At 37.5% G+C, this 133,451-nt stretch overlaps 1 protein-coding gene across 3 annotated transcripts; it reads left to right on the top strand.

The window, feature by feature from the left end:
* The first annotated feature begins 42,143 nt into the window (after nucleotides 1–42,143).
* On the top strand, nucleotides 42,144–128,677 carry atp2b4 (ATPase plasma membrane Ca2+ transporting 4). 3 transcript variants are annotated; one of them, XM_089124838.1, is made up of 22 exons: nucleotides 42,144–42,783; nucleotides 76,638–76,937; nucleotides 89,901–90,098; nucleotides 92,077–92,334; nucleotides 92,795–92,920; nucleotides 96,522–96,641; nucleotides 99,044–99,079; nucleotides 102,541–102,720; nucleotides 103,308–103,522; nucleotides 103,703–103,945; nucleotides 104,720–104,964; nucleotides 107,483–107,711; nucleotides 111,335–111,514; nucleotides 111,595–111,682; nucleotides 111,883–111,989; nucleotides 112,536–112,727; nucleotides 113,445–113,658; nucleotides 115,420–115,631; nucleotides 115,863–115,970; nucleotides 117,213–117,395; nucleotides 121,941–122,142; nucleotides 126,129–126,270. In XM_089124838.1, exons 2-22 carry the CDS (start codon nucleotides 76,742–76,744, stop codon nucleotides 126,131–126,133), a joined length of 3,537 nt encoding a protein of 1,178 aa, XP_088980964.1. In that variant the 5' UTR covers nucleotides 42,144–42,783; nucleotides 76,638–76,741; the 3' UTR covers nucleotides 126,134–126,270. The 3 variants fall into 3 exon arrangements, with proteins under 3 accessions (XP_088980964.1, XP_039550847.2, XP_088980965.1); XM_039694913.2 differs by lacking the exon at nucleotides 121,941–122,142 and having other exon boundaries at nucleotides 42,145–42,783; nucleotides 126,129–128,677; XM_089124839.1 differs by lacking the exons at nucleotides 99,044–99,079; nucleotides 121,941–122,142 and having other exon boundaries at nucleotides 42,145–42,783; nucleotides 126,129–128,677.
* The last annotated feature ends 4,774 nt before the right edge of the window (nucleotides 128,678–133,451 follow it).

The following is a 133,451-nucleotide window of genomic DNA, read 5'->3' as shown; positions in this document are numbered from 1 at the left end:
TTCACATAAAACTTAATGTAATTCTTCTTATTATATTTTAAATTGACAAATATCATATGTTTAATTCAGGGCACAGTTCAGACGGAATAAAAACATAAGTTGTCTCTCGCCATTGACTATCATACATATTTTTTCCGAAATAAGGTCCCATGAGCCGGAAGCGGAGTGAAGGGCCTTAGGCTCTCTATCCAGATAAATCGCACCATCCGAATAGAGAGCGTTTTATTGTGGTTGGATGAAAAGTATAAACATATACCATTCCGACATCCTATTGGTTTGTACAGTATGTGGTCCATTGCACCTGCAATGTGACATTGCTGCCATTAGCTATATCTGGGCTCTCAAGTGTCACGCATTGAGCATGACAGTCATTCATTTCGGTCTTTTGTATTTCTCTCAGATTTAACGCAACAACCAATGAAAAAAAAAAAAAAGCATATCCTGGAATTGTTCATGTGATTCTGTCACTCTTGCCTGTCTTCAAAAATTGAGAGTCCTGCAATATAACAAAACATTGTACATACCAGGAAGGTATCAATCAGGATTAGGAGTTATTTTTATTTTTTGATTAATTATGTGGATTAATCATTAATTTTGACAGCATTGATGTTTTGTGTATAGACAACCATATAAGGGTATTTGTTACTAAGCCTGCCCTGGGTAAACCAATTTTCTTTTCCGTTGCCCTCAGATTCCTGCAGCTAAGCTTATGTACATTTATATTCCAATAAGGTTATTGATAACATGCACCATTACAATACTTATAGGCACTAGTCATCATATCTTCTGCTCCATGAAACACATGTTAATGCTCAGTAGTACACATAAATGGTTCTTTTATGTATTTGCATTGTTCTAAAATGAGTTCATTTTCAATGGGCATATATGCGGCTGAAACAAGTAGCCTAGTGCATCCTAAAGTTTTCATTTCAAATTAACATTTTCATAACAAATAAAAAACAAAATATTTTTGAGGAGGTAGTAGTGCACTATAGGCCCAAGCTTTTGGCTTTTTTTTTTCTTACATTACTTTTACTTTTATACTTAAAGTAATTTTGAAATCAGTACTTTTACACCTTTACTTGAGTTGATACTTCTACAGAAGTCTTTTAAACCCTATCTATACTTCTACCTGAGTAATTAATGTGAATACTTTTGACACCTCTGAATGGGGTCATATATTTTATAACAGTAACGTTTCCATCAGCAAATATCATAAATAATCAAATAACATTTCCATCAGCGTTTATCGCATAAGCCGTATCAAAATAAAATCCGATGAGACCAAACTTCAAATTTCATTTGATTCGTTATTCATGAAATTCAATCGAATTTTAATGTTTCCATAAGGCCTTTTTTATTCGATATCACTTAATTTGGATAAAAACGTGTGGATGGAAACATAGCTACTGTTGCCAAGAACAACAGGGAAACTAACTGCTGGATGCTGCGACTGGCCAATCAGAATCGAGTATTCCAGAAAGCAGTTGAAATTTTTACTGAGGATGAGCAACCAAAACGGACATTTTTGATTCAGACGTAAAAGGACACAGTAAAAATCACAGTAAAAATGCTTTGTCAAGTTAGAAACATTTGATTTAAATCAGTTTTTGTATTTAATCATTCTAAATAGGTTATACCAACAAAATTATTTTTTAAAGGCCTAAGGGAAAAAAAATAGTTCAAAGGAAACCTCCTCAGTGATATCTCTTATTTCTCTCTTGAGTGCTTTAATCTAATGATAATGCGACCGGTCCAGACGCACACACCTTTACGATGCCTAAGAATAGATTTCTTCTCTCTCTCTCTCTCACTCTCATACCCCTTATCATACACACAGTGCTATCAATGAGAAATCATTTACAGCACTCCAGCCAATCCAGCCTGGCTGGGGAAACCCTAGAAGAGAATAAGAGCCTAATGGAGTGGACTCTTTAAAAAGCAAAGCATCATCATTTGCGGAAAAAAAATGAGTAATATTATTCTGGCCTTTGAGTTGTGTGCCCTTCAGACTCATAGGCTTCCTATTGTACTGTTAATCTATGTGTGTGTGTGGCTCTGTGCCCATATCCAACAAAGCGTGTGAAATGTGTCAGGGCTGATGGACCCTGGGTGTGTTGATTAAAACCACTCAATACTCACCTTCATCTTTCCCTCTCCTCCCATTTCACAACCCTTATTTATTTCAGACACTTCACAAATGCCTTCTTCTACTCACACCTTTTCCCCAGCACACTGGTTCCTGCTTGATCTCATTATAGTGTCAGCGCTCATTCATTGATCTGCTCTCTGGGCTGGTTATGCAAAGGTCAGCATGGAGGCTACATGGACAGACCCTTCTCTGACCTGTGATCTCTATTTAAAGCTATTCTCAGCTCTCAGAAAGGTGTTAAAGGGATACTGCACTTTTTTAAAAAAAAATACAAAATAGGCTCATTTTACCATTCCCCAGAGTTAAACAGTTGAGTTTTACCGTTTTCGAATCCATCCAGCCGATTTTCTGATATTTAGAAGAATATCAGTAACCAGGCAGTTTCTGGTCTCATTGACTTCCATAGTAGGAAAAAAAAATATATACTATGGAAGTCAATAAGACCAGAAACTGTCTAGTTACTGATATTCTTCTAAATATCAGAAAATTGGCTGAATACATTCGAAAACGGTAAAACTCAACTGTTTAACTCTGGGAGAGTTATAAAATGAGCCAATTTTCAAAAAAAGTGGAGTATCCCTTTAAGATTCACTGGCAAAGAATCTCAATAAATACAGTTAGCAAATAATACAGATAATATGTCACATATATATTGTCAAACAGTGACTGAAAAAGGCTCTTCGGTTTAAGTAATGTTGCGTAAACTTATCTTATGTTGAAATGGGTCAGTTTCATCCGTTTTGTACTTGTAATGTTTTACAACAGTTTGACCTTTGTAAAATGGCAAGTAGTTTAATATTTGATACTGTGGCTTTGAATGGAAAAATGTGAGTGGGAAAAAAGTTGTGAAAGGTGAATTGCACAAGGGTCATTCCAGTCATGAAAACAATTTAAATATTCAGAAAGCACCATAAAAGATGTATGATAAAATCATATAAATGGTTTGCCTCTAATTGTTCTGCACATTCTTCACATAAAATGCAAAATAGCATAATATACCACTAATATTCATTCCTTTTTCCTCTGCGGTCGCCCTACAGGTTGGATGGAACGGAATTGTCCATTACCGCTGTCGTAAATAATTTGGAAATAATCTACCGCATCCTACTGTTGCACATGCACACTCGCTGTTTATCCAGCATGGCTTTGGAATCAACAATGGCCACAGACAAGGTAGAGTATGATGCAAGATTTTATGAAAGACATCAAAAACGAAGAAAAACTAAATAATGACATTGCTTGCTTTGTATAGTTTTTATTTTGTGTCACGGTAAACTTGAAACGGTATAACAGCAAGATAGGTTCCCACAAGGATAAAAAGTTAAACTTAAAAACTTATTGCAGAACAGTTTAGCATCTAGTAGTCAGTTGCATTTTCTGTGAAAATCATGAGCATTTTATTTGAAAAATATTGCAGAGAAAGGTGATACTGTTTTAGTGGCTGCATTGTTTATATAGTAACAAAAAATCTCCTTACTGCTCCCTTATCTATGTTGCTAATTCTTGCTTTTTGAGCAACTACAGTTCTAAATTACAATTCATGCCTGTGACCTTCATACAGTTACCATAATACGGTTGTTCTCATTTTGTGTCCTCCGACAAAACCTTTGTCGTCTTGTTCTTGTTTACTATTTTATATTGCACAGGGCGTGCAGTCATGAATAAGGAGAAGTACAGCGAGTGCCGAACAAACTTGGAACCTTTATTCGTTAACGTGCATCCATCTCCATGTGCTTAAAACATAAGCATGAAAGCCAGAAAACAAACGCTGGTTGGCCTCTCACGTCCAAATTTGAGGAAGTGGTGGTGGAAGTGACGTATGCCGTAAAGCAGTCGAATTATGTAGTTCTTTTTGAAGTTAGTAGGGCTGGGCAAAAAAATTGATTTTTCGAAAAATTGTTTATTAAAATGTGGTTGATTCAAAATCGATTCTCAACAGCCACGAATCGATTGGGCTTGCGGTACTGCGTCTTCTCTCTCCGAACTAGGCAAGTGTCAAGTGCGGCAGTAAAAGTAAAAGCGATAGACTACATCAGGCTTTGGCAGACGTGTCGTTTAACCTATTGTAAGTCGATGTACCATCACAAGGGTCTTGGAAATATATTATGAGAGTTGAAAAACTATATAGTGTTACTGTAAGATTTATAAGAAATTAATTATATATTATGAAGTGTCTTATGCTCGCCAAGGCTGTATTTATTTGACCGAAATACAGTAAAAATACCATTATTGTGGTATATTATTATACCTAAAACGGTTAATCGTTAAAGATTTAATATGTTTTAAAATACATTTCTGTGGTCATTACTCTAGTTTTCAATGTCACATTATCCATCAGAAATCATTCTTATATGCTGATTTGGTGCTTAAGAAACATTTCTTAATTGGATCAATGCTAAAAACAGTTGTACCGCTTAATGCTTTGTGTAAACCAAAGTAAAAGTTTTATCTCATTAGACTACTTGAGACTTTTTGATCAATTTAATGTGTTCTTGCACTTTTAATACATTTTATACCAAGTTCTGACATCGAACTAGATGGCACAGGTTTTAACACAACTGATATTTACAGCGTTAACACGGCACAGGCTGAGTAGTTATGTCGCGTCTGCAGCCAATGAGCTTGCGTTTCAACATTTTTTCACCCAAAAATGTCAATTCTGTCAGAATTTACTCACCCTCATGACCTTCGTTCATCTTCGGAACACAAATTAAGATATTTTTGATTAAATCTGTGAGCTGGATCACTCCTCCATACTAGTCCATATGCTTCTTGAGGAATTGAAACTTGCTGGCCTCGAAAAGTTATTAAAGACATCGTTAAAATAGTCCAAGTGACTACAGTGGCTCAATCTTAAGTTTATCAAACGACGAGAACAATTTTTTGTGCGCAAAAACAAACAAAAATAACGACTTTATTTAAACTATTCATTCACTTAATTTGTGTCTTACGGGGTTGGAACAACATAAGGGTGAGTAAATACTGACAGAATTTTTGGGTGAACCAACCCTTTAAATAGATACTTATCAGCGTATCGGTGTAGGTATTGGCAGATGCAAGTTCCCAGCGTAGCAGATCTATTCTGCAAAGACCACTTACATTAACATTGTCATATTCATTACCATGCTTAATCTCTTCAGAGTTGTCATGATAAACATGCGCCCTTGTTCTGCCTTGAGGTAACTACAACTGACAGGCTGAACCTGCGATCTCAAGTGAGCATCTGAGCAAGCCCATTACATATTTATATTTTTCAGTAATTGTCATGCAAACCCTACATTACCATTACAAGAGGATTCAGATTACAACATGAATGAAAGCGATAGTGGGATTCAACTTCCCAGATGAAGTCAAGTAGGAAACTCCACAAAGGTAAACACATAATCCATTCTGTGAAGGACTTCAAAGCACAATAAATAATAAAACTCCATGTCCGGTAGGACCAATAAACTCTTCAGCCAACCAACATTAAACTACACATCAGACCTCCTTTTTACAACATCAAGGGATGTAATTCCGTCATGTTGTCTTTCATATTTTAGGGGGCTGTTTATTATCTACATGGCAGCCATCCAGACCTTAATGGAAGAGCGAATCATTTTTTCCCATTGTCTTTTTTTTTTGCGTTTGATCATATTACAATGCAGAGTTTGAGAATTCCAGTGTGACTGCATATGGTCACTAGGACAGAAGAGTCTACTGGACAGAACATGAAAGTTCAGACAGTCTGGTTCCCATGGAGACCATGTTCTTTACCTTGAAAGAGACGATGATTCAAGAAATAATTCCATGGTGCCATAAAATGAGCCGGGCCCTTGTGTGACCTTTCATTTTCCCCAGCTACTCTTAAAAAAGTGGGGGGAAATGTCCATTCACAAGCAACCATCAATTATACTTTTATAGGCTGTCCACCGTTTGCTATAAAGCAGCCCGAGACAAAATTGCCAGTGAGGATGCAGGTGGTAGGCTACTCTGTTTTGTACAGGTATATTTGTGTTTGATAATGTGTGTAGGTGTTGGAAAGGGAAAAGGTCACTCTTGTAAGGGGTAAATGGCAAATATCCTTTCTAAATCACAGCTTTGCTCAGAGGGTCAGAGAAAAGTCAAGTACGTTGTAGTCGTGTAGATTTTCTTATCCCAACTTGATTTGTGGCTGCTTTCTGTCGGTGTAATAATGTCCACGGTGTTTTCAATTCTAGTCACTTCCCTGGCTCTGTTGTGCATTTACATAGAAATTGCATTGGCCAATTTTTTTTTCCTTTTTAATAGCACACAGTGTTTAGTGCTGCTGCAGGAGTCTAAAGGCATCTGGGATGATGGTGGTTGGAGTGCACTCAAAGAAATGTCTGTAAAAATAAGGCAAATGTACTGTTATAAAGGAATTTTTCATATTGATTTCTCAGAAGTGTAAGTTGTGTTTTAGTCTGTAAACTTAGCGGTTAATGTCCTGGCAGAACCTTTTTTATTTATTTTTTTTACAGTGTAGAGGCTCTTTGCAAGTCTAATGCCTATGACATTAGCATAGATTAAAATTACATTTCTAATGAATATAATTAATAATTCCTTCTATTACAGTTTGTTGCTATTGATATCTAAACAGAGTAATACAGTTAATTATTCTTTTTAATCAAACTAAGTATGCAAAGTACAATAATATTGCAGAAATATCATTACGCATTTATGAAAAGTGTTCAAATAAAATAACACCACTGGTGTTGTTTTTAATAAACCTAAAGATGATTTGATTCTGATTTGACTCATTTTGGGGTAGGCTGTTTTTCATTTTGCTTATATGACGTTCTCTGTCTGCTAATGCAAACTGACAGTCAATTCTGTAACTATTTATTAAAGAACCAACTTTCAAGAGACATTTGTTTCCAAATTGTGCAGTTATGACTCAGTAAAAAGCACTGGCTCATGAGTCATTTATTTTGGAAATCGTATTACATTGGTACCTTCATGTTTTGAACCAGCTCATTTGAATCAGACCATGCTGTATGTTTCAGAGTAATTTGTTCAAGAATTGGAGCACACAGAGTTGTGCTATGTATTTATAATTTAATAAAAAGAAAATTATTATTTCAATAAATAAGAATATATTGGTTGCAAGACTCGCAAACTATGATTTTTTTTCTGTGCAGCCCGAGAGAATAACAGTACAAAGATGTTTCTTGCCATCATTTCGCCGTACTTTTTTATTTCATCACAGTCAAACCAAACTGCCAATAAATCTTTTAATAAAACTTTCATAATGTAAATTCACTGACATTTTTCTCCATACTAAATTCTTTTTCTGAAAAACGCAGTGCCCCTTTTTCGGAAGTGATAATATCAAGACTTCCAAAGACTTCTGAGAGTATGTGAAGCGTTTTATTAGATCATAATGTCAGGTTGTCATCCCCGTGGATGTTCCACCTGTTACAAAATGCGAGAAGCCACATATTGATTGGAGCGACTCCCGGTTTGCCTGGTGTGCTCACTAGCACAAAATAATCACAGGGCGGGACCGATGTGTCCTCGCCAGCTCTGCTGTCCTTCTGGAGACGCAGACACATATGTACATACGTACATACTCTCTCAGGGCTGGCCGGAGTCTCTCAGGAGAGGCATACGATGCCAGGGGATTTGCTGAAAGGTCATAGCAGATAATTGTGTTAGTTCCTACTGTGCACCTCAATGCCACTGAGGACGGATGAAGAACATGCTCTGCTAGAGCACGCATGCTTACAGGGCCCAGAGTATTAGCAGGGACCAGAAACCACTATGGAAGCCACTGATAAATAAATTAGAGATAATTCCAACTTTCTCACAGTTATGTCTTTTTTTCTCAGAATTGCAAGATATAGCCTAAACTCGAGTTATAAAGTCAGAATTTTGGGATATAAACTTGCAGTTGCCAGAAATAGTCAAAAATTTAATATAAACTCACTACTACCTTTTTGTGAAAGAAACAAGCTTCCAAATGTAGTAGGGGATGTTCTCTTCCTTTTTTTTTTTTTTTAAAGTCATTAATTACTCTGTACCAACCCCGTAAGACCTTCGTTCATCTGCGGAACACAAATGAAGATATTTTTGGGGGGCAAATTTTTTTTTTTTTTTGTTCTGTTTCAGCAGCGAAAATAGTTCCAATCAACAGAACCACAGCGCATCTCAGGCAAACACTCACCCATGATTCATTACTGAATAATTCAGCATTTTGAACTAATCGTTCGAGTTAAATATTCAATTACCCATTCATAATGCCTCATTCTGAATAAATCAGCAGTTTGAACAAATCGTTTAAATGAATGACTCGATGACTCGCTCATTAAGAAAGTTGCCTGCCGCCACCTACTGGCGGTTTAGTTTCAAAGTATCGTTCTTTTCAACATTCCTTATTTGCATATTGAAAATATATTTAAATTATAATTTTTCAATGTAAAATATTTCATTTGATTGGTAACAGCCACTAGGCTTGGCTGTCTTATTATTTTATAGGGTTAGTTCACTCAAAAATGAAAATCAAGTAATTAAAGTCGGCATGAAATCAAATTTGACAAATCTTCTTTTTATATGTAATATTGTGGTGTTTATTATAAATGGTTTATCAGTGCACTTCATTCTTTTTTCAAAATTCATGTACCCTTAATCTTTAATCAAATACATTACCCTTCCCTCCCCCATCGAAACGACCTTTCTTCTATTTCGGTCACGTGCAGTGGCGAAAGGGTGTGGACAGAGCCGATGAGGGTCCTCTCAGAGAATTGCATTCAAATCTGCCTCCATTTTGTTTGCAACGCCCAACCTCCAATGATCCAATAAGTTGGTCTGTCACAATTCCTAGGCCTATACCGTAGAAATTAACTGTTACTATTGCTTTAGAAGCATTGGAAGCTGAAGTTCGCGATTATAAAGTTGCGTTGCATTTCCGACCATTAAAGCTGCGTTACGAGCCCGCCATTAAAATAAAAGAAGAGCTTTCACGCTTCATAAAAGTAGCCCAAATGATTCGTGCAGTCGTGCACTATGTGTGAGTCATTGTAAGAAACAACCAAAATGCAAAGTATTATTCACTGATATTATTCTGTGCTAGTAATCTGTTTACCACTGTGACTGAATCGTTTAGTTCACTTCGAAGATTCGAATGATTCTGATTCATTTAGTCCAATTTTATGATTCATTAAAGATTTGATGGTTTGTTCGCAAATCGGACAAGTGTTATTGTAAACTAAAACTATTCAAAAATATTTTTTATTAATTTAAATAAAATATTACAACGCATCCTCACCCCAAGGCTTCACCTTTGACCATGCTTCAATATTTGACGTTTTAGGCGCCCTTTAGTGTCACTTACATGACGCGATCCTAAAGCGTCATCTAACTGACGCTAAAGGAAAGCGTCAGTTAGAGGACGCGGTTAGGTTTAGGTGTGGGGTGGGGGTAGGGTACACGCGATCCTATAGGGCGTCATCTTACTGACGCTAAAGGGCGCCTAAAGCGTCAGATATTGAAGCATGTCCAAATGCTTAAGTGACGCCTTGGGGGTGAGAATGGGCTGAATATTAATATTATACGAAAAATAAATAAAAAGTTTTAAGTACTATACCAGAAATAAAAGTAAAAAAACAAACAAAAAAAAAACTGGACATATAAATCCAGCAAAATATTAATACATATAATATTACAGAAATAATACTAAAGTAATAGAATCAAACATTGCCACTCGGGTGATTTTCAGTGGTTATTTTCTGTGTAACAACTTGATGGCTTATAGCGCATGAGTTGTAGGCTACAAACCACTTTAATGATGCATTTTTTTGTGTCATTTGTAGCCTCCTATATAAATATTTATCAATATAAATGCACCATTTGTGTTCTGCAGGTTTGGAATGGCATGGATGAGTAAATGATGACAGAATTGTCATTTTTGCACGATGTGTCCCTTTAAATCAACAGAATTTTTCCCATCTCTGAGCTCTTGCACATATGAGCCTATATCTTGCATTCTCTCTCCCTGATTCTTGTTGTTCTCACTCTTCTTTATCTCACCCCTCTCTCTCTCCTTCTGTCTGTCTCCCTCCCTTTCTTGTGCTGCTGCAGTCAGTGTTAGAACATACAGGAACTCAGCCTTAGTCATAACCAGCCTCCTCTCACCCCACCCCTTCGCACTAACATGTTCTATTTATGTGATATGCGTGCAAGCAACACTAATAATACTAATTACAAAATACACCAACATATATCCCATATTAATTGATTCTCCCAATTTAAACTACATGGTGGCGGGGCATCTTGAAAGCAGGATGAGAACATGTACCGTAAATGGCTTTTTTCTATTATTATTATTTATTTCACAGACATTTGTGCTTGTGCCTGATGAATTACTCCAAACAAAAACAAAAGCCAGGGGAAAATCCTAGAGAAAATGCCCTAGAGTGCTAAAGTGAGCACTTTTCATTGTTTTGGTCCTATCGGTTTGTCCTGAGGGTGGAATCAGGTGTCAGACCGATGACTGTGTGAACTCTGCAGAGGTGTAAACTTCAAGCTTTTGTTGACACCTCAGGAAATGGTATTTTTAATGAGCTTCGTGTTGTTAAACCCAGGGGTCAATGTTTGTCTGGTTAGCACATGGTTGCCAGGTCTGTGCAACAAAAGTAGCCCAATGGCCAGCCAGTCAAAAATAGCCCAATGCGATTTTCTCCATCGGGCGGCCACTTTTTCACTTCGCATGTCTATGGGGTGTTTTGTCAGAGCGGCCAAATCGTACTTACTGGGGTAGAAGTCAACCCGCAGAAAAAAAAAATATATATATATACGCGGTAATAAACTTAAAAGTAGCCCCATTCCGCGGATTGGCAACAGCGTTAGCACAGGCCTATTAGCCCCTGCTGGTAGATGCTGTTAATACATCTTATGTCAAGTCAAGTGGTTTATTCAATATGGATTGTTTTAAAGCAGCTTTACTGTGGAGAACAGGAAAATAATTATTAAATTCTGCTGCAAAGCAGCTCTAAAACGACAATAGTGTATTTTTCAGTTGAGTTCAGTTCAGTGTTGGTTTTTGGTTTGTAAAATTCATCTATTATGGTGTTTGTGTGTGTTTCCAGTGCCATTTTTGAGGGCTCTTAAAAGTGTGAAATGGGTTATGCTCTTATTGAGCAACTGCCATTGAGATGAATGGGAATGCTAGCTAAGCTTTTTCCTTCTGTTATATGCTTCCTTCCTTGTATTAAATCATACTGCAGTGACGACTTGAGGGATTTTGCTTTGAAAGAAACAGTTGGGATAGCTTTGTACACAGTGCATATACATACCAACTGCTGCTGGTGGACAAGATGACACATTGAGTTGTGGTCCCCTAGCCTGAATTATGGCAGCACGTGAGCCGTTAATCTGGGAATGTCATCAACGAGAGCAGGCTAGATTGTCCATCAGACTTTGCCCCTCACCAACAGAAGCATCTCGTCTCAAGAGCTCATGGAAGGATTTATATCTGCTATGGTGTTGGAGGAGATTATGGAGAGGCTTTTCTAATTCCCAATCCTTCATCTCAAGCCCAGGCTTCCATCGAAAATGAGCAGAAACCAGTCCATATCTTCTAACTACATGCAATGGCTCAGCTAATAGATTTCTCTGCTTTTTCTGTATTTAGCAAATAAATTGCTATATTTATCCATGGTTCCCCATCGTGTACTAAAATAGAAAAATCAGACAGTTTTAAAGGCCACAGCTTCCACTACTGTAATGTATAGGGTAACTGCACTGTTCCTTAAGCAATATTAAAAGAAACAGACTTTGATCACAAACAGCTGGAGATGGTTGCTCTGTTCCGAAACCTGAGCTGTCACTAGGCAGCATTTTAAGACATCATAGGCACTGTTTCTATACAAAGGGCTTTTGCATCTTGCATCAATTATGCATCTTAAAATGGCAGCACCACGTACATTCATAGAGAATGTACTCTAAAATGCATCGCAAGAAATTAATCCAAAATCCCAGAGAGGGACAGATATCATACATTTATAAGTCAACCAGTATTGAAAAGATTTTGGAATAGCCTAGTTAAAATACAATCATATTACCCAGAAATTGTGTTCGCTTTATTTATGCACATTGTTCCTCTCATGTCTCCTGCACATTCAGAACTGAATTTCTTTTAAATTGCATTTAAATTTCTGAATTTTAAATGTTGTAACAAACAGGATGCAGAAATACGTTTCAAATTTGAATGTAAGTAGAATATAATTGGCAATTAACTATAAAAAAAAGCTTAAGACAGACTTTAAATGTTGATTTACCTTGTTTAAAAGTTGAAAATACTTAAAGTTTAAAGCTTTGTTGGCTTTAGGTATATGGACGGATAGAACGATAGACAGACAGATTGATCGAACAAACAAAGTATAGTATAGAATCATATCAGACAGACAGACATAAATTATTAATAATCAGTAAAATTCCATTCTGTCATTCCAATTTCTGTTGGTAGTGGCCAATTTAATTCAAATCCAATTCTTTAATTGAAAGGGAGATACATACACTGTAAAAAATAATCCTGTAAAAAGACGGTAAACTACTGCAGCTGTGGTTGCCAGCATCATTAAAAAAAAACGAACGGTGTGTTACTGTTTTTGAAATTAACAGCTAAATACCGTATTGTCAGCTACAGTATAAAATTTTAATTTAACAGCTATATGCTCTAACACAAAAACAGTAACACACGTATTTTTACGGTATGATGCTAGCAACCACAGCTGCCAGTAGTTTACTGTTTTTTTGCAGGATTATTTTTTTACAGTGTACATTCTGCATCTGTAGTGTTCCAAATCAATGACAAATGGGTTTTAAAACAGAGCTCAGAGACCCATCAATCAGCTCACTAGATTTTAAAACAGAGCTAATAACCCATAAAGACTGTCCTTTTTCAATGTATGTGTCAAACTGTAAAGATAAAGCATTTTCCTTGTATCTGTATATTTACGTGTCAGCCTTTGTGCTTGTGAGCATACTAACATTATTGTGATTACTAGACATATCACTTTGCCCTCGTTCTTAGTATGTGTTTAGTTTGAGAGTGTCTGGTGTGTTATTCAGCAGGGTACAAAGCCAGCAAACACAAAAGCCCTCATCAAGCAGAAACTCACTGCTCCTCATCACAGCAAACAAACTCCCTGAGAGAGAGAGAGAGAGAGAGAGAGAGAGAGAGAGAGAGAGAGAGAGAGAGAGAGAGAGAGAGAGAGAGAGAGAGAATACTATCATGAGAATATTAAAACAATACTGTATCTTGTAATACTCTTGACTTTTACTGTGTTAGGTGCAAAAGGAGGCATCTTTACACATTTGTGCTTTCTCAAAAGACACACTGTTGTCCTCTTTAGATGATAGAGGAATAGATTCAATTTAGATATAAATGGAAGGTTGATCGCCCCATCTGTTAATGCTGCATCTCTGTCCTTATCACCTCTCCCTGTTTTAATTTAGAGAACTACACAGTTTTGTTATTTTGACATTGCACTGCTGACAGCAGTGTTTAAATGGAGCTTTACAGCTAAATCAACTTGTCTAATACTGTAAGAATCTGAGAAACATTCAGAAATGTTCCATAAAAAAAAAAACACTGCATACTTTTTCAAAGTTAGCATGTTTTGGTGATGTAATGCTGCATAGACCTTTGGGTTGCTGTGGAGTCGCAAATGTTATTTGAGGTTGTGGCACTCTTAAGCAATCCTTAAGAATCATAATACACACTCCAGTCTTCACGGAAATGGGCAAGTGAACGCCAGTGATCTTGCAAATACGCATCAAATACAACATTGTACTACCGTAATCTAAAATATTACCAAGTTAAACAGGAAGAATTGTAGGACAGGACTTCGTTGTAATCATTGGTATTTGACAGGTTGTGAAAAGTATTTCCAGATTGGAACTGAGGGGATAAAATAGTAGGCATCTGAAAAAGAAAGATGTTTCAGAGGCAGAGCAAGTTATTACATTTTGTAATATTTATTATATAACATTAAATTGTATAACATTTTTTATTGCCTTTTTTTAAGCAACAAACAATGTTCAATAATGTGTTTTGAAATATGGTGTATTTTGGTAAAATTTTGGGAATACCTAGGTAAATTTTTTTATTGCAATATTTATTATCAATTTTTTTTCCAATAATGTGTTTTGAAATATGGTGTATTTTGGCAAAATATTGGGAATACCTATTAGGTAAAATTTTTATTGTAATATTTATTATCATTTATTGTCAATACATTTTTTTTTTTTTTTTTTTAGAATAAGGTGCAAATCTCAAAACACATACTTTTTAAATATGGTGCAGTAGATTTTGATTTCATCTTGACTTTAAATCTGTTATTATATTTTTGATACTTTTATAACACTCTTCATATTATTCCTTTAATATAGAGACTGAATTTATTTTACAACCAATTAAGAAATTCTATATGGTTTTGACCTTTTCATCCAAAACCCAATATAATGTCAAAGATTGTTGTGAAGAACCAGAGCCCTGCATGAGACAGAGATGTAGAGAAAACTGAAAATGAAGTTAAGTGGCACAGAAAAGGAATTAAGGCGAGAGTAGAAAAAAAAAACACAACCTAGGAGAGCAGTATGTTAAGCAATCAAGCAGAAAATGGAGGAAAAGATTTATGCACTCTTTCCTTTTCACATACCATTGCTCTTAATGAAGAATGACCCTGTTTCAACAGGTCAAAAGCTACATTTTACTTCTTGATCAGTGCGCCTTTTGAGTTCACATTTTCGTCTGTGCCATAAAAGGCACATTATTTCAGTCAAATGAATTATACTGCTTACCTTTAACGGGCTGTTTCCTTTCCACTTGCTCTGTGTGGGATCCACCATTTTGTCCAGTTCACCATATATTTGTTTGGCGGTTCCTGCAGTATGTTGCTGTTAAACATTTATCAAAGTGCATTTACTATTAATATGTAATGAGTTAATTATGGATAAATATTCCTGCAGAAGGCCTAATGATATTCAGTTGTGGTGATAATTAAAGAGGTTGCCGATTCTCTTTGACTGTGTCCTCTTTGGTGTCGCTCATCGCCTGCCGTGAGGAGTGTTCCCGCCTGCCAACGAGAACCTCCATCCATCAGCTGCATTGGCATTTTCACAAATGTCATCAGTTACGTTCTGCTTCTTTTCTTGCCTATCTTTCCACTGTTTTTTTTTAACCAACACACACATCTTTTACAGAGTGATATTTTCCTCTAAGTAATCAATAAAGAATAATGTCATTTTGTTTTTGCTCTTTTAGAATAAATGTTGCATGCCAGCATTTGTACACAGACCCTGTTTAAACAGATGCATGTATTTGTTTAACACTCTCTATTCCATTGAAATGACAAAAAAGTGCAATCAAATACTCCAGTAATGAAGGCAGTTAAGCAAGAACTCAGGATCTCTACCTCGTAAAGCAAAAAATATTCCTCTGAGCCACAACAGCTTGTTTTTCCAGGTAAAGGCTGAGCCCTCCTAAAGCTGAAATCCCCACCATAAAGATAATTATCAATGGGAAACTGAGGAATTTCCTTAAGCCCAGCCCAGTCATTCCAATTTAAGGCCATTTCAATAAATAATCAAGGCATGAATTGAATATGTTGTAATTTTTGATTTCAAGGACTTTTAGTTTGCTAATTTTCAGTTTTCATTTTGTGATTGAGTTCATTTTATCTTGTGTAGACTAGCCTATATAATGCCTTATGTCCTCTTAGGCCCCGTTTACACGAAGGAAAAATGCAGATATTTCCCTGTGGTTTGGCCTCTCATTTACACGAAAACCCCGTTTTTATCACAGAAAACGATTATTTCTAAAAACGCCGGCCAAAGTGGAGATTTCTGAAAACGCCGGTTATGTGTTGTCATGTGAACTGGGAGAAACGGCGTTTTAGGTTCTCTGTTGTTGATTCTCAGGATTCTGATTGGCTTGCATGGCTTTATCCTTCTCCCTACACTGGGAGAAGATGGCGTTATGATGGCGCTCTACGGCGTATTTATGCGGGTGTGCGCACGATGTTATTTTTGAAATCGGAGAGGGGGAAAATATTCATTTCGCTAAATACCCAGCTTTGTACATGGCCTTAGGTCATTGTGTTGTGTTGGTTGTGTTTAGAGCACAGGATGTTTTATTTTATTTTATTTTTTTTGGATTTCATCTTTTGTTTGATTTAAAAAAGTAAAGCTACACTTCTCTTCAACTTAATCTTCACCAACAATCAGGACAACACTGAAGCCTGCTGAAAATTCAACTTTGCTATCACAGAAATAATAACATTCTGAAATATATAAAAATAGAAAAGTTTTCTTTTATTATTACTGTACTTTAGTGCAAATAAAAGCATGCTGGATAGCAAAATATGAAAATAATCTTACCAACCTGAAACTTTTGAATGGTAGTGTGTATTTTGTTAAAATGTATGGCTTCCTTATAAATGTTTGTCAATGGACACAAATGCTTTTTGCCATTGACCATTGACCAACTGGACCAAGCTAACTTGGCTCCTTCTGTGCAACCAAACTACATTCCCTAGCTTGAGAAAAGGTAAATCCGTAGGCTACATAAACATCAAATTAAACACCCAATAGGCATCGTTTGCATTTTTGTTGTGTTAGCATTATCACTAAAATAATTTCTGTCAATGTTAGTAAATGAAAAAGAGAGAACAAAGAATGAAGTAGCTTAGTCTATTTCATTCCAGCCAAAATCACTTGAATGCACATCACGTCATAATTATTATTTCCATACCTATAAGGAACTTCCCAGAAGAACTTGTGCACAGTTAAAGGAAGTGGTAGCATGCAGCAAGCTCTGGTTGTTAGCTAGCACTGAAACTGGGAATTTTCTAATCTGGGTTTCTCAGGGGAACTAGGAACACAAGAGCAGTGCAGTAGTCGATATTTAGCTTTAACACCATTCTGTAAAAGCTGACGAGTTTAGGGTTACAGCCTTTCCTCTTGAATCCAAAGATTTCAAATGGCTTCCTCTCTCCTCCTGCTCCTCCCATCTCATTCTCATTCTCCTCTCCTCTCTCCATCCTCTCTTTCTGCTCCACTTCACACAGACCTGCTCTCGAGCTATCTGGACACATAATCAATAGAGCGAATGCCAGGATGAGAACTACTACATGGATTTCCAATGGGCTGCCACTGGCATACATAAATATATAGATGGAAAGGATAAAATATGAGCACTGTAGCAGCACAACCACACAAGCTCACCTTTCACCCTTCACTCTAATTGGGTCGAATGGTAAACTGGGGTCCTCTCTGCTCTTTAGCGGGCAGTGATACAGAGGAATAGATGTGAGTACTATGGCAACAAGTGAAACTGGAAATTGTTTTCAGCATGTGGATCTGCTCCATGAAGCTCTGCAGACTATAAACAGAGCTCCGCAAACAGTTCAGTTTACCTAAAGAACAGTTTCCATTTAAACTTGTGTTGAGATCGTTTATTCTGTCAAGAGGGTTTATATTACTACATCGTGTTGTGTTTGGAGGAACCGATGCCAAACCGCAAGTCCTGCAATTGTCTTATCTCTCAGAGGCTGTAATGTGGATTAAATGACTCATCAAGGCTGTTTAAATGGTTTTTAATGTAGATTGTGAGTTGTTGATGAGTTCTATTCCCACCACAAGGCATATTTTGGATTGCTGATTGGTTTGGTTAAGTAACATTAGTGTGATAATGGTCTTCAACAGCCCTTCTGTCATCTTATCACCGAAACAAGCTAGTGTCTGTGAATGAATATCTTTTTTTCTGACATGAGAGAACAGCAGAGAAAGGGGAAAATAAGGGCAAGCAGATACGATCTGTTCCACTTCTGGATAGGACAATGCCAGAGGAACCTGACATTTCTGTTTTTGCTGCATTTATACTGTGTTGTACTGTTTACTGTAAATTTAAGAACAAACACGGCTTTAATGTAAAAATCTTAAAGTCTACACTAAAATGAAGTGTTCGTTTAAAAAAGAAAGCAACAGTTTTCATAGCTTTTTTTTGGAGTTTGTTTTGAAGATGTCTTGACTCAAAATGTCATTATTAAAACAAGCCCAAAGAGATTAAGATTTCAGTTGCTTGATAGTTACAGTTCTTTGCAAATTGATCAAGATAATCCTCCTCTTTCAAGTCAAGTCACCTTCATTTATATAGCGCTTTTTGCAATACGGATTGTTTCAAAGCAGCATTACGGAAATAACAGGAACATTATTTGTGTCTAAAGCCTTTTCCCAGACTAAAATGCATGTTTGAGCTGTTTTAACTGAAAGCAACTTGCTCTAACACATCTTAAAATATGTCAGTGCCATTGTTCTGTTTCAACATGCCCACCATTATGGGTTTTTTTAAGGCACGTGTAGAAAAGCTGAATGAACTAATGGAACTAAGGCATAATCCTGGCTTAATCTAAACCCTGTCTCTGAAACCAGGCCTCTGTGTTTAATCTCATGCAAGATAAAGTAAGCTATTCACAACTGAAGATACTCAGTAAAGCCTTTAAATACTCAGTATTTTTGAATGAATCATTGACTGACTGCCTGCCTGCATCAGAAATCTCATTCTTCCATACTATTTAGAAAGCAAAAAACAGTATATAACAAGTGTAGTCTATCCAAATCCACAGTACTCATAAGAGAAAAAAATTACCTGGGTGACCATACTGTTTCCACTGCGATTTTGAAGTGGACATTAAATGGACTCTACTATCCCATGAGGCCACAGGAGAGAATTTATGGATGACAGTGAAGTAACGCAACTGACCCTGGTAGGTCCAGTGACAATAACAACATGGTGAATGAAGTAGGCTACGTCCAAATTGCATTCATTCAACACACATTCTCACTGTATAGAACGCACCTACTCAAGAGAGTATGTGATTTCGGCCACAACCAATGTTTTTGTCAGTGACTCTACATTTAAGAAGACTTGCAGGTCACCGCTGTAATGATGTAACAACGCTAAACGAATCAGAGAACCAATCTGAATGGATCTTTTTAGTGAACAGAATTAGGGAGTTGACCATTGAGGGTTCCCAGATAGCATGGTAACATTAAATCAATGTTGAGTTTTCATCCAAACCATAATTTTGGTTGAGATTGACATTTCAATGTTTAAAGTGGGTTGGATTAGTATTGAAATGTTGATGAAAGCTAACAGCACACATGGGTGGAGACAGTGACATTGAACTTCTGGTGATTTGTAGTTGATGAGCACAAGATCATTCAGGCATGTGTTTCTCAGTCAGTGGGGCATTTAAACCACAATGGGCATTTTCAAACGCTTTACCCAATTTTCTCTAATCCACTGATGGCTTGGTTTAGGGGTGGGCCTTCACGATTTAGCAAGTCTGTTGAAAAACGGTTTAAACATTTATTGTAGTTTGAAATTGGCCACTGATTGGTAAATGCCCATTTTTGTTTTGCATGTGCACTTCTCAGTAGTCTAATGCTCCCTTATTAAAGAGAAAACTGGTACATCCAATACAGGCCTCTTGTTTGTTGAATCACTTGACATACATGACTTGCTGTAAAAAGCTGTTATTTTTGTTTTTCCTGCTGCAGCACTTAGGTCATTTTTCAGGTCATGTCAATAAGTTTTTGGTCTATAAATAGCTGTTTTGATTTGTGTATATTTTTCTTCCAAACATGATCATTTTGAGTTTCTGGTATGATACTTGGACATTTCCAATCTGGCAACAGTGATTGGTGCTACTTTGGAATTGCTCTCTCACGCTAATTTGCCCCGTTTAGTAAATCCTAAAGTGTGTTTTTTGGTTGACAATCTTTGCTAGCGTTATGGAAGAATGGAGTCAGGGTTGATATGAGTCTTATATTAAGTGCTTTGGTAGTTTTAGTGGATTTTGAATGTGATATTCACTGCTTTATCAAATTGAAATTTGGTTAGAAGAAATGTGTGATAAGTTCTGAAAGATTAACGTATTGAGAAATTAGAGTATGCATTGATTAACAATTACATATCGAATAATAAGGTATTCTAATGTTCAACATCATTAAATGTGGATGTGATGCAAGAAACCCTTGAGATTTATGAATCCGAAGTGTGATGGCATCCTCATTATAAATTTACAGCAGCCTGAGACATAGAAATCCAGCATATGTTTTGCTCCCACCGGCTTTGCTGGCACCTTGAAGTGGAACTGCTGAACAAAATGTTTAGGTCCTCTTCATCTAGGTTAGAGATTAATAAATCTCTTTACAATTTAAAAGAGAAGCTGAGATAGTTTGATTTCTACCAGCTCAATGATTTGGCCTTAAAGCAACCTAACCATTATATAACCGCTATGAGCAATGAAGCAAACTTATTTGTGCATATATTGCATTTTCATATTGTACTTCATAGCTCTTTAGATTTATTAACCAATAGAAAATCCACTGTACTTAATGAATTAAGCCGAGCACTCATAATATTTGAGAGGAAGGCAAATTGATTGTCACCTGACAATTGCTAATAAATCTTAAATAGCAAATCAATACAAAAATATACCCACTGTGCTATAGCTAAGTTAAATCTCGGAGGCAATTAGAAAAGAAATGCACAATGATAAACCCACAACAGGGAGTAAAAACCTTTTGAACACAAACTTTAAAGGAGCTCCATTTTCCTTGCTCCACTACTTGGGCATAGAATTTCCCCAGACCCAAAATGAAAGACTTCTTCCTCCTAGGCATAAGGCATGCAAATCAATTTTTGCCATATTTCTTTTATTGAGACAGCACTGCAATTTGAACTTAAAGGGGTGGTGTTCAAGACAGCAGACTGTAAAAGGCTCTCACTGTTTCTTTCTAGGTCATTTAGGTTTAGGGTATTGATTTTTGATGGTGCTGAGGGAAAACCAAAAACAGCGTAAAAAGGGTTCCACATGCAAATGACGTCTAAAGGTAGGAACTGTATGCTTTCAGCATCAGCACAGTTACCTGAAATTAGAGAGGCTAATGATCAGATGTTAAATATCTACAGGGTTTTCTAAGGTGTATAGAAAACAAACTGTTTCTGACTGACGGACTGGCTATCATTGTGCTTTTCTTCTAAACTCTAAACACTTGTCTTCTAACTAAATCTAAAATATAAAGGCTCCTATGCAAGTTTGTCATGTATTCAGATTCAATGCATACAGTGTGAGAAAAATAGCAAGTTGTTTGGAAAATTAAATAAATGGCTTTTATTTTGTCATTGTCAAAAGATGAAATTACAATCTGGAAAGGATTTATATACAGGACCCTGATAATGTCAGGGTCCTGTTACCTTTGGACTTTAGATCCATAGAACGCTATATGACAAAACGGCACTATACTACGCACAGGCATGGCACCCGTTATCGTTTAAATAGCACGCGCTGTGATGGTTAGGTTTAGGTGTGGGGTAGGGTAGTCTCATATTACGCTAAAGGATTTATGACGCCTTGGGTTCGTGTGAATATTAACGATAACGGGTGCCATGTGCGTAGTATAGCGCTGTTTTGTCATATAGCGTTCTATGTGACGCTAAAGGATGAGAACGGGCTGGTTTCTGTGAGCATACGGCTTTGGGGTTGTTCTCTGGACCGTGCACTCTTGTGTCTGTCTTGCATGTTCGGGGCATGTCTGGATCCTGACACTTCGGTCTAGTCTTGGTTGAGTTTTGGGGCCAGGGTTCTGACATCCGCGCTCCGTGCACTTCCATCTATCTTGTTTTCTGTTTGCGCACATGGCGGATGAGCTTGTTTGTCTCCCATGTGCTCTTCTGTCCTGTGGGTTTGTGTGTGCACATGGCTTTTGTCTTTTTTTTTTTGCCATGTGACCAAAAAGACGTGTTAAAGTCCACTGGTATACCATCGATGCCTGGTGTTTTTCCAGACACCATCCCTTGAAGTGCCTTCTGTAGCTCATTCATAGCCTACTCAGAGGGCCAGAAATGCCAGTGTTGATGCTTTCAGGCACCTGAGGTACGTTTTCAAAGAAGAAGCTCTAGCTCTACAGCAAATTCACTTACATATAAATTCTCATAAAAACCAACCACCCTCTGGTGAAAATACGAAAGATCTGTCAAAAGAATTCCAGATTCAGATCATATAGCATGAATGGTTCATGAATGGTTCTTTGACCATTCTTTTTTCTAAATTAAAAATAATTTAGTTGAAGCATCTATTTGATTCATATTTGGAAATCTCAACCTGACCAAGACAGCTTCTTTACAGCTTTGCGAATGTAAACATACAGTGAGTCGAAAGAGGAGAAGCAGCAGAGTTGGGTGAAAGAAAAGAAAAAAAAGAACATGTTAAAATCCCTTAAAGGATGTGTAATTTACTGGGATAGGGAAGCCAGGGACCGGTATGTCAACGATTCTCATCCCAAGCCATCATCTAACTGACAATTTTGACCAAGCTTCAATATCTGACGCTTTAGGCACCCTTTAGCGTCAGTTACATAATGCGATCCTAGGGCGTCATCTAATTGACCCTAAAGGTAAAGCGTCAGTTAGATGACACGGGTAGGTTAGATGCGATCCTAGGGCATCATCTTACTGACACTAAAGGGTGCCTAATGCGTCAGATATTGAAGCATGGTCAAAATGCTTCCCAAGGCATCAGTTAGATGACGCCTTGGGATGAGAATGGGCTGGTGTTGAAGTCCTGCCTGTTTGTCATGCCTTGCTCCAGTCCTGCTGCCATGGACTGTGTTTTTTCTCCATTAGCGAGGTTCAAGTTGTGTTCTGTTTTTTTTTTATTATTATTATTAAATAAAGTCCTTCAAAGCTCTCTGTGCCCGAGTCCTCACAATTCGTTATCTAGACCTGACAAATAATGAATATTTCCATTGAAAAATGTTGTAGAATAAGAAAGCAATAATATAATTTTTTTTTTGTAAATACACCTTTTGTCCCTACATTTTTTTTTAAACCTGCTCTAGAAGTTATACTGAGGAGTAATGTTAACAAATTGTTCAAAGCCAGCATGTAATCTTTTTTTTTTTTTTTTTTTTTTTTACAAAACTCAACTAATGTCAGTCCCAAGTCATCCCCTCCAATCACCTGGCTTGATTAGATGGGTTGCGAACGCATCATGTTGACTTTGAGCTTTCGAAGCTTACAGAGATCGCTGGGTTCGTTTAAATCATATATGAGTGAGACAGAACTTCTATTCACCTATAAAATTATCAATATTTGTTGCCCGTGTTAGATGGCAGCTGACATATTTTGCATTGATTTTTCCACTGGCCCTAATTCTCCCATAGCTGATGGACATTGTGTCCATCTAAATAAAAGTAACTATTTGTAGTTCAGTATTCTGTGCAAAAAAAAAAAAAAAAAAAAAAAATTGCAGGGTTTCTAATTGGGGTTCACAGACCTCAATGGAGCATAATGGGGTCCAATGATGTAAGGCCACAGCTAAAGATTTTAGCCCTGACAGAAGAAGAAAAAAAAAATTGGAATAACCAATACAAATCAATAGGCTACATCCATTCTCGAATGTCTCACTTATATTTATATTAGCCTATCTATCTTCAATAATTGTTTCCACTGTGGTGTTACACCTGACTTGCTCACTGAGAATTAATACTGCTTTGTAATGACAATTTGTATTGATACATTGAATTGAAATTTTTCTCTTCAGGCTTTTAGATCTACACCCATTATCAATGGATTTTTATACAACAATATAAACTTTTGCCACATTATGCTCATTTGGTGTAATGTGACTCCTCCAACACACTTCAAGTCCTATGGAAAATAATCAGAAATCATCTGCAAATATAAACTCAGATTGAACATTTCTCAACTACATGTATCTCTCTAGTTCTGTTATACAATCACCTGAAGGGATTCCCAGCAGCTCTCATCTCTCTTGTTATCGTCATAACTTGGCGAGCGCTGGACCATCGCCAGGCTCCAGGGACGATGACTCCCCTCCCCATGCTGACTCAGTCTGTTTCCTGGCAGGTTCTCTCTCTCTCTCTGGCACTGGGTATAAACAGTTGGACATTTGGAAGCCAAACAGCTTTAGGACAACAGTAGGGCGCTGCGGATAATGTGACAAATTCAGACTTCATATTGAGCTGCATATTGCAGCGGTACTCAAAAGTAGTAGTGGATACAGATTTAGAAAGCAAGAAACAAGGGGGTAGCAAATGATCCTACAAAGCTGAGGGGCAAGTTGCCTCACAAGCAAGGTAAACTAGTTGCCTTTTGCAGAGGAAATAAAGAATCAAAAAATGTCAACAGAGGAGTCAGATTCTGCAATAGATGCACCTGAAAATGGATTTATTGAAGGTTGTATCATGGTGGGTGACGCACCTTCTGTTTGTGTTTAAAGCGAGATCCCAAACAAACCAAGTTGTTAGCTCGCCCCTCCCTTCACTGGAAGCAGCAGTATGATAAAACGTGCCAGAATCAGTCATATAGCTACAGATCTAACAGATCCTATTATCTGGAATAATATTATAACAGCTTATTATTATTATTTGGCTAACGTTAGTCCTGAACGTAGGCTAGTGTTGTTGTAAATAGTACAATGTTATAGCTACACATCAAAGTAGACACATTTAACAAACGCAACTCACACACTAAATCCCTACAATCTGATATTCGCTAGAGCTATCCAAGTTTAGTTGAGCTTCACCCAAATTTTTTAAAGAATTATATTTTCACACACAGTTCACATACAAAAAAAGTCAGCAAGCTACTCACCTGTCCAGAAGAAACAGTGCAACCTCGGCATCCGATTAAAAAAATTCTCTTTCTCTCCACTGTTCAAAAGCCTTCCCAATTATTATTCGTTGCTTTGACCAAAAAACGATGGTATTCCCCCGCCCTAATCCTCATTTTCTTGGGGGTTGCCTCTTCCATGTTAAATGGATCTGGTCTGTTGATTGCATAGGGTTTATAGACGCTGGCTTATTCTTCAGCTCCGACTTCGCGTGCAAGAAAAAAACAACACCCGATTGGTTAGAACACTGTTTATTTTGATTTTGAATGGTGGTTGTACCTATTTGTTTTTGTGTGCAGATCTCAGAGCTTATAGGCTGCCTACAGAGACGCGTTTTTTGACAGTCTGCTTATGGGGTGGGCAGCTAGCGGATCGTTAGGAAAGATTAGATGAACCTGATCATTTTTGTTTGGGCCTGAAATCGCTGATACAACCTTTAATATGAAGATTCATGAGCTTAAAACAATGCTGTGTGTTTTCTGCATTCTGATGTCTGCCTTTATCCACAATCGTTTGTTTTGCACTGTCACTTTTATCTAAATTTAGGCTTGAGAGGTAAACAGATGTGTACAGAAATACTCTTTTAACGTATACCCTCTGGTTACAATTACCCAGAATAGAACTCTCTGACATTTCTGTTGTGTGTAGTAGGCTATAGAAATGAGTTTTATTTGCATACATTTTTTATATTTTTCATATTTTACATTTTTTTTTAAACATTTTTTATATTTCTCTTAAGCTTATATTTATGTCTTCAAAGACATAGTGCACTCTTTTATTCCTACTGGAGCATAAGCTTTACAAGAAGTCCATATGATCACAAATGTCAAATAAACAAAGCTATCTATCGGAACGCGTTCTCTAATTAATGCCCTCGGTTTACCCCCTTTCGATCAAAGAAATTGCGGGAGTAATTAGAAAATCTCATTTGCAGCGCGCACATCAGCCTTGAGACTCACTGACTGTGGTGATGAATGGCCACAGCCCTCTCAGGCCAGCGAGTGTATAATGAACGCCATAGGCGTGCAATGTGTCAAAGTAATTGATAGCCTGGATAACTGTCATTTCTCCTGTTCTCCGAGATGTCTTAGGGTTGTATCTGCCACGGAGTCGTGGCATTACGGTTCCTCACACCTTTTTAGCTTGCTGCAAGGCATGGCTAGACTTGACTCCGGCGAACACAATACGACTGGAACATATCAGAGGCTGTAACATAAACACCATATTCATCGTGTTCTGCTCGTTTCCAAAGTTAAAGTCATCATAAAAACAAAATTGACTACTCTCTTCTCCGATGACATGTTTGGAGTAAGGGAGGGATATCATGAGATCACATCAATAGTAAACAGCAATGATTGAACCATCAATCCAATCAATTCCCTATTGACTAAATAAAGTCCTGCCCAACATTTTTTGTTGTTGTTGTTCGTGAAGCTGTTTTACTTGAAAATACTTCAAAATATGGAAGAAAAGACAATCACAACTTCCTGCTTGTAGGCTACATATTTATTGTGAATGAGTCATACACAATAAATATGTACTTTCATTTATCAAATTTATGTACGCAGAAAAGTTCAGTTGGATTTACGGATAAACTTCTGGTGGATTTACACAGGTTCGTATGCAGATACATTTGTTCTTAACTTTGTTCTAATGAGAACGTGTGTTCTGGCAGTTAATTTGCATAAACATGCACAATTTTCCAGTTCACTTTGTTTGGCAAATGTGCCATTCTCTAAAACAAGTTGACCCAATAAAACTTTTTAGGCCACAGAATGAATACTTATATTCCATTACTTACTATTTTTACAGTCACTTTTATTGAGTCTTAGTAATTCTGTTTGTAATAATAAATTTTTGTTTAAATATCATACATGTAATATTACACTGTATTTTATTTATTTTTTATTTGTGATGTTTTTAAAATCTATGAATATATATATTTTAGTGCAAGCTTTCTGTGTGAAAACATCTATTCAACAATTTATACATTATGCATGAAAGGGACTCAGAGTGTCCTAAGCAAATGCAATGCAATAAAGCAATACATTATTTACTTGAAACACCCCATAACATTTTTTAATTAGTGTTTCAATAATTTAACAACACAATTGCTTGTTCATGGTTCTCTGATGTCTCTTAATGATCCCATGACATGCAAGTAAACAAGTTTATTTTCTTGGTTTACATTTTAATGATTTCATTTTTTAGATTTTCATCAACTCATGAACCCCCTGCAGTTTCCTTATGAACCTAGTTTCTGAAACCCGGCAATGAGGCAACATGGATGTAACGAGGTTAGATGTTGTAGGAAGAAGGAGGCTGGAACTGGCGAACATTCAACAAACTTTAATACTCAAATAAACAAATACAATCAGCCCCTCGCGGACGACTTCTGTCACATATAATTAAACAAACAAACAAACAAAACACAACATAAATCCAGGTCTGGCCTCTCTCGATCTTCACTGTTGTCTATGAGACCGGTGCGTTTTGCAGGTGTCGCTCATCAGTAATCACGGCACCCGCCTTCCGCCGCTCACTCACGAGCCTCGACCTCGTCCTGCTCGCCACAATAAAAAAACAGCTGTCTCTTGCAAATGAATCTGAGTTTTAGACTAAGCCAGCCATGAATGCAGCAAGCATTGATCAAAAATCCCAAACATAAAAAATATCCTGTTCACTGTTACAGAATGTCACAAAAATCTGCTATATATTTGTATATATTATTTTTGACCAATACAAGTCTATCTAGACTGAAAGCTCTTCCCCCCAATGCCATTTTCCACCAAATTAAAAATAAAATGTCCCATCCCAGCTTTGTTATAATAGAAATTTCTTCCACACAGTAAAGCAAACCATTTTGTTTGGTCTTTTGGAGAAATCTGAAGGAGAACATGCTTCTAAAGGTCATCATACCCCCCCCCCCCCCCCTTTTTTTATTTATTTTTTTTTTTATAAAGTCTTTGAATTACTATGATTCAACTGAGAGAGAAACATTGGACACAAAGGTGTTTGGAACTGCGTTTCTCTGTCCGCGAGCTCAACAACCTCACACTGCGGTACACACTTACTACTTATCAGTAGCCTTCAGAGAAGCAGAACTTCCACTAAGCACATTATTCTGTGGAGATTGTTTCTCTCGTTTATCTTTCTTCCGGTGTAAACACGGGATAGTTTGAGCCTTCGCAAGAAACTTCTTCTATCCTTTCCCCCTCTCTCTGTAATAATGTACAGTCACAATAGAAGCAATCTTTGTGGAGCAGGCACTCCATTTCTTTCTTACACCCAAAGGGCATCATACTCCATTCTCACACCAGTTCACATGACTAGTTTGATTTGCCAGGCCAGAAAATCATCTCAACACTATTCATGTATCATGTTAATCTGCCATTTCTGCAATAGACTGGAGTGGTAAAACTGTGCCGCATTTACATTTATGACTAAGATACACCATGACAACTAGAGCGAAACAGGGTAGCGACGCAGCGTGTTTCCTGTGAGGATCTGAGCCTGGCATGCGATTCAGAGCATGCCATTATTTTGTTAGTCATGCATACAGTGTCACATGGATCACAGCTGTTAACAAGAGTGAGAGTGCTGGTAACCCCCCAATATCTTCCATTACACAAACCTGAGCAGCACAATCATAGTTTGATTTATATTATTGATCTGGTGCAACAGACAGAAGACGAAGTGTGCACGACGTGAAAACATTTTAAGACAGTATCGACAGAGCACAGCTAGAGACAGGAAATAAACGTTAAAGATGCACACAGCCATGATCTACACTTATTTACCAATACTCTCCGAGCTGAAAAAGGAACATTCTCTGAACTTTAGCTAACGTTCTGGCAACAACGCAGCATGATAAAATTGAATTTTTGCATAACTCAAAAGAAACCTGTAAAAAAAATAGACATTTTGAATGTTCAGAGAATGTTCCAAAATACTGTGTTTATAACGTCCCAGCTAACAATTTTACATTCTGGGAACGTTAGTTTTTGGTTCCCAGAACGTTCCCATGAACGTTCCCTATTCGTGATCCAGGAACGTTTTCTTAACGTAAGTAACATTCCCTTAAGGTTAGGAGAATGGGTAATGCTTCTGTGACTACGTTTACATGCAGCCAATAACCCGTTCAAAACCGGGGTATTAGCAATAACCCGGTCGCGAACGGCCATGTAAACACCGGCAAAAACCCGAATATGCTCATATCCCGGATTTTAAAAACCGGGATATTATACCTGGGGTACCCCTTTTCTAACCCGAATTTTTGGTCACGTAAACGAATATTTTGCCATATCCTCATAGTGATTTGTGTTCTGCGCATGTTCTATTCGCAAGGAATCTTGGTCTTTTGAGTAAAGAAACTTCTCGACGCTTAGAAAAATCCACGTGTAGTATACCAGAAGTAAACATGGCGAGACCAGGCAAGACACAGCGCAGCATACTTTTGGAGCAAGGACAGTAACATTACCAGCATCAAAGCACAAACAAAGGCGATCGCTATCTACCCCGAACTATTCATTATCCGTGTGCTTCTGCTGTTGTTGTTGTCTTTGGATTCAGGAAGAAGAATCGGAAATGACGTATATTGCGTCTTAAGGCTGTCCATACGTCTAAACGCCAACCGTGCGTCGCCGTTTACATCAGGATATTGCAATTCCATGTATACAGGAGAAATTATCTCTGCTCATGCATGTAAACGGGTTATTCCTAATGTTTCAGAAACCCGAATAGTGAGCTTAACCTGACCATAACCCGAAAATTGGCTGCATGTAAACGTAGTCACTGTTCAGTGTTGCCACGGTCATTCCCCTGTGTGCTCCAGCACTGATGATGGGTCCTATTTCCTGAAAGAGCAACTTGGCTGCGTTTGCGTCTTTTTCAAGATGTCATTCCACCTGTGCGTTTCTGGATGCAGTCCATCCCTGTTCCTCTCTGACGGTCACAATTGTCGTCTCGGTTGGAAGATTGGTATCTTGGGGCAGGCCGCACTGGTTCTCAGCTCTTCGCCCCAGCGCCTTTGTTTCCTGAAGTGCATGAAGAGCTTACCAGGTTGTGGATGCCACCTTTTTCTGCCAGAAACTGCCTGAATAGCTTTCTCCCCCTCACTAAACCCTTCATGGAGGAGCGGTGAAGGGTTGCAATACCTGCAGTGGAGCGGTCTGTTGCGACACAGGTGCACCTGGGTCCGGCAGCCACTGCCCTTTGAGAGGGATCCTCGTCTCCCCCAAGGCCTGTTCTCGTCCATTCAGACGGACAGTGGATCGGTGACCAACTCAGGACTACTTTTGCGCCTGGAGCGGTTCAATTGGTGACCCCATTCAGTCCATGTCGACTATGTTTGACATTCTCGACTGAAAGGGAAAGTCATGGTTGCGTATGCAACTAAACGTTTCCTGAAGGAAGGAATGGAGGACGTAGTCCCCTTGCCACTAACTGCTGGACAACCACTGACTCCGAGTTAGGCTCGGGTTACTCGAAGATGACTGTTCCCTGGCGTGATCCCATTCAGTCGACGTCGACTACGTCCTCCGTTCCCTGAAGGAGGGAACAGTGGGTTGCCTAAGCAAACAGGACGTTCTTGTGTCCCTCTCTGGCTGATATTAAGTGAGCGGTTTTTGGATTACTCCCAATGTTATCTGAACTTATTACGTTTAAAAGTAATTTTGCAGCAGAATTCTCTCAGAGCAGCTCGGTCTGAAATAGACCACTGCAAAGCTCAAGCATGTAAATACATTACATTTGTGAAAGAAAAGCACGATTCATGAAAATGATTGGAACCTACATCTTTGTATACTCAAATTTTGCAGTTGAGGCCATATGCTGCTGTGGGTTCAGACAAGCATGTTTATCAGTTTCACACAGATTTGCATAATTTAACTTGTTTATATTTATGTATAAGTTCCTCATTTGCAAACATGCCTTTTACATGTTTTGAATGCAATATGCTTTCCCGACTGCAGTATCCTGCGCTCCGATGCTGCCTGTTGCTTGCGGACTGAAGCTGCGCCGGTGTTTGAAGTGAACGCCTGGGTACAGGACTGTGTGTGTGTGTGTGTGTGTGTGTGTGTATTTGTGTTTGTGGCTTGCATGCTAATGATGAGGCAGTGGTACCAAGCGTGGGAGAGAGGGAAAAAGGTCTAACACAGCCCACGTTGATGACGTTACTCAAGAGAGGCTTTGCTGCAGCAGAAACACAATTTCACACTTTCCTTTTAGGATTACAGATTTTAGAAAACGTATCATAATTTAAACTAAATGTGTGGTTCTGCAAACACATTTCACTTCAGCTGTATAAACTGGAAGATTAATTCAGAATTGACAAAAGTAATGATTGTTATTCAACAGTTTAGCCTGTCTTGACTGAGAAGAGCTTCAGGATGTTGTTTGAATGCAACAGAGAACCATCATGAAAAGGAAATAGATGAATTATCTTGGGTCCTCTTATGTTTCAGTCTCAACCACTTCAAGATAAAGGTAGAAGATGATCCACACGGCCATTTTACTGGTTTACTAGCACTAACAGTCCCTTTTGTTTTCTGCAAGCTCATAAAATGAGAAATATGCTTGTCATAAATCACATAAAATGTCTGTGCTTTTTCCTGACTGGAACATAATGACGGAAATAGTCTTGCACTCTTCTGTAGCTATAGTAACGCTAAAGTAACCAAATGCTTTGTTCTTGGCTTTCCATATAACATTCCTCTGAAAATGACAGTCATTATCAAAATGCTTCACAATTTCATATTATGGCTTGCAAGGTATCTGAAGGATTTCTTATGTATATGCACAATGCAGTCAGCTTGTCACTACTCATTTCATGAAATCAATAAATTGGTAAAAAGCTTATGTTTATTGCCAGCATAAATTTGTTTTAACTACATGAAGTATGTCAATATTGCATTAAAAACGTATGAGCTGTTTATGCTAATGACATGGTCTGGTGACCAAAAGAGGGGCATGACAATGCTGGTTGCATGTGATGCAATGCACTTGACGCTCATTGGAACTCTACTACTGTAAATTAGTCTTAATTAGAAAATTAGACCCCCAAAAAACTGTAATCATGCGCTTGTTTTCTGACGATAGTAGATTCACCTGAAAGTAAATCAACTGAGGTAGCAATAAACTGAGATAAGCAATAAACGGAGGTTTATTGAGGTTTAAAGCAATAAACTGAGGTAACTAATTGCAAATTATTGTGTGGCATCCTCACCAGAAATGACTTGGGAATATGTAGGGTATGATCATGGTTAATGGTAGTGTACTGCACAGAAGCTTATTCAAGTGTCTTCATGCTTTAAGTTTGGAAAAAGCTTTGTCAGAGCTGCACCACAGAGCTCATGTATTCCTGAGCCTCAAAATCACCCCAGGCACACATATAATTCTATTGCCAGCAGTGAAACGTAAGAGCAACAATTCTGCCTACAGGCCCGGAAAAAAAATATTCCTCTGAGAGTGTGTCACACTGTCTGTGGAGTCAAGTCAACCCTGGAGATGAGGAAAGATATTAAGTGGAAAAAGAGACGCTTACAGGAAAAGACATGGTGCATTTTGGGCTACTATAGTATAGACATTCTGAATAATGCTTTTAAAATACATTATTTTGATTGGCTAAATCAAAATGCATTCTGACTTCTGAGATGTTGAATTGAATTGAGAATGCTTTTTAAAGTCCAATTCAATTTCCAAATTTGAATTGAAGAAGCAAACATAATTCTGTTCACATTTAAAGAATTCAAAATGAATTAAAATTCTAAGCTATTTTGTCACGCTATTTTTTGGCTTAGTGGACAGACGTTCACACGACAACGATGTGCTAAAAACGGAAACGTTTTTTCTTTGTACAGATGACAATGTCATCAAAACAACCCTATTCACAAAGGTCTGTGAAAACGGCTAATAACGCTGGATTATGCATGCCAGAGAAGTAGTTGCCTACACATGCCTACACAAATTGTAAAATCTATCATTTGTTTTGTCCGATTTTCATTCTGAGGATGTTAATTTTGACAATACTGTATTATTACTTGTTCTTCTGGGTTAATGTCATCTTCACAAAGCCAGAACATTCACTGTAATCCCAATTTGAGAATTTTCTTGGCCACCAAAACACAGTTGTCAGGTAAATGAACAGCCAAAACACATAAAAAGTCTTACGTTTTAGTTGTTGTGTAAACAGCCCCTTAGTTTCATTGTGTTTTAGTTGTGTTTTCTATATATTGTGACTATAATATCCCAGTCTGTTCGATTCAAGATTCCATTCACTTAATTATCTAATTTAGTCCGTGTTTTTATACCCCGTTTTGTTCAATTCTTTGTCCTTTCACATCTAAGGTAAGTGGTTGTATTATATTGCAATCCTCCAGGGATTTCCTGTGTTTTAGTTTGTGTATTTAAAGCTGCAGTCTGGTGTTTTTCCTCTTTGTCGCCATCTCTGTTCGAAATCTGCAATTGCAGTCATTTGCGGAATGTGGATGAACACAATGTTTGAGGAGAGTGCGAGGCCGTCAGTCACCGCGCCGATATGGATACTGTCATTCAGAAAAAATTACAGATTATTCTTTTAGGAAGTATGACCAACATAAGAATTATCATCAGAAAATGTCATCTGAACTTTAAGAAACATTCACTTTTGTTCTGGTTCTGACATTGCAGTAAATCGCGCTGATTAAATCTAACAATCGCATAAGTTATCAGATCACGCAAAACAGTGCAAATTATACAGTACTTTGTTCTCAAATTGTTAATGTTAACAACATAAGCAAGCATTGCATGACTGTAATATCCTTCCGATATGTTAATTCCGACTAACTACTCCCCAACACTGACCATTTCAAATTGAACATTACAATGGCCCCCAAAGTCACCAGATCTCAACCCAATAGAGCATCTTTGGGATGTGGTGGAACGGGAGCTTCGTGCCCTGGATGTGCATTCGAAAAATCTGAATCAACTGCAAGATGCTATCCTATCAATACGGGCCAACATCTCTAAAGAATGCTTTCAGCACCGTTTTGAATCAATGCCACGTAGAATTAAGGCAGTTCTGAAAGGCAAAATGGGGTCAAACAGTATTATGGTGTTCTTAATAATCCTTTAGGTGAGTGTAGCTGCCCTGTCAGAGTAGCCATGGAGACTTCTTGTCGCGCGTGTTCTTGAGTGCGCAAGCTCACACTCAAAACCCTCCCATTTATACATAGACAATAATAGACATTGTACCATCACAACCATTAGCTTAAATTTGCTTGAATATTTACCTGATTGCTAAGGAATGATATGGCTGATAGTGAAATCTTCACATTGCAAGATATACTGTTTGAAAATGTAAAAATACTTTAAGAAAAAAATATGGTAAGGTTCAGTTCATTAGCATTAGTTAATGCTTCATGTTTCAATGAACAGCATGCTGTAAAAGTAGTGTCCATTAGCTGAAATATTACTGAATTTAGCCTCAGTGTGAAACTAGCATATGATGAGGTGCATTAAATGCTCATTGTAACTGATAAGAGGTGGCTTCACAAATTAAGAAATTAGTCTCTGACACACTGTCCTGACTGTGGCTATAATAACCTGCACATTTCCAGCTTCAATGTTGGTTTTCTGCTCACGTTAAGCCACAACTCATCTGAAAGTCAATGAACTCTTAATATCAAAGTGCTAATTTCCACAAGTTAAGGCTGATGAGAACATATTTTACAGACCAACCCAAGTGCTCTTTCCTGGATGGTAGAATAACCAGAAAATATAAAACAAGAGTAAATGTGTGAAATCAAGAAGTCCGCTAGGTTCATAGTTACATATTAGTAGATAATTTGATTCAAAGTGACATACATTATTCATGTACGTACATCAATTGCTACGACTCTCGCTCTGGAGAAACCTCGGATCAAGTGTTAAGCCCAAGGGAAAGTCCACACAGGTTCAGACCTGGATATCTTTATTGTTCTCAAGTAACCCCTCATGAAATCTGCAGAGGTTGTGTTAGCAACCCACATCCACTAGCCATCCCTGTTCTCAATGGTATTCCAATCTGTAAATAAAACTGCAGAATGACTTATCACAGTCAGTAGATATGAGATGGGTGTTAATGGAAGGAATTTTTAACCTTGGAGCTTTCACACCACAAGGATGACACACTTTGAGGCGAGGTGTTAATCTGGGCTATGTGTGTCTATGTCTATGTGGTTCACACAGTGGTTAGGTGCATGAATGCATGAATTTGTCTGGCAAATGTTGCCAAGTAGAACTGGCATGATTTTTTTGTGGTATATGGTGAGGTTTGTTAAAAAACTGGAAAATAAATATTTCCACAAAAGCAAAAGTATACAAATAAAGACGGCAAATATGTCAATATTTCCATGAAAACAGCGTATAATATGCATCCTGTCAGTGGGACTACAGTATGTTTACATTATGTAAACCCATTCAGTATGTGTTAAGTGCCTTTGAGAGTGATTTGATGGAAACTTTAGTAAAGGCTGACAGGTCTGCCTCATCAACTAGCTGATCTAAAACAGAAAGATCAGCTATGTTGCATGCATTGTTCTGTAGACATATATATATATATATATATATATATATATATATATATATATATATATATATATATATATATGAAGAGTTCAGATGCAAAAGCCTCTAAATGCCATTTGAAATTGATGAAAATGATTTTTTTTAACTTGTTGTATTGTATAATTTTATCAAACTTGTATTTAAGTTCAGTAATTTCACTTAAATGGCAATGATAATTACCAATTAATTGTTATTTAAGTGAAATTACTGAACATAAATATACAAGTTATATATATATATATATATATATATATGTGTGTGTGTGTGTGTGTGTGTGTGTGTGTGTGTGTGTGTGTGTGTGTGTGTGTGAAACTAAAAAAAAAAGTAATGTTACATCTAAGAAAACATCTAACCTTAGCTCTTCAAGTTTTGCCAGCTACAGTCAGACAAATTATACCACATGTGTGCATATATAGCACAGGCTAAAACCTATAACACCCAAGAGCCCTGTTTCCGAAGACTCCCTCTGGAGAAAATCATAAATAATAAAACTACAGTGCATTGCCACTGACATATAAACATTGAGCCTGCTTTCTGCATTCATCCTTATATCTGACTCTATGTATAATTTAACCCACTGACAAAGTGTTTTGCCCTGTCTAATAAATTTGAAAACAATGAATACACCTCATCTATAATGCACATGCATTTAATGTTATACATTTTAATTACTTTGTATTTTTTTGGGGGGGTCCTGCTATACTGGTCTTATTATTGTTATTTATAGAAAGAATATTTAAATAAAACTATGGTGCAAAATGAACCTTTGGTCTAATAAAACATCGGTACCTAGTCAACCGCTCTCTGAGATTTGTTTTCATGATTGTGAAAACATGATCAGAGCAAAGGCAGGAGACACTGCTTGCAGTCAGTGAAATCTTTATTGACTTCCAAATAAAGAATATCAAATAAAAAATAAAAAAAAAACACTCAAGGTGACCCTCCTCATGGAGGTCCCTCACCAGAACTGCTTCAGACAAACATACATTCCTTTATACTGAAAGGGTCAACCATTTTACAGTAGTAGGGAATTTAAATAATGTTCACATACATAATACATAACTACACTGAAAATGAAAATAATATTCAAAATACATCAACCTTAAATTTTACAAGGAAAATTATACAAATAATAAACAGATACATTTCTACATACAATGAACATAAACACAATAAAACATAAAACAATAACCCCCTGCTCCCATTGAGAAATGGACTATGCTTACACTACCCAGAATTCTTTGGGATGGCATAAAATGAGGAACGGGAAGGCCGCACGCTCTTTTAGACACCCACCCCGGGAAACCATGCTGCAGCATGAACCCAGAAGGTAAGTTTTGCAAATGAGGATAAAACTAATGACTTATGTAAATACCAAATAAAGAAAATAAAGAAATAAATCTCTTGGTGTTTTTTTTTTTACCAGTCTAATGTGCACCTCAGACTAGAAAAAAATTTACCAAATAATGAGAAACAAACATTTATAGAAATGATCTAAAACCAAACAAACACAGGGGCCTACACTGCCATCAGGGGTAAATTAGGACTTTGTCACAATGATAATCAAATGTAAAGAGTTTTATCTCTAAAAACTGTTTAGCATATAACGCTAGTAATGGGGGCATTAACTTAGTTTAGTTTATACCACTAACATTAAGAACTTTGTATGTGTACAGACCGTTTAATAAGATACTTTATAAAGACAGTTCACTTCGTGTATACAGACAGGAGCCATCTTGGAAAACAGTCACGACAAGTCAAACCACGAACGTCGTGCTGAGTGAACTATTTTCTAAGAATGCTCCTGTCTGTATACACGAAGTGAACTGTCTTTATAAAGTATATTCTTATTAAGCGGTCTGTACACTTACAAAGTTCTCAATGCTTCGTTTTAGGGACCCTCATTAGCCGCTTTCCAACCAAGTAGTTACAGGAACTTAGTTATGGGAACTATCCACTTCTAAACAGTTCTAAGAACTACTCTCCCCCAAACTCAGAAGCACGGCGACGGTCTTTATAGCGTCATCACTGGACGTAGCGGGGCCACATACAACAACGACAAACCAGCATGGAGGAGGCTATTGCAATGTTCCTGTTCTACGAACGGCGGCGTTTAAAGATTATGCTTGAGTTCTGTACAGAGAAACACAGGAGATGAAGGCTCCAGCGTAATATGATATTAAGTAATATGATGGAAAAAGATAAAAGAGCAGAGCGCAGGAGGCAAACAAAACAAGGGGTAAGTTTAGCTAGCATTAGCAATTAGCTGGTTGAATGCGTTATGTTTGTCTTAATCCTCGTTGTAATGTTTTGCAAAAACACACAGCGTATGGCACACAGCGCGCTACAAGTTCCGTGTTGACAGTGGGCATGACTTATAAGTTGAACCAATCAACGTAGACCTGGGGAAAGGGAACTAAAAAGTCCTCGCTCTAGACTAGGTACTGAAAGAGTTATAGGAACTACGGTCTGAGGAACTAAAAAATCCCCAATTTAGTCCTGTCGGAACACGAGAAAAAAAGGGTTATAGGAACGTTAGATTCTAGGAACTGCAAAAGTCCCTCCGGTCGGAAAGCGGCTATTATGTTACTGTGTTAGTGTGGGGCTATTTTGAGCCTTGTTAGTGGTATAAACTAGCGATTTCTTTTTCCTTAGTAAATGTCCCCAGTAGCGTTATACGCTAAACAGTTTTTAGAGATAAAACTCTTTAAATTCGATTATCATGAAAACAAATCTCAGAGAACGATTGACTGGGTACCGATGTTTTATTAGACCAAAGGTTCATTTTGCGCCGGAGTTCTCCTTTAAGGTCAATTAGAATCTTATCAGAATTTGACCTTGTGGCAAGGCAATGGTATAGTTCTGGTTGTAAAATGTAAAAATAAAAAGTGTCTATGTATGTATGCGTATATGTATGTAATGTATATGGCAATTAAACAAATGTGGTTTAGAAATAATAGGCTTACATGTATTTAGAATGTAATTTAAAAAAAATAACCCATGCAGTCATTTCGTTTAGATATTATAATTTTAGATGGGCCTACTGAATGTTGCAAAAAAAAAAAAACACCAAGAGGATATCACTGTAAATGTAAAGTGTTCATTTCAACTGATTTTATGTTCTCCTGCTCAGTACTCATGGCCCTGCACTATTACAGTCCACAATTTTATTTCTCTAATCTTTGGCCAACGGGGATGTAAGAGCGATTTTTTTTCTAACACAAAAAAAAATTAAAAGAGAGAAAAGCCATCAAAGCCTAAGGCGTTATCTTTACTGATTTGCCGTCGCGCCGCAACATTAACATTTGAAAAGCAACCCTGACTATTTGTCTCTGGATAGGCCGTCGGCCTCCTCTGCCCTCGGACTTGCCTGCCATATCGTCTGCATATCACAACAAACAAGCATGCAATAGTTTTATCTGCATTACTTAAATATCTCCAAAGTTGTTTCTTGAGCAGCTCTAATCAACACAGCGCAAGCAAAAGCAGGCTGTTTGTTGGAGAGATCTGTTTAAAAGACTCCATTACAGAGATGAATATCATTACTATAACAGAGTGAGGACTGTTTGTCCTAATTGTTTACTTAATTGACCTTGCAGTGCTGGTTCATGAGACCTAAAAGAGACAAGACTATTTTTGTGGCACAGCTGAGATGAACCATAAGGTTCAGATGAATCGTCTTACAGCCCATTAGCAGTGACGGTCCATACATCATAAGAAAGCATTGCACTCGTCACTTTAAACAACATCTTTGACAATCAGCTTCTCTGTAGCAGTCATTCATCATCATCCATTCTGTGTGTGTTTGGTAGGAGGACTTTCAACGGTTTATTATTGGCTGCCGGCTGCATTCTCCAGCCTTCTGCCGCACTGCTGCCACAACACCACTTGTATCAAATGTAAATATGCCATTCTGCAGTCAGATCCTTGAGTTATAGGAGTACAAATGAGGCACACAGTATCCTTTGGGATGTCTTCCCATTCGCTTCACACCATGCATGTTAAGTTTCTGCTCTCCAAGAAGGAGCATTTTGGGAGTCTAAACTCTCTTAATGTAGTCCTTTAGATCTATTGACAGCCTGCATGTGTAAATACTGGTATTTAAATGGCCTTCAGCAAAGACGCAAAGTGTAAACAGTCAACCGAAAACCAAATGCAGCCAGATCATTTTAGGTGATTTAAAAATGATGCCATTGAAAGAACACTGATATTAGTTATGCAACTCGTTATTCGGCCTGTGAACTCAAGCGGTGGCTCAAGACGCATGAGAAGAGGATTACGACACAGTTTTAGTTTGTTATGCATCTAAATAAATGATGATTGCACAGTTACACAACTGATGTTGCAATATCATCAGCATTGGGAACCTAATCTTATAACATGATCAAAACTAAACGTCCGTGCACCGATGCAACTTTTCAACCTTTTGGTTTTCATCAGGGCTGAGAGGTTGAAATTTGTTGACTTTTTTTTTTTTTTGGAGTAATGATATCAGCAGGCAATTTTACTTTTTTAATCCATGTTGGTAGCATTGTGTCCTACACATCTACCTGACATGCATGGGACATTGCCTAAAGGCCTGTCTACACAACACTGTTTACACAACTAAAAACGTAAAATCTTTAATGCGTTTTGGCCATTAGTTTACACGACAACAGCGTTTTGGGTGCTTGAAAACACAAACTTTTGAAGACGGGTTTCAAAATGCACGTTTTTGAAAATGGTCTCTGTGTACATGCGTATTACGTGTTCAGTCTATACTGTTTCGTCTCAGTAATCTAATGACATGGCAGCAGTTTTAAGTCGTTCGTTTTGACAATGGTAAACGTAACCTAAAGGTACCCTAAATTACATGTGCTCCGCCCTATCTAGCATGTTTCATTTCCTATCTGCTAAGCATCAATAGCACTTTTATTTGAGAAAGGCAGAGGTTTTCCTTTTCTAAGGATTACAGCTTTTTATGTAAACTAAACAGTAGCAATCACACAATAATTGTTGAAACTCATAAGGCCTCAGCCCTTATTATATGGATGCAACAGTCAAAGAACTGTCCAGGGAATAAAAACATCAATGAAATCTCAGAAGACATGGTGCAGTCACCCTTTAAGAGTATGCAATAATGATAAAATTATAGGTAACCATGGCTACTAAACAGTAATGTACCAATTGAGGACCACTGATCATGTGAGGAAGCCGGAATGAGCTTAGTTCCAAAATACTGATAAGATCACATGTCTGGACAAAATGTAAACCACTATGTAGGCCTATTTGACAACAGTTCTCTTGTATCATGCTAAAATGCTGCCGCGATTTACACTATTGGAGGTTAATATCCAATATAGGATATAGTTCCTGCTTTTTTTTACGTTCTGAATTATATATATAATAATAATTTTGTTTATAAATGAATTTCACTGTATATAGTCTAAAGTATGATAGAAATGTATGTACATTTTTTTAATGACTAATTTCTACATTAAACACAAATACGCCATCGCATTCATGACTCTCCTATGATTAAGGTGACACTTCCAGTTTTCTTCCCACCGGAGCCATTACAAAATGGCGGCTGTGTGAAATCAGCGTATTGTCATTAATGTAGTGCAAATGTAAATGAATAATCATTTTAAGTGGATTGTTTTATACACAGTGAAAATAGCCTGTATAGTTGACCGACATTCCTGAATTGTCAGTCAGCTGACTATATAGATAGTGTGGTGAATGTTTGGTAAGAATAGAATGTTAAATATCATTTAGGCTGTAATACATTTTTTTTCTTAATAAATAGGCAAGAATAAATCTGGTGTCCTCCGTGAATCCCGTTCTTTCCGACAACAAAGTACTTAAATGCAACAAGCAATCACAACTTCAGGAAGTAGGGCATTTTTAATAGCACATGAAGGCATCATTTTAGTCCTCAATTTGCATTTTTAATGGATGACAAAACAGCTTAAGATGCATTTTCGCCATCTAATGGACTGGAGTGAACAACCAAAGCACAAGCCTATTTGATGTTAGGCCTACTGTATATTTACATCTGGAAGACATATTTTTAAGAGCGTTTGCTCATTTTCAATACGTCTATAGGACGTTCTGTCAGATGTCAAAACGTTAGAAGATGTCAGTTTAACATGCATTCTAAATCATTACATCTTAAAGACATAGACAAATGTCTATTTGACATCTGACAGGAAACGTCCAATAGACGTATTGCAGATGAGCAAAAACTCTTAAAAATGTCTTCCGGATGTAAGATGTGTTCTTGCAGCATAGTCCTTCTGTAGAAACTTATCACCTTCATTAAACAGCTTTAAAAATCACATTGAAGGGTTTATGGAGACTATACATTTATTTACGTTTCTTTATGTAGGCTAGTGTCAGTCACACACTTTTTTTCATAATTCAAAACTGCATTCAAAAAATAATATAAAAATAAATAAAAATTCCTGTCTGGAAAATCACAATCATCTTCTGATTGTCAACAAATTACAAATTCTACAAATTACAACAAATTTGTAGCCTACTTTTGGCCAGACGCCAAATATTTCTGTTCCACGTACTATTTAAAATTTACGCCTGTCCAGCAAGTCAATGTGTTGGGAGTTCCAAGATCTGACCGTTCATTTACTTAAATTTTCCTTGTGATCCACCTTAAATGACTGATCCCACACACAACAAGTCCCTCCCTCTCCGCCGCAGCTCTCCCAACCCTCAGACTGAATCTCTATCTCCCTCTTTCGATTTCCAGCCACGGCAACCAGTGATTGAAACTGTCTTTTTTCGTTGCGCGGTGAAAGGTTGCGTTGATCCGCACTTTTCCCGGCGGTAAAACGGGGGGCAACAAATAGAGCAGATAACCAAATAAAACTTGGATCTGTAACGTTAGCGTTTGCGTTCCGTAGCCAAAGCGGAACATACCTCAATCCCTCTTGTGATTATTTCCTCTTTTCTCTGGACGAGAAAAGGCTGTTGGATTGGGTTCGAGCAGACGGGCTTCTTACTTTTCAACGACGTGATATAAAAAGTTTATATGGTTTCAGCCTAAACGCGGAGGTCACATTTTACATGTAGGAAAAGCGACTAATTCCATTCTGCTGGTTGACTGGCACCAATTCTAAAGTTAGTTCCCAGATGCAGAGTAAACAAACACGGTTCGCAAGCGACGAAAGACATTGCCTATCCGTTCAAGTGTTTACTTAGAGACCTTTTGCGTCTTTAATCTTTGGGAGTTTTGAGGAGAAGGCTTGTTTTTGAGGAGCAGGGCTCGCTTCTCGATGCACTGAACGAGGAGGAACGTCCCATGTGCGGCTTTCACTCTTTTTGACAACCCTTCAGCCCGAGGTAGGTTTGTTATTTTTACCTGTTTTATTTTACTCACTTTGATTGTTCTGTCTACAGGTGTGCGCGTGCATGTTCCATATTGTAAACGGTCATCAGAGCCGCGCCGTGTTTGTTCACTAGACAATTTTTTTTTTTTTTGGTGCCTGTTGCAAGTATTCATTTCTGTACAGCTTTTCGGCGAGAAATTGAATCGTTTACAGTTTTTACGTTAGCAGGCCTACTTCAACTGTGAAAATGTATTTTTTGGCATTCCAGTAACACATGACATGTAAACCTTAGCGTTCACGATTTTGTTATTTATGCATGTATTTGCGCATGTTTGTACCATTTCACAGTAATTGATGTCAGTGCAGTCATTTAAGGTTGAAATGTGCACTTTTCGCACTACTAGCTAATATGGTATTTTTATTCGCCATACATAAACGGGTACATTTCATGTAAAGCGTAAGAGGCTCTCTAGTTGATTGATAAAGAGGTAATCAGTCGATGCATCTCATCTGACGTCACCCCCTTGGGTAACGTCCACCGCGCCTCTCTGGGTGTGTCCTCGCGCTATTGCGTCGAAGGGGAAACCCTGCAATTTGTTCTCTGTGAGGATTTTCGATTCCCTCTCATGTGAGTTGAACAAAACATTCACAGTTGTGGTAGAAAGAGAAAAACATAAGGCACATTGGCTTTCTGGTTGGTGTTATGTTTAAAAAATTAGTAACGTTATAATGGTTAAATTAAGATTTGTGTGTTATCAACGGGGTTTTTTTTTTTTACTTTGTCAGCTTTAGGTGTCTTGTAGTTAGCCTCTGCAAGCCTGAGGGGAAATATTAAAGTGTAAATTGCAGGTTAACCCACCACAACCATTTATTGTGTAAATTACAGTGCTCAATATGTAATAAAAATTGTCTGTCTTAAAATAACATTTATTGGGGTTTCTTCAAATCTAGCATGTTTTTTTTATTTTTTACAGTAACTAGGTGATGACGTCATACGCAGGCGGGTATGCACTTACACTGTGTGTTCTGGTTGAGGGAGAATAAAACTATTCTCGGGACTCCCTCAAACTAGAATATCTATCTAGAAATATCTAACTAATAAAACAAAAACTAATACTTTTTCATTCATCTGTTGTAGAAAAGCAACAAGAACAGCTAAAACATAATGGAGCCTCTCACCCGTTTTTGACGCATACATTGCGCACAAAAAGAATAGTTTGTAGTTTGCTAGCTAGGTCTCCAATATAAATGGTAGCCTACTTGCCGTTTAGACTAACAGTAACTTTAGGCTTGCTTGGACCATAGACCAGTCATAGACAGTAAAAGCTTGGAGTCCCTTTTATGATGTCATGCCCAGCCTAGTGGAAGGGAGGGGGCGTGCTTAAAACCACTGTAAAACGTACCAACTTTTCATATTATGCAGCATTTTGGTGTAAAACAAACAAACAAAAACAATGGTGGGTGGTTCTTATCTTTTATTAGTTTGCACGTTGCATTATCTTTCTGAAAAATTGAACCTGCAATTTACACTAACGGTCAATTCGCCTAAAATGAACATTAGGGACGCCTCAGTCAACATTGACTTCCATTGTATTTTAAAGCCTGGAACACACCAAGCCGACGCCGACGAACTAATTAAATGAAAGCAGACTGTGTTGTCACCTCTCGTCGGGGTAAAAAGCTGCACTTGAACACACCGAGAGAACCACAGGCGACTGTCAGCTAGAATGTGCATTCTGCGCCTGCGTGTATGAGCCAACTGTCTATTTCTGCCAATATATTAGTCTATATTCGTCATTCAAAAAGGAAAACCGACACTGCCGGCTGCAGATACACGCACCATAAACAAAGCAGCGTGTGCTTACCGTTTTGAATATCAATCCTGCTAAACACTTTCTTTATTCCACTCCTCTCATGTTGATATTAAATTATTAGCCAAGGAACACTCTGGTAAGATGACGTAACATAAGAACACCCTATCTTTACCGTTTTGACTTCTTTGCTAGCTGTTTTGCTTTTATTCTCGTGCACTGACTCTTTCATTAAGTTGAACAGCTAATCGGAGTTCTCTCTTTCCCCGACGGCTCGATGCCGATTCAACATGTCGAATTGGGCGAAACAAAGCCAACGAGGACCAATTTCCGCCGACGGCACGGAACCGCGCGGAACACACCGGGGAAACTTGGTCGGCCAACGCACAAAAACTGCCTTAACGTCGGCTTGGTGTGTTCTGGGCTAAAACTAAGTAGCCTATATTATTGAGGCTGCCATTCTGACTAACATCTTTTGTGTTTTACAGAATAAAGTAAGCCAAATGGGTTTTGAATGACATTTAGGTCAAATTATTTCGTTTTTTTTTTTTTTTTGTGAACTATTCAACGTACAAACTAATATTTTGCATTATGCTTAAATCGTAATCTTGAAGGCCTCTTGAAGACTTCTGACCCACAAAAAGATCAGGTTATGTTTAAGTTATCGTTTGAAACACATAATCTTGTGGAGCGTTGTGGTTTGGACAAATACATTCCATTTTCCATGATGATGTATTAGTAATTATGAAGAACCAGCTTGAGGACATCAGTAAGCAGATATCACAGCCGAACAATACCACTTGTGTACGAGTTTATGTGTGAGTGGGTGTGCTTGTGCATGCTTTAAACTTTACATAACCTGCAGGGTGGGGGTGTTTGGAGCTATTGAGAAGTTTTCTTCTCTAGTGATTACTCCAGCCGACTGATGCAATTTATTGTTGTGCATATCAAGCTGTTTACCCTGCAGAGCATCTGTTCCCTCTAATTAGGGGGAGAGTTGTACTGCTCAGCCGTCCTCCTCAGACATGATCATGGGCACTGGTGGTAACATCACCCTGTACCGTGACTCAGGTCTCCATGGTGTGAATACTGGCTATAAATGGGATAGCTCAGGGCTCCAGAATAACATTTGAGAGCAGCAGCACTGGTGCTACTAAGTTCTACAGATGGGGGGGTATTATTAATATAAAGGTAATTTAATCATGGAAGTATTTTTTTTTTACATTAACAAGTGCAGTAAGTAATAATATTACATGTTTATTTCTTAGAAAGGCACATTTGACAGCAAAGCACCGAACTTGAGTTGAGATGCTGATAAAATTAACTTTTTTGTAAAAAGTTAACATAATGTGGCGGAGGTGGTATCCTGAAGAAAACACTTTACAAGCATGTAGGCCTATTTTAGGTCCTTTTAATATTAAGATAATTCTATTTTTACATTGAGAACACCATTGCATACTGTGTTTCCCACTGGATTTTGTGAGGACAGTGGGTGGTCCTCTGTCCCCAACATTTTTGAAATTTTTAAGGTAATTTCTAGAGATGCACCGATTACAATTTTCTAGGCCGATTCCGATTTTTCTTTGAGTGTGATCTGCCGTTACCGATTTTAGCCATTTACATTTTTTCCGAACCACTTTTTATTTTCAATTACACAAATATTAAATGTTATATTTAATAAAAATATTAGTTTAAATGAGTACATTTTCTATAAAGAGTCTTCATTTTCTTTTCTGACATAGCCTACTCCAATTCTTGTTAAAACACACTAGACATGCAAATTCTTTGCATTTTTGGCACTCTTTTGTTCTGCACTTTTAATTTCTGTTAAAATTAAAACATGGATTATTCCTTTAATCCAAATAAATTATGAATTTTTTTAAACAAAACTGAATTTGTGTTAGTGTATTATTACATTAGGACATATCTAAATTCTATTGTACAACAGTAATATATTTCTGTCAAGTTAAACCGAACTTTTATTTTGACGGGTTGCCGCGAAGACCTTTTGAGTTTGTGTGTTTATGTCATGATGATAATTTCTCAAATGAAGCGGTTAAAGGGCACAAATTATGCCCCTTTTTACAAGATGTAATATTGGTCTTGGGTGTCCCCAGAATGTATTTGTGAAGTTTCAGCACAAAATACCCCACAGTTAATTTATTATAACCATTTGAACATATCATTTTTGGGGCCTGTTTTAAAATGAGCTGTTTTGGTGTGTACGACCTTAAATGTAAATGAGCTGCATATCCCTGCCCTGCCTTTGAATGAGGGCGTCACTTGCATACCTATGGCATTCTGTAAGCAGAAAGGCTGAGAGAGTGAGAGACCCGCTGTTTTGTATGTCATCCAGCCATACATGTTTGAATCGGAATAAATAGTCTCTGATCAGATCAGACCCAGATGACGAAGAGAGTCCGGCAGAATAAACACAAATGAGAATGGACCAGGACGTCTGGGTATGGTTATTTGATATTTATAGAGTAATCACGTCCCCTTTGAAATTATGGATGTGCAACACTGACGCACACAAACACTAACGTTGGCGCAATTTTTGAAACTACATACACATACTGTGATAAAGTTTGCTACGTACAAGCGAAATTACATTTATGCGAGGGACCTGTTGCGTCATGTTTACTTGTCATACAGGTGCTTCTGTGGCAAATGTGAGAAGATGGCTAACTTACAGAACAAGAACATATATTCATTTTTTAATACAATATCTGTAAAAATATATATTTATAAACGTGTGGTTACACACTATAGAAACAAGGTTTAAATTATATACACAGACATCCTACGACGACAACAACTTTAGATGCATTTGTTTGACTATTTGCTCAAAAATCATAAAATACACTTACTGGAGGTGACGTTGGATCGCAAACAATAGGCGACGATCCACACTTGAGGATTAACTCTGAAGCAAGACCTGCTTTGAATTGACTCTCGTTCACAAAACAGTCAGAAAATGATTCGCTCAAACATAAACTTATTTACGAAGGGAAGGCGCCACTTAAACTTCCAAAATACAATACATCTAGTGTGTTTTCAGTGGCTCTGATGTCAGAAATAAGTGAAAACTACTATGCATGTCATTATTACATCCACAACAGAACACTTATGATTCTAGGAGACTACTGGCTGTCATTGAAACAATGGAAGATGGTGTACAGATCACAGAGGGCGGGGTCTATGCCACAACCACACTGTCAATCAAACCCCTTGCTCAATTCTATGTCACAAAGCGCTGAATCTTAGAACTGCTCGTTCTGAGACAGTGCATACAATTTATTGAGATTGTAAAAAAAACAAAACACTGAGGGGATTTTTATCATTCTAGGGTGGTTTTGCTCACACACTGCCAACACACATTTATGTTCAAACACCATGTAAAAGTGAATTTTGCATAATAGGTGCCCTTTAAATGATCACAAAGTGACTTTCATAGTGGATCTAGAGTTTGGAGAGGAAGTTCATGCATTTCTGTCTTCATATAGGCAAAAAACAGCGCAAGCGTCACACGTGCTTCAGTGTCTTCAGTGTGTGTTTGTGATAAATGAAACAGCGCTTCGGCTGCACCATTCATTCACAAGGAACAAGGCAAGCAGGATTCGTATTTAAATAGTTTTTGTGGTTTAATATTCACACACATTGTAATTTTCACAATAAAAATAGTGGAGGTCTCTCCATAATTCAAATGCTCTTCGTCCTAAGTCGATCGATTCACGTTTGGCCTGACGAGATTCAGCAGATCCGATGGACGTCACATCCGATGGATTTCGCAGAAAATCCGACCCGGAGACTTCACATAAAAATAGGAATACTGACCTTCAGAGGTAATAGCAAAACCCGACAAGTGGATCAGTCTTTTTTTCTCAGTCTTTTTGCTACTCACTGTGAGTAACTGCAGGCACTCCGGCCGACGGTGACGTGCATACGACAGCCGACGGTGACACGCATACCCTCTATATGCGCAATGCTGCACATGTTGCTTACCAAATGAATGAGAAGGGGGTTTAATCTAAATAAATAAATAAAAATTTTGGCTAAAACACAACTAAAGCAAAATAATTCACAACGTTTTATTACAATATTGTTCTCTTAATAATGTTATTAATATGACAGTCCCAATCATAGTTATTATTATTCGTGAATTGCCGCTGAGTTGCACGCGCTGAAGATGATCACCCCTTTACTATACTACTGTTACTACTGTATGTCCTCAATGGTGTACAATTACCTCTGCCAATTATCTGACTTATCCTCGTAAATGAAGAATTTATTATCTTTATATACATGGGACGGGTAGGTCCACGGAGGCTTCCATGTAGTTCTGCCATCTTGAAAAATTATAATAGCAGAGAGGGACAAAAAGTACTAGGCCATTGCATTTCCGCAACGCTTTTTCGTTCAGAGCCAGTGTGACGTAACCGAAAGCAGCAGAAACGGAGGAGCAGAGCAGTGAGAGGGGCTTCACGGCCCGGCAAGTTTAAAAGACTGCATTGCAAATCCTCATCGCCAGAAAAGGCCAAAATAGATTGTAAAATGAAACGTGACCACAGATTACAAAAAACACGAGTTACTGAAGGGATAGCTTTTTCCAGGTGGATAGAGCTATTGCAGGAAAAAAAAATTCAAAAGAGATGCTGAAATTGCCTGCTTTCTTCTCGACAGGTAAGTGATGTTACAGTCTTAATTACAATGGACTTATTAAGCTTTTTTTCATTGTTTGGTTGTGTACTTTATTTTATAGACAGATGAACATAGAAGAAGAAGGCATAACTACTTATTACAATAGTTCATGTTTTTCACAGTCAGTAATTCATACTTGCATCCATGCAATTTATCAAAAAACATGATGTGGTCAACTTCTGAACAGACCGCCCTCCACAGGTCAAGTAAATATAGCATTCCTTCAGTTACTAATCAGGACCCGTATTCATAAAGAATCTTAATGCAAAAAGTAGCTCCCAGTGACAAAATTCTAAGAAAATTCTTAGAAATGTGGGCGTTTACTCTTTAAATTAAAGAAAAAATCCTAGTAAAAAAAAAAAGTAATTCAGAAAGCATGGTAACCCTTAAAAGAGGTCTTACGGTCAATTCTTAGGAGCACGGATGAGGAGATGGTAAATGATAGAAAATGGTATAGAAAGATGAAGATGGAGAAGAAATGTGTTGCAGACAATAGATGACAATGAGTTTTTAAGACGCTATAAATGAGAGCAGTGATTTGGGTCTGTCACAACCTTCTGTAAGCAGTGTTCACACAAACAATTACAGCACTTTCAGAACCTCTTATTGTCTCACAGTTCATTTAGTTTCCACTGGACATTCCCACCTTGCAGGTACAAAAAACTGCATTAATCAATATAGCAGGCTTCCCTGGTGCACACAAGCAGGGGAACCGTTAATATTTTGTGCTATAAGTTCCCACGTCTGCTTCTTGTGCTGTGACACCTGTCCCGAATTTCTTTAATGATGGCCTAGTGTTCATCCATTAACTGGGCTAACAGTAAACACTGTTCTTCCGTCCAGTCGGACTTTATATTAAAACCAACACTCAAACCACCACTTAAATAGACAGCAATCAGTGTAATTTGGAAAGAGTGGAACAATTTTTATCATTATAAGCCAATCAAATACCTTAGGACATTAACAGCATGGTAAAAAAAAAAAAAAAAAAAAAAGTTTTTTAAATACATAAATATAATGTGTGTGTGTGAGTAAACTATACTTAAAATTGCTCTTTTTCCTTCTTGAACAACCAACCAATCACAGTCTTCAAAAGACTGTCATCATACATATCAATGTGGTCAACCCTGCCTCCTCACTAAGATGAGAGTTTTTGTCTTTTCCTTACTCAGAGTTGCTCTTAGATCAGTCCCAAATTGCTCTTAGGCTAAGACTCCTACATAAAAGTTTTAAGATAAGTTGAGAGTTTTCTGAGAGGATCTTTATGGATACGGGCCCAGAAATATAATGACAAAACTGTTTAAATATATATAAATGAATGTGACACAAAAAGGCTGTTTATTATCTTGGTCGGTAAAAAATATGCTTGCCTGGTGGTTTTTTTCATCTACCAGTCCCTGTGGCAGGTTAGCCAAAAATTAAATTCGGACCCTGGTTGGACATGTTCTTGAGATGTTTTATGTGTTTTGTGTTACACAAATTTATTTTTCATCGTTTTCCCTATAGTTTGCTTGTACTCAGAACAGTTGCACCGCTAAATAGGAGAACATTTATACCAGGGTTAAGTGTGGCAGTGTAATGATTACAGAGGTCAGTTGGTTCTTAGCATCTGCATGTTTGTTTTCCTCTCCCCTGTCATATGGTGTTGCGTGTCAGCTTGGGTTTGACAGCAGAACAGCCCGACCAAAGGAACCTTGCAGGGATGCCACGAGTCACATTGGCTCAGCTTGGGCGAAATGGTGAATAAGTCATTTTGCATTAGCAGTGGGTTACTGCAGAACGTGGATGTGAAGTTGCTCGGCATGTAGTGGCAGGAGAAAGATCACTGCTGAGAGATAAAGAGAGGGTCCTCCCTGTAACAGATGCTCATACTCGTTCAGCTGGAAAAACATGAAGAGTTCAGATGGAAAAGCCTCTAAATGCCATTTGAAATTTTCTTCTAGAATGGTCATTTTTATCAAGATTGTATATTTAAGTTCAGTAATTTCACTTAAAAGGCATTTAAGTGAAATTACTGAACTTAAATATACAAGCTTGATAAAAATTATCATTTTAGAAGAAAATTTCAAATGGCACTTAGAGGCTTTTGCATCTGAACTCTTCATATATGCTTTTTTATTGGTTCGTTCACACACTTGTGATGTTATTATTGGGAGCTAGTGGAGGTTGGTTTCACCACCCATCAGCTACCATCAGCCACATAGTATGAAGATGTTCTTTCACTTTCTTCATCAAGTTTTTTTTCTCTCATACATTCACTCACTCCATTACTTGTTCCCCCTCCCTCTTCTATCCGGTCTCTATTTATTTTTCACCCTCCCACTTCTGTGTGATGTTTAATGCAGTGTATACAGTGATACTTGAGTGTGTGTGATTGCTGGTTATCCAACAGTCTTTAATGTGTTTGCTATTGCATCAGCATTAGATAGTAGGTCTGGGCATTTACAAACATCCCACGATTAGATTCGACTTTGACTCACAAACTTGCAATTTTATTCAGTTCCGACATTTATTTGGATATACTGGATATCAGGTACAGTACATGTTGTACGTTTTGTCTCAAGAAAAAAATCTCAATGCTGAGATTCAAACAAATCAAACAAATGCTGTAAAATACACAGAAACCTTGTCACTTTGTATTATAATATTGTTATAACTTTTTAATTGAATTTGAATTTATGTAGAAAATACTTTGGTATTGAAATCGAGAATTGTTAAATTGCACTAGTAAGCAAAATTTTTTGGGTGTCATAGTCTTATTTATTATAGTACAAGGACAATTGTTATTTGTCAAAAACAATAACTTTCAACATGACATCATGACTTTTTCATAAACATACACGCTACTTTCGAGTCAAGTGGCGTGCTATCTCTACGCATTTTTGAGCTATCCGCGTGTATCCACGTGTATGCGTGTATGTCTACGCCATTAATGTCCGAGTGATTCCGCGTGTCTGTACACGGCGTCAAATGTCCGCGCGAAACGAAGCAAAATCTACATCTGGGGAGCGATCTTTTTTTTTTTTCCTAGGATGGTAAGGGAACAGTCATAAATGCCATTAACCCCAGTCACGTTTAGGTTTAGGTTTAGATTTAGGGGTGGGGTAAGTCATATATTTATATATACAGTAATAACGTTAAGTCAACCGCGTTCATGAACACGCTGAAAAGCGATTATGCATCTTGATGGCGAGCCAAAAATGGACACACGAATTGGCGTGTCATACACATGCTACTTCATGAGATCAGTCTGTAACTTTGTTCATTTATTACTTTTTTGTGGTGGGGCCAGTGAAAATGAAAATTTAATCAAATCGAGAATCAAATCGAATTGGGTCATCTGTATCGATACCCAGTCTTAGTTGAACTCTGCAGGGTGATGGCCCTACAGGAACTGGGTTTGTGAGACCACTGTCTTAAAGTCCCTTATTAGACCTGTAGTGTAAAACACTGTTGTAAGCCACTTTTCTTTGTACTGTGTGGGTTTTATAAGATGTTTAGTATAAAAACAAAATTGGAGATGCACAAAGCAGCTAAGCAAGTTTGCAGGACCCAGTTTACACTTCCAGTGAAGCAGTGCCTTAGAGGACTGAATACAGTTTCAGATTATATATCAAGTTCAGAACCTGGTCTTTGCTCAATGAGACGGCAGCTTTTCCTCAGAATGATAGCGCTGCTGCAGCCCACGCAGCAATGGCAGTTACATAACGACCACTGATGTCTCCCCGCACAACTGTTAGAATCAATCGACAGGTCCCACGTTCAACCTCCACTTCTGGCCTTATCCCGTGGGCGGCATAGTCAATAACTCGAGCCTGGGTGGAAGATTGAATGGAAAAAGAACATGACAACAATGGCCATGCTTTGTAGAGAAAATTCCCAAGCAGGGCAGCTTAGAGAGATTGCATCCAGTGTGTCGTATGAGAGTCCTCATGTTCCCACTTGTGATATATTTAAGAAAAAGAAAGTATTCATTGAATGCCGTATTAGCCTGGGGTAGTTGATGTTTCAACATCCACAGATGAGCAAGAGCCTCAAAGGGTAACACTCTTCAAGGGCGAATTAAACAGCCAAAGGGACATACTGTCAGTAATTGCAGGCTCAAAACTTGTGCGAACTGTCACAAATTGTTATTTGTTATTATTGGCCCATATTTAATTCCCAGACTGATCTCATGAACACAATTCGTATTTGCATTTTTGGCACGCTATCAACACGCATAATCACTTTTCAGCGTGTTTATGAACACCGTTGACTTAACGTTACATTACTACATAAATATATGACCTACCCCAACCCCGTCCCTAAACCTACCCGTCACTGGGGTTAATAGCATTTATGAGTCTTCCCCAACCATCCTAGGAAAAAAAATATTGCTCCCTATGCAGATGTAGATCTACATTTTGTTTCGTTTTGCTCGGATATTTAACGGCGTAGACATACACACAAACACGCGGATAGCTCAAAATGTGTATTGACTTGAAAGTGGCGTGTATGTTGACGCAAAAGTCATGATGTCATATTGTTAATTCCACTTGTATTAAGAGAGATTCAATTTATTTGGTTGCCGTGTTGTAATCAAAGCTGCTTTTTCAAACAGAAAACTGGGCCCATTCACTGTCAAAAATGCCATTCCTCAAGATTTAACTACCTCATCAGACATTTAATCTCAATGAGCGATCTGTCTCTGGGCTTTTCTGACCAACACTTGCATCTTAAAGATGAAAGGTGTCAGATGCCCTTGTGAGTAGTGAGAACGAGATGTGGATGAAGAGAGAGAAGTGGGGTTAAGGGAATTAATGTCTCAGACAGTATGACAGACCCTAAACAGATTCTGTCAGATTCCTAATTAAAAGTTTTAAGAGACAAAGCTGAGGGAGTGCTCAATTATAGAACCGATTGAGTGTATTTGGAATGAACAGTCCTACAGATTGGCTACAGCACACGAAAACTGATGCTTCTCAATTAGGTTTGTGATTTGCAAAAGGAATAAATGAAAGCTGGTTTCTCTTTGAGTTTAAGATGTTTCTCTTTTTTGAATTATTATGAGATTTTATTTGTTTTAACTTCAGTACTTCATCAATGAGAATTAAATGGAAGAGAATTTAGAGCCATTGTTCATTTTGCATTGTCCGTTCCTTCGTCTGCTTATTTGATATTTATCTAAAGCTAAACAATGATGACAATCACTATTGGTCACCTGAGTTGCTTATCTTTGCTTCATATTGCTTTTTACAAAACTTTGCTCTTCTGTGTACCCTCTTTTCATCAAGATAACCAAAAAAATAGCGTCTTTCTTTTTATGTATTTAAAATAAATATATAATAATTGCATTGCAGTTGTTTGCCCCGCTCCAGTTGGTTGTAGTTGTTTGTTTCTCAGAAGTGCCTGGCAGAAGCATGGTTCTAATTTAGTTGCTGGGCATCGTGCCAAGTGGGGAAACTCTTGGGCATGGTGCCTCCTATCGAGACCCTCCCTGATCTCTTTTGTGGGTTTACAGTGTTGGGATCTGTGTGATCTAAAGGTCACCCGTTGACCAGTGCAGCTTGATGATTGCTGAAGAAACCTGTCCTTGCCTATCCTCTTGTTAACAATGCAGTTATGTTCAAAGAGGTCACTTCATGCATTTTATTTATTGTCGTTTTTTAAAAAAAAATTAAATTTAAGCCCATTTCATTTTAAGTGTAAAAGATAATAAAAAACGAATATTTTAGTTATTTGATATATAGAGCATGTATAATAATTGGACCCCACATACACACACTAACCCCGTACGTTTTTCCTGTATTACCGCTGGGTGTGAATTGTGTTAAAATACCGTATTTTAAAGCTGGCATAAACCACACTTTAAATAAACGGAAAAAAAAACCTATCCAGTGATTAAATGTTTTCTGTGTTGACACAAATCTTGTGGTTTGTCCTAGCAGCCGGGATAATCACACATCGCGTAGGCTACACATCCGATAATGACAGGTCCAATTCGCCAACTAATGACTCCTTTGAACCAATTCATTTTAATGAATGGTTAAAACTAATAGAAAATAGTAGACCAAAATATAATAACAAAAATGTTTAAACATAGCCTATATATAAATTAATGTATATGTGACAAAAAGGCTGTTTATTATTTTGGCTGGTAAAAAATATGCTTGGCTGTGTTTTCATTTACCAGTCCCTGTGGCATGTGAGCCAAAACGTTAATTTCGGACACTGATCACAATACACTTATTGTAATACAAATTTTATTTTAATTTTTTTTACAAAATTTGATTCTTCTGAAGGAAATGCCGAGTAGTAGGTGCTGCGTGCAGTACATATGCAGGGCTCGACAATAAGGACTGTCCGATGGCACTGGTCCAGTACGAACGACGACGCTCGGGACTGTTGAGGGAACCGCCACTTGCCCGATCGGGCCAGTGCGGTAGGAGTGTACAATATCGTAATTGTTGATTTAAACGATCTGACATTATCAAGTATCCCTAACGTTACATGCACTTACGTGACGTAGTAGTAGATAACTGGTGGGACAATTTATTCACCATCACATCCCGACATTGAGGAAATAGCTTATTTGGTAGGCCTGCAGTAAGTGGACGAGGGTGTGGTTTACACAAATTGATCTTTTCTGTTACAGAAAACATTTTTCTTTTGTCTGTCATCAATGTGTCAAACAATGAGGTTTTAATCTCTAGTGATGAATCAGTGAAAAGTATCCGTGATGAATGGAATGTTGTTTTTTTTGTTTGTTTTTCAGCCACTTTCCTGGTATTTGGGGAAGTTTAGTATCCAACTTAGCTTTGTCATGGGTGGACACTGTTGTGATGTTCCATGCAGTGTGACACACCCAATATATTCATGGTTTGGTAGGGAATGTGGAGGTTGTGGACCGCAAATGCAGGGTAAGATGGGTCAAAAATGCGCAAGTTTCTGAAACCCACATGCTCGCCCTCCACACAAGAACTCTCAGTATTCAACACAGGCTGTAGTAAGGAATGAAATGCGACCATGTGAGTCAAGTCAGAGAGGAGTGGAAGAAGGAGCCTTTGTAGATTGCGTTCTCCTTCCCAACTTTTTCCACTGCTGCGGAAGGCTGACTATTAATGTGGTATTGTGTGTGACAAGCAGCATAGCAGAATGTGGTAAGATACGCCTGGTGTTGGATACGAATTTCTGTGTGTTTTCTGTCCTCATCACCACTGAAAAAAGAGGCTTTACAAGAAATTCCATTACCCCGTTTAAAACAAGCCCCATTATGGTTCCCAAATGTTCTGTGTTTGAGCAGAAGTTGCTAAGAGGTCAAACTTGTGTGCTCTCCATATGCTAGCTTGTGACATGCATCCATTAGTGTGGGGGTGGGTGGGGATTCCCTAACCTGGGGATTCCTAACCTCTCCACTGAATTTGTGGAACCGTTTTCAATTCTTTGTTGTGCAAGTGATGCATGTTTCATGTAGCTGATCCTATCCAGTGCAACACAGGGTCATTGGCTGACATTTGGTGTGGCTCTGTGGTCAAGCCTCCTATCAGCCAATTTCCCTGCAGATGTCGAAGACAAACCTCAAGATGGATGTGAGCACATGGTCTTCAGTTGGCAGTTCAACTGAAGAAGTTTAAGGTCTTTTGGAGGCTCTGTGCTGCTCAATCCCAAGTCATGTTGAAGCGAGAGACACCAGAGGTCAGATGTGTCAACTGTTGACCTCTCCCTCTGAGGCGCAGACTTTTTCTCATGTCAAAGCGAAAGGTCTTTACTATATCAAAACAGCCTAGACTTTCTTTGACAGTGTGAGACAGGGGTGTGCCAACTACTTTAAAGAGGCCCCAAAGATGTTTTAAACAGTAGCAGCACCTCTGCTCTGAATGCACCGGCAGATGGAGGCATGAAAATGAAGTGACGTCATGAAGTCAAAAGTTCATAAGTGAAAAACATAGGTTTTCCAATAGAGTGCTAATGGTATTTACAGTGAAAATCCAAAAGAGACCAAACAAACAAAAATAAAATATACTGTTCAAAGTTATTTGCGAACAAACTTTTGGCTATGCCTATAAATTGATCCAAAACAGTGCAACAACTACCAAACAACTCACTCTACGAGCCTCCTAACAACACTTAGAGGCCTCCTTAAAAAGGCTAAGCCCCTCCTACTTGAACCAAACCATTTAGTAATTAAAGGTAATAAAGAAATTTAAGAAAAACAAGCAAAATTTAACAGTAACAAAGAGAGAAACTGTTAGAATAATACAAAAATATATAAACATGTCTTATTAATTGAAATCATGTATTATGAACATTTAAGAAAAACAAATATATATGAGAAAAATTCCACACTAATATTGTGTTGTGTTTTTGCTGGTAATAAAATGAAGCCATAAAACACAAATTTTATCATTTTCCATAAACTTTTTGTAAAATAACATGCTGCACAATGAGCTTTACTGTTAAAATTAAAACATGGATTAGGCTATTCCTTAAATTCAGTTTTGTTTAACAGTAATCCAAATAAATAATTTTTTTTAGTGTATTATTACATTAGGACATATCTAAATTAGTTAAAACTAACTTTTATTTTGACGAGTTGCTGCAAAGACCTTTTGAGTTTCTGTGTGTTTATGTCATGATGATAATTTCTCAAATGAAGCAGTTGTGGATCTAGAGCCTGAAGAGGAAGTTCATGCATTTCTGTCTTCATATAGGGAATAAAACAGCACAAGCATAACACGTGCTTCAGTGTTTTCAGTGTGTGTGTGTGTGTGTGTGTGCGATAAATGAAACTGTGCGTTGGCTGCACCATTCATTCACATGGAATTCACAAGGCAAGCAGGATTCGTATTTGATTAGTCTTTGTGGTTTAATATTCACACACACTAGTCTACATCGCGATTTGATTTAAAGTGTACTGAACCGCTTTCTATTTCGGGCCGCCCCCCTAAAACAATGGTAGGGGAAGCACTGCCTTCCATGGCAACACTTTATAAAGCAACGTTTGCAGATTGGTGCATTGAGGTCTGTTTCTTTACTTTTCTCATTACTTAAGTAGGCAAAGTAATGCTTTGTATTTATTATTTATTTATTAATTTCGAGCTTGTAGAAATTCGAATGAATTTCGTTTGATCCATCGTGTTCCTCTGTTTTCGTTTGCCGAAACGTTTGCCGGTTTTGCGTGCGGCATGACCCACGTCAGTTTCGGTGAGGCAGCGTATCACATACCGAATTTAACAAAATTATGATATACCGTTTAAAATATATTACATACCGTTATTTTTGCAGTACCGGTATACTGCGCATCCTTAGAGCAGTATTTGCTAAATTGCCTGTTAAGCGTCTTGATAAATGTGTCCAAACAAGGTCCGTTTAATCATTTCAAGTGTTCAATCCAAGCGTTCAGTTGTTGTTGTTTTTTTTTTTTTTTTTTAGGGTTTTAGAATGTTTGAAAAACAATGTGTTGTTTATTAACAAAATCTGACGTAATCTGGCCGTTGAGCTGAGAGGTATTTTTTTTTTTTAGTAGTGAATTGACCCTTCGCTAAGCCCCGCCCTCCCTAGTTACTGTTGCTACGCCGGTCAAGCTTTCACGGCTGGCCCATCTATTATAGTGTGGATGCACCCGGTGTCAGACATTCCCAATGAGATAATTAGTAATTTTTGGCGAACAAGTGAAATATCTGAGAGAGCAAGACAAAAGGGACTACAGTATGCATTTGAGGGATATATTCACGACATTATATGCAACCGATTAGACAATAATTTCTTAAAAATTGAAGTTAAAGCCTAACGTTATAGTCCCAGCGCAAGCAGCAGCGCCTCATACGCTGACCGTATGGGAAACACAAATTGAGGAACAACTCTGTTCATACACAGCAGGGTATGTGAAAATAATCTTAATAATTATAAATCAAACAGCTTATCAATAAATCTTGTGGAATAACACTAATACCGGGAGAGCCGCGATCGGATTGGGTTAAGTTAAGGGGTAACGTTAGTAGGACGTCGATTAACAAAATGCTGAAATATATTTTAAAGTAAGTCAGTGAGCCTTTGTCTTGTCTCTTTAATCGTCTTATTTTACGTTATATCATTATGACCAAAGAACCGTCAATATTTCCAAGCAATACTGTAGGTGTTTTTGTTAAGCATGTCGACATTTACCAGAATGGATCTCACACATAGATGCTAGATCACGCCAATCATTTCTCCCCTTGGCTTTTAGATTTTCTGGAAGCAAAACAATTCCTCTCCCCCGTCCAAACTTTTAGTATACCGGTATCAGATTTGCACAATCCATACGCACAATGCTTCAGCATGTTCCCTTGTTCGAAAGCTTGCCAGACCTCCCGTGCATAGTTACGGTTGCTAAGACATGATTGGCCAGTGGCGGTTTTGGGTCAATTAGAGAAAACTAAAATATCTTTAATCAGTTATCTTTCCATTCACACTGTTGACCCTGCTATTAACCGTAATTAATCGTGTTTTGAAACTACATAGCAACATCTATTTATAAATCATGTGGTTTGTTGAGGAGAGATGTGCAAAGTGACGCGTGCTACATTTCTACGCGATTGGATAAAACAGATCTTTAGAAAATGTAAGAATCTAACATCTTACTGTAGCTGTATACGGTCTTATACTTATTTTATCGTCAGGGCTCTAACACACAATTTTCGTTTTGAGATGATCCTCAGAAGAAGAGATTGTGTTTTGATTCAAAGCTGTCATGGTGTTAAACGTCTCATAGGATAGTAGGCTTTTTTGTAGTTGTGTGTGTGGTGTTGGGTTTGGTTTTGATTGTTGTCCATTGAGAACAAGACTCAAGCATTTCTATGCAGATAGGCCTGCTGAATGGAACAAAAGACAAAAGTCACAAGGGTGTGTCTGTCTATGAGTCAGCTGGTAACATTTGGTTTTAAAAAGCCTCTGTCACTGTCTAATATTTGTAGCATAAAAGGGAGCAGCAGAAGCTGTCTAGTCAGTGAAGATAACCCTACAAAAATTTCTGTATGTTCAGATAGTTTTTCCCTCCAGAGCAAAAGAGGTCTTACAAGCGGAGAATGTGACGTCTGTTGACATTGTCAAGACTCCGTCCATCTCGGTACCAAACAGGCAATCTGGATTTGAAGAAGCAGCTCGGCAGAAAAAAATGTGGGATGGTTTCAGACAAGAACACATGACATTTATTCCAGTTATTGGCAGAACTGTTGATGTAAACTGAGGCACATTCATTGCACAGACAATTCCCAGGCAGTGTTGCAATGTGTTTAGACTTGTTTTGCTGGTGGTATAATTTTCACAAGCTGCAGTGGTCTTTAACTTATGCTGTGTTGAGAGAAGGCATGTTAAGCTAGCGCAAGAGCTAGGGAATGATATGTAGATGGAGGAAGAGAATGTAAATCATAACCTTCTGGCTTGCATGTCACATGTTTCTTCATTGCCATCACAGAGAGCGGAAACTGCTGAGGTGCCACAAATAGAATATTTTAGTTCTTGAAAAGCCCTGTGATGCGTCATAAATGATTAAGACTGCACAATCTTTTTCCATGATTCATAGCATTTTGTCACAATTGTAATTGTATTCTTCAGGATCTGCATTATGTTTATGTATTTTTTAATCTTAGGACAGTTTTGGTCATTCAGTTCTATAATGCATATACTTTTAGAAAACCACTGCTAACATAGCACTGACTCCCTTATAAAGTGGTTTTTCCCATTAATGTTGCTCGTTTATGAACTCTGCATCAGTGCTTTCATTTAAAAAAAAAACATTATTGGACTACATTAAGTGATTATAATGACTCTGGGAAATCTAACCATATCTTTTCAGACCGTGCTGACTAAAAGTTATGGATTTCGTGTTGATAGGCAAAACCGTTTTTGTATACCGTAGCAGCATAGTTGAGGCATGATGCCAAAATGACTATTCAGGCTTTATCTCTGCAATGTCTTGACATATTGACACCAAACTTTGTATCACTTCACTCTGACCACATCAATTTCGTAACTGCACCACCTATTGGTTGAAATTGATAGTTCATTTAATAATATTTTTAGTTACTGTATATACGAATATTTTGCTATTTAGACTTAAATCATCGTAAAATGTCCTAAATTGCTCCTTACTGCAGTTGGTCTGACACTCCCAGCCACGTTGGCATGTCTCATCTTGTGCTTGGCCCTGATAATTGCTGCTTGCAGCTATATTTATTATTATTATTTTGTTAACACCTTTCAAAATGCTTTTCAAAAAATGTTAACAGCACACGCAAACTCACACTTTGGCATACGGAAGCAATTGTAGTGCACTGACTACTCTAATTATCTGGCTTTATGTGTTAAAGAGCCCACCCATGACCTGATTTAAAAAAGAAAAAAAGAAAAGCAAAGACCACATAGTGAACGCTGCTGCTCATTAATACAGTTTGGCAATTAAAACTGAAATCTCACATCAGATGTTGCATTTCAAAGCACTTTACTTGAAAGCCCTCATAGTCGTCATTCAGGTGAGACAGTGCAATGCCAAGCTGTTAGAAAAATGCCACTAGTGTTGTCAAAATATTCTGTACTTCGGTACCAAGTCGGTACTAAAAAATTTTAAATGTCACGGTACCAAATACCGGTTGTACCGAGTGTAAGCACTGAGACATGGCGACCGGCGGCATTGCTGATGTGGTGTCTGTGTATATTAAACTGCAAAAAAACTATTTAAATGGTTTTATTTAACGTTACCTCACACACTGAAGCACGAGTGACGCTCACGCTGTTTTCAGTCTCCGCATGATTCATTTTACCGTTTCATTTGAGAAAAAACTATCGTCATATCATACACGCACTGAAAGTCAAAGATCTTCGCGGCAATCCATCAAAATAATAGTTTGGTTTAACTTAAAGAAATTGACAGAAATAATTATACTAGGCTACTGAACAATAGTTTTAACTATGTCTCCATTAATTAAAAACTCTACTACTACTAATTATAATGTGTGCGTAGAAGGTTGCTTATTTACTTGATTTTTTTTTGTAAGCAATAACGTCATAAATAATAAAGTCATTGAATTTAATATTTTATTCAAATAGTTATACATTGGAAAAATACAGTGGGTTCGGAAAGTATTCAGACCCCCTTACATTTTTTACTTTTTGTTATTTTGCAGCCATTTGCTAAAATCATTTAAGTTAATTTTTTCCCCTCATTATTGTACACACAGCACCCCATATTGACAGAAAAAACACAGAACTGTTGACATTTTTGCACATGTATTAAAAAAGAAAAACTGAAATCACATGGTCCTAAGTATTCAAACCCTTTGCTCAGTATTTAAAAGAAGCACCCTTTTTATCTAATACAGCCATGAGTCTTTTTGGGTAAATGCTTTCCGTACCCACTGTAGTTCAAACTGATTTCGCTGTGATACCAAAATTGGTACTGAGAACCGTAAAATTTTAATGGTATTGGTACGGACTTCTGGAATTTTGGTACCGTGACAAGTGTCGCACTGAAAACTAGGTCATTTTAGTTTATCTTTTTTGGCGAAACATGCATGTCATCTGTCAGTAGTATTATCCATGGGTTTCAAAGGCCATTAACTTGGATCTGAATACTTCCTCAAGTGCAATAATGCAATTGTCAGTTGGTGTTTGAGATCCTATAGCTTCTGAAGGCTTCACTTTGCTCCGTAAACAGTTTGTTCCCATTTCCATCACGTTTGGGCTAGACACCTTTTATCTCTGCTTCTTGCCAAGGCTTGTTGCTCGTGTGTGTGTTTGAGGGAGAGCAGGGGAGCCGGGGAGGGTTATGCAACATTTCATTGTGGCATTTTATTTTAAAACTCAACTGCCGCTCTGCCCTTGCACAACGTCAATGTGTTGATTTTTGTTTTTGTTTAATGAATCTGAAGTTCATCCAGTCCATCTGGCAGTCAATTTTCTGTAACAAGTCCACATCAAGAAGGCACACTCTCAACGCAAAGGTCACGGCAGTGACAAGATGTTAATTCAATAAGAGCGACTAGGATGGGCGATCTGCATGGCTGCCTTTTTTTCTTCTTCTTCCTAGCACTGAGCTTCTGACTGGGTTTAAACTTGTGTACCATGTCATTAGCGTGGAGGTGGTTTGACAAATATGGCTTTGGAAGAAGAGATATCAAACAACCACACACCGCCTACATGAGAGCAGGGTGGTGTTTCTTTCCCAATGTATTTAAGTTTCCCTAAAGTAATTTGGAATCTTTCCTTTTCCAGTCTCGCTTTACTTTGTGGGTCTGTTGTTGGTAGTATTTTCCCACCTTCTCTGCAACTTACAGCATGGAATAATTTCTAAATGAATGCTGGGCCAACGTAGGTTTTTGGGAGTGGCTCCACATGATGGGCACGAGCTTTTTTCTCTGACTGGTACAAAAAGCTTGTCTGGGAGAGGAGAAATGGAAAAAGGGAACATGGAAGTCAAGAGGAAGAGAGAATGCGCTGTTGTGTGGAAAGTTTTAAAGATTGTTAGCTAGCAATTTCAAAATTCTTGCAACGAAACTGCAGGAATGGACATTGTGTGCCTCGGACTGTTTTGCTGAATAGTTTGCAATGGCATATTTCTGCTTGTCTTTGCATTCGGCTGGAGTCTGGACTGGAATGCCTGGAATTAGATTCATTTTAATCATTGGTTAGGGTCTGTAGAGATGAACTCTTATAACAAACAATCTCGCACTTGTACTTGTATAAATTCCTATACAATTACAGACTTGTTGAGTGGCATTCCAGGTGACTAGGAGAGCATCCCATGACGCAGATTCCAAATTCCAGGGCTTGAATGGTTCTACAGTGAGTAAAGATGAAAAAATTATTTTTTTTTAAATGTATGTTTACAAAATACATGCATGCTTAACTATTCTGTGGACTAAGTATCGTAGCAATTTTCATTGTGCCCACATTGAGATATGTTCATTTTTTTTTGTTGGCTATATAGTTTGCATGCGTTTTGTGGCACTGACTGTACCATTTAAGTCCATCTTAAAAAAAAGTTAATTTATGAAAATCATCTCTACAAAACAATTTATGATGCATTTATATGTAAATTAATGTAAAATGAATCGCAAAACATTTTTTGTTTGCAGTTCACATGTTTATTTGGCTAATTAAGCTAGTAAAACTCATATTTCCATTTAAAGGAAAATTATATAAAATGACTCTAGAACAAAGTTCTATTTGTTCATACTTAAACTATACATGTATCTCTTATTTGACATAATACCAATGTAGTTACCAAAGAAATGGCTGCAAATTCTTGCATAAATGTTGATTTCTGAAGGGTCCCGAAACACCAAAGTTTTGGGATGACTTTGTGTGAGGTCCCCTGAGACAGCAAGCACATGGGTGGGGCTAACTCAACATTGCCAAATGTGATTGGTATGCAATAAATTGCCAGGGAAGTAACAAATCACTGGATTAGTTAAAATGAGCAGCATAAAATATAATTTTCAGAGTTGAAAGTGGGCTTTAAGGGTACACTTACCCTAAGTGGCCATTGATAGGGAATAACAATGTATTGTACTGTATTATTCAGCCGAGACTGACTGAACGCTTGTGGAAATCTCTTGAACTCTAGTCTCAGGCCTACAAGGAAGAAAAGGAATAGTCAAATAAAGTCATTATTTTTGTTGATATTTTTTCGCACAAAAGGTATTCTCGTCGCTTTCACTCTAGTCATATAAAAAAGTCATTTATATAAAAAAGCAACTATTCTCAGTTGATGTAATCTGTATGAAAAGAGAGAGAGAGAGATGTCGGTCTTTTTCCTTTCACCTAATTATAGCGTATCGCGTGTTGTGACCACGCCCACTGAGAGTGCGCACTATTCAAACGTTAATGTTGAGGCAAGCCATGAATATACCCACATCAGAACGCCCTAACCTTTATCTCGTCTTGCTGCGCAGTGAGGAATAATAGGCTACTAGTAATCCTGGAGAAGTTAACTAAAAGTAAACTTACTAAAAGTTACCAGTTTCATTTTGAGGAGCACGGATTCATATGATGCAGTAAGTCATTTATTCTTAAGTGTTTGTTCTAATCGTATTATTGAATAGTGTCTGTAAACTGCACAAAGACTGATTAAATATTAAATGCATGTCTCTGTGTGAGTTAATGGTCGAATTCACAGACGTGTGCGCTGTGCGTTCATTCACTCTCGCTCCTACATTAGTAAGACTACGTATATAGTCTATAGACTACTGAGATTTGTTCTATACAGATCTATAAAACCAAAAAGACTTTAAATATGAATCGGGTGTCTGGTTGTGTGAATGAACGAACGCACAGATGCATAGCCTACCCTTACAGACAAAATAGATTATAAAGGTTTTACTAAAATAGACATCTAATAAGCTTTAGTTAGACAGTTTCTGCTCTTATGTTAAATATATAGTATGTTTTGTCAAAAAATAAACTAATCAACTGTTATCCAATGCAAGCTAATGCAATGCACATATTTCAAAGTTAAGGATTCATTATTTTGGTATGTCTTTGAGGGTCAGAATTCTAGCTGCTAGACAGGTGTTCAAATACTTATTTGCTACTGTATCATACAAATAAATAGTTAAAATCATACAGTACATTGTGATTTCTGGAAATTAGTAGGGTGTTCAAATACTTATTGTCCTCACTGTCAGTAGTCCTTGCATTCTTTCTTGTCTGATGCATCTGAATTGTTCCATTATGCAGGTCTTTGTCTAAGGTGAGAACCACCTAATTGTTCATGAGGGGGTTGGGCCTCGCATATTGCCTTTCCCAAAAAAAAAAAAAAAAAAAACGTTTTTTTTTTCACATTTTAAAACATACTATCGTTCTATGTGAATGATTAGGCTGGATGATTTTCAGATCATTTTGAAGCAAAAACAGGAGACAACATCCATTAGTCAAGTCTTGTGCACACATATTTAGTATGTGTTTTGTGGCCTTACTTCAGAAACTTTCATTTTTATTTTTTTCAATAACCACGCATAAACAATATTCTCTCAAAATACAAACATGTACATACATGTTGCTTGCATATTATGGTAGCCCTGTTTGTGCTAAATAGAGTGTAATTTCACCTGTGCCATTAATATGTTTACAAGCAACTGAAAAAAAAAGCACAAATGTCAAAAATAAGCACAAAAATATTAGACACCAGAGGGTTAATAGCTAGCCTCCAGCCTCCGGATACACCCCACTTCCTAAGATTCCAGAACAGGTGTTATGTCTGCCTCAGCTTTTCCGTCCTGTTGCCCCCGGCCCTCACTCTCTCAAACTGATGTTGGGATAGACCTCAGGCACTACTCAATTTTTGTATGGACTGGCCATCTGTTTATTTATGTGTGTATTTTGTAGTTTCAAATATTCTGGTGAGACCAGGTCTTGACCAGCATTTGCTTATGTTTCTCGAGAATAGTTTGTGTGATGGACTGAGGTGCACTTTGTTGATTTGCTTCTCTCAGCAAGAGTATTTATCAAATAGACACATGATCGGGGCAGAGGTGGCGGTTTAGGACAGCTGCCGTGCATGGTTCTCACTGCGCATCTATTCTCTGTTTGTCAGGGGGCATGAGGGTGGGAAATGCACACTGGTAAATGACCAGGGTAGGGATCGACAGATGTGGATTTTTTTTTTTAGTGGCGATACCAATTTTTTTTTTTTTCCCATCAGCCTTCGCCGATGACTGAAACGGGTTGACGATTTTCTTGAACCGATAATTGGAGCCGATACTGCTTTTGCTCCCTCAATTTATATCATAAAAATGACACAATGATGATAACAAATGTTATAAGTCTCAATTCCACTGCACGCGTTGTGTGGTTATCCATGCAGTTGTTGCCTTTGCCTTGTTTACACGTGTGCAATCCATCTCACCCCTCTACCCCCAGGCCTTTTGGCTGACTAAATTTATTTATGTAATTTTTCTCTTCCATGTTTGATTTGTGTCTTTATTCTTGCTTGTGCTCATGTGGCATGATATCTCTCTGCTACCTACGCTCTGCTAATGGTGGGTTTAATTGCTTTCTACTGACCTGGTTGTGTACACACAGATTTGGTACACCACTCTATATCTGTGCTTGACGCCTCAATGAATTCAGCATGTTGCTCATGAAATAACAAGAAAGCAAAACTGCTCACTGTCTTCCTTTTTTCTGAAGCGTTTGATGTAACTCTGCTTGCTTTTTTTCCCCTTCAACCAAAACACCCTTGCTTCTCCTATCCCCCTCCCTACACTTTCTCTCTCTCTCTCTCTCTGTCTCCCCCGTTTTTCCTTGCTTCCGTCTTTTAGGCGAGCTATGAGAGATTCTTAGATTGTGTAAGGGATTTCCTACTTCCCTTGGGTCACATGACTGCAGACAGGGTGTGGCCTTTTTCAGGCAGCAAATCTGTTTGTGTCAGTGAGTCAGTGTTCATGCCAAGCCCACCATCCCAGCACACACAGACTCTCAGAAAGAGATGGGTGTGGCTTTACCTCCCATCTAATCCAGACTCCATATAAACATGATGTTTTCCATTTCAAGTGAAAGGACAATAAAAAAAAAATAAATAAATAGATATACTGACAAATGCAAAACTTGCTAGGGCTTCTGAGGGTTTTCTTTCTTTCTTCTTTCATTGGTAGCTTGTTGCAATGGTATTCTGGGTGGTTGGTGGGCAGCTGCATCTCTTAGGGGAAGCAGTGGCTCAGTGGTTTATGTTGGTTGTCTACAAACTGGAAGGTTGATGGTTCAATCCCCGGTTCCACCTGACCAAGTGTCGAGCTGACCATGAGCAAGACATCTAACCCCAGCTGCTCCCGACGAGCTGGATGACACCTTGCATGGCTGACACCGCTGCCGGTGTATGATTTTTTGTAATATTCTTATTTGCCACTAGATATCGTCCTCTATATCTCATCAGCAATTTCGATTTTGGCACGCTCTGCAGCAGCTGAGCACTAAGAGCGAATGTACAGTGACGTGACAACTGCCAGATTCAAACTGCTTGCTTTCACGCTATGGCTGGCCTGGCGCTGAGTCAAAGACGGATTTGCTCAGCGTTTGTCATAGGCTATATCACAACTGTTCAGCGTTTTTAACCACATCATGTTTATTTTAGGTTTCAGACATTTAAATACATATAATCTATAGCAAAACAATACATTTTATAGTTTGTAAAATACACAATGGTGTCTATGGAAGCAGCAATAACAACCCATTCAAATATATTTGACGACAGTTTTTATTCATATCAGAGACACAGTGTAAATAACTATGAAGTCAACTCTATTTTTCTCCCAGTTCACCGGCCACTTTCATGTATTTCGGGAGAAACTGATGAATTCAATGTCACCACCACTAAGCTTCCAACCTCTCTTTCAGTTTTTATTAAAAAAAATAAATAAATTCTCTGAACGTTTGAGTTAGAATAGTTTTATAAGAGCACAATTATAAACAAAATGAGGCTGCAGAAGCGGACTGAACCTACCTGTTCGTTGTAATGACGTTTAATCTCCTAGAAAGCCTGTCCCATTTAGCCACTGATTAGCAAATGCCTTTTTGAAGACATAACAGCTTCAAAAAATCCCGAGTGGGGTAATATTGATGTATTTTATGTCGTATAATAAAACGTGAAAGTGTCTTGATTTAACCACAGACAATTCACCATTTAACCAAAACCCCATTTAAAAAACAAACAAACAAAAAATACTTTGGGGCGATGGAACTGGAAGTGCAAAAATGCTAACTTGCTTCCCCATTTTAGCCTACAAAGTGATGTCATTCCTGCACCACTATAAGCGCATCGTGTTTACAGAAATCAAATACTTTGTAAACCATTACATCTAACACTGCGTGAGATGAGTTACAAGCCTAAATTCTAAATATAAGGTTAGGTGTTTAAGTTTACCTGAAGCTTTTTTATGTGAGGCCTGTTTGTTGAATGTGCAACTTTTAGATAAAAACAAGTTTTTAGTATACCACACCCTTGAATTATGGGATACACTACTCCGTAAAGACTACATTGCCATGTCACAACTTGGCGCTGTGTTATCTCCTTTTGGTTAAAGGTTTTGTGTGTGCATCAAGTGAGCGTGAGTCGACTGGATTGGTGCAGAGAGAGTAGCTGGGTCCAGGACTCCGCATTCTGCTGCTTTAGTATTCAAGGCAGGTGTGGCTGCAGTTAGAGGGAGGGTGGGCACAGGCTGACGCCTCGACACACAGTCACAGTGTTTCACTCCCGGCCACATCCAATTACACACCCCCTGGTACACAAACGCATACACACACAACCAAGCACAATCCTTGTCTGTACTTTTTTCTTTCCCTTTTTATACAGCTCATCTGTCTGTTCGGCATGCTGCCTTTTCCATCTCACATCCTGCTGTCTTCCCCTCTCTGTCAAAATGTCTCCGTCCTTCTCTTGCAGTTGTTTTCCAGCCATGGCTTCTAAAAAAAATAAAAGCCATCCGTTGTGTACTTTGATGCACATCCACGATCATCCTTTTCCCGATCAACCCTCCTTGTCATCCGTTTCAGCCACAGTTTATCTGGTTCTCGCTCTCCCCACGAGAGATCTAGGGGGCAGCTGATGAATGAAAAGCTGAAATTTAGGAGCTGAGTGAAGCAAAGACGGATGACCTGTTTATTGCTGTGCTATTGACTGGTCAGCACCCCCTTTTGTTAAACATGACTAAATATGTACTCAGTGCTGGGCATCTGTTGCTTTTCCAACGTTACAAAATAAGAGCTCACAAGTTCCTGCCGTGGTTTGTTTATTTGCACACCATGTGTCTCACTCTCCCCAGGGAGCTGCTGGTTGTCTGTGAGCCCTCCAAGCCATTTCCATGAACCAAATGGATGTTTTTGCTTATTACAAACGAAGCCGATGCTCAAAAACAAACCGTTCTCCTTTTATCATTCCTTTAAATGGCTTCCCCTCGACATCAACTGAATTAAACCTCATCCTTTCAGGGATCATTTATAGCTCTCTCCATCCTGTGCTCTGCCTCTAAGGTGTTTTTGGGGTCCCTAAGATGTTTTGACATGCCTTGACATTTGAGCTTTTTTCAGTTGCTTAAACATGGCAAACATGTCTTTACACTATTCAGCACAAACATGGCTACCATAATATGTGAGCAACATGCACATGTTTGTAATTTTGAGAGAATGTTTATGCATGGTTATTGAAAAAGCAACAAGGCCACAAAACACACACTAAATATGTGTCCACAAGACTTTTAACTAATGAATGTTTTCGCCTAGAGATTTTGCTTCAAAGTGATGTGAAAATCCCCCTGCTAACACATTCACATAAAGCAATACATTGATTTAAATGTTGTAAGACTCTTTTTGTTTAGAAAGGCAAAATGCATGGGGATGTGAATGATCATGAATAATACTGTAATTCACACCTGAGAAGACAAAGAGCTGCATAATGAGCCTTTCAGTCAGTTATGTCACAGGTATGTCAGGTAAAGAATGTGAGGACAAAAGACAAATTACTTTCAAATAGCTATCTGGGCCTATACAGAATTGGTTCAAAGTTAGAGTTGTTCCAATGCTGGAATGGATGCAGTGTGAAAATACTGTGTCAGGGTACACAAATAATGATATTGTCATTGTTTGCCTCGTGTCTTCATTACATGTCATACACTGTACATTTAACTTACACTTATTATGACTTAATTCCTTATCGGCGTGTTTCACCATCAGTGTGCTGTGCATATGACATGTACGTTCGTTAATAAATAAACTGCAATTGTCTTGTGGAACAACTTTGTAGACGGAGCTACTTATCTCCGTTAATGTCAATGGCGTGTCATGCAGGCACTGGGCAACTCCGCAGCCGAGCCAACCCGGGATAGAATAGTCAGAATATAACACTTATAGGCGTACTATAGAGATTTAGGATAAGTCAAAAACACGGTCTGGAAAATGGATTTATGATGTACTCATTTACTTGGAACATACGGACTGCAGCAGTATTAGTACTAGTATAGTATTCGCTTTGTTTTGTTTAAGTTTAGAGACGTGCTCCAGAAAAAAGTTCATGGAGATGGAGAGTCAGAAAGCATGTTCTTTATTTTACCAAAGCGCAATGTTTAGTTTCGATTGTAAGTGGACATATAAAGTAGACATTTAAGAGTTTATTTTTTCATATGTCTTAAGTCACTATGACTGTGAAAAAGATCCTGCAAAAAGCGCCGGCGTGTTTGTCGACCTCAGAGAGTTAATTATTGGGAGTGCATCAGACTGTTTGATTCACCCCTCTGGCTTTGATGGCTTGGACTGCCCTACTTTTCTTTCGGTAAGCCATGCAGTATATAAAGTTGAGATTTCCTACCGCATGATTTTGATTGGTGAATTTGGTAGCTGGCTAATTTGATTGTCTTTCTGATTAAAGACAGATCAAATTACCACACTCAGTCTAAAACGGTAAAGCACCATTATTGGGTTTTTGGTAATGGCTGACAGCATGCATTCTGCAGACATTTCAACAGTGAACAAGAGAATTATTGACAGCATGAAGCGGCTTCATCTGCAGTTTTCTTGTCTTTTTAAATGTGCATTAACGTGCATGTTTTACTCAGAAACTTTTGAGATGCAATGTATACTGATGAGTCACTCTTTATAAAAAGCCAATAGAGACAGAGTATGAGGGTGGAGAGAGAGAGGAAAGAATGAAAGACTGAAGAAAAGAAGGGGTGGTGGGGCAGAGCAGGTTTTGTGGTGTTGCAGATCCCCAGTGGAGTGAAGGCGGATATGGGGCCTAAAGGCCTTCGCTGGCACCACTGCTGCAGGACAACGGAGGAAACAGATGTGGCCATGATTTACATCTGCTGCCTACCAGTGACTGCACATACACTTTAATCTCACAGCTATGCCTCACTCTTATTTCCTTCCTCCCTCCCTTACTTTGGCATCTTCCGCGCACTTTTTTGCCCCTCTCCATCACCAACACAACCACTCCCCATCCTCCATATTTTCCAGCTTGTTCCAGATGTTCAGCCATAGTGATACAGCCCGAGCTGAAATGCTTTAATCTTCTGTCTCTCAACATCCTCTCCACGCTCACGCTGGGATGTGGAGTGTGAACTACTTTGTGCACCCTCTTCTCCATTTACACAGCCCCGCTATTCCACCACCGCTGAGATTAAGCAGACGCCGAGCTCTCTTTACTTAACCATGTGTCTGGTGACTGCTACTGGGTATAAATACTTTTATGTTGAACATCACTACCCAAATGAGCTTTGGAATCCATTTTAACTTAGCACTACAATTTACTGATGAACTTTCTTTAGGCTATAACTTTTTGTAGGAAATATGTATCACAGAATGAGGACCTCCAGGCCATTGTGTCATTTTGCCTGAACAACATTCTGCCTTGCAATCAGTTTGCAGCTTCATATGAGGTCATGAAGACTGCGGTCATCAAGAAGGGATGCATAAAGACTCATTTGTAGGAAGTGAAGTCACCCAACTCCTCCATTGACATGTTGTCACTGGTGTCTGTTTTTGAAGTCAGGCTTTCTATGTTGCTTTTTTAGCATTTTTCATTGTACAGTTTGTGCCAATGCATGCGTATTGATGAAAATAAGAAGGGATTGTAGGGATTAGTGTTGTCACGATAGTGAAATTTCTAGCTTTTGATACGTTACCTTGAAAAATATTTATATACGACACCATTTTCGATATCTCAGGGAAAAACTGCCATGTATACTAACAGGGTTCCAGACTGCGCCCAAATTGGTCGCATTATGCGACCTTTTTTTTGAGAATGTGCGAGTTAAAATTTTATTGCGTTCGCATATGTGCGAGTGGACGCTCGCGCAACAGAACGCCATTATATCATTATATAGTTATAAAAAACCAAAATGTTTTATCTGATTAATCGAAAAAAAATAATCGCCTTATTAATCGGTTATCAAAATAATCATTAGTTGTAGCCCTACTATTTTTAGCAGTTTTAAGAAACAGCAAAATCAATTCAAATTATTAATTCATTTTTTAACTCCTAATTAAAAGTCCCTGCTCCATAAGTCATTCCTTCTGTGAATCAACTTACAGAGGTCACACTGTATGTTTTAAATCACAAAAAAATGGCTTAAGATTCAAACCAATATTGTGATTATTCAACTGCAGATCATAAATATTTTACCCAGCCTTGAAATATACATAAATATTTAAGTTGTGCTCACATGCAATGGCCCACTGTAGTCCTTTTCTTCCACATATATTAAACTATCAACCCTGCTGTGTCCGCTAATAACCTTTGGACCTATTTGGTTGCACATTCACCAAATCTACACCCAGAGCGAAAAATGCTGTTTTTATATGCCAGGCCTATTGCACTTCTAACACCAGCCTGCAGCTCTTTCATTTTAATGCATGCAAATGGATTTTTGGGCTGAACTCATCCTCTAAATGCATTGTAAGAAAGCTCAAAGCATTTAAAATGTGTTAAATGCACCTCAGGGACTGTGTGATAAATTGCACCATTCTTTTGTGACAGGTCTCCACACAAACGGGCTGTTGTTAACTTGGTTAAGAAGTATGACCTTGGCAAATTATTATCTTGTAGTATTTTTTCATGGAATGTTGGACCATCCACTTGTATGATGTTGTTGAATACAGCCCTATTTTTCATTCTGGTCTTTCATGGGTGATTCTTCGGTATAAAAAGGTTGCATGAGAAGGACACAGCCTAAGGGCACGCACAGATGCCGCCTCCCAGATGCATGCAATCCCGAATTCAGTTCTCATTTAAAGCTTTTTGTAGCCTGCATGCCAGCCAAACGTAGCCCCGCCCACAACATTTGAGGATGAGAAGTTCGGTCTGGACTTTCATCCGTTGGGAAGCAAGTATCCCCGAACCAAAGCTTTTTTGACCAAACAAATTGTCAGGGCGGGCTTTATACGATGATTGACAGATGATCATCCACGTCACCAAAGAGCGCTTGGGTTGAATTCGTTTACAACAAAGAATGGAGTATTGAGATGTGTAGATTCAGCCATCGCATCTGTTATGGAAGATGTAGACAGCTCATTCATTTTAAAAGATGACCAGAGAACCGCGATCAGGCATTTGTTGATCCAATTGAGTCCAGAGACATTTTCTTTCCTAGTTCGGTTGAAACACGCCCCATAATCACAGCCCAATGGAGCAGTATCAGACTCACATTCTGACTAAGCTTTTTGTGCTTGCATGGTCAAATACACACACAATAATGTGAAAATGCACATCATACGGAGCATTCGTGTAAACCCAGTCTGTTACGTCCTGTGTGTGAGTAACAGTATATTAGATCCATGCAATTATTCTTAAAGGGACAGCAGCCTCATAACTGTTGTCATCTGGTTTATTATTGTTAATAAAAAAATCACTCGCTGCTTTTGACTGAATCACCTTTGTATCATTATTGTGAATCAATTTATATTTAATTCATACACTGAGGACTACAGTGTTTTATTTTTACATTTTGTTTATACCATTTCTGTAGTTTTCTTATTAATTAATGCTACTGTACCTGTACCAAATTTTCTACCAAATTGTTTGTAGTTTGTTGCTTTTTTCATATTTTTAATATAAAAATAAAATAAAATGGCCTGTCTTTATTACAGTAATGATTACACATGTGTGTAATGATTGCAGTCAGCTTAATAATAATAATAATGGGTTTACTAAAATGGCAAGAAAAACTAGATACATTTCAAGGTTCACATTTAATTCAGTGGGACTTTTTTCCTTCAAGACCCATTAAACTGTTTACCACAGTCAAATAAGAAAAGTAATGCAAAACAATACAATCTATGCATTAATATCAATATCAGTTGTGACCAAGAATTTATTTGAATCGAATCTCAAAGTACCAAAAAAAGATTCCCACCACTAGTGAGAAGCTTTTACTATTACTTTCACTAATAATTATGTTTAGGAACTTGAACAAACTCCTAAAACTAGAACTTTGGTGTGTTATTCACCCAAGGTGTTAATGCTGCAGAGATGAATTTCTTGACAGTAGCTTGTGTTGACAGTAGCAGTAGCTTGAACTGAGTTTTGCACAGGCTTTTTTCCTATTCCTACTATCAGAGATGAACTTGGGTGGGTCCTCTTAAGCATGGCATGTGACATTGCTTAATAGATTTAGTTTTTTCCTCCACAGAAGCACTCAAACATTTTATGTGCTCTACTGATCTGAAGGCTTGGTAATGACCTCTCTCAATGCCTTGGGCAATGGATGACATTTGTTTGGAAACATTGTAGAGCTTGTTCTTGTGGCATTTACACATTTAGACATTTACAGACATCCGTTACATTAGTACTAATGTTAGAACCTAACTCAATAAGCTGTACTCTCTCCTGACTAATACAGTTTGTTCAAACACACACACTTGTTCATAAAACAGAGCAATGGAGATGTGTTTTTAAAAAACTTTAAATTATGATGAGACATTTAGTGGCAGGGATAAAATAATGCTGAAGAGAGGAAAGTGTCGTTGACCTTGGCAGTTAATTCCTGTTTAAATCACGTCAATTTGCTCAGAATAAAACCACCCTGGTCTCATATCTCTTCTGAGGTTAAGAGGTCAATGCAGTGTACAGTGAGGCTAAAGCATGACTGATGCTTAAGGAGTGGACAGTAATCCAATCTGGGTTAAAATCCACCTCAGGGCTTTCCAACATCCAGCGCTTTACTTTTTATGGCTACCATCACTGACTGTACAAGTGTGATAGTGGGAAATTGGCCGTGGCACTGGTAGATGAATCCCAGTGCAAAATTTCATCTCGGATCACTGCTAGCACACATCAAAGAGTGACCTCTATTTTTCATATTCTGTGGACATAAGAAAACCCGACAGAGTTGGAAGCTCCTGTATCTCACAGTAACACAGATCCCCTGATCTCTGATATTGCCAGAATTTTCTTTTGCTTATTTTGAACCCAGTGCCTTCTCTTTCTACCTCTGTTTTACTCCCACCCCCCTTTGTGGGCTTGGAGACTGGTGACAAAAGAGTTAACACTTATATTTGCTCCCAAACTTTAGATTGCTCCAAGAGTTAATTATTTATGTATGACTGTGAAGGGTAGAAACTGGATCTGAGATGGAGATTCCCATTAGATGTGTAAATTTAGTACATTGGTTGCATCTGTATATTGTGAGTGTTCAAGTGCATGAGGAAGTTTGCATGAGGAACTGCTGTGGAAAAACAAAAAATACATAAACTATTTCATAACATTTAGTCTTTTCCCCACCATTTTATCACAACGTGATGCTTCATTCACAAGCACAAGTGTTCCAAGTCATTGACTGTTTTGTCACAAAATGTTCAAACCTTTTCAATTAATATATGAAATAATTTAAAACCTGTCTGTCTCATTCTGTTCCAGACCCCTTGAACTTGGAAACATTGTATCACCTACCTGAAGCAATCCTTCATCACGTCTTACGTTTACAGTAAGTCTCACATCGTGAGCCGTGACTGACGCTCAAAATGGCTAACAACACTGCAGACCACCCACCGGGTAACTCGGTCACCGAGGTTGACCACGATGGGGACTTTGGCTGCACGACAATGAATCTCCGTGACCTGATGGAGCTCCGCTCTGGCGATGCGGTCAACAAGATTGCAGAATGCTACGGAGACGTGCAAGGGATCTGCCGCAGGCTCAAGACCTCACCTATCGAGGGTAAGAAGCAGTGAAGATATACACCTACACATGCACACCCACTTGACACAGTTGTGAAAGCACTGCTGAGTAGGGCTGGGCGATATGGCAAAAACAAAAAAACAATTTTGTTTTATATAAGAGTGTTTTAGAGCAACTATTGATCAATTCATGATTTAAAAAAATAAAATAAATAACTATTTTAACTTAAAAATATAACTGCAATATAGTTTAAGTAACACATCTAGTTAAAAAAAGTTATATTCCAAGTGCACTACACCTGAAGTGATTAACTTGGTGTAATTACTTGGTTAAGTATCTTTCCAGAAATGATGCAGGAGTTAAGAATTCAAATATTGTACACACTTACTTTAAAGGGCACCTATTATGGAAAATTCACTTTTACATGGTGTTTGAACATAAATGTGTGTTGGCAGTGTGTGAGCAAAACCACCCTAGAATGATAAAAATCCACAGAGTGTTTTTTTCTGAGATTCAGCTCTTTGTGACGTAGAAAGTGAGAAAGTGGTTTGATTGACAGTGTGGTTGTGGCATAGACCCCGCCCTCGGTGATCTGTACAAACATCCTCCATTGTTTCAACGACAGCCGGTAATGTCTCTTGGAAACGTAAACGTTCTCGTGGGTTAATCCTGTTGTTGTGGCTTAAAAGTTAATCCTCAACTGTGGATCGTCATCTACTGTTTGCGATCCACCGTCACCTCCAGTAACAGTAAGTGTATTTTATGATTTTTGAGCAAATAGTCTTTTCAGTCAATGTCAGCCAATTCAACAACAAATGCGTCTAAAGTTGTCGTAGGATGTCTGTGTAGGCTATACAATTTAATTTATACAATTTAAATATACACTGTTTGTATAGTGTGTAACCACACGTTTATAAATATATATATTTTTAAAGATATTGTATTAAAAACTGCATATATGTTGTTGTTCTGTAAGTTAGCCATCTTCTCACATTTGCCACAGAAGCACCTGTATGACAAGTAAACATGACGCAACAGGTCCCTCGCATCAATGTAATTTCGCTTGTACGTACGTAGCAAACTTTATCACAGAATGTGTATGTAGTTAAAAAATATTGCGCCAGCTTCAGTGTCTCTGTGTGTGTGTGTGTGTGTGTGTGTGTGTGTTGCACATCCGGACGCGATTACAACTCTAAAGTACATAAATGTATCAAATAACCATACCGAGACGTACTGGTCCATTCTCATTTGTGTTTATTCTGCCGGAGTCTCTTCGTACTATTTATATATTCCGATTCAAACGTACGCTGAATGACATTCAAAACAGCGGTTTCTCACACTCTCTTAGTACCGACTGCCATTGGTATCAAGTTACGCCCTCATCCAAAGGCAGGGCGGGGATATGCAGCTCATTTGCATTTAAAGCCGTATACCTCCGAAACAGATCATTTTTAAGCAGGCCCCAAAATGACATTTTCAAATGGTTATAATAAATGAACTATGGGGTATTTTGAGCTGAAACTTCACAAATACATTCTGGGGACACCAGAGACCAATATTACATCTTGTAAAAAGGGGCATAATAGGTGCCCTTTAAACATATAATTTATACCAAGTAACAACTAAAAAAAATGACAAAGTTTACACACAGCGATAGGCTATGTTTTCAAATATCACCTTTCATCCTTTTAGGGTTTTATTTTCTTTACATGGTTGGCGGAGGTGTTTTGGCTATTGCACTCGTGTTTTGCATCTTTTGCAGCGCCTCACCCATGAAACAACTTTCTAAAAATGCGGCACGCGTCTAATAACTTTTTTTTCCATTCCAATGCCTGCGTCTTGTTGTTTCAATGCAATATTGCATTCTGTGTGAACAGAATAAACATTTTTATTCAAAACTGCAATTTCTTGAAAAAATCAGGAAAATCGCTCAACCCTACTGGTGCATGTTGCACTCGTACTCAATTCGTACTCAATTCTTTTTTTCAACTGAATTATATTACAAGTGTTATTATTCCAAAACTCTTTTTTTTATTAGTTGTTTTATATCAGAAAATATTTTCCAAAAACACTACATTGAAATCTGTTGCATATTTCAGGTTTTGTTTTATCCCCATGTTTTAATATTTGTTGAATCCTTTGCAGCAATGAATGAAACGAGCTTGATGAAAAGGATCCCCACAGCACCATACTTCCTTGAAGGCATGGTGTTGTGTTTGTGTGTTGTGCTTTAGAAAAGTTAAATCATCTTGTCACCTGACCACAAAATCTTTTATTGCGTCACAGCTGGTGAGGCATTTGAAGCCAACCTCGGACGTGCTTTGCATGGCTCCTTTAGAGTAATGGCTGATTTGTGTCCCCCTCAGATACGTGTCAGTGTTATGCAGAGCTTTTCAGATGGGTTCCTTTTTGTTCCCTTCTACTGAGCTCTCTGATTGTTCGCTGCTTTATGGTTTCACATCCAGTCTGCATTAAGCAGTGTCTTGGGGGACAGGCTTTTATAGATGCTGTTTTGGTAATTTGATGTTTCTACTTCTGGGTAATTAAACTGCTTTTCCTAATTTAAACATTTTAGTTCTTCAGTCTTATGTTTCACAGCTGACCTTCAAATTCATTAAAGGGACAATGTGTACTTTTTTATGTATTTTATTTTTTAAATATACAAATACATCTGCCAATTATCTGACTTATCCTCATAAACAAAGAATTTATTATCTTTATATACATGGGACGGGTAGGCCCGCAGAGGCCTAAAAATAAATGAAAATAATAATTTTAATTATTAAAATTACGGCACTGCAACCGTGTCGCTTCCATTATGAGCGTGCACACATTTGAAATAACGGACTGAAACAGGCCCTTAGTGAAGCATCTAAAGCATTTGAAGTTGAAAAGCCTAAACATAGTTTAGCTTTGTATATAAAGTTTCAAGTTATTTGTATTTATAATTTTTCTATTATATAAACTTAATCTTTAAAACGTCACGGACGTGACAGACCACTGAAGCGTCATGACCTCTTAATAATAGCCCTGATAAATTCAACGGGCAGTGCTGTTATAACAAAATGAGTATTTATTTTTCAGGTATGCCTCCATCTTTCTGCAAAATGATTTGTTAAAATAAAGTTTTAATAAGGGGTTCTTTGATCCCTCTTTTGAAAGCATGAGAAATGATTAGTTGAAAATGTAATTTTTGCATTGTTGCTCACCTCATATGTGGTGGAAAAACAAGGCAATTTTCTTAACTTTTAATTTCTGACAAAACACTTTTTTTTTCATGGTAAGGATGACTTTTACGTGGAATTGCCCGGCTGTCTTATTTCACCTCCGTTGGTGCAAAGTGAGATTGGGCTTTGCTGTTGTCCTAATGAACACTGTGATCATGCAAAGCAAACACCGCCACGGCTCTCATCTCCACTTCAGCATATGGGCTCTGTTGGATCATTCTAGCATTGACATTTGCTCCTCATTGTGTTCTTAATTACATTTTAGGTCATCACTCGGTTCCATTTTGTAATGAAGGGACAGCTGTACAGACTTCCCCACACAAGAAATGACTCATTTTATGGAAGGGGTTATTATAGAGTAATATTATGTTTTCTCTTTCACCCTTACATTCAAGAGTGGGTTGAAAAAGCAAAGTAACATTTCTTTTAAAGGTGCTGTGGAGACCTTCTGATGTGTTTTTACAATTGTATCACATAGCATTAACAAGTTTTGTTTGAGGTGTAAGTCTGACTGCATTCATACATTTGTTAAAAGGCAAAACATTGAAATTGACAGTGGAGGTGTTAAAGTTTGGCACTGGACCTCGCTGTTTGCTCTTGTTGCATACTTGTCTTGTGAGGGAAAATGATTCATCACTGGTCTGCTGTAATATTTTTTCTGAAATCCAGGCCACTCCTGTTTGCATTACAGCATGACACAGACCCTTAAAGGCAATACCATTACAGTCCATTCAAGAGGTAATAGTTCTGCAGATATGTGTCTTATTTATGGTCGATTTATGTTGTGGTCGCCCAAGAAGACTCAAACTTATAAAGAGTACGCTGTGGAGTACTTGTACTGTTGTAAATAGCACACACTCACGCAGCGATGTCTCTGCCATCATGGCCTGATCCCCTCCCCCGTATACTGGTACCTGTTCAGTAGGATGTAAGCTGTACCGAGTGGAAATAAGGCGTGGCTCCTTTAAGAGCTGCACACCATTCAATCTGAAAATAGTCATATAACCATTACAATAACTCTGAAACTACAGTATCCAGATAAGGTAAAACATAAAACTGTATAGAGCTGCTTTAACCACTCCTCAAATTCCACTCTAAATCAGTTCAACTTGTTTTCACACCCATGGCTCTCATTTTACTTTGTTTGAATTTTCAAATTTTGAATTTTCTTTGTGTTTTACAAAATTTAAATCAATATATTGTTTTGGGTAAATGATTTGGCAGGATGATTGTTATATAATTAAGAAAAAAACTTAAACTTAGGCGACAACATCCATTAGTCAAAAGTCTTGTGGACAGATATTTAGTATGTGTTTTGTGGCCTTATTTCAGAAACTTTCTTTCTTTCTTTTTTTTTTCAATAATCATGCATAAATAATATTCTCTCAAAAATACAAACATGTACATACATGTTGCTCCCATATTATGGTAGCCCTGTTTGTGCTAAATAGTGTAATTATACCTTTGACATTAATGTTTATAAACAACTGAAAAAAGCACAAATGTCAGGGCATGTCAAAACATCTCAAGGACCCCAAAAACACCTTAAACCCCTGAGGCTTAAGTCCGATTACCGGTTTATATCTGCATAGATTTACTTGGTCAATTAATGTGGATATTTCCTGCTCATTTGAGTAGTCTGACAGAAAAGCTAAAATGCCATCCATCTATTCAGCAGGTTTAAATAATTACACTTTAGAAATTGAGGGACAGCATAAATGCCTACGGCAGATACAATTTCCTCTCTGCTTTCCTCCCTCAGCTGTAAAATGGCATCTTAGATTTGTGATTACAACACATCTCACAGCCACCGTAAACGTTATCCAGTTATATCTTCACAGTGAGCAGCACTATAATGTTAATTTGAAATATTTCAATTTCTGTAGAATTAATGATATCTGTTGAGAGAGTGAAACTCAAATTCTTAGCTGTAAAATGTTCAATATGAAATTAACCTGTTGAGTTTCTTCAGAAACCCCCTGAGGTCCTTGCGTGCCAAGAGGAGATTCAGAGGTGGTGTTTTGAAAGGGCACTGGAAGCAGGGGACAAAGATTTATCAAAAGTCCCTCATGCACACCATTGGACCCCAACACTTGTTTATCTACCTCTCTTCCAATGACTTGAGGATCCTTCCATCCATAGTAACTTTAGAGCCTGTTGCTAAAAAGAGAGAATCCATTGTTAAGGCTTTGAACTAGAGACTGTTGAATTTATTCAGGCCAGCTTTGTTCATCATACTTTACATGGCTCCAGACTAACTTTTACACTGGTTGCACTGGTGCCACCAACTTTCTCAGTACTGCACTGATGTAAAACGACTGACAGTGATAGGAGACCTCCTGTTGACAAAATGTTTTAATCTTTAAACTATCAAATTTAAACCATAAAAATAATATATATTAAGAATCCTAATTTGCGCAATTCATCATCAGTGCGCCATGTGCGTGTACGTGACTGATAGGCCTTTCGCGGTAGTCAATAAATCTATTTATCGCACTATTAAAATGAGCTCGATTGTTTTTCCAGCCACGATAATTTCCATTTGCATGCTTGTTTGTTTTCCTCGTGTCTCTCTCTCTACCAAAGAGACTGGATTACAACTCTCGGTTCCTTAGTGTGAACTAGAGCTTAGATTCTCTGTCCGAGCCTGAGGATAGCGTCGGGCCGGATTGGGTCAAGTTCGGGCTTGGGCAGAGAATCTAAACTCTCGTTCATGCTAAGGAACCGAGAGTTGTAATCAAGAGTGGCCCTTGAAGTAGAGATGTGCACTCCCAACCCAATAGTGCGGGTTGGCACAAGATTTGATGGCAGAGCGTGGCGGGTTATGCACTCACTTTGTGTGTGCGGGTTGCGGGAGAGTAAAACGATTCGCGGGACTCCAGCAAACTATAGAAATATCTATGAAAAAAACATAAAAACTAATAGATTTGTATTCATCTGTTGCAGAAAGCAACAAGAACAACTCAAGCAAAATAGAAACGATTTACAGGCCAGAGTTTCTATTCATAACATGTTTGCAGCGTTGAGCGATGTAGCCAATCATAGATATATGTTGATTTCTTAAATGCTTCTGATTGGCCATTGTGTTCAAGATAGCCTCCTCACCACTCAATTGATTTTTTTTTTTTTTGTTCTGTATGCTGGCAAATCCTCGAATTATAACAAACAAAGTGTGGAAATAATGAAAGATTCATTGTGCAGCCAGCTTCATGGATAAAAACAGAGATTAGTGAGATTGCGATGAACTGTCAGCTTTTTAGGAATTATTAATTATTGCAGTCAGTCATGCCAGACCATGCATTGCACGCAGTAGCCTGCTCGCTTTTATGTTAAATTAACAGTGGTTTGTATGTTAATGCTTACAGTTAACAAATAATTTATTAGAGAGTTGGGTTTCGTTTACATCATTTTATTTGTTTTTTGGCATTTATTTAAGTGCAGTTTTTGCTAACAGAGACATTGCTTTTATTTTTTTTGGTAGTTTTTTAATTTATTGTGGATATTTAAAATGTTTACCATTTTCAGTGTTAAATAGTCTTTAGAAATAAAAGTTTATTGATCTTTGAAAAGGCGTACCTACATTATTATATTATTATTATTTATTTATTTATTATTTTTTATTTTTTTGCTGTCTCAGAAGGACAATGAATTTTTTTTTTTTACAAAGGCAACTTAATGTGGTTTTATAAACTTGATAGTTTTGAAAGTTTGTTAACACTGAGAGGTGTAACATTCACATGTAAATGGTGAACAAGAACAAACACAACCAAGAAAATCAGATCATAATACATAATACGTAATACATAATAACAAAAAGAAAGTTTAGATATCATATTTTCTGGCTAATTTACTTTTAGTTTTTTATAATACATCATACATTCACCCAAACCAAATAATTAAAAACAAGTTTAAATGGGTAAATCTTCTATAAATATTTTTAGTTCTTCATTTTATTTTCTGACATACTCCACTTTTTATTAAAACACACTAGACTTTTGATCACTTTTTTGTGGGAAATCATATTGTAGCCAGTACACACCGAGAAGGACAGACGCATTAATATGCACACACATTGTATGGTTCATCATTTGTTTTGGCCAAAAAGCAGCAGTGTATTGAGACGTTTCTATGCATAAATGAATTACAGAAATGCAATTAAGAATTACAAGTGCAAAGCAGACATGGATGAAAATAAATATGGAGGTTGTTTTCTTTAAGTGCATGTGGTCTGGTGTATTTTCAACTGATGTGAGCTAGCTGGGGAGGAAAAACACATTAAAACGACACACAATTTGTTCTTGTTCTTTTCTCCCCTAGTGTTTAAAAAAAATTAAATGCTAATTGAAGACTAGTCTTGCATGACAAACTAAGACCATTATTAAGTGCACACCTCCTTAAATTCCCCTCAAGTGTTCCATCCAGCAAGAGTGTTGTCCTGTTAGCAATAGTTATTGCTTTTATCCCAGTTGGGCAGCCCTACACATCACAAAGAGCTGATGAACACCTGCTTGGATGGAAGTAACAGACATAAACATGGTCTTTCTTTGCAATTTAAGGTCAACAGTCCCAGTTAGCCTTTAGGTAGGCCAAACAAAACACTTTTAAGATAAGCATATGATATAGTATCAAGTAACTTGAAAATGTTGTGAAAATAATATAATGTTTTATGTAGTAGAAATGATCTATTCAAATAAATAAGCATTTATAGTAATCCTTGGGGTCATATGATCAACTTAAAAAAAGCTATGAACTAGATGATGTTATTGCTTCGTAATGTCACTTGGGAAAGCATTGCATAGTTTGAATAACAAATTGATGTACAAATTTAAGCTGTTCAATGGCAAGATGAATTGAGTCTCACGGTGTAGCAGCAAGTAGATTTAGCAGGGAAAAGCAGTAAAATGGTGCAATCAAGCTATAAATGTTTTACCTTTTACCAATGATAAATAGGCAATTATAATACAATCACACATCATGTTTTAATTTAAAATACATCAATTTTGATTTTTGCCTATAATTAGTTAGATTTTCGAGATTATTTTCGAAAAAATGGCCTTCCCTGTGGAGCAGCGGAGAGATGGGCTGACAACCATTAAATATGAAATGATTTTCCTGTTCAGTGCTGTTGGATTTTAACAGATGAATAAGCCGTCACGTTGTTCCAAATTTCAGACTTTCTACCTTCAGTTGACGACAAGATGAGAGGCAGCATGTTTATGTTGGTCCAGATAGTTGGACTATAGGAGAGGCGCCGAAATGAAAATTCTGAGAATTACGGATACACTTGGCCTAAGCTTCATTTTTAAATAAGTTTAATTAACGGATTATTTTAATCTATATTATCAACTCTCAATTAGTTAAAACTGAATTGTATAAACATTTAAGTTGCACACAACTTCAGTTCTAACACTCAACTGAAGTTGTGAAGTGAGTAAGAAGTAAAAAAACATGCACTCTAAATAATATTGTTGGTTTAACTTAAAGTAACTAACCTGGTTGCCTTAAAAATTTAAGTTGATTGAACTGGAAAAAGTGAGTTAATAAAATGAAGGAGATTAATTTAATCACCAGAAACTCAAAATAATAAATTATCTCAACTAAATAAATTATTTAAGTTGATTTGACAAAAGAAAAAAATGTTGCGATTTTGAATGATTTGAATGATTTTTTTTTTTTTTTTTTTTTTTTTTTACAGTGTCTTATGTTGGTCAACAAGCTTATTAGCACTTTGCATTACAAGTTTGGGATGACACATGTTACTTTTTCAAATGCACGTTATAAGTGCCTCCAACTCGCAGTGCTGTCAGAGATGGAGCAGCATTAACTACTAAAGTCAGAGCTGCTCTTCGCTGTGTGGATATTTATTTAATAAAAAAAATCACAGCTTTTGCAATTTCATAATCGCACTAAGCCAAATGGCAATTTCAGTTTATTTTCAATTAATCGTGCAGCCCTATATTGGATGGTCTTCACTGTAAATTAAAAACAGATTAACCCAACAAAAGTTATTCTGTCACGAGCAGTGAGAGATTTTTACCTTTTGTTCTTTTGTTGTTTGGTTAACATTAAAAACACAGGCAGCATCAGGAATATTTGGCTGAAGTTTGCATGTTCTGTGTGAATGTGGGCCACAGTTTTGTCTACTACACACACACTGAAGCATTCATGACTCTTGTGTCGTTTTCAGCGCCTGTCTTCTCATTATATGAGGACATGAACATGTTACATAACTTCATATATCATCATATCAGCAGTTTGATTTAGCTTGAAATAATTATGACAAATGTTACGATTGCATTGGTAATCACTGGGTACAATCTGTGTATCTAAAAATAGAAGGATTTAAGTACTTAAAATGGTTTGTGATGTTCATGCCATTCCTTTGCCTTTCCCCCCTCTTTTCCGTGTTTGATCACCATATTGACGTTTGTGAAGATTTCGTGTGACTGCAAATATTTGCTGATGACACATTGACTCAAACCGCTCTTTTCCCCTAATTTATTGTCTCCACTACTGTCACATTTATTGTATTCGTATATTAAAATGCCATATAGCACAAATCTAGGTGGGTAGTAGATGAAAGTTTTTTCCCTTGTAAAGTAATTTGTGTTCCGAGTTGGAATGCAGCCTGTTGTGCTTGGCTGTCAGCCTGGCCCCTGTTAATGATCTCCTCCATTACCATCACAACCATCTCCCTTCAGCATCCTCTTTCAAAGCCTCTGCTTCAGTTACCTTGACACCAGCCCCCCAGCAACAGCCCCCTAGCCATTGATGTGACTGCAGTTGTCTTGAAGGCAGTCAGTTCTTGTTAGCCTTCAGCGTATAAACACATGAATAATGTTTGGATGTGATGATCTCTTGAATGGAGACCTCCATCTGTCAGTCCTTACATAATCACATTATTACCATTTATATTATTATTATAATACTTTTGATTTAAAAGCATTAAGAAGAACATTTTCGTAATTTTTTTAATGCTGTTTTCTGAGGCCTAAATGTGCTACAATTTTCCATCCTTAGACTAGATCGGGACTGTTTCGCATAAAATAACTATCTTGCTGGACTTTATTGCTGTAACTTAATCATGTTACTTTCTACAGGGTATCGGTTAGATCACAGCACTAGAGTAGAGTCAGAGCACTATAATTGTTCTTCACGGAAAAAAAAACAACAACTAATATTTAAAACTGGCTCAATAAACTATTGCATAGATAGATACTGTAAAATACACTAGACATCAATGTGTATTTCCTTTGTGCTTTGAACTTTTCAATTTGGACTCAACACGCTATATATAAATACATAATCTATATTATATAAATATACATATTTTATATATGAATAACACATTTTCTTAAATGTATACATGCATGTGTGTGTATTTATATATACAAAATAATTATACACACTACGCACATATATTATGTAAACACAGACTTTTATTTTGGATGCGATTAATCGCAATTAATTTTTGCATAGCCCTAATATATAAATATACTAAACTAGATTAGTGGACAATACACTTTGCTATATATACATACTGTATATTTTTTTTATTATTTTTTTTTTCTTTAAAATTTAGTTGTATGTAATAAGTAGATTGCATAACACACAAAAGATTATCAGTTCAACATACAGAGTTAGAACAATTCTACTTGATTTAAAAAAAAAAAAAAAACTGCGCTGGTATCGGTCGATACTCAGAATTTTTGGTATCGGTTCGGATCGATTCTGGAAAAGATGGTATCTGTGCATCCCGAAAATAAAGATTTCAAAATAATGTAGAGAATTCTCAAAATTATTAAATAAACGCCACTTCAACTTGATAGGCTATTCCACAGAGAGGCCCAGAATGCTTTTGGCCTAATTCCCAATCCCGTAAATGTCGACACATATACAAATCACTCATGGGCTGGTCTGGAGTGGATTGAGAGATAAATGGATGGGGAGAAACAAAAAGAGGGGGCAATCTCCGTACAATCAATTCTGACCTTCAGCTTGTTTAGAGCAGAGGCCAAACACAAGGATTGCTTGATTACTAAACATGACCCCACTGATAGAGAAATATTTGGTCCAATGATTCTTTTGAGTAAGCCTCGGTGCAATCTACAGGGGTTTTTATGTTTTCTTGACTGGTTTTGAGTAAGAATTGTATTAAACATGGTGCAATGTGCTTAAGTGAGCTGAGACTGCCGCACTTGTACTGGTAACTTAAGGCATAATCAAATTATAATGTCAAAATATTTAACAATCTGTAAAGGGAAAATTAAAAAGGAAAATCATAATTTAACCGTACCCTCATGCCATTACAAACTTGCAGGACTTTCTTTCTGTGGAGTGCAATAGAAGATGTCTTGAAAAATGTTTTTGTACATACAATATAAGTCAATAGGGTTCAAAACAGGTGGCCTTTCATTGTATGGACCAAAAAACGGACATAAAAAGGGGGTGAGTAAGTGACACAATTTTAAATTGTACTGTAAAACACAATTTGATGGTTTAACTATGGTTTGACTAGCTATCTCTTTAATGAATTAGTAAATTAGGATTGTCCTCTAGGCTACATGACCGAGATCTTTTTGCATCATCCTCTGGTTCTTATCTAAAATCCCAATTGCTAGATATCTGTTCTCGATCCCCCTTGGAAGCCTTGCTACAGTGTCAATCATCAACCAAGCTGGTCAGTTGACAGCTGTGTCTCTGAGGAAGAATCAATGCACACACACACACACTGTTGTATTCTCCAATGTCTCTCTTGTTGCGTAATCATTTATTTTGAAATACTGACAAGATTCAGTGCCTTTTCAAAGTCCTGCTGCTGGCATAAACCAGTCAATCATATCTGATCTTCCTGGAATTTGTAAATGAGGATATAGCGCGGACATCTTGGCAAGGCAAATTTTTAGCTAAGTAGAGCAGATAAAAGGAGAAAAATGACTAGCCTTGTTTCAAAATGGTTTCTGTGAGAAATGCATTTTAAAGAAATTATTTTGCCTAAACCCTCCCATTCACTATGCACTAGTTTCTGGTTGATTAAAGCAAAGGCTAAAACTCATTCAATATTCTGGGCTTATCGGCTACAAGCACTCCCCGCTCTCAACACTGATTAATTGTTCCATGCTCCTATAAACCTTGACGCACACATCCATGATAATCCACCTCAAAATATCTGACTGCCTTTATTTTGTGTGTGAGTGAGCGCGTGTTAAAATATGTGTGATGACTATTCCAGCACCATTTACCTCAAAGCACTGATGAAAGTTGACATGACATGGAGAGTGTTTTAAAATTCATAGGTGCCAGCCTGTCTTGCTTAATTGTTTCCATATTAAATGAATCAGGGCGTGCGACTAGTTGGGCTTGCTTTCCTTGCCAGTTCTGAGTTAGTTTTTTAATGTTTGTTTTGAATTATGCACGCAGAAAAACAAATGACACTGGCTACTCATCAATAAATCTCATTTGTCTGCGACCACTATGGTCTAAAAAGCAAATGAGCCGCAAATAAGGTGGTACATTGAATGCAAATTTGAACAGACTGTTTCAAGTGTATAAAAAATACCTGTCACACAAGATATCAAAAAGCTAATTTTACCATATTTTGGTGACTCATTGTATTTATGAATCAATGAGCCATGTGTTCATTAGTAGTTTCATTAGCAAAGACATATAAACCTGCTGCATTAAAATGAATTATATTGATTTGCAGTAACGGGTATCATCCAATTTGTCAGAACTGTGCCTTCTGTTGTAATAATAGTGTTTGTATGTTTTGCAGGCCTCTCTGGTAACCCTGCTGATTTGGAAAAGCGGCACACATCATTCGGTAAAAACTTCATCCCCCCCAAGAAGCCAAAGACCTTTCTGCAGTTGGTATGGGAGGCCCTGCAGGATGTCACCCTCATTATTCTGGAGGTGGCAGCTATTATTTCTTTGGGCCTGTCCTTCTACCACCCACAAGGAGAAGGCAACGACAGTAAGTAGTTGCTTTAAACAGAGTTTTTATTAAGTCTGTTTTAATATTGTTTGGGTTGTTTTCTTGCACTCTGCAACTAGGATAAACTATTGATTTGGGGAAAAGAAATAAAATAAAAATCTGAAATAAACTAAAATGAATGTATGTAACTTTTAGTATTTTATATACAGTACTATTTTATATAATAATTAAAATATATAAATATACAGAAATCTGAATTAAATACTTGTTTTAGTAGGCTTTGCACACTCTTCCCATCATAATGGTTGGTGGGATAATGCAGAGCACTCTTTATGCTGTATTTAAAAGTGTGAACTCTGGATGCTAAATTGGTTCTTCATTCACTGGCAGATGCTGATATGCTGTTTTGCAGATTAGGTGCAGATGTATTTTCAAACCTCTATTGAAGAAGACCTCTTTCCATAGAGGTCTTCTTTGCTTCAGAAGTGACAATGTTATGCTGGTTCCTGAAGTGATTGCTTAACTATTATTACTTAAACATGATTGCCGTATTGTTCCGATTCCGAATATAAGACAACCCTATTTATTAGAGCCTTTTTCAGGATGTACCTTTTGCAAAAAGGGGTTTTGATAAAAATAATTTTGATCCTCCATGTTTTTCAAATATAATTTTTTTTGTTTTGAAACTATGGTAAACTATGTTTTTTATGGCATACCATAAAAATAACATGTAGCCCATCTGTAAAGATATTAAAATAAAGATATGAAAGATATCTTATAGATATCTTATCTTATAGCAATAAAGATATTAAAAAATCCTTAAATTTGACTTTAAATAGTGTGCAGCAATAGCCTGACATCGTCATACTCGGATTCTAGTGAGAATGTAAGTCTGATACTGTTCCATTGGGCTGTAATTATGGGAAGTGTTTCAACCGAACAAGAAAAAAAAGCCTCTACATTCATTTGGAATGGATATACCAAATCCTGTAGGTAGGACAGCAAAAACCTCTTTCCAGTCGACAGATGCTTTGATCGCTGTTCTCTTTTCCTTTTTTTAAATGAATGCACTGTATAGATCTTCTTTAACAGACTCGATGGCTGAATCAACACATCTATATTCTCCAGTGGCAGCCATTCTTTGTTGTAAACAAATTCAACCCAAGCGCTCTTTGGTGATGTGGATGATTACGTTACGGTTGATCATCTGTCCATCATCATATAAAGCCCGCCCTGACAATTTGATTGGTCCGAAGAGTTTTGGTTCGGGCACACTTGCTTATCAACGGATTAGGTCCAGATCGAACTTCCCATCTTAAAATGTGGGTGGGGCTAAGATGGGCTGGAATCCAGGCTAGTGCAGCAACCCTGAATAAGACAATCTTGTTTTTTCAAATGTATTTCAAAGAAAAAAAAATATTGTCTTATATTCGTAATAATATGGTATGAAAAAAATACAACAAATACACTACTATTGGAGTAAAGTTTGGAGTCAGTAAGATTTTTTTTTTTTATGTTTTTGAAAAAAAGGCCTTTGCCTTTGCTTTACTGTACAGAAAGTAGTCTAATGGTTTTTTTGTTGTTGTTGTTTTGATGATGACTTCATTAGTGACTCAACATTTTGGCTTATGTTTTAATAACGTCCTCATTTGGGACTTTGTTTCATAAGCACTGCTCTGAATACCAAAGAACTTGAATTTGGCTGCGACTGCAGGCTCTTCCTATTACCCATATGGCTCAAACCACAAGGCTGACCTTAGACAGTCTTCAAGATCTCCAGGAGGAAATCAGGTCAATGAAGTGTAAATCTGTGATAAAACATGTTTCTAACAAGAGGAAACTTTCCAAAGAAGAGAATCTGATAAAACAGAATTTTGCAGCTGCTGTTGTAATTGCTTGGACCCTTAATGGTCTCTAAAGGTTGTATGAACCTATTTAAAGGTTATTTATAGTTATGTTGACAGGATGTTTTAAGGGATTGATTTTCTTTTAATTGTTTTTTTTTTTCTTATTCCAGGCTGTGGCCAAGCAGCTGGTGGTGTTGAAGATGAGGGTGAGGCCCAGGCAGGATGGATTGAAGGTGCTGCCATCTTGTTTTCAGTCATAATCGTGGTGCTGGTGACGGCCTTCAATGACTGGAGTAAAGAGAAACAGTTCCGTGGGCTGCAGAGTCGAATAGAACAGGAACAGAAGTTTACAGTCATTCGCAAGGGTCAGGTCATCCAGATCCCTGTTGCTGAGATCGTGGTGGGAGATATCGCACAAATCAAATATGGTGAGGGTTCCATAATACGGTATAAACATGTTTATTTATATCCACAGTATGACGGATTTGGATTCTGTCATATTTGGGTTTTATGAATGTGGTGGCATTTATAAAGTAAAGTTTTCCCTCCAGAACCCTTTGGCTTTTTTTTTTTATTAAACCTCAGAAGCCAGTCCCTCATTGAATTCACCAGCGGTTGTGATCGATCATATGTGACTGCCAGTCTTCTAAGACACAAAGCATGGCTCATGACTCATGCTTTACCGGCTTGCATGAGTCACTGTGCTGCTGCTTGTGGTGCCTGCTATGTGGGCGACGCGTGGGGTGTCCAAGAGCCACAGGAGAGATCTGTCGTCATAGTCACCAAATCAGCCTCTGCTCCTCTCCTCTTGCTGAATTGCTGAATGTGTCCTTCTCTGTATTTCTGTCATCCCACAGTCATTCACCACCCCATGTTCTCTTCCATCAGGTGACCTTCTCCCAGCTGATGGTATCTTGATCCAGGGTAATGACCTGAAGATAGATGAAAGCTCTCTGACTGGGGAGGCTGATCATGTCCGCAAATCTCTGGAGAAGGACCCCATGCTCCTTTCCGGTGAGATGGAGTTTTCACAGCTTCTGTTGTAGGGTGCAAAAGAGACCACAACTTTGGATTAAACGTGGAAATATACAAAGCATTAGGATTTTAGAGATCTTTTTATTTTATTTTGTATTAATTGTTTTGTGCAATTAATACAAAATAAATTGCAAATAATTGACATTTTTTTTCATCCTGTCAGATTGTAATTCTTATAGTATAATGTTTAAATTGTTAATTTTTGACCGCACATTAATGGGCTTGGCATGTATGCTCTACTCTTTCTAGAAACCACTTAGCAGCGTTGCTCTTATTTGAAGTATTGTAATTCAGAACGTAAACAGTCATTTAGCAAATGCTTTTATCCAAAGCGACGTACAGTACACTACAGAAAAAATCCTCCTGAAGCAGCCTTGGTGTGTTAAGTGCTTTGCTCAAGCACACAGTCTCGGGGATTAAAGTTCTCCGTAGCCAGGACGAATGTCCGTTAATTGCAGCGAGTCTACAATAGATTTCCGTCTGTCCTTATGTCTTAATTTCTGTCTTAAAAAGGCTGTAAATATGCGTATATTTCTCAAATAGTGTAATAAATGTCTTAATTTCAGTTTGAATAGGTCTTAAATTAAGGAAAGATGAGGTGTGTTCACCCTGATGAAGGGGGTGTGATCAAAGCCTGGAGTGGAGCAAAAGCACATTTCTCTCTGCAGTCTAATGCTGGGTACACACCAAAAGATAATTCCCCCCGCCCCCCCATGTATTTAGGGGTGTGGTCCTGGTCAAGACAATCTCCTGAACTCTAAACTGAATGTCAGAATGGGAAAGAAAGGTGATTTAAGCAATTTTGAGCTTGGCATGGTTGTTGGTGCTCAGTTACTGGGATTTTCACGCACAATCATTTCTAGGGTTTATAAAAAAATGGTGTGAAAAGGGAAAAACATCCAGTATGCGGCAGTCCTTTGGGCAAAAATGCCTTGTTGATGCTAGAGGTCAGAGGAGAATGGGCCGACTGATTCAAGCTGATAGAAGAGCAACTTTGACTGAAATAACCACTCGTTACAACCGAGGTGCAGCAAAGCATTTGTGAAGCCGCAACACTCACAACCTTGAGGCAGATGGGCTACAACAGCAGAAGACCCCACCGGGTACCACTCATCTCCACTACAAATAGGAAAAAGAGGCTACAATTTGCTTTTACATTTACAAGAGCTCACCAAAATTGGACAGTTGAAAACTGGAAAATTTTTGCCTGGTCTTATTAGTCTCGATTTTTGTTGAGACATTCAGATACTGTAGTAGAGTCAGAATTTGGCATAACAGAATGAGAACATGGATCAATCATGCCTTGTTACCACTGTGCAGGCTGGTGGTGGTGGTTTAATGGTGGTGTAAACACATCTTAAATGAGAATTGCAGATATGATATGGCAAGCAATTTTAGCATTTATGGCAATTATGGAGCATTTAAGCATTTAAAACCTAAGTCTGACTGTCTGGAATTAAAAGTGTAGATATTTTTTTTTATTTTAGATATCAACAACGTCTTTCTGATTAGTCGTAATTACATTTTGGATTGTTGGAATCGTCATTCAAGATATCTAATTGTGACTAGTCGAAACTACAGATAGAGATATCTGTAATTGAGTTTTGAATAGGCAAAACTGAATTACAGATATCAGCAATGACGTCATTGAAAACAACATTCAACTCGTTACACATCTTAAATGACAATTGCAGATATCTGTAATTCATTTTTGACTAGACAGAATAAAAGTTAAAGATATCTCAAACATCATTATAACTAGTGGAAATTATTGTGCAAGACATTGTGTAATTTCCCCTCCCTGCCATAATCAATGCTATTCATGCTATTCTTGCCATCATAATGTTATCTTGTTCGATATCATAGTATAAACATAATCATTAACGAAAGGTGACCGTGTTTTTAAACATCTATTAATACTAGTTAGATGGAATAATGAACATCGTATTGCTGGTTTGCGCACACATTCCCTCTCACACTCCCTCCGAGAGCTTGTTGTCATTGACAGCGACAACTCCCATGAGCCCACGCTCTTTCGTCATCAAAGTATGTCTTTTGTTATTATTTTGATTGAGTGATCCTTGGTGGCCAAAAATTACAAACTGTATGTTTAAAGAAAGGCTTTATACAAAACAAAACTGATGTGGTCAGAATCATGTCTATGTCTCCCGATATATTGTGCATCTATTGATCCTAACTCATACTCACGAACCCCAATAGCAGGATAACTGTAGCAAGGACCTGAGTATTTATAAAATCCTGTGTATGGCCCTGCTCAAGCTGTTCACTTTTCATGTAATCAACATAGATCAAATAAATAAAAAAATAACATTATATTATTTATTTATGATGGCTAGGTTAAAAACAGATATTATGTTATACTTTGTGATAGTAGCTCACTTTTCAGCAAAAACTCTGTTGGCTTTTTATTATTTGAGAAATAAAAACTTGTGGTAAAGTTATGCAAATGGTTAATTATTTGTATGACTACATCACAAGAGTCTTGTAAAAGCATTAGATTGAAAACATTGAAATTTCATAAAAGTATTATATAGTAAGTAATTATTGCAGAGTATTTCATTTGTAAAGGTAAAGCATGTACTCACTATACTCCTAATTACAAGAAGAAAAACTGCTCTTAAACTGTGTGTGTGTGACCAGGGTGTGTCTGGCTGTGGAATGGGGTTTGGCCAAGGAAAATTTTTCAGTCAAAATATATATATATATTTTTAGCTGTAACCCCTGCAGTCTGCTTATGAAGTTGTGACACATCGACCTTCAGATAATACTGTTTCCTGGTGCAAGCCTTTCCTCTATTTTAAGTGAGAATACAATCTGTATTAAACTCAGTCATTTATGAGCACTATTCACTTTTTAATCTTTTAAAAAGTCATGGTGTCCACTACAGTCTCCGGGCTCACAGTGTTTTGGACAACAATATTTTAATGAAAAAAAATAAAAATAAAAACTGTCTGGCCAACTAAGATTTTGGTATGGAGCTAAAGTTTAGGATCATGATCAACAGGATAGGATCAACATTACAGCACTCCATGCTTGTATATTAGCATTGTTTGTTGTTTGCTTTTAGAATTTAAAGGAGCGTTTACTTTTGACCTAGATGCAACTGGGTGGAAATAGCTCATGTCTCTCGAACCAAGTTACCTACCTTGAGCTTTAGCCACTAGGCTATACCATGCTACTGTCTATATATATATATATATATATATATATATATATATATATATATCTCATTAGAAAGATGTAAGACTCCAGATGTGATATTTGACCACTTTTTTATGATAAAACCTGGTTAAAGTGACAATACTACATTTATTTTAGGATAAAATTGCATACCGCCTTAATGTTAATCTAATAGTTTAATGGCTAAGTTTAATTAGCTTTATTATTGACTAGTTCGAGAAAAAAAAAATTAATTGAGACATATTTGAAGGTTGTTTATTGAAATTCTTACTTTTTTAATAAAAATGATATTTATTTAATGTTTGTTAATGTAACTAAATAAAGAAAAGGACTGTTGACTGGTATCGACTGACCAACCTTTCCTTCTGATTTCGTTCAGGAACTCATGTGATGGAGGGATCTGGCCGAATGGTGGTCACTGCTGTGGGCCTGAATTCTCAAACTGGAATCATTTTCACCCTCTTGGGCAGTGAGGATGAGGAGAAGAAGGTGAAGAAAGGTGAGAATCTTAACATACTTTCAGGCTCATTTGGATAATTCCCCTCTCTCTTTGAGTAAACCCAGTCTACCTCTCTAGTTGGGAGGTTACCTACAATCAGCCTCCCAGAGGTAAGATCCATTTACATGATTTGCTGAATTGTCTCCCTCCCCCAAAAATGCCTGCTGGTCTGAAACCCTCAACATTTATTTTGGGGAATAATCACAGTATGTCGATGGAGACGATATCCCTTATTGATTTCCATTTTGCGAACTCTTTTTAAAAATGTTCTTAAAAAAAGTTCTCCCCCTTTTAGCTCAAGCTAAATTTGAAATAGTTATTTCTAATTGGGTAAATACAAAAAAATTCACACATAACACAAGGGCTTGGTGATAAAATGTTAATGATAATTATCGTGGTATAATTTTCCTTGATAAAACGACAAGAGTTCGATAAATGTTTGATAAAATGTTTATGAACCGTGGAACACAAACATGTATGGGTTTACTAGCTGATCGGCCTACACAGTACTGTGAGATCCAGTGAGAACTAAAAGCTTGGATTCAGCAAAGAACACAAACGTCTTGGTGATTTAAAGCCAGATGAAACTGCGTTGACAAACAGGAGAAACACTGTGTGCAACGAAACCATCAGAAGACTTTTGCCATGCTGTTACTGTAGTAGTAACACTAACTGCACCATGGCATTGTGGCAGAAATGTGGGGCTATTAATTTAGGATTGTATTAATGTAGACAAAATGTATTAAAGGAGTAATGGAATATAAATACAGCATTTTTGGTGATTTAAGCTAGCCTATAGCATTTGTGTACTATTTAGTATAAATGCACAAATGCTATAGGCTAGCTTAATCACACACAAAAAAAAAAAAAAAATCACAGTTAACGGCCTTTCAGCTAACTTTCCCTTAGAAGCAAACATTTTAGGGCTGTCAAACGATTAATCGCATCCAAAATAAAAGTTTGTGTTTACATAATATATGTGGGTGCACTGTTTATAATTATTTATATTTATATATATATATATATATATATATATATATATATATATATATATGAAGAGTTCAGATGCAAAAGCCTCTAAATGCCATTTGAAATTTTCTCCTAAAATGACAATTTTTATCAAGCTTGTATATTTAAGTTCAGTAATTTCACTTAAATGACAATTAATAGGTAATCTTCATTGCCATTTAAGTGAAATTACTGAACTTAAATATTAAAGCTTGATAAAAATGACCATTTTAGAAGAAAATTTCAAATGGCACTTAGAGGCTTTTGCATCTGAACTCTTCATATATATAAATACACACACATGCTTGTATATATTTAAGAAATATTTTCATGTGTATACTGTATATAGATTTATATATAATTATATTATATATAAATATTTTATATAAATTTTTTTTTCTTAAATATACATGCATGTGTGTGTATTTATATATACAAATATACAAAATAATTACACACCGTACACCCACATATATTATGTAAACACAAACTTTTATTTTGGATGCGATTAATCGTTTGACAGCCCTAAAAAAATTGCCTTTAAACCTTAAGTAAATAAAGATTTGACATTTATCATGATAATTATCAATATTGAATGATGTGGAAAATTTAATCGTGGTAATTTTTTTGGGCCATATTGCCCAGCCTACATAAACTTGTATACTGTATATGAAATGATCATGATAATTGAATGGTCAAAGAAACTTATTCTTGTCATGTTATTTTAGCCTCCAATTTAGCATGCAGTATGTCCCTTCTGCATTCACTGACTCTCCTGGTCCTCCAGGGCATGTAAAAACCTGACAACACATGCTGTCGGCTCTCAGTCGGTCACATGTTCCTAATAGTTGGGTCGCCACTTAATTTAACAGTCAGACTGGTCAAAATAGTTTACTCTTTCATTGCTTCATAAGTTAAAAGAGCAGCTCTGAAACTTTCGATTCCTGTATTTTTGTTATAATGATAGTTGTATACGGTCAGATTTCTGCAGTCATTTTCCCTTTTCCCTCAGGCTCCAAGAACATCTTTCTGCCGAATGTGTTTGCCAATAAAAATTGAGAGAACTGCTTTTTGGTTTCAGCCAAAGCCTGTTGGCATTGCCATAGTTTGTGAAAATGTATAAAATCCCTAATCATAATGAGGTTATGTCAGTTGTGTGCCACAGTCAAAAACAATGACCGAGCCGTCAGTGTACCCTGCATAAAGACCCTCCAGTCCTTGTCTTTTTCTATAGGTGAAACATCCAATCCCACATATACTCATGTAATGTAGTGTTACTTATCTAGTTTTTTTTATTATTTCTGTTGTTGTTTCTTTCTTTTCTTTTTCTGTCTTTGGTTTGGTTTGAGCCATGTTATATCAGCCCTCCGCCCTCTCTCTCTCGTTTTAAACAGGTAAAAAACAAGGACCCCCTGAAAATCGCAACAAAGGTAACCTTACCCACTCCCCCCCCCCCCCACCCCCCATTCAGCAGCAAGTCTCGGAGTCTCGTGTCAGTCCCACTCACTCACTTGCTCACTTTCTCTCTCTGTCTTTCACGCTGTTGCTTACCCCTTCCTGCTGAGCCCTGGGGAGCTTCTCGCCTCGCTTTACTGTTAAAGGGTGCAACTCTCACCTGCTGGAAACGGCACTAAGCAGCCAGAAGACTTTGAATGTTCATTGTTTGTCAGTCGATTTAAAGCTACACTGTGTGATTTTTACCCCCATCTAGCAGTGAAAACGTATATGACCATCCAGTGAATATTAGTATCTGTTCCTCTCAATTCCGATTTCGTTTTAACTCCTACGGTGGCCAATGTAGTCCAAGATTAACATGGCTTCCAGTTCGACCTTGTCCATGAGTGTTAACTCAAACGTAAACGCTAAAGGCGAAGCTTGAATTAGCGGGTATGTCCCTCTTTGGCTAATGTACTTTCAAGATGGAGGGGCAACATGGCAACCGACATTAGAACCCCTGACCCGTATGTATTTTCAATGGCATATTATACACTCACGAGAATACTTTATTACTTGAACGAAGTAAATATACATTAACGATCAATCAGTCGACTTTTAATGACATGTCGTTCTTGAAACGTAATATTCATGTTGAGAGATGCAGACGTAAGACATTTCCTGGACTAAATAACCATCTTACCTATTCCTGTTATTGCCAGTTTTTTTTTTTTTTTTTTGCTCTGATAATATTTTGACTGGGCCTCTAGTCAGTTAGTAGTGTGATAGCGTAGAGCTACATCACACGTAGGCTCACTATTGGCCGACGCTTGTCATGCGTGTGATGTGTGTGATGTACAACAACAGATCATACGCTATTAAACTAGTAACCTGACTCGAGGCAGAGAGGGAAGTAAATGAATAGTTAAAATAAGGACGTTATTTTTGTTGTTTTTTGCGCATAAAAAGTATGCTCGTCGTTTGATAAACATAAGATTGAGCCACTGTAGTCACTTGGACTATTTTAACGATGTCTTTAATAACTTTTCGAGGCCGGCCAGTTTCAATTCCTCAAGTAGCCTATGGACTAGTATGGAGGAGTGATTCAGCTCTCAGATTTAATCAAAAATATCCTAATTTGCGTTCCAAAGATGAACGAAGGTCTTACGGGGTTGGAACAACATGAGAGTGAGTAAATACTGACAGAATTTTCATTTTTGGGTGAACTAACCCTTTAAAGAATTTTTTTTTTTTTTTTTTTTTTTTGGAGATCTAGTTTTCCAGTAATGACATTTAGACGTCTCTCCTATTCAGAAGCAAACTATCCCTGTGTGCTCGTCCGGGTCATTTGTGAACATTTGTGCTGTGTTTGAGAGTGTGCCCACTCTGCCCTGACTGACCCCAACAACCCCTCCCCAGCCCCACCCCCTGTAGCACTCGGGGACTCATGAGCATCTGCTGCAGACAGAACTGCTCATTTTGTCTGCACAGATCTCCTTCCTTTTGCCCTTGTTCTCAAGCACAAAAACACAAGCTGGTATTGGTATATCTATTTAGTGTCTTCCTCGTTTTTTAAAATGCTAGCCAAGAACTACTTAAGAGTATTACAAAACACCCACTCTCCACAATCTAATCAATTCCTGATCGATACATTTAATTTCAGCTCTTGTTTTTTTTTTTTTTTTTTTTTTTATATTCTCTTTATTCTTGAATATCTTGTTTCACTTGGAAACATGTTGCAAGTATAGTGGGTTACGGACAGGGTCTGACATTGCCTTATAATTCATTCAAATGCAGCCAAGAGCTTTTGTAGAGATGCACATTTGTCCGTGCAATATTTAATCCTAGCTTCATTGGTGGTTTATGATGTTAATGTAATGCTTAGGGGCGTGGCTTATGTGGGAGTTGCACCCTTACAAAATGGACCGGCTGTGGATTGTTGTTTTTGTCCGTTTCTTTACTTTAGCTCTTTGTTTTTCTCACTGTTGCTTCTTTCTAGGGTGTGGCTCAGGACTTCATGCTGTCTTGTTCACTCTTCTCTTGGTCAAAATTTGACCTTTTCTTTCACCTTTACCCTCTTTCTCTTTACTGCACTCTCTTTTTTTGGGAGTGTAAAAATAAACCAAAATCTTTCTGATCTTTTTCGTCTTCCTCTTGACCCTTGTTTCTTGTGGTGGTTGTATCTCTGGCTGTTTGGACTGTTTTTTCTGTTTAAGTTGTTTGTAAATCACTCTCCTGTTCGTCGTGTGTGCCTCTGTTCGTGTTGTCAGTCAGTCAGACAGTCAGTCCGTCCATCAATCCCCGATTCATGTGTGGTCATTCTGGTCAGCTCTGTCAGTTCTGGTCAGTTGTTTGTTGTGACTGGTGGTCAGGTAGGCTTTTGGACTGTTTCTCGGACTCAACCTCAGAGCTCCACTATTACAGAGTTTCAGCCTGTTGCACACCATGTTTGAGATGATACGTAACTGCAAAAACAAAATGACTTCTCTGTATCTTTTAAAAAGACTTAATGGGAATTGGGGCTGAGCCATCAATGCCTAACCATGGCAAAGTGGCTGAATTTTATCTTGAACTCCATCAAGTATCTATTTCAGTGGGTAATATAATTGGGCAATATAAAATGCCAATTTAGTCTCGCCAGTTGTGTAATTGAATTAAAACTTTCAAAGTTACTGATGTAAAAAGAAATGTCAAAACTAGCCGCTGTTTTGCCTTGATATTTGTATTTTCTGTAAATGTATTATTGCCTTTACTGAAATTACTTTTTTTTTTTTTTAGTATTTTCCAGTTTGGTTAGATAATATACATTTATTTGGTATTACAATATTGCAGTACTTTAAGTTGCTTTAAAAGTGAATTGAACGTTGTCAAATACGACTACCAGAATAGCCACGATGGCACATTAATTCAAACCATAAGAGAAATATAAGGCTAATGTAATATCAGCCTAATCAAAACAATCCCCCAATCCAAAAAAGAGATTTTCATTGTCAGTTTAAGATAATTTATTCAAAAACTTGTGTATGAGATTACACAAAGGTTTACACCGCTAATAACAAATGTAATGATTTTTATTTTATATTTCAAAACAGTTCAGAAGCTCATTGGCTGTTGACAACGTAGGGTCCGGTATTATCAAAATGTCTTGTCTGCTGCTTGAATCCAATTTAAATTTACTGTGCTCACCTTAACCTGCCGGGGAATGGCTCCATGAATTTATAGTTTTTTTCCTCACCTGCCTAGATTCACTCAAGCAAAGTCATCTAACAATAAATATGTGCTTCTGATATGATTATTCTGTTGGAACCCACTGTATTACTTGTCTTCTAGCTGTTACTGAATTGCCCATTCTCTCCTCCCCTCTTCCCATTTTTCCCATTCCCCACCTCTCATCTCCATCCTTTTTGGCATGTTCCTCCCTTGTTCCCATAACCACTCCTGAAATCAACCTCCACAGCTAAGACCCAGGATGGGATCGCCCTGGAGATCCAACCTCTGAAGAGTGAGGAATGTACAGAGTCCGAGGAGAAGGAGGAAAAGGAAGAAAAGGAGAAAAAGAAGGTCAACGTCACCAAGAAAGAAAAGTCAGTCCTTCAGGGCAAGCTGACTAGGCTAGCGGTTCAGATTGGAAAAGCAGGTTAGGAAGCCACACATAACTGAGAGTCAAGGGTCCCTGATTAACTCATTGGTCTAGATGGTTAAATTATAGAATTACAATGATTTGTTTATCAATATAAAATTAATTGAAAAAAATGTCTCAGAGACTTTTGGTCTGTTAAAAACAGATATTTTGTCTCCAAGTTAAATTTCAATAACAAAAACTGTTTTGTTGGTTAGTTTGAGTAATTTTTACATGAATTAGTTTTCACTGAAACTCTGATTGACATTTGACATTGACATTTTCTTCAACCTACATCAGCCAACGTTCAATAGTTTTTTTTTTTTTTTTTTTTTTTTAGATGTCTTTAGATGTCCTTTCAGTAAATTAGTTCAATTGCTTACCAAGGTTTGTTTTACTTACTGCTTAAAGAAACAGTGTCTCCCAATATGGAAACAGGCTTGTCCCTTTGGGCTGCCTACTTCCTACAGTTACCCAATCAAATAACATTTACATATATAACATTTAGCATATCAGACCACAGCTGTTGCCATTATGAACAAAAGTTAGAAGGCTCTGCATTCCCTATTATTGTATTGGTCTTGAAACTCCCTCTCCTCCGGCAGGTCTCATCATGTCTGCAGTGACCGTCATTATCCTAATCCTTTACTTTGTAATTGACACATTTGGCATCCAAGGTCGTGAGTGGACAGCAGAGTGTACACCCATCTACATTCAGTACTTTGTGAAGTTTTTCATTATTGGCGTGACTGTGCTGGTGGTGGCCGTGCCTGAGGGGCTACCTCTTGCTGTCACTATCTCCCTGGCGTATTCTGTCAAGGTGAGACCCTTTGGGTTAGTTTACAAACACAAAACTGTATTTTGTTCATCTTGAGGTCCTTCGGGTGGTTATAAGTTAGTAAATGTCACATGATTCTTCAAATTTTTGCTAATTTGTGTTCAAGGGCTGAACACGCTTCTCTCCCCAAGTAAAACAAGATTAACTGTCTTTCCTCGACAGAAAATGATGAAAGACAACAACCTAGTGAGGCATCTGGATGCCTGTGAGACCATGGGTAATGCCACCGCCATCTGCTCTGATAAAACTGGAACTCTGACTATGAATCGCATGACGGTGGTGCAGGCTTACATAGGTGACAAACACTATAAAAGCGTTCCTGAACCAGAGGCCATAAATCCACAGACTCTGGAGATACTGGTGAACAGCATCTCCATAAACTCGGCATACACTACCAAGATCCTGGTAAGAACTAGCCTTATGTATATGCTATAAACAAAACAACAGATCACTCATTCATTGTTTATTAATTATAGGGTTATCAAATTAAAAGTCCACAGTCAGCCCCAGCTAAAACGCAATTATCGAGAGCAGACAGCACAAAATGACTAAGCAGCTATTCACACAAGGCAATTTAAAGAACAGCTAGACAGAGCACAGAATAAAACTTAACACAGAGATTCATTTCGAAGCATGCTAACTTTGTAATTGTGCAAGATGCTAAAAAGATGGTGATGGAAAGAGATGGAACTCAATGCCCATAGAGATACATTTTGTGTACATAGACCAACAATAAAAGCAAATATCAGGTGGTTTACAACACCACATCCTGTCTGAACTAGGGTATTAAAAATATATGAGAAAATCACATGCCATTTCATTTTAGTATTGTTCTTAGTAATTTAGTAAAGTAAAAATATTAATAAAAAATACTTGGCCCACCTGAAATGGACTGTCAACACAAATTGTGAAATGCATTGTGGCTAGACAGATTTATGTCTTCAACCATTTTTGTCATGTTTATTCAATAGACATGTTAGACTTGTCTGCCACAATATGTTTCAGTTTTTGTATCTTAGTATCTTAGTTTTTGGCTTTTCTCAGCAAATATAAATCAAAAATGTAATTACATAGAATTAATTGGATAAAATAGTTGTAATATTTAATACAATCAATTTATAACTACTTTTCTTGAACCTTTCTTGTCTGCTATTCACAATTTATCTTTCTTTCCCATAGCCCCCAGAGAAGGAGGGAGGTCTGCCAAGGCACGTGGGTAATAAGACAGAGTGTTCCCTTCTTGGTCTGGTGATGAATTTGAAGAGAGACTATCAGCCTATTAGAGATGAGATTCCTGAGGAGAAGCTTTATAAAGTGTACACATTCAACTCCAGCCGGAAGAGTATGAGCACCGTACTAAAGAATTCCAATGGTCCCGGCTTCCGAATGTACAGCAAGGGTGCCTCAGAGATTCTCCTGCGCAAGTATGTTCTTACAGGGGTCATATCATAGTATACTTGATCATTTGAGATAAACTTTCAGTCAAAAAATACCATTTATTGAAATAAAACAGAAATCTGAATGACTTCTTATAAACCCAAAACATGTAAGGGCCCTTTCACACCTACCTTGTTTGGTATGGACTTTTCAGTTTGGTCCAAATCAAAATTACATGTGTGAAACCTAACCCGGACCACGTTCCGGGCCGAACAGATGAAATTTTGTTCGACGAAAAGAGCTAGTCTAGGTCCAGATCAAACTGAACAAATGGTTTGGTTCGTTTCTAGTGTGAAAGCATGTCTGTATGGTTCGGACTTTCAGACCTTTCACACGAAGTTCCGGTGGTTCCCGCATAGCCAAAAAAACAGATGGTGGTAGGAAAAATGAGCCGTGGTAGCACATGGGGAGATGAGGAGACGAGTTTTTTTTTAATTGAAGTATGGTCTAAGCACATAAGAAGGCAACTTGATAAAATGCTCACACGACGAGGATGGCGAATTTGAACTAGCCTTGTGTATATATGCTGCAGGTAATTATGCCATAAAAATAACAATATAGTTGTCATGTTGTCAAAGTTACCCGCCGAATTGACAAGCTGACGTCAGACGCACTGCCATTTACAAACCAATCAATGTCAAGATGCAGCCCACATAAATGATGACGACAGGACGCAAGTATGTCATGTTAAGTTCTTTAGTGTGCTAGCATAATTGCAGTGTTAAACCAAACCAAAACTTTCTGAAAGTATAAAATGCATCAAAACGTGAACTTTGGTTCAGACCTTGGTGTGGACTTTCAGCTGTAAAAAACGCCCTATACTTGATGACTAGCTGAGACATTCTATGACCAAACTCAAACACTTAGGCCAAGTGTCCACCAAAGCGTTTTTTCCACGCGCCTGGCGTATGTTTTCAATTGTTTTCAATGGGAGCGCCGCATTTTTAGAATGCCATGAGCGTAATGAAGCGCTGAACGCCTCGCGTTTTTTACTGGTCGACAAGAGTTCAACTTTGGATAAAACGCAGCGCTCATCACTGTCGCTTCTTACCCAGCCGTCCAATTACAGTGGAGGAGGGGCGGGACTAAACCACACTGACCAAATGTTACAACATTCTTTCTGTACATCATCAACCAGCAGAGCTAACCGAACAACATGGATGAAAAATAATTTTTTAGTATGAAACAAATTATCTACGAAATCAGTTACAAGTAAACTGTGCTGCGGATATTCTGTATCATAGCAACGAAACGTCTCTACGGAAAAAAGCTCCCAAAGCACGGCATCTTCAGCAGAGCATCTGGCATTTTCAGCTGGCTAAAACCGATTTGGTGGACACACGGCCTTGAAGACTGTTTCCATCGACTGGAGCATATTTTAGTCTTTTACAGTCAGAGAGAAACACAAACCTAGTCAGTCCACTACACTACTCAACGATCTTGCGAGATCTTACACTGAAACAAACATTGATATCAACAGACAGCTGCCACTACTTATCTGCAGTGCAATTTGTGCAGAAAAATTAAATAGAAAAACCATGCCTGCCATACTGGTGGTTTTGTTTATGAAACGTTAAATAAGTGTGTGTTTCTTTCACGTTTTCTTTTTGCCGTTATCGCCTAAATACACATTTCATTATGCATTACCTGATTAATTTCATTAATTACAGTTCTAGTGCTGTTAAAAACAAACAAACTATAAAGCGTAGTGTAGACTGCTATTTTCAAATCAGGCATTAAAAATGAATTGGTTTGTTATGAGCAAAAACGCTAGGCTATTTTTTCGTTCCGGTTCCAGTGTTACCGGTTTCCGCTTAGGACAAAAAAAAAAAAAAAATATTGCTTTATTTATTCTGAAACCGAAGCCAGTCTACAGTATTCAGTCTACAGTAAATGTACAATGCCCCTAATAGTTTTTAATGGGACTGTCAACACTGGAAACTCTGATAGCATGAATTAATTTGACAGAAGAGCTGCAGAGATATTCAAGGAACTATTTCCTCAAATATATTAGTTATAATTAACGTGTGTATATTTAAAATTATTTTATTTACAAATGTCATGTTTGTGCTTCAGAAACAAGTGCAGTTATATAGCCTACCTAAGCTAACATTTATTTTTTTTCTGTGTAACTTTTGTTTATTAGACTCCAGGTCGAAATGAAAGGATAGCTTCTTAATATTGTTTTTTTTTTTTTAGATGAGAGAAATCACTGCTTATTCAGATTTTTTACAAAAATGAATGAATAGCTTGCTATGCTAACTAATGAAATATTACACAAGAAACATAACAATATGTTAATGATGATAAATTGATTATTATTATATATCATAAATGGTCATGAAATGAGTAAAATTGAATAGTCTTATATGACCCCTTTATTTCCCTTTCTTCCCCTGTTTTTTTTTTTCCTTTTTGAGTTCTTTTCCAGATAGTTTCATTTTCCTCCTACAGTAAACTGTAATGATTGTTTGTTGTTTATTAAACCTTTCACTTGTCTGTCAGGTGTTCCCATATCCTTGATGCTTCAGGCCAGCAACGTGTCTTCAAGGCCAAAGATCGGGATGAGATGGTGGTGAAAGTTATCGAGCCAATGGCCTGTGACGGGCTAAGGACCATTTGCATAGCCATGAGGGACTTCACAACCGAGCCAGACTGGGAAAACGAGGCTGACATTCTGAATGACCTGACCTGCATTTGTGTTGTGGGCATTGAAGACCCTGTCCGTCCTGAGGTGAGAAAAATGATCTAGTTTGCAATGTGTTTGTCCATAGTGCAGGGCTGGACATTTGTATACTTCAGGCCTCCATTAGTAATGAGACATGACACGCATTAAGGGGCCGGCTTGTCTCGATAGGAGCAACCCGGCACATTTCATGTAATGAAAAAGTATTGACCGTGTTTATCATGTGATGATGATGAATTCTTTGTAGAGTGTCTAACACTGTCAAAGTGTGGACGGGAATAGCCTCACCGGTGGAGCGACAAACTGACCTATTTCCCTTAAAATAATTACGACAGGCTAGATGGTTGTGCTGTTTTTGATCATGGATATTGGATCAGTGCAAAATTGACGTCGACTTCCTTCAAATGAGGTGGCATATATAATTCTATAATAGAGCTAGGGGTGGGAATCACTTGACACCTCACGATTCGATTTGATTATGATTCAGAGGGCTGCGATGCCAAAACTATTATCGATGTGTGTGTTACTTTTTTGTGTGTGTGACTACTTGGTACTTTTAAAGCAAAGTATTTCTAATCACCGATAAAGAATTTACTTTCAATAACTTTTATTAATAAAACAAATGGAAGTTATTTGTCAAGTCAACTGTAAGGTTACATTTGCCAGCATATGTCCCAACATTGCAAATAACCAACAGGAAAAGAAATGCGTGCCTGTACTAGTGGCATATTTGTAGTAAATGAATACTAACTTCAGCATATTCTGAATCTGAACATAAAATAGCAAATTTCTAACCAACATCCTCCTGTTATGTGCAGTGAGCAATATGATCCTTCAGACAAAAAAGACATAAAAATTGTGCTGTTTCAAAATCACAACCAGCTCTCATTTAAAAATATAGAATTATGTACCAGCAGCTTTCATGCGAAAATAATGTTTGTGGACTCACGCATATTCTGAATAATTCGTAGAATACAAAGCTGCTCTTATACACAAAAAATCTAAGATTTATGACTTGAAACTGTTACTGTATACCACAATACAAAAAAATTAAATGAACATCTGCACAGTCAAAATGTTTAGTAATGTTATACTTTTTGTGACTGGCATTGCACTTATACACACTGTGCCTGTTGAGGACAGTACAGTAAACCTACATATAACAAAACATAAAAACCTACAAAAATAGGAAAAATGCCAATTTTCCTTATGTTAGCTTTTAACAAAGAGGGTGTCGTTCGGATTTCGCGCTCAGCCGTCATACATCTCTGTTATGCGCATGCCACAGACTGTCCAGGGTCTGCACTTACACCTTTTGTGTTCCGTCAATATTTGGTTATTAGAAAGATTTAACAAGAAAGTTTTTTTTTCTGATTTTTGACATTTGTGAATCAATCAAGAATCGTCCACGTCCGCATCGTGATGCATCTAAGAATCGATTTTTTTTCCCCGACCCTTAAATAGAACACATAATTGATATTTAGGTCAAATTTATTCCTGCAGGCTTTTTTAAGTGGTACAATCCATTTTATCTCTGTTCCCATTTACAGTGTGAAATAAAATTCATCCTTTCTAATTCTAAATGTGCTGTACAGAAATGGATACACTACATTCAGATTCATCAATCGGAATGAATTCAGCCCGATTGAAACAAAAGTTATGCATGTAATAACATCTAAATAAGCAACCCGCTAAAAGAGAAAACTGTTACAAAAATTTCAAATCGATAACTGTGTCGCATACAGTATTTTCCTTGAAATAATGGTAAATAAGTCTTACCTTAAGCAGAAAAACTTTTTATAGACTTTGTGTTCGGCTACCGCCTATCGGTTAAGGCATATTTCGCTGCTAGTGCCTTCTGCTGGTGATGCCGATCAGTGACTCTCTCTTTTCTTTATTTCAAAGAAATAGTCTTGTCACTGTGACCTGACCCAATCACAATTCTTTATAAACTATATATTCTAATATTATAATTATAATAATACTCTATAATTCTCTCTGTATGTATTTTATCATTAGCTGTTGGTTTTATATCTGCATCTCTTCCTGCAAAATAATATATATACATAACATGAAAACTATTTTTAAGGTTTAGTCAATCTCTTAATCATTTGGTACCCCCCTATTGGCTGGTGCCCCCAGGGCACTCACCCAATCCTGTCTATGGATAATCTGGCCCTGCAAGAGCCAATTCTGGAGTTTTATTAATGCACACTCTAGTTTCTTTGCATCATGCGACATGTTTTTCACATGCATCACTTGTGTAGCATCTCTGTCCATTGAAACACTGGGAGGTTTTTAATTATCTAAAAATAAATGAGCTTATTGGTTCTAATTAGGGGTATGTGATTCATTGCAAGACTTGAGTGAGGATAATTATATAGGACTCCAACACACACAGACACAACCTCTAGATCCAGCCCCTTCATGCTTTAAGTACTGTCGGTACCCTTACGGCTTAACACACACCACAAACTGTCAGGATGCCACATCAAGAGTGACTCACTGATCTGAGCCCAGCAATGACACTGAGGAACAATTTTGTCTTGCCTTTGGCCATGATGTCCATAATGACACCCAAATGCAGGAAAGTTTCTTTTCCATGGAGACAAGCCTTTATAATATATAAACATTTCATAAATATGATTAATTACAGCAAGATGCCACAGCTACATTAATAATATGCTATATGAAGTCACTCCAATCATAAATAAAAGGTTTTTAACAAGTATTTTTTTTTGATCAGACTATTACACAAGATGGCAAATTGGTTATTCCAGACCTTTTTTATTATTATTATTTTTTTAATTTTGGAAAGGAGATGGAACATATTATAACATATTATATAACATATAACATATTATAAACATATTAAAGCAGCATTATGTTACTTTTGATATTTTGCTCTCGGGCCCCCCTACAGTTGGGAAACAGTACTGTCTTCTACTACTGTCGTAAAATCTGTCATGGTTACACTAGGGAATACACGCGTAAATTTGTTGACAAGCGATACCGCCGAACTCTGCAGATGGAAGGAGTTCTCACATCTTGGGCAGACTGTAAGCGTTGCGTGTGAAATGTCTTCATTCCAGGTACATTGGCATATGTTTCAGCACGTCTTATAAATATAGTGTCATGGGCTTTATTTATTTTTTTAAACGGTTTACAAGCCAGCGTCTTTATAGTAATGCTAGCCTATTGGCTACTGTTATACGTATTGGATATGCTAATTCAATTCAGTGTTTGTGTGGTAGATAATAGCCATATCGTCAATATTATAATATCAAGCTACCATAGATTAATCTGCAAATTTGAAAAATAAATAACAAACATGACTATCAGCCTGCAGACATAGGATAGTTATCCTGACCGATTATTTTGTCCATCTAATCTTTTATTATTTAATTGCAAGAATGTAGCCCCTACCAAACTCATCAGCGCAAGCTGCCCGCCCCGGCTCTACGGTATTGCTTGAGTGTGTTAAGCGCCCTCAAAAGAAAGCAATGCAGTCTACATTGGATGCGGCTAGGGACGAAGCTACACAACACATTGCCAACAGTAAACTGATTTTGAGACCTTGGAGTGTCTGAATGGATAATGATATGGCAGTGGCTGCCCAACATGCTTTGTACCAAGCCAAATAATGGTCCTGCTATTCCTCTGGTGTGTAGGTTCCTGAGGCTATCGCTAAATGTCAGCGAGCAGGCATCACAGTCCGCATGGTCACTGGAGACAACATAAACACGGCTCGTGCCATTGCCACCAAATGTGGAATCCTTTTGCCTGGAGAGGACTTTCTGTGTATGGAGGGCAAAGACTTCAACCAGCAAATTCGTAATGACAAAGGAGAGGTAAAAAGTTGTAGCACTTTAACTACAGATGTCTGAAGCGACATAGAAAGTGCTTATTTTAGCATTGCCTTTATCTTTAGGTTGAGCAAGAGCGTCTCGACAAGGTCTGGCCCAAACTGCGTGTTCTTGCTCGTTCTTCCCCAACAGATAAACACACTTTGGTTAAAGGTAAGATTTTTACGAATAGTTGGGTGATATTTTAGTGCACATTTCCACTGCTAACCCCAGTTTTGTATTACATCAATGTATTAGAATATTAAATAAGTTGTACAAAAAACCCACTGGATGGGGAGTTGGTGTTTTCTCCCATTATTATGAGCACATATTTTGGTTTATTCTGAGGCAGTTCCTTTGTTGTTGTCTTTTAGGCATCATTGACAGCACAGTTGGAGAAACAAGACAGGTGGTGGCTGTGACTGGAGACGGCACTAACGACGGCCCTGCCCTTAAAAAAGCAGATGTTGGCTTTGCTATGGTAAATCATGTATTTTTTTTTTTGTTTATTTGTTTGCGTGTTTTTCATTTTTTCTTTCGTTCAAAACACACAAAAGTATGCCAAAATATTTGCTTGTCGAGCATCATCGTAAGCACAGACTTAAATGAGTTCAAGAGTGTTAAATGAACACAAAGAGTGGTGAGGACATCGGATGCGTGTCAGATCGGGATCCTCGTCATGTGCTTCAGGTCTTAGTGCTGTAATATTGTCATTAATCATGTAAATCAAGGAAAAAACGAAGAGAAAATCACTAACTGCTCTTGACTGACTTTTTAAGACTAAAATAAGGATCCATGTTTAATTTATACAGTGAAGACTATCCAGTGTTATTTTACATTTAATTACTTTATTAAAGTCGCTACCTGCAAGCTTACTTTGATAATGTTTTAACTTGGTTCTTAGGTTAGGTTATTCCTTTTTCAACCTTCTTGTTAATGGGATCCAATGAGTCTGCATCTTCAGTCATTAGACTGCTGTGCTATTTACACAGACGCTCTAAAAACAGCTTCTTTCTTTATCTTACAGGGAATTGCAGGGACAGATGTTGCAAAGGAGGCCTCTGACATCATCCTTACCGATGATAACTTCACCAGTATCGTCAAAGCTGTGATGTGGGGGCGTAATGTCTATGACAGCATCTCTAAATTTCTGCAGTTTCAACTGACTGTCAATGTGGTGGCTGTAATTGTTGCCTTCACTGGGGCCTGCATCACACAGGTACATTTAACATCCTCTAGTTTAACTTCCTGGGACCCAGCATTGACTTTTTATATACCATTATATGATTATTTTGTGTTTTTAGATAGAAACAGATTTTTGAGGGAAGGAAATATAATATTGATTTAAAAGGGATATTACACACACACAGAGAGCACATCAGGTCATTTATAAAAAATAAAGCAAGATGCTACAGGGAAAAAAGTACTGAAAATTCGTATAATTATCTATAGTTTGTAAATAGATGATGAGACAAAAATGTGTTATAATTAAAATACAATCAACAATCAAACAAACATAAAATCAACAAAGGAGAGAACATTATCCTTGTATGTCTAAAATCCCAAGATGTCCTCTTTAATATAAATATCAGGTCTTAAAAATTAGCATATGTTCTCAGAGAAATAACCACTAGAGAAGTTTAAAAATAAATAGCTCAGTTTCAGGAAAATAATCTGTATAAATAAAGAGTATTTGGTGACTGAGGATGGCATTAAGGGAGGCAATTCATCATAAGCCATAATAACAGAATACTTCCAGTAAAGTCAAAGTATTTTATATTTATTGAAATATACTCTGGCCATTTAGTCCTGGTGCCAGACTTTGGCTAATCTGGAGCTGGACAGTCTTATTGTGTCCCTGCCTAACTACATTACATATGTCAATACTGAAGTAGTGTCCTTTCTGAAGTCTCACTCCAGTTTTTTGTGTCTGCAGGACTCTCCACTTAAAGCCGTTCAGATGTTGTGGGTAAATCTCATTATGGATACCCTGGCTTCTTTGGCTCTGGCAACGGAACCCCCAACAGAATCGCTCCTACTGAGAAGACCTTACGGCCGGAACAAACCACTCATTTCCAGGACTATGATGAAGAATATATTAGGTCATGCCGTTTACCAGCTTGTCATCACATTTACTCTTCTCTTTGCTGGTAAGAGACTTCTGTATTTATGATGAGACGCTCACTATGCAGAAATGCGCCCGTGCGTTTTACCATCAATAATAAAAGATAAACTAATGTGCATTAATGTAAATGTCTAGTAATTATTTTTTACTCATTCTTTTTATAAAAATGATTTAAAGGCTGTCATATGGGAGGTTTATCTTTTTATAACATCTCACATACAATCATTTTTGTGAAAAATGATTGTATGTGAGATTTGTCTTTTTATAAAACCTTTTTTTGTGAAAAATGATTTAAAGGCTGAAACATATTTACTATATGTGCTTAGAGATGGGTCAGGGATGGTGGCAATGTAAGTTTCTGGATATTTTCTGTGGGGCGAAGGCTTCGGTTACCTCTCTTCTTTGACCATACATGTGTTTGCATCCCTGTCAGTTGTAACTGAGTGGGCCTGGGGAATGTTTATTCACAGCCCATCTCCAAAGGGGCGTCACCAACAGACGTCAAATCCCGGGTGCAATTGGATAGACCTAAAACCAATCAGAGCAATCGTCATTGTGTAAAGCCAGCCTCAACGTTTGTGATTGGTGTCTCGATCTGCAAAAGCCAGACTGACTTGCTGACAAATCTCAAATTTGCTGGAAATTCGTCTGGGTTTTCCCAGGGCAGGCTAGCAAATTTGATGAATTAAGTTACAATTAATTTGTATGGCATTTTGAACTATAGTAAAAACTCTCTGCAGGAAGGGACTAGCTAATTGTATTTTGTGTATAGGATTGATTTGATGTATGGTTGCTTAGCAACTAGCTTTATATTTGCAATATTAAAAGCATCGGAATTTGCCTCAAGCACACAAATGTTTTACCGTGAAATGTTTTACAGTACTGGATATTATAGGTAAAAACCTTCTAGAGAAAAATGTAATCTCTGGAAATGAGCTAAAATATCCATAAGCAAATATTATTGAGTTCTTGTAGATCTAGAAATTAAAATTTAGGTCCATCATTGCAACTTTGTAGACTCAAATGTAAAAGCTACAGGTAGTCACCGTCTTGTTTTCTTAATCTTATTTTTTTTATTCTTACTGTTACATTAATAAATGCAATAAAGATGCATTAAAAAATGCATAAAGATCTATTTTGTCAAACATATATTGTATTTTTACATGTTAGGTTTTCATATTAAATATATTAGGTTTTGGGCCTCCATCCCAATTCCAAATTTCACGGGGAAAAACTGTCAGTAATAGACTGTCTATCTGTAACTCCTACTGGTCTTTGTTCCCTACAGTGCGATAGACCACTTAAAGGGATACTCCACTTTTTTTGGAAATAGGCTCATTTTACCACTCCCCCAGAGTTAAACAGTTGGGTTTTACCGTTTTTGAATCCATTCAGCCGATTTTCTGATATTTAGAAGAATATGAGTATACAGACAGTTTTTGCTCTCATTGACTTCCATAGTATATTTTTTTCCTACTATGGAAGTCAATGAGACCAGAAACTGTCTGGTTACTGACATTCTTCTAAAGATCAGAAAATCGGCTGAATGGATTCGAAAACGGTAAAACTCAACTGTTTAACTCTGGGGGAGTGGTAAAATGAGCCTATTTCCAAAAAATTTGAAGTATCCCTTTAAAGCATGCCATAGTGCTTCAGGAGAGTTTTATTTAATGAACAGTAACACACATTTGTTGCTCATTCCCATCAGTGCTCCTCCTGACATACAACACTGCATTTTGAACTTTCACATCACTTATTTACAGAACACATTTTTCTGTCCCCAAAGGTGAGAAGTTCTTTAGCATTGATAGCGGCCGGAACTCCCCTCTCCACTCCCCGCCGTCTGAACACTACACCATAATTTTCAACGTCTTTGTCATGATGCAGCTCTTCAACGAAATCAATGCCCGCAAGATCCACGGAGAGAGGAACGTGTTTGAGGGAATCTATCGGAATCCCATTTTCTGCCTCGTCGTATTGGGAACCTTTGCTCTTCAGGTAAATGTTTTTATCGAATTCGTTTTATTTAATTGAGTCTCTTTATTGAAGCTTATAAGAAGAGTAGATTTTTTTTTATAATGGATATATTATTATGGATATACTGTTTGACTGTGCTTCTCTTCTCTAAAAGTCCATATGTTACAAATATTTTCACCATTTAAGTGCGTTATAACTTGCTTATTGCTTTACTGCAGTATAGCTGGACTAATGGAATACACCTTGTTACAGATCATCATTGTGCAGTTTGGAGGGAAGCCGTTCTCTTGCACAGCCCTCACCCTCGATCAGTGGCTCTGGTGTGTGTTCATCGGGGTCGGTGAGCTGCTCTGGGGACAGGTAAGGCAAATTCTCTCTGCATGTCATTATTAATCACTAATCAGTAGCTTTGTTGATTCTTTCGATCCTAAAAAAAATCAGTAAAGACTAACACTCAGAGTAAAAACTAACATTCTATTAAGTTAGATTAGATTTACAGGTGACAAAAGTCACAAGAGAGAAATAATGAAAACATCACTATGCACAAAGCAGAATGCACACGCGTGGGTGATGTGGAACATCTTTAGTTCTCTCTTCAATCCCACCGGAAGGCTAGGGGATGGGGAGGTGAAGCTGTGTGCGAATTCAAACCTGTGGGAGGGAACGAGGGAGGCTGGCAGACGGTTGCTGCCATCTCAAAGTTCAGCTCAGAAAGAAGAGAACAGGGAGGTGTGAGCTTCATCAACCCCGCAGCACATGAAAGGTCCTCTGCCTCCATTTAGCCATGCTTACAGTACAGTTAAAACTCTGTATGCAGGACTGACGCATCATGTTAGGTCATCAAATGGCAGAGGAAGTTATCAAGTGCGGATAAAGTCTTTAAAGCTGCAAGCAGTCTGCTCCTTCTGGCAGTTGCATCACACATAAGCCACTTCCTACTGGGTTTCTCAGCTGATGTTTGTTCATGCAAGCATTTGTTTGTGTGCATACACGCGTGCGTCCTCACAAACCAGATACTGGGAACTTGATGCATAGAAGAGAGAATACACACTACTACTTCATGTTTACTGTAAGTTGCCTCAGTGATGTCTCGTTTCAGGTTCACCTATATGGGGGATTGCAAATAAATATATGAAGCTATTTATTTACAAACACTGGTATGTGTTTGTGCGTGTCTCTGTAATGGAAAGCCCATTTGAAACTAGTTTTAGAATTTAAAGAGGTTAAATTACAGTGAGACTCTTAGCAGAAACTGTCTACATTTAAGCTAAGGGGGCTGATGTCTTTTTAACAGTATAACATCATTATTTATTTTCAGTCAAAGCATTATTCATCAAAAAAGACGATGATAATTTTTGATCATATAAATTACACATTTATACTACCGGTAAATACAACTAATAAAACACCATTGATATAACTGAATTGAAAACAGCTGGGTTTCAAATATTTAATGAGTGAATTTTTATAACCATTTAATTTAAATGAATTAATGAATCTAAAGATATGACTCACTTGAAACAAATCGACTTTAAATACACACTATTTGATGAGCAGCAGTTGCCATCAATAGACATCTGTTTTTTTTTTTTTTTTTTTTAGTTCGTCACTGCCGTCCCTACCCACCGCCTCAAGTTCCTGAAGGAGGCTGGTCACGGAATCCCCAAAGAGGACATCACTAATGAGGTGCTAACCGAAGGTGCTGATGAAATTGACCACGCTGAGATGGAGATGCGCAGGGGACAGATTCTGTGGTTCAGAGGACTCAACCGTATCCAGACTCAGGTACACTGCTCTTTGGTTCTACTTTTCTTGTCTTTCCTTGCAGCAATTATCCCAGGAGAGAGTATTAATGGCTTAAATACTACAGCAGTGGCATACACACAACTTTGCCACTGTAGGTGCTGTCTGGAGAAACGTCTTTGCTTAGTGCTGAAATATGTGAGGTTTATCTGTGTTTTACATCTAACTTTGATACAATTTTTTTATGCTTATATCCTTTCTCAATGTTTAACAATTGCAATGCCACTTTGTTCATTTCAAAGGGTAACAAAATTTGGAGAGGAAAGAAATGCAAAAAACTATAAACTACTGTTGAAAAAAAATGACGAGAAAAATATAACTGCTGGATTGTTAATTATATAATATATGTTTTTTACAATGAAAAATATAAAAGGAATATGACTGTCTCAAATAACCCAATCATAGTCAATGTCGGGCATTGCTGTTTGAGATGTAGAGCCAGACCGATTTATCGGCAGCAGTGTGTGTATATATATGAAGAGTTCAGAAGCAAAAGCCTCTAAATGCCATTTGAAATTTTCTTCTTTAATGATGATTTTTATCAAACTTGTATATTTAAGTTCAGTAATTTCACTTAAATAACAATTAATAGGTAATTATCATTGCCATTTAAGTGAAATCACTGAACTTAAATATACAAGCTTGATAAAAATCATCATTCTAGAAGAAAAATTCAAATGACATTTAGAGGCTTTTGCATCTGAACTCTTCATATATATATATATATATATATATATATATATATACACACACTGCTGACTCACCTAGTTACAGTACCTCGACAGACCTTTTCTGCATTCCTCTGCCACCCAACACCTCACTCTCAGCTGGTTCCTCCTATTCCCAGCTGGGGATACAGGGGAGTACTCTGGGTTTGGGCTCGATTCCAAGGTTGGAGCCCTCCCCTCTGACAGCATGCTAAATTCTTTTACTCTATTCGAACATTTGTAAGTCTGAACTTATGATGCAACTGCCACAGGTAATCTGACATTATTTTATTTTATTCTTTTATTTTTAAAGATTTATTTTTGGTGTTGTTGCCTTTTTATTATGATAGTAACAGTGAATAGACATAAATCAAAGAGGAAAAGAAAAAGGGGGTCACCCGAGCTGCCCACAGTGCTGTACATAAATTAACCTTTATTTTCTGTCATCGCAGATTAAAATCTATAAATCAAAATACTTATTGCATTAACCAAGAAAAGACTCCCCTCCCAAGGCTCTATCACATGTTGCCGCAATGGTGTACAGTGTCTTTGGGCGGATTACTAAGGCAGATTGCTGGCAACAGCCATTTTAGAATTGTTTGTGATTTGGTCTTAGTGACATATCATGAAAATCTTAGTGACATTTCATCAAAGACTTTTTTTTACCATATTTGGTTTTAAAACTTTTAAACATGGTTTTAAAACGTGCTTTTTTAACATGGTTTTAAAACTTTTAAATACATATTTTTCACTTTATTTAGCTAGTCTGGACATCATGCTGTTTCTAACGCTAACCAGTCAGACCTCATGCAGGTACCACCTAAAATGCCGCAATAACCAATCCAAAAAAAATTTAAAATTGTCATGGCAATCATCTTTTTCATGATTGATTGTCGCTGTCATATATATATATATATATATGGAACAGTGTTTGATCTATTTTGCCCAATTTTATAATCCGAATTTGCTAATCTGAATAAACTGGATAAGATCAAAACAGCATGTACGTTGCTCAGAATGGCATTATTAGTGGATATTCTGGACAGCCAGTGGCTGTTTTTATGTAGACATCACCCTAGTGGCATTCAAGCTTCTCCCTGAGTTAATTTGTGGAAAAGCAAGTCTCTTAAGACTGAGCAGGGACTTATGAGCTGCTTTGGTGGCCCAGGTTGAAAAGCAGCATGTTCCTTGGAGATGACACTTAAAAGGCCATTGGAGCAGCCAATGTTTCTCTGACTATATGCACAATCTGCATGGAGATATCTGGGGACTGTGCTCACAGGGTACAAATCCTTTTCACTCTGTCTCTGGAAATGCAACATTTGCTTGCTTTCATCTGATGATGTGCAAGTAAACGACTGGGAACTGACTTTTTTTTTATGGAGGCCGTGTGGGAGGATCTCCTTTCACTTACCATTGCCTTCATACATTACACAGTGTTGCTGCTTACGAACAATGAGTGGATTCAGTCAGAGGGTTCACAGATGTATTTATCTGGATCCTTCAGGAGTGTCTGCGTGTTGGTGGGCGATCATTCTGAGAGGGTGTTCTATTTAGAATATTATATATAAATCACTATGGTAAACCACCCACTGAAGATTGTCATTGTATTCCACAGGCAATGATTTCTCCCTCTAGATTTGCTTCCCTTCAGCTTTGTTTTTGTTTTTTATCGTTAAGAGATGTGTAATCTGCCTTGCAGCAATGCGCCAGGTCATGGGGGAATCATGTTGCGATGTGGGACCATCTCAAACCCTTTTCTCTTCCCTTTTTTATTCCTCCATTTTTTGTAACAGCTCTCATTATGTTTTTTGGGTTTTAAGTTGTAGATCAATATATAAATGTGTTAAAGGAATAACAAAATGGTTTTAACACCACTTTGTTGGCTGTTAATTTTCACATTCACATCAAATCTTATTTCTCTATGTAATCACGCCTCTAATTCAATTATTGCAAAAATCTTTTTAAAGGTATGCCAAATCGCTTTTTTTTTTTGTTTTTACTGTAAAAAATTACTAAGATCTGTCAAACAATTGATTCTTGTTGTATTTTAATTGTTTTATTTTTTCATTTTACATTATTCTAATGCAACCACCTTCTATATTGTTCCCATATTAACATGAATGTTTCAACAGCCTTAAATAGGGTTGGGTATCGGTTAAATTTTAGCAACGTCGATTCTGCTTAGCGAATCCAGTTCTCATCGATTATTGTTTCCGAATCCACTATTTTTTTTGGAGAGGAAAAATAAAAAGGACAAATACTTGAAGAATAAATATTCCCACCTTTTATTCTTGCCAATTTTAAGCAATAACCAATAAAATGGCTCAAGTGAAAGGAGTCTCTTCAAATAAAGATTGTGTTGATTACAATACAGTAGGAGGTAACAATCGACTGTTATTTTTTTTTTCATTGAATCATTTATTCAAGAAGACTCGAGATTTGTTCAAAAATGGTTAATCGTCCATTAATTAAATCCATCCATTCATAAAGGTATTTATGAATGAGACACTGAATTATTATAATTTTTTAATAGACTAAATCTACATGATCTACATTTTAAACAAAATAAAAACTAATTTAAACCCAAATTCTCAGTTTATTCTGAATTATTCAGCTCTAAATTGGAGTTGAATTTTGGCTCGTTTGTATGTTACTTGTTGCTGCCGCTAATTTTAGATGTATTGGGTTGCGACTGGGAGACATCGAATCAAACACGTTTTCATTCCTTTAATGCAGTGAAAGCAAATGATTCTTCATATTTTATGTGCTTCCTCCCTTGCATGAAATTTACTTGCTGCATGTGTTGTATTTTGCTATATCATATTTTTAAAAAAATTCTGAAAAGTTGAGATGATTTCATCTTTTTCTGGAAAAACGAGCGCACCGCAAGCACTTGCCGTGTGCCTACATTTGAAATAACAAATTTTTGCATGTGCAAAAGCCCCAAAATCAGGAATCGGTAAGCGAAATCGAAATGCGTGCATCTTATTGAATCCCCCAGTTTTTTTTCGTTAGCGTTTCTAAAATGGAACCGATTCTTGATACCCAACCCTAGTCTTAAATTCTGTACTTTTGTCATGAATGTCATTGAATCTAATCTTATTTTGTCGTCTGAACAAGTCAGTTGGACAGTAATGTGTGAAAGGAAGAAATAATTTGAATGTGTGTGTGTGTGCCCTGGATACGTTCAGACCCCCTGTGGTTCCAGATCACCATCTCTGCTAAATCTACCAAGCCGAGATGAAAAAGAGACCAAGCAGTCTTTCTTCCTTCTTTCCTCCTCCCACCCTTCACTCTTATTCCTGATTAGGAGCCAGTAAACTGACCGCAAAAAAAAAAAAAAAACACTACTCTATTAATTAGCTCCTTATCTCACCCCTTCCATTCCCACCATCCCACTTTCAAAATCCTCATGGATTTCTATGTTATGTCTGTCATGCATGGTTAGTGGTACACAAAAAAAGGAATAATTGGCACAAGTACGATTCAGACTCATCACTTTATAGAAATAGTTTCCTTTGTGGTCCGTTTCTTTTTCGCGGACACCTTCAAGCCTTTCCTTTCTCCTGAAAAAAAGTAGCTCCTTACATACAACTTTCTTTTTTATTTTACTGTGCCAGCCCTTCTCCTGCCAGACTGACTTAGTACTAACTGATCTTTTTATTTGTGGGGTTGAGGGGATGTTCTCTTCTCTTTCAAATAACAAATGTATCTGCTCTAACCACTCCTTTTGGCCCTTGGTCTTTGTTTTACTCCCTTTCCCTTTCCTTTTCTTCCTTTTTTCCCCCTCCCTCGTTCTCTCCCTCCTTCTTTGCAGATGGATGTGGTTTATACATTCCAGACTGGCCAAACGGCGGTGCCTGGGGCCCTGCGTCGCCAGCCCTCCGTGGTCAGCCAGCAAAACGACGCAAAAACTGTTTCTAGCCCCACCCATGTAGGGATTTCCTCTTCCTCCCTGTCCGCCAACTCTGCTGCAGCTGCTGGGCCGCCCGCCCCTGCTTCCTCTTCTACTACAGGCAGTGAGTGCCACATAACAGAAACTAGCACTGCCATTGCATGGTGGCCATTCTGAATGCTTTCATGATCTGCCTGTTAACCTCCAGTAAACCAATAACCACCCTTTTTAGACCACTCTTCCTCGCTCTTTTTAATTTTTATTCCCAATCTGTCCTTCACAATCTCCCACAACTAAAGCTCAGTATCTGCATTATTTCTGTCTATTTCTCATTTACTTTGCATGTTTTCCTATGCCTGAACCAGTGCATCATATGTGGATGGCCTTGCAGTTGTCTGCATATGAGTTACCAGTGCCAGTTTTTTAGGGTGGCCTAACATCTAATGTAGTTATTTAGTTCCCTTTATTAGGAGAAGTATTTTTATTTGTACATATATATAACACATATATAGGTAATGGCTATATGTTTTTTTTTTTCTTTTGCTATTTTTGGGTCAAACGGATATACTTAACAGATGTCTAACCGAGAGTCAATTTATATATATATATATATATATATATATATATATATATATATATATATATATATATTTACTTTATTAATTCTCAGTTTGCAGTAGCACTATGTCCTAACTACCCCTTACTCAATGAAGGGTGAAACAGTATATACCGATAAAATCAATGTATAAGAGTTTTGACCGTCAGCAATGTTCATGCATCAGAACATTTTGACAGATGCTAGTCAATGATTTTTGGTCCATTTCACTGTGTAATCCCATCAACAGTGGTATCTAATTGGCCCAAATCATATAAATATGGTGAGTAAATATCCACTCAATGGGCCACATTCATGAAATACAAAAGCATGTGTCCATTTTTTTATATTTATATATATAGTTATAAATATGTTCTTAAACTTAGAAATTCATTGCAACAACTTTTGCCAGAATGGGTTTACAAACAATTTGCAAAGAAATTCATTCTATTAATGAATTATGCCCTATGATTTTATTCATTGGAACTTTTCATTGGAACGTTCTCTTTTCTGGCTCACTTTCTCTTTTTTACACCAGCCCTCTCCCTCTTTTCACAACTGCTTTCACACACACACACACACACACACACACACACTCTCTCTCTCTCTCTCTCTCTCTCTCTCTCTCTCTCTCTCTCTCTCTCTCTCTCTCTCTCAAGCTTCTCTCATCACACCTTGTGTCTTCTGCTTTGACACTTTATACTCTCCATCTCTCTTCATAGTTCATTGATATTCTAGAAGAAGCTATGAGTGAGGGAGGTTTTTTCCTATCTTCCTTATGTAGGTTTCCTTTAGTGTGTGTGTGTGTGTTAGACAGATCACAAGCCATATACTGTATAGGGTCAGAGAGTTCTTTTAACCATAGATGGGAATATCCAAATATACAGGCAAATTAAAGGTTCAATTAGTTAAGCCGTTTTTTTAAATAGTATGTAAATATGGAGAGATGTAGTCAAGCTATATCCTTCCAAGCAGTGTATTAAAATGTAAACTAAAATTTTATTTTCTGCAGAAATGCGTGAATGTGTTTTCTGCATTTGCTAGATCGTCTTTAGGTGGTTGTCTCGAGTCAAAAGAGCCTACCCACAGTTAACTTATTTAGTAGTCGTTCATACATATGGTGGTAATAATAATGTCTTGTTCTTATATTTCGGAATCTGAATATAATGATAAATAGCCAAAATTAGAGCATGGCTGACATAGCTGCAAGGTACAATCATGTAAACCTGAGAATTAAACAGAAATTGAAGAGACTAAGCCACTGCTGATTGACTGAGCTGTCAGAGCAGATGATTCTTCAGACATGGTTGTTGCCATAAGCGTATTGTTGGGAAAAATATCCAGACCCCTTACAAAACAAGTTATACCAATTCACATTTGTCTTTTATGGTCATTCTCAAGGTTGAAACCATAAAAATTGCAAGAGAGCAAGATTAGTTTCTGGTGTTTTACCACACAACACAGATCCTCTGAGAGGCCCAGAGCATGTTTTGAAGGAGTGGATGCACATCCTATGCATTTTAATGCTGTCTCTAGTTGTATGGAGGAAGAATCCTCTCACTCTGTTTTCATTTTAAAGAGCCCCTATGATGGATTTTTTAAAATGACTGTTCATATGGTGTGGAATATAGCTCTAAGGGAATGAAAACATCCTGCAAAGATTTATATCTGAAAGTGCACCGAATGTAAAGTTATTGTCTTTCAAAAGTGAGAGTCGACTCTGAGTCTATGAAATGAATTGTTTTTGAAACGGGTCATTAGCTGTTACATCGAGACGTAGATACATATTGGCCACGCGCGCGCAGACGGAAGTGTAAACTTGAAGTCTACACATTCAAATACTTCATCATAGCATCATGTCGAGAAGACGCTGTGTTCTACAATGCAAAGATAGTTCAGCCACTTTGTTTTCATTTACCAGGGACGAGCATGTGAAGAATCGGTGGTTAGAGTTCATATTTGCAACGATACCACAACAGTATAGCCCGATTGTGTTCTCGTCATTTTAATTACGAATCGTTCAAAAACATAAATGAATTCAAATGTGGATTCGCAAGCGGTTGTTCCTGAAGGAGGGCTCCGTAACTTACTTACCCAGTGTATATGGCTCAGCTTCCTCCTATGAATCACAACCTGTAAGTATTATTAATAATTGTTGCTTTTATGGGTTTTGAACGGTTTTGTAGCGTCGGGCGCGAGGAGGGAAGGTGCAATACGTATGTGTGTGCGTGTGTGTGTAAGTTACGCTCAGCGCAGCTTCTAGGTCTCCAATGTCATTTTTTTTTAAATATGTGAAATGTTTGTCGCTGTTATTGGAGTTGTCATAAAGAGTAGAGCGTCTTGTAGGACTGCAGTGCTTTATCAATATGTTTATGCATTATGCTAACAAACAATAACTGACTGGGTCTGTCATCTGACATATCACCGCCGATTAGCGTCACGCAAAGGAGTGGTTTGGAAAAATGAGTCGTTGTACGAATCATTTGGGAGTCGGTAAGCAAATGGGTTAAAAAATAAATGCATATTATAAGACAAATAAAGTGTTTTTTATCCTTGCATGCATGTTAAACTGTTTTTGGGAACTCCTAAAACAAAAATAGGAACATTTCAAATGCTATGATAGGGGCTCTTTAATATATTTTTTTGACTTTATTTTATTGTTTTTACTATTTTATTGTTGTTGGGGTTTTTTTAGATTCAGATTCAGTTAAATTATTAAATTGAATTTGTATTATTATGTTAATACAATTACACTAAAATAAATTAAAATGAGAAATTAGTCAGGGCTGGGTATCGATGGAGATGTTCAAATTCTTTTCGATTTCAATTCGCAAGCTCTCGATTCGATTTTAGATTTCGATTCCTGATTCGACAAGTCAGAACAGTTGCATGCCTTGATCAAACAGGATCAGGTTATTTTATATGTTTAACATAGACACAGATATTTATTTATTACATTTATCTCACCTAAATATTTGTTTTTACAATAGGGTAATTTTTTTGTTTAGAGTTTATGCAACATATGGAAGCTTGATTTCAATCTTTGAATTAAACTGAAAAAAAGTTGCACAAATAGTAACAATAGAATAAAGAGACATAAAAAGAAAACATTGGTTGCTTGTCCGTCTCATTTTGCAGTGGTCCTGTGGTGGTTTGTCATTTTGCTTGTAACGTTTTGAAGCTTGTGATTGATGTGTCCCACTTACACTTTTATCCTATGCCTGATTTCCTCATTCACTTGCCCCAAATAGGAAATTGCATTACAGTCATGGTTGGTTTTCATTTTATCCCTGTTTCTCTATTCAACTGTCTGTGCTGTTGTTTTTGTGTTGGTTTTTGTTTGTTTGTATATTTCATAAGGCGCTTGAGTGCTATTGTGGAAAGGAAATCATCTCCCACCACTGACCATATTTCTGTTCCCATCCAGATCCGGTACATCCCACCCTAAAGCGGACACCATGCCAGTGCGATCCCACTAATTCCTTCTCTTTCTGTCTCTCAACTCCTCACTGCAGATTAAGGTGGTGAACGCATTCCGTAGCTCCTTGTACGAGGGCCTAGAGAAGCCAGAATCCAGAAGCTCCATTCATAACTTCATGTCCCAACCTGGGTTTGTACCCCTCTCCGAGGAGGAACACCGCATCCCCACGATAGACGAGAGCTGTGTAGAGGTCGAGCTGCTCCCCTCCTCTTCCAGAAATGGAGGTGGCGGCGAACCCCCTGGCCGCTCTCTTCACAGCCTGGAATTCTCCATGTGATCCTCCACGCTCCAGTGCAACTGCCCCAAAATCCTCGTCTTTTTTTTGTTCTGTATTAAAACCTGTGCATCACTTTACCGGTGGAGCCCTGCTGATACACATCTGAGAGACAGCAGCACCTATAGCAGCTGATGGGGCGGTCATGGTCCCTTTCTCCTCCCCTCCATCTCCCCCACCCCTCTGCCCCTCTCGACTTGCACTGTGTCGGCGGCGGCAGCAGCAGCAGCGCTCTGTAAGTACATGCGGCTGTCCTGCAGCCCATGTGACACATGGCCTAACCTACACACTAGGGGGCGATGCTGTGGCAAACGCCCTCTCTCAGCCCGTCACTGACATTTTTATCTCTTCTACAGTTGTGATTTTTCTCATTTTTATATTATGTCTCTGGTCTTGTGTAATGCTGTAATCACTTATGTTATTTGTCCCTGGACTCTCATTTACATAGTTTTTGTTTGTTTTTGTTTTTTTGCTGATACAGCTGATTGTGTTCATCATGCACTAAATTGCTGTTTAAATAGATTTCTTTTCTCTCTCAATTCGCTCTAAGGTGGATTGAAAAACACGGCAGTGAAGTTACCCATGTTCTTTCAGTTTTTAAAATGATTTTATGCTCGATGGACATTTTAAGTAGTTCAGACACACTACATTCTTGTCATGTTTTCAGACATCGTCCTCATTTTGGGTGTTCTGTCACTTTATATGTACAGATGTGAGGCTGCTATAGTGAACGTTAGCAGAATGAAAGACTATAATAAACTTATTTGAAAGCTATGAGTTTAGAATACCTGATTGGCTCTTAAGGGGCTAGGGAGGTTCATCCAACACATCTCATCGAAATCACACCCACTGGGCATCTCTAGTCTCTTGTAAATGCTAACTGACCAAGTACTTTATCAAAGGTACAGCACCTCGCCATAGTGTGCATGTATCTGTCTTTAGGTTCATCTGTGTCTGATTGTATAGGAATGGGAATTGTAATGCTAATCTTTCTGGGATTACGACTAATAACTAGAATTTTCCTTTTACTTGTTTCCGCTATAAAAAAAATAATAATGCGATAGTAATGATTCTGTATGGGTGTACCTTCAAATCCAATCTTTTTTCTCACCTCAGTTCTGCAGTTAGGTGTTCTCCTTGTTATCTAACATCAGGCTGCTCCACGTTACGCAGACAGCACTGATGGAACTCCAAAATCCCATCCTTGAGTTTAGCCGTGAGAGTAATGGTACTGCACGTAGTAAGCATGCTTTTGCTATTTAAAAAAAAAAGGAAAGAAAACACTCACACACACACACACACACACACACCATAGCATGCAGCTCAGTTGGACTCTCTGAGCTCTGTTGAAACCTGGATGACAAACTAGATCGGACTGTTTTCATAAAAGTGCGGCCTCGACGGCATGTGCTTTTTATTAGATGAAACATACTACTGCCACAGACCAACCTTCCGCTCATACCAGTCTAGGTTAAATGGATTCCTCCAATTACACCTTTTTCTACTTGCTCAGAGCCATATTTTATAGATTGTTCTTTTATATCCCATTGTTTTTGCAGTTTATTTTGTATTTCAACCAAATTCACTGCCTAAAGATTAAAAAGGGGTAAAACTAGATTAAAAAAACAACAAAAAAAAACTAGATGGACCACTTTAATGTTTACGGAGCGGTTCCACGGCAGTCGGCTAATGCTGCACTTCCCCCTACTGGCAGTTTTTGTTATCTCGCTTAAGTGGAACATGTGTTATTGTGGGGAGGCATGCATGAATTTCATATAAAACTCAATGTTTTGTTCCTTTTTTACAATTGTTCTGTATTTTTATATTAAGTACTTTTTAATATTTTGGAAAAAATATATATAAATATAGGTGTATAGGCCGGAGAGTTTGGTGACATGACAAATTAGTTAAATAAGCAGTTGAGTACATATTGCAAATATATATAAATATTTATGCCATGTTTGTAACCACATGCGGTGTCCGATTCGATGTCCGAGCTGAGAAAGTTGCGTGTTTACTGTAAAGTCAAGGGGTCTGGTCGAGTTATCCCGAATTGTGTACTCAAAACCTGCAGCCACAGATAGATGTGCTGGCCGTACAAAGTCTTTAAAATATATTATTTGCCACCTAATTAGAATCTATTAGACTAGAGTGTTCTTTTAGGCTGAAAAAAGCGCAGTTTTATTTTCTGTGCGATTTCCGAATGACCCATTAAAGTGGCAAAGAGTCGGTTATGGAAAATAATTGAGATTATTATTCTCTGTTGTCATTTTTAACTTCGATTTTTTTTTTCTTTTTTTTTTTTTTTTCATACTCTGGATACAAATTAAGTATACACGCACTGTATGTTACACAAAATGGATTTGACTTCATGTGGAAGCAGTCAAATGTTTTCTGTTTAGAGCTTTATATAAATTCTGCCAAAGTGTTGCTTTGTGTACAGTCAGTTCTGCAATTGTTCTTGTTCATTTAGAATAATTTATAACTGGATTTCATCCTTATTTGAATCCATAATGTTTTTTTTTTTTCCCCTCCAGGATCTGAAATAATGCCCCCTTCCATTTCATTTCTTCATTGCTTGGACATGATTGATGTAGAAAAAAGGGGAAAATTATAAAATTGTCTTTCTTTTTTTTTTTTTTTTTTTTTGGTTCACTTTAATAGCTTTTTAGAACAATTTCTGTTATTGCACACGTTTCTCATGCATCGTGTAAACCGAGAGTCGCTTCAAGGTGCTGTGCAATAACTGAATTTTATCGCATTACTTACTCTACTGAAGTTGTCTGACAGTTCTTGTTTGTTTGTTTGTTCGGGAGGTAATGATTCACCACAGCTGTAAATAAAAGATTGTGTTTCAAAACTGGAATATAACATTAAGTTATAACCACTTATTTTGCATATACATCTGATGTTGAGTGAAATTAAAATTGTATTTGATTGTGGGGGGAAAGCAGTCAAGAGAACATCCGATTTCTGTAATTCAAATGAAACCGTAAAATACACTGGTGTTATTTTTGTATAAACATAATATCATCTATGTGGCATGCATTACTTATAAACAAATTGGTGGTTCAAAGCAATATGTACAATCTGGTGCGATTGGTATTTTTAATGTCCTGTGTAGCTTAAACCATGCTGTACTTATAGGGGAAAAAAAACTGCATTGGAAAGTAATCGTAATTGTTCAATATATGTGTTCAATGTTCTGCATGATTACATATGGAATGGGCTGTCCCCAAATGTTTGTTTCCAGAATGAATGTGACAAGAACACACACTCATTATCAGTAGACTCTGCAAAGGAAACACACACTGACTCGATGCCATTTCATAGAAGAATGTTCTGTCACGAGGAAATGAAAGTGTCTCGTTCTTGTCTAGACCTCATGGGAGAGCACTGCTCCATTTAAATTTCCTAATTACTGGGGGTGTGGGAATTGGGGAATGACTGCCAGAGTATGTGCTTGAAAGATCTCTAGTCTTATTTTTACCAGTTACGCTTGGCTTTGGCTTCGTTTCGTTACTTTTATAGCCATAAGCTGTGGCTGTAGATTGAACTGCCTAATTGCAGAGTGGTACGAGCTTTGATGTTCCATCACCTTGTTGTGTGGGTTACAAACTCCTTCCAGACAGCTCACTCTCATCCATGCATGATCCATCAAAGATGAAAGACGCTAGCGCAGTAAAGCTGAAGGACTTGCATTTTCAAGGTAGGCTACAGTTGTACTCGAGTCCCCATTTCACTTTCCTGAAATGCACTGATTCCCTTTACTGTCTTTTTCCTCTAATTGAGGGCTTTGAGAAAGAGAGAGAGAGAGCATTGTTTAATAAACTTATCTAAGATTTAGTTGCTTACATCGGCCAATGAACGTGTAGTCTCACATTCGACATCGCAGCTCATTTGTTAATGCTAATTTTTCTTGGTATTTATTGTGAATGTGAGGATTCATCAGAATCATGCCATAACTATTTGGGGCTTTTCAACTGAGGCTTCTGTGGTACATTTAATAGTTTTGCTGAAGAAGGATAAGGGCTTTGGGTAGTAGTAGTGGGGGACAAAATGTTTACAGAAATGGAATGGTTTGTGGTTTTTACTAGGATCACAGAAGTGCCAATGGACCACATGGACAGCCTGCACCACTGTGTCTGATTTAGTTCAGAGTAACTTATTACAAATTAGCAAACTGTGTCTGATAATTGGGTATTGGAAAGTGTGGCGGCCTTAATTGATTCTGACTAAAAGTGAATCTGATTTACGTTTATTTTAAATAATTTGATATCAAATGTTGACGGGTTAATCTAAAAAGCCTCATGCTCTGTGTCCTGTCTGTTTACATTCTCTTTAGATGACAGAATGTGCTCACCTAATGTAATGTAGATTTAAGGGCTATACTGTGACAGTATAGGGAATATACTGTTACTGAATCTGTGTCCAACGATGAGAAGTTGACCCAACATGTTCTTGATTGAAATTAGTGCACATTTATTTGGTTTGTTTTCCATCATCAAAGTGTGAAGTGAGCTTATTTTGATCCATGCTGTATTCATGTAAAGTTGACCCAGCTGTGTCAACCTTCATGCTGCATGATGGGAAAAAAAATCACCATAAGCAGCTCAATTGTCATTTTATTAATTGTCAGTGTGCATTAATTGTCAATGTGCGCTTGGATTTAGAAAACAATGTGTGTGTGTTTGAAAAGAAGATCTTTCTTTTCAAAGATCATGAACCGTGTCTACAGTCAGTGTGTGTTTTAATTGGCGGGGTAGAAAATTCCGATTTTGTTTAGCCCTCCTTTTGTGAGAATCGCTATCATGCTGAAATATCAGTTTAGCTTGCTTCAAACTATGCAACAGATTCATTGGATTAAAACGATACATTTTCATTTTATCAGGTGTCATAACAACGCTCTATCTCTCTCTCTCTCTCTCTCTCTCTCTCTTTGCCTGTTTTTCTCTATACTCTTGCTTTCTTTTGTCAAAGTGAATTCAGTCATGCCCATATTTCATCACTTTATACTAACTCAAGTGTATTATCTATGTAATGTATGTGTGTGATGTGCACACATTCAAGATTTCATTACTTTTTTGTAAGATATGATGATGTGGAATGCCTTGTTCTTTATGTCCTGTCGTTTCAATTTAACTAAAAAAAAATATAAAAAAGGATAATCAAGCAATTGAAGTCATTATATAAACTATATATATAAATCTATATATATATACAAATCTATATATATATAAATAAAGCCATTAGAATTTGAAATACAATGAGGCTCAAGTCCTTGTTTCTTGTGATGCCATTTTTAAACCCCTTTAAAAAAGGAACGAATATGCCAGTTAGCTATGATTTGTTTAGAAATTAAGTGTTACTACAAAAACTATTGATATTTTTTTTTAGGTCTGACTACCTCATGCACATAAAATCTTATCTATCCATCCTATATGATGTCTTTCTTTAACAGTTTGAATTCCAATATAACCAGTGCCTTGGTAAGCATTTGACCAATATCTGACGCTTTAGGCACCCTTTAGCGTCAGTTAGATGACGCCCTACCCCTACCCCAGACCTAAACCTACCCGACGCCGTAGGATCGGATCATCTACAGTAACTCGCGTCTAAAAGTGTCAAATATTGAAGCATGGTCAAAAGGTGACGCCTTGGGGTGAGAATGTGTTGCAGCATTAGATTTTTATTTTTTATTAAATAATACCTATATCTAACACACATGGCCTATATAATATTTTTTTATTATTATTATTTATTAACAGATTGGATTAGACTTACTTTTTTCTTCATGACATTCAAGGAGCTTGTATTATTTATTATAGTGTAAAACAACACTCGTCAAATCTGGGCCATTTTAGTACAGTGAACTCATCGTCATGTTCAAGAAACCTAAATGATTTGAGCTTTGTGACATGGTGCATTATCCTGCTGAAAGTAGCCATCAGAGGACGGATACACGGTGGCCATAAAGGGATGGACATGGTCAGAAACAATGCTCAGGTAGGCCGTGGCATTTAAACGATGCCCAATTGGCACTAAGGGGCCTAAAGTGTGCCAAGAAAACATCCCCCACACCATTACACCTCCACCACCAGCTTGCATAGTGGTAACAAGGCATTATGGATCCATGTTCTCATTCTGTTTACGCCAAATTCTGACTCTATCATCTGAATGTCTCAATAGAAATCGAGACTCATCTGACCAGGCCACATTTTTCCAGTCTTCAACTGTCCAATTTTGGTGAGCTCTTGCATAGCCTCTTTTTCCTATTTGTAGTGGAAATGAGTGGTACCTGGTGGGGTCTTCTGCTGTTGTAGCCCATCCGCCTCAAGGTTGTGCGTGTTGGCTTCACAAATGCTTTGCTGCATACCTCGGTTGTAACGAGTGGTTATGTTAGTGAAAGTTGCTCTTCTATCAGCTTGAATCAGTCGGCCCATTCTCCTCTGACCTCTAGCATCAACAAGGCATTTTCGCCCACAGAACTGCCGCATACTGGATGTTTTTCCATTTTCACACCATTCTTTATAAACCCTAGAAATGGTTATGCGTGAAAATCCCAGTAACTGAGAAGATTGTGAAATACTCACACTGGCCCGTCTGGCATCGACAACCATGCCACGCTCAAAATTGCTTAAATAAGCTTTCTTTCCCATTCTGACATTCAGTTTGGAGTTCAGGATCTCCTCTTGACCAGGCAAATGCATTGCAACTGCCATGTGATTGGTTGATTAGATAATTGAAATTCAACAGGTGTTCCTAATAATCCTTCAGGTGAGTGTGTGTGTGTATACATACATTAAAATGTAATCTGATTAAGTAATGCATTACTTGTTAGATCAAAAAGTAATCTGATTACGTGTTAGGCTACTTGTAATACATTACTTGTAACATTAAAAAAATCTGATTACATAATACGTGTTGTTTACATATAAGGCATGTTGCTTGTAATACATTACTTGGGTCAAAAAGTAATCTGATTAAGTATGCATGTTACTTGTACTTTACTCGTAACAGTAAAAAACTAAATCGGTTGTGCTATGCATGTTACTTAACTTGTAACGTGTTACCCCCAACTCT

Source organism: Pimephales promelas, chromosome 21 (genome assembly GCF_988280905.1).
Source record: "Pimephales promelas chromosome 21, fPimPro1.hap1.1, whole genome shotgun sequence".
In the NCBI taxonomy this organism is placed as follows: domain Eukaryota; kingdom Metazoa; phylum Chordata; class Actinopteri; order Cypriniformes; family Leuciscidae; genus Pimephales; species Pimephales promelas.
Note: the sequence above shows the minus strand (reverse complement) of the source record. Positions and strands in the feature narration are given on the sequence as shown.

What these genes read in the sequence shown, in the direction of transcription:
- atp2b4 (XM_039694913.2), top strand. Translation starts at nt 76,742, where the DNA reads ATGGCTAACAACACTGCAGACCACCCACCGGGTAACTCGGTCACCGAG. An exon ending in CCCTGAAAATCGCAACAAAG is followed by an intron (nt 99,080 to 102,540) that starts GTAACCTTACCC and finishes CAACCTCCACAG; the next exon opens with CTAAGACCCAGGATGGGATC. An exon ending in CTGGGGCCTGCATCACACAG is followed by an intron (nt 112,728 to 113,444) that starts GTACATTTAACA and finishes TTGTGTCTGCAG; the next exon opens with GACTCTCCACTTAAAGCCGT.